Source organism: Artemia franciscana, chromosome 18, assembly GCF_032884065.1.
Source record: "Artemia franciscana chromosome 18, ASM3288406v1, whole genome shotgun sequence".
NCBI lineage: Eukaryota > Metazoa > Arthropoda > Branchiopoda > Anostraca > Artemiidae > Artemia > Artemia franciscana.
In genome coordinates, this window is record NC_088880.1 from 14060325 (window position 1) to 14184196 (window position 123872).

At 35.6% G+C, this 123872-nt stretch overlaps 2 protein-coding genes across 5 annotated transcripts; one reads left to right on the plus strand and one right to left on the minus strand.

The window, feature by feature from the left end:
- Positions 1 to 20592: 20592 nt before the first annotated feature.
- Positions 20593 to 46986, minus strand: LOC136038649 (AN1-type zinc finger protein 2A-like). The gene is made up of 5 exons (XM_065721899.1): positions 46823 to 46986; positions 34703 to 34745; positions 32644 to 32815; positions 29205 to 29456; positions 20593 to 20908 (listed from the first exon to the last, which is right to left on the minus strand). The coding sequence occupies exons 1-5, from the start codon at positions 46875 to 46877 to the stop codon at positions 20732 to 20734; spliced, it is 699 nt and encodes a 232-aa protein (XP_065577971.1). The 5' UTR covers positions 46878 to 46986; the 3' UTR covers positions 20593 to 20731.
- Positions 46987 to 51416: 4430 nt separating this feature from the next.
- On the plus strand, positions 51417 to 120507 carry LOC136038652 (elongation factor Ts, mitochondrial-like). Of its 4 annotated transcripts, XM_065721905.1 has the most exons (5): positions 51417 to 51493; positions 53741 to 53869; positions 70130 to 70420; positions 113853 to 114032; positions 118115 to 120507. In XM_065721905.1, exons 3-5 carry the CDS (start codon positions 70220 to 70222, stop codon positions 118193 to 118195), a joined length of 462 nt encoding a protein of 153 aa, XP_065577977.1. In that variant the 5' UTR covers positions 51417 to 51493; positions 53741 to 53869; positions 70130 to 70219; the 3' UTR covers positions 118196 to 120507. The 4 variants fall into 4 exon arrangements, with proteins under 4 accessions (XP_065577977.1, XP_065577976.1, XP_065577975.1 ...); XM_065721904.1 differs by lacking the exons at positions 113853 to 114032; positions 118115 to 120507 and having other exon boundaries at positions 53741 to 53872; positions 70130 to 71251; XM_065721903.1 differs by lacking the exons at positions 113853 to 114032; positions 118115 to 120507 and having other exon boundaries at positions 70130 to 71251.
- The last annotated feature ends 3365 nt before the right edge of the window (positions 120508 to 123872 follow it).

The window sequence follows — 123872 nt, forward strand, 5'->3', positions numbered from 1 at the left end:
ACATGTAACATTTAATTTTCCATGGGAAAAGCAATCTGTATTCAGATCTATACCTCATTATTCTAATGATTGCCCTTGAGCTTTGTTGATGGTGATTGCTAATCGAACATTCCCTGTGTCCCCGTCGTCATGTATATATCCCCCTGTGCCCCCGGCGTCCCCGTTGTTGTTATTTCCCTGTGTCGCGGTCGTCATTTATATTCCCTGTGTCCCGGTGTCCCGGTCGTCATTTCGTCCCGGTCGTCATTTGTGTTCCGGTGTCCCGGTCGTCATTTCGTCCCGGTCGTCATTTGTGTTCCGGTGTCCCGGTCTGTAATTTCTCTTTGAGTGCCCTGATCGTCATTTATATTCCCTGTATCCCGGTCGTCATTTGTGTCCCGGTGCTTTGTTGATGGTGATTGCTAATCGAACATTCCTTGTGTCCCGGTCGCTTTCTCTTTGAGTGTCCCGGTTGTCATTTATATTCCCTATGTCCCGGTGTCCCGGTCGTCATTTGTGTCCCGATGTCCCGGTTTGTAATTTCGTCAGTCGACAAACATGACGTCAGTCGACACACAAACATGACGTCACTCGACACACAGACACACAGACAACTTATTTTTATATATATACTAGCTGTTGGGGTGGCGCTTCGCGCCACCCCAACACCTAGTTGGTGGGGCGCTTCGCGCCCCCCCCAAGCCCCCCCGCGCGCGTAAGTCGTTACGCGCCATATTAGTTACGCGCCATTGTAGTTGTGTCCCTGTGTCCCACCTTGTAGTTGTGTCTCTGTGTCCCGGTCGTCATTTATATTCCCTGTGTCCCGGTCGTGATTTGTGTCCGGGTGTCCCAGTCTGTAATTTCTCTTTGAGGTTCCCGGTCGTCACTTATATTCCCTCTGTCTCGGTCGTCATTTGTGTCCCGGTCTGTAATTTCTCTTTGAGTGTTTTTTCTTTTTAGTTTTTTTTTAGTTTTTTACCTTTTTTTTCAGTTTTCTTTTTCTTCTTTATTTTTCAGCGTCACTATGAAGTACATATCGACGAACCTTTGTTTTTTTAACTTAAATCTGGTAGGCATTGATGACCTTATCCAAGTCAAAATCCCAAACCCAATCATCATCGCTATCATTTTCAGTTTTGATATGTTTTGACTCTCGCTTTCCAGGTGGATTTTCATCTAACTGCGCGGTTTTGCGTTCTTTAGCCGCAAGCCTGTTTTCTTGCTGTTCTTGTGATTCCTCGGAACGCTTTCTTTTCTTACTTTCTCTATCAGCAGCAAGTTTTTTGGCATAAACTCTTTGAGCAGCTTGCTCGGCTGTTGCCATTGTAGGTTCTTCAGTCATTTTACAATTAAACATTTTTCCGTGAACAAATGTCTTAAATACCGTTAATGACGTCACCGTCAAAGCAAAAATGACGACAACTAATTTCATGACGTCAGTCAACACAGAAACATGACGTCACCTGATCCACAGACAGACAGACAACTTATGTTTATATATATAGATTATTTTTATATATATAGATAGATTAGTAGAGTCGCAGGCTATTGAGAATCAAGCACCGCGACAAGGAAATTGGTGGCGGTCAGCAATCATATTCGAAGCGCTGATAACAGTGGCAGTTTTTTTAGCTCTCGGCTAAGAACTCTCGGTTTTTCTTAACTCTCGGTTTTTATTGTGTTGCAAGAGCAACACTTTGGTTTTGTCGTGGGTTTTTTTTTTTTTTTTGTTCCTAGCACCCCGATTTCAGCTTATTCCTAGAAAGTGGTAAGGGTCTAACCTCTGCGGCTTTTACGGAAAGTGTGGACCTTAGGCCGGATTGATGAATATGACTTTACATTTTGGAAAGCTTCGTAGAACTCTTGCCTGGGGCCAAAAAGGATGGTTTTTGCTTGTCCTTGAGCCAGAGCCTATAGTGTGTGAAGTGAAGAGGAGTTGTATAGCCTATGTCAGAGAGGACTATCTGAAGTTATGCAGCCAAGCTTTTGTTTCATCAAACCATGTTTCTGCTTTTGAGTGGAAAGCTCCGTTCTAGCAGGCAAGCAGGCAGGCACCAGTTTCAAATTGAAGATGGACTAAAATCTATAAGTGTTAAATATATGCGACAGTTACCCTGCCCCACAGCCAATATATCTTCTTTGAGTGATAAATAGAAAAATTTAGAGAAGCAAAAAAGCGGCATTTTCCCACGGGTCAGAAAGTGCTGCCATCTATTGTTTCTACCCATTTCTGCTCGTGATTTCAGCTGAGTTTATCATTCGGTTTTTCGCACTTGGGATTGCGGTAGAGAAATGGTATCAGATGTGCCTCTTAAACTTTAAAAGTTCTCTCATTGCTAAAGAAATTAGAGTTTATCCTTTGCTCCTTTCTAAGTGATGACGTTAGAAAGTTGGCCTACGGCAAAAAAGTCAACTTTTGAACTAAGACAGACAGATTTTTTTTTTTTTGACGGCAGTCGATAGCTTTTGATGAGCTGATCAAAATATATGTCATCCATTTTTTTGTACAAAAATTCCTTCATGAGATATACCAGTTTGAAAGTTTAAAGGGGTTGACAACTTCAGTAGTAAGGTATACACTGAAACCAAAAATAGGCCGATACCAATTGTGAGACATATAGGGGAGTTGTAAGCAACAGTCGGCTGTTAGCTCATAATCATCCTCGGCAATGAGGGGTTCGCAACTCTTACTAGTTGGTGTACCTATTTTTTGTTTCCGTTGTATTTGATGGTAAGACCAATTTGGTTCCAGTGGTAAGACATGTAGGGGACTTGTAAGTAATAATCGGCTGTAAGGCTACAATCATCTTTAGCAATGAGGAGTTTGCAACTTTTGCGAGTTGGTGTACCTAGTCTGTATTTTAGCATCCTTACAGATTAACAACTTCAGCGTTTAGTCGCAGCGAGGAAACAAAACCAAAGTGTTGCTCTCGCAACACTTTACTCGGCGAAGTCGAGCAAAGGTTGCCGCAACACCTCACGTTGCCCATGCAACGTAAATCTAGTTATAGTTTCAAAAACAAAAGTAGATTCTGACCGTCTTGATTCTCTCGAATATATCCAAGTAGTTGCGTGGTATATATTAAATTAAAGATTACGTTAAAAATTTAATGAGATGGATGTGCCTGTTTTTTATTGAATAACAAATCAAATCTTGGTGTAATATTTGAAACTGCTGGACGTAAGATCTCTTGAACATTCTTTATCGCCGAACGATATTGGGATTTAATGTGTGTTAAAGCTAAGAAAGTAACTTCATATAAATATGTGGTGTTGAATGGCAGAAGTACATTTAACGCCATATCGTCGATTGTGGGAAATTCAGTTCAAGTTCCGATCCAGAATTCAGTCAAGGGCTTCATTTGGAATTGTACTTTTAAGTTTGAGTCACAAAAAAGCACAGCAAATTGTTCTTGAGCTTTAAGTGGCAGATGATCAATCTCACTTAAGCCAATCCAAAATGGCTTTTGAATCTAAACTATTTTTTGTAAATCAATATTTGATATAAAATATGTCCGGAACTGTATTTCTAGCGCTTTTAAGTGATCTACAATAGTTTTTGCAATAAAAGTTTTGCAAGGAATTTTCTCATTTACAAAATTGTCGACACTGGAAAACATTTCAAACGAATTTTTTTCGACCCTACTTTTCCAAATGCTGATCTTTTTAATAAAACTTTCAATTTTATCGTTTGAAGTAAATATATCGCAATTTTTTCCTTGAAGAGACAAGTTAAGATCGTTTAATTTCGCAAAAATATCTGACAAATAACAGAGCTTGGATAGTCACAAGACATTTAAAAAAAAGCAAATTCACATTTTCGTTCAGTTAAATATATTTCGATCTCATCTTTTAATAACAATAATCTTTTTGAACTCTGACCTCTTGACAACCATCTTACTTTTGCATGTAATAACAAAGTTGTGTAGTTGGAATCCGTATCCTTACAGATTTGAAAATAAGCGACTGCTAAGGGCATGGCTTTTAATAAAAGTTATGACCTTAACAGCATCCTGAAGCACATCGTTCAATTCTGGTGCTATCAATCAATTAAGAAGCGCCCAAAGGGTTTTTACATGCCAGGACTGTATGGTCCCGTCGGTCACGAAAGGGTTAAATTGACTAATTCGGAATAACATGCACTTCGTTCGCAATCATACAATGGCTAAATGAAAATAACACGAAATGTTTATATAGTTTCTTCGAAATAACACTTATAAATTTTGTTGATAATATTTATCAGGATTATTTCGGTTTTAAGAGATTGAAAAAGATAAATCTACATTTTTTATAAATTTCTATAACATCTTCTGACTCATAGTAAATTTATACAAGATATTATAATGATCGGAATAGAAATGCTGGTATAAACGGTCTTTCCGAACCAGAAGATTTTATTATCTATTTATCTACGATGGTTGTTTTTTTATAACAATAATTTTACAAGTTAAAAACATTTTTTGTTGAATTGTACTTTTATCAATTGCGACCCCATAATCTTGCTACGCGACCCCAAATGGGGTCACGACCCATAGTTTAAGAAGCCCTGGTTTAACATAATGATATGGAAGTGTCTGTTCATAATCTCCAAGGTTGCCAATTGATAATTTGGAAATATTCCAAATTCATTAAGTGACCAAAATATATAAAAGGTGCGGTAGAATAGGAATGAAACTATTTTTTTTTAACTGAGATTAATTCAATTCAAGCATAAATGTTATCTACTTCAAAGTAGTTCCCTTGGGCAGCTACATGCCGATGGAGACGTCGTTCTCACTCAACGTGGCCGCGCTAGAAATCTCCAACTGTTAAGGTCTTCAAAATGTCTGTTAAAGCCTTTGGGATGGTTTCCTATATTGGTAAGCAAAACCAATGTGGACTTGAAAGAAATCAATAAATCAAGAATTAACAAAGAAAAATTAAGACCAAAGTTAAAACAAAAGCAAATGTACAATAAATTCCAAATATAATGGTCGTTTACGTTGCGTCACGAACATTTACGATTGCGCCACGTTCCTTCATAATGGTGCCATATCTGGCACCCTAAATAATGTATATGTTACCTTGAATGTTACCTGCAAATTGGCGAATGTCGACTTTCACCGGCGAGTGTCCGAAATATCTCTTTTTCACCTTGGATTTAGTCAGAGGTGCCAGTCAACTTTTTCAATTTAATGTTATGTTTGATGATGACAGGATAGGCTAGAATAGATTAGGTTTGGTTAGGTGAGGCCAGGTTGGATAATGTCAGCTCAGACTAGGTTTTTAACCCATTTCTGATATTTAGTACCAAATGTAACATGAACTAATCTAATCTGACATATATATATATATATATATATATATATATATATATATATATATATATATATATATATATATATATATATATATATATATATATATATATATATATATAGATCAGTTTATTTCAAAACCTCAAGGTCCATATACACAAAATGTATACAAAGCAGGAAAATCACTGACAAAGCAAAAAAATACTTAATCCAGAAACAAAACAACTTAATAGCTTATACTATTCCTTCTTTCTAAGTCAATGTACACATATCCAAGTAATTGTACACTCTAACCCGAGTTATTGCTGTTGAGTTTCTATTTGAAATTCAGCCAATGGACAAATAAACACTTTTTTGAACCATACCAGCTATATATCATGCTTCTGAGCCATATGCTGTAAAAGTAAGAAGAGACATTACTAATTTGTAGATTATAGATTCCAGATGTAGATTGTAGGCCTAATTGGTTTTTCTTTGGAGCGTAGCGTAATGATTGGGCTGGTAGTTATAAATATCATTATTTGTTGGCCTAATTTGTAGATTGTAGAGGCATACTATAGGTCCAGTTTGGTTTTCTTTGCGGCAATGCTTAACAACTGTGTTGGCTACTTGAACCATCATCATATCCAAAGTTGAAGGTTTTGCAGCATCAAATAACGGTACTCATTATGTATCGGTAATTCGTCTTTTGTTTACAGGCGTAAGGCTACTTATTTATCAACTAAGAATTGCAGGAGTCTTTGTTGATTTGTCTTGCTTTTTTTGCATATTAATCCCTTATGGTAGTTAGTAGCACGGTTGCCAAAGGGAAACTTATTGTTTTTACTGACAGTGTTTTATCTTTGGTAACACTAGGACAGATTATGGTCTAAAAAGATTACTTTTTGTAAAGAGGGATATTTTCAAAGCATGGCACCCTTAATTCTTAATTCACAAGACAGATCACGGATGCGTGTTTATTTGTTTTTTTTCCAGGGGTGATCGTATCGGCTCAGTGGTCCTAGAACATCGCAAGAGGACTGAGTGTAGTGGAAATTAAAAGCTCTAGTGCCCTTTTTAAGAGACCAATAAAAATGGAGGGCACCTAGGCCCCCTTCCACGCTCATTTTTTCCCCAAAGTCACCAGATGAAAACTCTGAGATAGCCATTTTATTCACCATAGCCAAAAAACCTAATAACTATGTCTTTGGGGACGACTTACTCCCCCACAGTCCCCGTGGGAGGGGTTGCAAGTTACAAACTTTGACCTGTATTTACAAATAGTAATGGCTATTGGGAAGTGTACAGACGTTTTCAGGGGGATTTTTTTGGCTAGGGGGGAGCAGTTGATGGGGAGGGTTACTAGGGAGGATTTTTCCATGGAGGAATTTGTTATGGGGGAAGAGAATTTCAGTGAAGGGGGTGCAGGATTTTCTAGCATTATTAAAAAAAAGACAATGAAAAAATAAATATGAAAAGTTTTTTCAACTGAAAGTAAGGAGCATCATTGAAACTTAAAACGAACAGACATTAATATGCATATTAGGAGTTTACCTCCTCTTAACACCACGCTCATTACGCTAAAGTATTTTTAGTAATTCCAACTATTTATTCTGCGGCTTTTGTGATTCAGGGCTCATTCTTAAGGAATTGGGTGAAAATTTAAGCTTTAGTGTAAAGAGCGAGGTATTGACGAGGGGGTGAGCCCCCTCATATACGCAATAAAAACATACGAATATGGAAGTTTGCTACGTAAGTTAATTCGTAAGTTATGTATATTTTTTACTAATGGAAACGTTCGTAAGAAATTAAAAGTTTTAGTTGCCTTTTTAAGCAATCAAAAATCTGGAGGGCAAATAGGCCTACTCCCTCGATTCTTTTTTTTTATAAAAATCTTCTGATCAAAACTATGAGAAAACCATTTAGCCCAAAATAATTAATATGCCAATTTCGTTTTAATTATTTATGTGCGGAGAGCCAAGATAAAAACACGCATTAACGTCCAGAAATTAAATAAAAAGAGCAGCTTTTTTCAACTTAAATTAAGGAGCGACATTAAAACTTAAAACGAGCAGAAATTACTCCATATATGAAAAGGGCTTATCCCCCACAACGGCCCGCTCTTTACGCTGAAGTTTTTTACTATTGTAAAAAGATAGATTGATAGAGTCAAACCTTAGCGTAAAGGGCATGGGTTGAGGAGGAAAAACCCTTTCTTTTTAAGTTTTAATTTTTCTCCTTACTTTTAGTTAAAAAAAAACCTGTTTTTTTATTTAATTGTATTTAGAAGAGCTGGGGGTGCTAAACCTTAGTTATTACACTCTATATATTGGATAATCTCCCCCCCCCTTCGGTCTTATATTGTAATTTCAGTTTATAATTTTTCTTATGTAATTTTCACTATTAAACTTCTGAAACCTAAACCGGATAAGGTTTTAACCTTAAACTTAAACTTAAACCGGATAACGCATAAGGTTTTTATGGAAAAGATTTTCATATGAACTTGGGGAGGGGGAGGATCATTTGATCGGAAATCAAAGTCCCAGTGCACTTTTTTAAGAGTTAAAAGTGGTCGAAGGGCTTCCACCCCTACCCTCGTTTTTCCTAAATGCATCCGACCGGTAATTTTGAGATGACCATCCTATTTAAAGAAGTTTAAAGGTTAAATAACTATTCCCCCAGGGTTCACAACCCCTATCCATTGGTGCAAGGGCTGACAGTTATAGAAGTTGCCTATTGTTAACATACAAGGTGATTTTTATAAAGAAAAGAGGGCATGTTTGATCCTATAAATAGAGAAAAATGCTTGGAGCAAAGGTCAAACCTTAAGGAAATGTCAAGAAACATGCCAAACACAATCAAAAACATTTTTTCCTTTATTGATTGTGAAAAGCAAATACCAGCCATCTAAAGCCATCTATAGTGGCTGATGGAGTCAGGCGTTGCGTCGTTCGGAAAATGTTTAGGAGCCTCTTCAACTAAATCAAGAAGTACTTTGTGCATCCAGTTTTACAAGACCACGTATCTGCAATGTGTTTAGAACGGCTGAGGGCATAAACCTGAGGGTATAAAGTTAAAACTTTCAAGGTATGTTGAAGGAATTTTGAGAAAAAGGCTGGAATGGAACAAATCCCCCTCCCATATCCTTTTTAGTCGCAATCTCCTTTAAGACATCATATCAAGATTCGTTATCTAGATTCACAAAGTTCAAATATTTTCTACACATATGTTTATTACTTAACGTGAAAAAAGAGAAATGGATCAGCTTTAATGGTTTGTGACATAAAAAGAAAGAAGTTTTTTACTGTTTTAAAAAGTAGAGTTGAAAGAGTCAAACTTTAGCGTAAAGAGCGGGGCGTTGATGAGGAAGCAGCCTTTTTCATATATGAAGTAATTTCTGTTCGTTTTGAGTTTTAATATCGCTCCTTACTTTTAGTTAAAAAAAAACTTTTTTTTTATTTAATTTTCAAAGGACTAAACATCCAATGAGTCGCACATTCCCGTCTGATGCTTGTTTTTCTGTTAGGCATTCACCAAAGGCATTTCTCGTTACTTCAGTGCTCTTGTTTGGACTATGCATTTAATACGTGTATGTGGGGGTTTGTGCCCTCCTCGGTGCCTCACTCTTCACATTAAAGCCTTTTAGTACTTAAGAAAAACTTCTTGTTGTTCTAACTAAACGGCCCTTGTGTTTCAGGAGCCGTTAGTAAAGAATTTGGACAAAAAGTCAAAGTTTGGCGTAAAAAGCGAGGCATAGAGGAGGGTGCAATCCCTCTAATATACGTAATAATATCTGTTCGTTTAAGTTTTAATGTTGCTCCTTACTTTCAGTTGAAAGAACGAACTTCTTTTTTCGTTTAATTTCTGATCGTTTTAAAATAATACCGAGAGATCTGGCCCCCTCAATGGAAAATTCCCTCTCCTTACGAGAAATCCCTCCATAGAAAGTTACTCCCGAGTAAATCACCCCCTCCCCACCCTACCAGAAAAATTCCTCCCAGATAATTCCATTTCTTCCCGGGATAGTTCTTCCCGGAAAATTTCTTGTGTATGATTCCGCCTGAACAATTATTCTTAGCGGACTTTCATTTGAAAAGGACTTTAATTTCTCAATGTCTTAAAAAAAAAACGAACCTCAATGGAAAATTTTTCCGGAACCAACCCCCACCCCCGCGGAAATTTTCTCCCACACAAAACTCCCAATGGAGGATTTTCCAGCGTAAAATCACTCCCCCCCCCCGGGAAGAAAGATCCGATAGACAATTTAAACTCAGTGAGAATTTCCCGCAGGTAATTATCCTTAACATCTTCACATGTAAGATTGATTCGGTAAAGAGAAAGTAAGACAAATGAAAAGAGTTTAGTGCAGGAATTCTGGCAAATTCCACCAGTGCAAAACTTCCTTTGGAAAGTTCAACCCCAGGAACTTTCTCTCTCCATAGAAAATTTCCCCATGAAAAATCCCCCAGCATAAAATTCATCCCCCCCCCCCGAAAAAAATGTCTGTATTCTTCCCAAAAACAAATATTATACATGAGCAATGTGGAAATTTCATAGCTTATGAACCGTTCCCAAAAGGCTGTTGGGGGGGGGTCATGTTTTCCCCAAAGGCTTAGCTATTGAACCTTTTAACTATGCTGAACAAAACAGCTAATCCCAAAATTTCAATCGGACTACTTTGGAAAAAAGGGGACGTGAAAAGGGTACTAGTTGCCCTCCAATTATTTTGGTCACTTAAAAAGGGCACACAAACTTTCTTTAGCATTTCCGCCTCGGTAAAAAATCAGTCAAATATTCTCAGGTTTGTAGCTTTTGATGGATACCACTAAATTAAGTGATGGTAATCATATGTTTGAAATCAGCATTATAAGCCAATTCTTTAGATGTATCTATTGATATAATAGTTCCGTTTTTTAGGGTTTTGGTTAATATTGAAACGAGTCGCTTCTACTTACTTACAGTTCGTTAGCACGAACAATTTGATTGGTAAAAAATAAGGGGAGCCGGCGTTTTCCCCCTTGAAAACACCCCTCACTGAAAATATCCCCAGAAAATCCCGCCCGCTTAAAATTGCCTCCCGGAAAATCCCCTCAGCAGAAAATTTACCCAAACGCAAAAATTGAGCAGCCATAAATAAAGTAAAGGTTAGGCACCTCAAATTGTCGATCAGATGTCCTAAGAGGTAACAAAGGACCAAATACATAAAAAAGTTTTAGTACAGGGACTGGTTGGTCTCCAATCACTTTCGACTTATAAATAAAACTAGAGCTCTACCTCTAGAGCTACTCTAGAGCTACTACCTTAGAGCTACCTCCAGCCCTGCCTCTTCCTTTGAACTAATTCTGTGTTTACCTGAAGGCTCAATGAGGGTTAGGATGTTTTGGCACTAAAATGCATCCTTTGAGGCATCCAACCCCTCTCCAACAACTATGAAAAAGGGCGCGAAAGGAGGCTGGTTGCCCTCCAATCGCTTTTGAATCTTTATAACGGCACTTTTGATTTCCTATTGAATGAGCCCCCTATAAAGTTTATACGACCCAACCCCCCTTCCATAAGAAGTACCTCTGGAAAAAAATATATATTGAACTCTTACGGCTTTATACTATAGATTGCGCTGTAGTATTGCCTCTGACTTAAACAGGTTAGCAAAACTTGCAATTTCCCTTCTAATGAACATCCAACAGTATCCCGGGGGAATATGTGGGAGAGTTATCCTTGAGAGAACTTCGACAGGTGCTTAAAAAAAAAAATTGTACGCGTGGCTTAAGAACTGATGAATATATTCTGGTGTTTAAACACCGGCTAAGTGGTGCTGGTGTCCTCCAGTGTATTTACAAATGATGATAGCAAACTATGATCTCCTGATCAAATCAGAGTCAACGTCATGGCGTTGCCTGCAGTAGAGTCATAAGGCTTCAATATTTCATTATTATATATTGATTATTTATATTCCCAGGCTCACTTCATATGGCAGGGGTAGCCGCATAAACTTAGGGGGATTATTCGATTAGAAATCAGAGGTTCTAGTGCTCTTTTTAAGAATTAAAAATGGGATGGTAACAAGCCCCCGCTCTACGCCCTCTTTACTCCAAATACATCCGATCAAAATTTTGAGATAATAATTTTATCGAAAATAGTCTAAAGATCAAATAACTATACCTCCAGGGTTGACCAATCCCTCAACAGCCCCCAGGGTAAGGACTATAAGTTATGCAATTTGCCCATATTCATGTTAACATTGTAAACATATTTTTTTGGAAAAGAGGGCATGTTTAATTCTGGGTCTCAAAAAAGGCTTAGGGTACTAAAGTGAGACTTTAAGGGAATGTTGAGAGAGACGCCGAACACAATTAAAACACTCTTTGTCCTTTCTGGTTGTGAAAAGGGAGCATCAGCAATATCTAAAGAACGACTGAGAGTATTAAGTTGAAAATATCAAGCTGTGTTGGATAGATATTTTAGGGAGTCCCCTCCATTTGTCCTTGCTCTTTTTAGTTGTCTCCTCTGCTCAACACTGGTCGAGATTTTGAAAATGTTATTTTGTTCATACTAGTCAAAAGTCTAATAGCTATACTTTCAGATATAACATGCCCGTATAGCCCCGGGTTAAGGTTTGTAAATTATGCAGTTTGCCCATTGTTTACATGCAGGATTTTCATTAGGAAAAGCGGAAAGTAGAGATTATGGGTGTTTCCAAAAAAGCTAGGGTATTGCGGTGAAACTTTGTAGAATGTTGGGAATTTTGTTATACTTAATCAAAAGGCACTTTGTGCATCCAGTTCATCAAAAAGAAGAATCTACAATATTTGAAGAACGACTGAGGATATTGAGTTTAAAAATTCAGGTTATATTCAGGAGGATGTTGAAAAGTTGTCAGAGGGCCGCTAGACCCCTACCATATCTTTTTAGTTTCCCTCCCTCCAAAAATATTCGATCAAAATTTTGAAATAGACATCTTGTTTAAAATAGTCAAAAGCTCAAATAACTATTCCTATGGGAATGATATAGCCCCCCCCCCCCCAGCTTTGGAAATGGACGCCAAGCACAATAAAATACACTAAGTGCTGATTGTCAGAGGGACTTATTATCAATATCTAAGAAACGACTGAAAGTAGGCTATTGAGTTGAAAATTTCAGAGGATGTTGAAGAGCTACCAAAGGATAACCGGCCCCCTTGTTCTTTTTAGATGCTCCCTCCTCTAATCCCTGATTAGAATTTTGAAAATACGATGTAGCTAAAAAAGTCTAGTAACTATGCCTCCAGCGATACAATTTCCCTCACAGCACCCAGGGTAAGGACAACAGTAGAAATAAATCCTTGATAATTCAAACTAAACAAGAGCTAAGAGCTCATATGGCACTTGTGACGAGGCATGAAGAGCTAAGAGCCAAGAGATCATATGGTATGAGCTCTAACAAGATTCTATGAATCAATAGATTGATTTAAAAGGAAAATAAGAAGCTTAATGCCGGTCAAGATTTAAAATAAGAGCTCTGAGTCACGATGTTCTTCTAAAAATCAAAATTCATTAAGATCCGATCACCCACTCGTATGTTATAAATACCTAATTTCTTATAATTTTTCCTCTCCCTTTAGCCCCCCAGATGGTCGAATCTGGGAAAACAACTTTATCAAATCAATTTGTGCAGCTCCCTGACACGTCTACCAATTTTCATCGTCCTAGCACGTCCAGAAGCACTAAACTCGCCAAATCACTGAAACCCTCCCCCCAATTCCCCCAAAATGAATCAATCCAGTACGGTTCCGTTAATCACGTATCAAGGACATTTGAATATTCTATCCACCAAGCTTCATCCCGATTCCTCCACTCAGTGTTTTCCAAGATTTCCCCCTCCAACTCCCCCAAATGTCAAAAGATCTGGTCGGGATTTGAAATAAGACCTCTGAGACATGAATTTCTTCTAAATATCAAATTCCATTAAGATCCGATCACCTATTCGTAAGATAAAAATACCCCAATTATCACGTTTTCCAAGTATTCTATATATAGCCCAAATTATACTACTGTATAAACCAAAGTATTAAATTTACATCATGTTTTGGTGTATTTCATTATGATTAACGTAACTACACTTCTTGAGTGTGTTAGGTATAATACATAAGTACCAGTAATTTTCTTTCAAAAGGCCACAGACTAATAGAACCAATTTTCGTTGTTTTTTAAGTTAATCACCCCCCCCCCCCCTAAAAAACGAACCAAGAGCCTGTGTATGTACCTGCAGTCCTTTGAGTCTGCAAGGCTATCGAAATATTCAACACCCGACTTTAGAATAATATCAAAAATGATTACCTTGCCCTTTTGAATTATCGGTACCGTTCTTTATAGGTAGGAATTTTTTCATACATTTCAGTTACAATTTTATCCTTATCTTTTGACATAGATTCTTTGAATGACCTGCTCATCAAATTCATGAAAAACGTTTTACATACGTATTTAAATTGCGCATTTGAAAAGGCGGCTTTTGAAACAGGTGAGCAATAACTGGGGTCCGCGTTGTCTGTGCCCAAAGGACATGGGAACTAATTAAAAGTCAATAGCTAAGTTCATGAATGTAAAATCATCATTGATGACTGTCACAGTGTAAAAATATTTTCCCTTTACTGTGCTGACTGCATAGATGACTGGAACAGTTACATCCGCAGGACTTTGCTTCTTAGGGAATTCCAATTTCGTCAGCAATAGTTACAGCTTAGGGGTATAAGCCTAGACAAGGAAACATGTTAAGAAAACATTTCATAATACGCACAATAGCTGTAGCTAACACCTTTTGCATGGATCCTCCCTATACTTTACCGCCAGCCCACCTTCCCCTAAAAAGCAAATATATAGTCCAAATTATATAAAACCAATGCATTCTGTCACCCATCACTTGTTTTCCGGTTCTTCTTTTAAACAGTTAATTCAATTAATAAGTATAAGGTCTGAAACAAGAGAGACGCCTTGGGAGAATAGAGGGGAAATATACAATTTCGACTGTATATTTACACATTAAGGGGGGGGGGGGGGTAATATATAGGGAGTTCCATGCAAAATCTGTTTGCTACAATTGTTATGCATATTGTATTCTTATCATGCTTCCTTCTCAAACATGTTTCCTTCTTAACTCGTGATTTAAAAATACCTCATTTTTCTAATCTTTCAGAATTAAACCTCGCCCCCACTCCCCCAAAGAGAGCGGATCCGTCCCGGTTATGTCAATCACGTATCTAGGACTTGTGCTTATTTTTCCCACCAAGTTTCATCCCGATCCCTCCACTCTAAGCGTTTTCAAAATTTTAGGTCCCCCCCTCAATTCCCCCCAATGTCACCGGGTCCAGTCGGGATTTAAAATAAGAGCTCTGAGACATGATATCCTTCCAAATTTCATTGAGATCCGATCACTCCTTCGTAAGTTACAAATACCTCAATTTTTTTATTTTTTCCCAAACTTCCCTCAACGTCATCAGATCCAGTCAGGATTTGAAATAAGAGCTTTGAGACACGATATCCTTCTAAATATCAAATTTCATTGAGATCCGATAACCAGTTCGTAAGTTAAAAATACCTAATTTTTTCTAATTTTTCAGAATTAACCGCCCCCCCCCCCCCAACTCCCCAAAACAGAGAAGATCCGTTCCGGTTATGTCAATTATGTATCCACGACTTGTGCTTATTTTTCCCACCAAGTTTCATCCCGATCCCTCCACTCTAAGTGTTTTCCAAGTTTTAGGTTTCCCCCTCCCAACTCCCCACCCCCGTCACCAGATCCGGTCGGGATTTAAAATAAGAGCTCTAAGACACGATATCCTTCTAAACATCAAATTTCATTGAGATCCGATCACCCGTTCGTAAGTTGAAAATACCTCATTTTTTCTAATTTTTAAGAATTACCTCCCCCCCCCAACTACCCCAAAGAGAGCGAATCAGTTCCAATTATGTTTATCATGTGTCTGGGACTTGCGCTTATTTTTCCCATCAAGTTTCATCCCGATCCCTCCACTCTAAGTGTTTCCAAGATTTTAGGTTTCCTCCCCTCCAACTCCCCCAATGTCATCAGATCCGGTCGGGATTTAAAATAAGAGCTCTGAGACACAATATCATTCCAAACATCAAATTTCATTAAGATCCAATTACCCGCTCATAAGTTAAAAATACTTCATTTTTTCTATTTTTTGCGAATTAACCGGCCCTCCACTCCCCCCAGATGGTCAAATCGGGCAAACGACTATTTCTAATTTAATCTGGTCCGGTCCCTGATACGCTTGCCAAATTTCATCGTCCTAGCTTACCTGGAAGTGCCTAAGTAGCAAAACCGGGACTTTAGGTTTCCCCCCTCCAACTCCCCCCAATGTCATTAGATCCGGTCGGGATTTTAAATAAGAGCTCTGAGACACAATATCATTCCAAACATCTAATTTCATTAAGATCCAATTACCCGCTCAGAAGTTAAAAATACTTCATTTTTTCTATTTTTTGCGAATTAACCGGCCCCCCACTCCCCCCCAGATGGTCAAATCGGGAAAACGACTATTTCTAATTTAATCTGGTCCGGTCCCTGATACGCTTGCCAAATTTCATCGTCCTAGCTTACCTGGAAGTGCCTAAAGTAGCAAAACCGGGACCGACAGACAGACAGACCGACAGAATTGGCGATTACTATATGTCACTTGGTTAATACCAAATGCCATAAAAACGACCAGAAATTACTAATAAACAATAATGAAGCCTAAAACATAACGGAATTAAATAAATAATCATTACAAACAAACAAAAACAGGTACTAATATAAATTAATACATAAATCTTAAAACGAGTAAAACTTAATTGAACATGCAAATCATGCTTAAAACGAACAAAATCGCTACAAACAAGAGTTTGGGTACTGCCCCCTCACTTAACTGTAAAAATACAAAGCCTATTGCGTCATTGGCGCTTTAATGAAAAAGAACTATATTTAAAGAACAAATATTTTCTTTTATGCTTACAACATTAAAAAAAAAAAAAAAAAAATTACAGTCAAATAAAATCTTGAAGTGCTGAACCTTCAGAAATTAATATTGTTACATATCAAAATTCAATTCAATTTTGAGTTCTTTCCAAGGACGGTTCAAGACACATATAGATTTTCAACAAAACGCAGAAAACTCCGTAAGCCTTAGACCTTTAATGTTAGGGAAGGGAGCAGTAGTCAAACTCTTGTTTGTAGTGAGTTTTGTTCGTTTTAAGTTTGATTTGGACATTCAATTCAGGTCTTATTTTTTTAAGACTTATTTATTCTTCTATATTAGTACATGTTGCATGACTTTTGCTATGATTCTTTATTTGATTTCTATTCGTTTTGGGTTTCATTTATTATTTAACAGTAAATTCTGGTCATTTTGAGTTTGAATCATTATGAAAATTTATTTCTGCCGCTATTAAGTTTAATATGGCTCAGCTGCCCAGGGGCACAGCTAAGGGGAGATTCCTATCCCAAAGTTACGAGGTATCGGCACGTAAGTGCCGATGTCTAGGAACTTTGGGCGTCTTAATTTAGCTTATGTGTTCGCATTTGTTGGCAAACTGGAAGATTTCCTCAGCAAGTTCATTGTCTTCCCTCTCCCTCCAAACTCAAAACTCTGGCTTCGCCCCTGCAGCTGTCCTCCATGTTTTCTGTTATTAAATTCATGTATTTTATATTTTTACACTCCTATGATATACTACCCCCCCCCCCAAAAAAAAAATTGTGAGGCCTAAAACTGCATCTGTCATTAGCCTTTCTGCATCATGGATTTATTACTTGGATATATTATACCAGGAAATATAGAAAGATCATTAAAATATGTAAGTAGGTAAATTGTCACCAGACATTTTTCAAGGATGGTGACAACAAGGGTAACAACCAATCAGTTTAGACACCTAGACACAAACGACTGGTTTTGCCTGTTTGAAATGCCTTGAGATACATCAGCTGGAAGTATGAAAGAAAAAACTCAAGGGACTCTACGTTCCACACCTGTCAATTTTTGTAAAAAAAAAAAATATATATATATTACTTTTCCTTTCTTTCTTCACGATAGACGTAATATCCTTCATAATTTCCTGATAGAAACCCTGTGATCTGATTAACTTTATTTGCCATAATCAACTTAAGCCAGTTCTGTAGGAGAAATTTTTTGTTTTGATACGAGATGTCATCTTTCAACATGTGTTAGCACACACGCACTATTGCGGCGGCAGATCTGAACCTTGAATAAAAAAAGTGGCAAATGTAGTGAGTTTGAACTATCCTCGTTGTGTTTAACATTAAGCTTTCATCTATAGTATTTTTTTTTACATCTATTGTTTATGTCTCAATTCTGTAAAAAAATTACTCCCGAATTCGGGTTTGGGAAAATTATCCTTTCGTGAAAAAAATGTATTTGAAAAAATCAAGGAGTTGGGGGGCATCTTTTTTGTTTTCTCAATACCAATAACAAAAAACATATTTTTCAAAATCAAGGGGGAAAATTGATCTTCACCCTCCGATAAGTGGCTTGTTATGCATCGATAGTACGACAGGTCACTTATATAAAAAAAATTACACCTGCGCTATAATAATGCTTTATTAGATTGTATATTATGGACAGGAGTTTTCCAACCTAGTCCAAGTGCTCAGTTAATCAGGGATAAATTATCGAGCCTATGACGGCATATCCAGGAATAAAAAAATTCAATACTTAATTTTACAACAGAAAAGTTTAGCAAAATATAAGGTCTAGACGGCAAGGTCCAACATGTATGCGTTGAAGAAGATTGTCACACGGTTAAGAATGTGCTTGGTCCCCCCCTTTACCAGTAAGTTTTTACATTTTATAACTTCTACCCTCCCACCAGAACGATGAACTTCCGCAAAAAGAAAAGAATATGCGTAGATGCCTGCTTACCCACATCGTGGTTCACAAATATACAAGTATCATGGCATATACAAATATCAGGCGAGGTTGCACCAGGCCATAAAACTCACCTACTTATGTTCCTGTATTAAGTAAGGTCTTTTTATGGGAGTCCTTGAATTTGGGAATCAATGTTAATCTTTGATTTTGCAAGCACAGGAACGGCTCACAAAAACACAGAAGGCGAAGCTTTCTACAATTTTTTTTTTTTTTAACCATGGCTATCGATGGCTCTCTTCTTTTGTTTTCTTTTCCTTTTTTGTTATTGTATTTCTTCTTGGTTACTTATTTTATCAGTAGTGGTGATGTAGCAAATCCATACCCTACCCAGAAGTCAAATGCCCCTCACAAGGTGGGAGAAATCACATGCCCTTTCCTTTAACTGTAACGCCCAAGAACACACAGATAATAAAAGTTTACATTGTCTTATTGATCAAACGGTTAAGAGTATTGGCGGCGATAGGGCGTCTGTTATAATTCCTGTTTATAAATCATCATACAGGAATAATTTCCATATATGGATATTTACCCTTGCTGGACCATGGAAATCAAACAAGTAAGGATGCAAAGAAAACCCGCATAAAGAGCCAATGCCTCTACTGTTAGTTTCTTTATATTAAAGCAAAATGGTTGCAAAAGACATCGAGGGATGACTCGTTATCCTGTCTCTAGAATCAAATTTACATGCGTATCTAGCTAGATACATTAATACCAATCACTAGCTAATCATTAATACCAGTAAAAATTAGATTCCTCTTTCACAAGCAGTCCCCAGTGGACCGACGTAACGATGGTCAAAATTTGATGTCTAGCTAAATACATTATAGTTTCCCGGATATTGGGTCGAAGCTCACGGAGCTCTCTGGCCAAATACCCCAGTCTACTTATAAGTATCTGCCCGCCCACAGAGGCCTTACTCGTTTGCTTTAGTTTCTTGTTCTTTCTATTTTGTGTAGTGTTTGTTTTGTTTCTTTTATTGATACTCTGCTTTGATTTTTGTAGCCGGTCAAAAATAAATTATTACATTAGGAACACATTATGGTAGTCAAATCTTTGGTTTTAGCTCGTCAATATAGCGAAATAATGAGGAAGTTTCTGAAAGGACGAGGGATTCACGCATTCAGGCTCATTGAAAAGGAGTCATATATTGGGCTTTTGTCAAGTGCAGGGTATCTAAGATAGCTCGGCTATCGACAGAGATGTCGCTAGCCAATTCATTTAAAGGGACGACGGATATTACCGAATGGCGTGTCATGCCGTACAAATTTTTTTTGTTTACGAATGATGCTCATTATATCTTATTTACTAATTTCGGTCGGCAGAACAGCTGGGTTTACCCACTGAGGTCGAGATTATGTTAAAGATAATGATAATTCGATCATCTTCGTTTTCTTGACGATACCGTGTTTCTGGGGAGCTTACAGTTAAACAAATCCCAAGAAAAATCCAAATTCGGATGCCAGGTGAGGCGGAAAACTCCTGTCCCTGCTGCAAGTTCAAGTCTTATTTGCTAATCTTTTTATTGAGCTGCTAGCTAGAATCACAAAACTTTGTGATGCAACGTGATGAAGTTAATGATATCACTTCAATTACTTTACAGTATCTTACTGTACCTGCTACTAGTGTGTCGAGTGAATCGTCATTTTCAATCACCAATATTTCAAGCGAAAGCAGGGTGCCCAAACAATTTCCAAGATACTGGTAAGTGCATGTTTTTAAGTGATAAGTTTTTAAGACCCGAACAAACTATGCTATTATATTAATAAAACAAAACTTAATCCCCTACTGCTTTAATCTTTAAGCTGTAAGTGTTGAAAAACAGCTGTTTTCCGTTTTTACCAAAAAACTGAACAGAAACAGGACTGTTTTTTTTGTTGGCATGTTTCGTTTTATTCAAATCCAAAAAAAAAATTGTGACGATGCTTGTTTGAAATCTATTATATGTCTATACTTGTCAATATTTATGATGGTTGGTATGACCATCTACTTGCAAATATTATAAACACACCAGATAAAACTGCCTTAATGCAAAAAAGTAACACTAAAACCTTTAAAGAGCATAAAGCATAGTAACTTTGAAGTAGGTGATTGACAATTTCTAAGCGAAACATGAATCAAAACTGGTGAAAAATAGGAACAAAGGACATGCAAAATATTATTCTACATACGTAAAGAATAGTTACGCCGACAATTATGGCTCTCAAGGCAATTCCTTGCAGCTTAATTTTCAGTTATTTCAAAAAAAGGGAAGGAATATAAGTTTATGCTGCCAGGGGCTCATTGACACACATAACTTACTCATTGAGTAACAGAATGCTTGAAACAAAAACCTTCTCTTTCCCTTTTCAAAAGCAAAAAAACAACAATTTTTAATAACATTCAAAGCTTGTCTACTCTAAACTGAATCAAGATAACAAAAACTGAATTAACAAAGCTTAAATTTAATCTACTAAAAATTTCAACAAGCTACATACTCCGTGCAAAGTAACTTATATGCGAACAGAACAAATCACATCATTAATCAATTTCAGAACGAAGGAAATGCACTTCATCTCACCAATTACATAACGGAGCAATTTTTGCTTCCACCTTCACGTTCACTCAAAGCAATAGCTCTAGCTAGCATTTCATCTTCTTCTTCTTCTTGTGCACTTCGGCTACTCCCAGATTGCGCTTGTCTTTCATGGTCAGAGGCTTTGGAAAGTTCCAAGGCACGTCGTAATGCTTCTTCTTCACTCTAAAATTAAGATATGAAACGGTTCATAAGAAAATTCATGGGGATTTCTAAACCAATGCAATCTCGCCTTCTCTTTATGTTGATAATGGAGTATGCAAGGCAATTGAGATGGAACGGACCTTGTGTAACATCTTTTTGTGTGTGGAAATTTACGTTACCTGTTTAAATGTTAAAATGAAGACAAGTACATGGTCTCAGAGACAAGCCTTGGTTCTAAGCGATCCTTCTAGTATCCACAATTAACACAAGAGGCACTGATTATAATTTACAATAAAACCCATTATCTAACATATAGTATATTTGAATATTAACTAAGAGGATGGGGTTTATTAGACCGTAAACTTTTCTAGATCTCGTTTTCTTTTTTCTTCTAGGGTAGAGGCCAGACCTTCCGAGTAATCACAAAACATTACCAGACACCGAAAAGAGAAAATGTGTTTGAAGGTTGTGCATGCAAGTACTGGAATATAAGTGGTTCTAGATCCTTTTGACCACACCCCTATAAATCCAAAAGCAGTCTTCCATCTTAAAATACTGCTACATCGTCGAAAAGACACTTGTGTCGTAAGGCCACAACACAGACATAAAATCATAACACAATACCCTTTTCTACAGAAGCTCAAAGAGCGTGTACACGCTTCGGAAGATATTCCATTTAACAAGCTATATTTGAGACCTAATAAACAAAGAATTGAACAAAAAAATAAACAAAACAAAAAATTTCCCCATTTCTCTTTTTTTTCTTTTTTTTACCAACTAATACTGAAAATGCAGTTGAAGTTTCATTTTGGTTTTAAGAAATAACAAGACCATATGGTGTATAAGATGACTTTACATTTATGTGTCATATGCGAAAAAAATCTTTTATATCGCTTCATTTGTATGTATGTATGTATGTATTTATTTATCACCTATCATACAAAATAATGAAGTGATGGAGTACATTGAAAAATAAAAAAAGAAAGAAACAACATATCGTAATTACATTCTAAAATACAAACAAAAATAACCACGTCAAAAGACAACATTTTGCCATTCATGGCAAATGTTGTCTTTTTCAATGTACTTAGTGTAAATAGTGTAAAGGATTTACACTATTGTAAATCCTCGCAAGATGGGCTCTATTTAAATGAAACTGAGAACTAACAATTGTACCATATGCACGACGGATTTTCGTTTCCATACTTTCAAGCATCAATAGGCTAGTTTTCTTCAGGTTTTTTCCAATAGGAAGGCCAAGATAATTCAACTTAAGATCTATAGATATATCATCTGATCTAGTCACATCTAATTCATTAAAAATCAAAACATCACATTTTCCAGCATTTAGGAGAAGCCCAATATCACTGTAGTTTTTACATATCTCTAAAAAACATTTTTCTAGCCCACTGGTAGTCCTACTAATATTAAAAATGTCGTCTGCATAACAAAATATCGACAGATCAGTGCCTTTATATATACAGCACGAACAAAGTTGGCACTGAGCTGGAAGTGTTGCATTATTATAAACCGTGGGAGAAGTAACTGCACCCTGCTTAACCCCGATATGAATTGGTATATACCCATCAGTCAGCAAATTGCTTCCACGTATACGTATTTTTGCTTTCATATGGCGGTACAGGTACAGAAAAGGTCAAGTCTTGCGATACACCATTGTTCAAAATCTCATTCATTGTTTAGGGATGCAACAACGAATCAAATGCTTTACTAACATCGTATGTTCCAAGCGCTAGAGTAACACCGGATTTATCTGCATCAATCGACAAATTGCAAAGATATTTTAGAGCATTGAAGCGACCAAGCTTAGGCAGGAACCCAAACTGGTGAGGAGGCATAGAACAGAGAGAATGTAGGTTATTAATTATAAATAATTCAAACACCTTAGCAAAAACGCTTGAAACAATTATAGGTCGATACGATGAGCATTCAGACGGATCCGTCCCTTTTTTGAGAATCGGTGAAATAAGACCAACACAAAAAGAATCTGGAATTATAACACAGCAAAAAATCATTTGGTACAACAAAGAAAGATGACGCATAAGATAATCAGACCCATTTTGTAAATGAAGGGGCATATGCCATCATAATCCATGGACTGTCTTTTGTTAAGCTTTCGTATAACATCACGTAATTCACTAGAACTTACTACAAAGGTACCCGGTCCAGGAGTATTTAAGCGATTATTTAATTCCGTTTCAATTTCTTGAGAGTGTTAACGTCGGGTTCGGTGAACTGAATTTTGAAATATGAATGCCACTAGTTCTAACTAATGGTAATCTTGCTTTCCCGAGTTTTATTATTTGCCGAACAAGTTTTCCATAACTTATTAGGGTCATTCGCGATCGATTCCGCAATTGCAACACTTTGGCCAACCCGGTGAGCTTTGAGCTCCTTCTGAAAGTGCCGCTTAGTAAGTAACCGTAAAGAATTTTTATAACTCGTTTCTAGGTTTATTACAATCATTCCACAAACGTAACCAAAATTTCGAAGACTGACAAGCGGATTTGAGGCTCTCGTTAGTAGACCATCCAGATCTACACGTTCTCACCGAGACAGCGAATTTCTCGGCATTTTTAGAGCGTGGGTAATCTGCGCACAATAAACTTCAGTTCAATACGAATGTTAGATTCGTCAATCCCAGGTTGCCGTTGGAGCAGTTGAAACGGAACTCGGATTTTATCTAGCATGAAGTCACACTCCCCTTGGAAGATACCCTTATCAATCTTGTCCCAAGATTTAACACGTAAAAATTTTGATTTCCTTTAAATCAAATTTATCCAGGTTAATTTATTTATCCATGTGAATTTTCCGCTATTCCCTTTTCAATACACTGTGGTTAATTAACCCTATTCCAAATTAATTTTAGCACCAATTTGGTACCACACACCTTTATTTTATTTTATTTTTTTCAACAAAAAACAGTGGCAAAAGGATATTATTTCATTTAAAGATACAGCTTTTGTAAGCATTTTAAAATTAACCGTGAAATATTAATTAGAATTTGTTGTTTTTTTTTTGAAAAAAAAACTAAGGAGCAAAACTAAGGAGGATCTAAAACCTAAGCGAACAAAAGTAAGGAGGATCTAAAACCTCTAAAAAAGGAGGACCTAACTGGAATATCAGCAATTGAAATAAACAACCATTAAAACTCAAAATTGAAATTCAAAGCTCGTCTTTTACAACTGCTACCAACGAGGTTCCACTGTATTCACACCCTCACACTAATTACAATTAGCAGCTTTTTTTCCTTTAGCAACATCATAAAGTAGTGCTATTATGTCACACCCTGCTGGTAAAATTATTTGAAGGTCCGACAAGGAGGTCGTATTCTTCTATAACTTAAGGTTTCTAAAATATTATCTAAATTAGAATAATAGGACTCACATTTATGTTTCCTCAATAATTATCAACATAAAAGGGTCATTCATACAGTTTTCTATATTAGCTGAGAGATTCTTTAAAAGCAAGAACTGGTGCATACAAACACTAAAAAAGAATTCAATCTGAAACATGGAATCACAATTCAGTCTTAAAGGAGTGAATTTGGTGTTTCATTGGATTATCACTGTGGTGATCATGATAGATAGTATGAAATGAAAACTATCCCCTTCCGAAATTGGTCTAAGGAACTAATCTACCAGAACTCAGCTTCCTCTCAATCTGAATAGGCTCGAATGGTTAGATATATTCAATTGGTACGATCTAGGCATACGCAACGTCATTCTAAATAATTAGTGAGACGTGATATAACCAAAAACACTATTGTTCAAATGTCTTTCGCTGATCTTTTATGCTGGATGTTGTAGACATGTACATAAAGTTTTTAAAATTGCCAGAAAATATATATTATAACATCTGAACATGTACAGAGAATATATACAAAATACCTGTCTGCCATCTACGACTTTATTAGCGAGGAATATTCACAGATGGTTCTCGAAGAATACAACTAGAGGCATAGAGCCGAATGATTAAAGATTTACAGAAACAATTTCACATTTCCTGACATTAAACGAATCTTTCAACTGGTTTTAACTTTACTGGAGCGTCGAAAATCATTGAAGCCTAACTTCACTAGGCTTTTTGAGAAAAACGGCAATGAAAAAATTATCGGTGTTGCGCTTTCATTAGTGTCTTTGTAAATGATTAAATAAAATAAAATTTTCTCAACTCAAAGCAAAAAGCAGCATTAAAACTTAATACGGACAAAAATTACTCCGTAAATGAGAATTGTTGCCTCCTCCTGAATACCTTGCTCCACACACAAAAGCTTTTTAATACTTTCAAAAAGTATCTTAATCTAAGATACTTAATTTAAACTAAGATACCCCTTGTTTTTCAGGAGTCGTTCTTGAAAAATTGGGACGAAAATTCAGATTTTAGGGTAAAGACCACCGAATTGAAAATTCGCACCGTAGAAAATCCCCCCTCCCCACGAAAAAGTCCATATTTCCCAAAACAAATACTATACGTCAACAATGGGCAAGTTTCACAACTTAGAGCCCTTCTCTCAGGGGCTGTGGGGGGTCAAGGTATCCCCAAAGGCGTAATTATTGGACTTTTCAACTATGCTGAACAAAATGGCTTTCTAAAAATTTTGATTGGACGACCTTGGAGGAAAAAGGGCGAGGGAGGGCGCTAGTTGTCCTCCAGACTTTTAGTTTTGGTTAAAATCGGGCCTTTTCCGATATTCTAGAACCGTCCCTACGATACGATCACCCCTAGAAGAAAAAACAATAAATAGGCATCCATGATCTTTGTTTTAGTACAAAATTCAACACTTTTGGAGATGGGAGCTTTGAACCTAGCTTTGATCTGTGAAGATGTTTCGAGACCAAATGAAAGATCACTTTAAACCTTTTGATACATTCTAAACAATTTTAAAAATTCATTTTAGACAAATGGACTATAAATACACCTGCCAGAACAAGTCCATCCTACCTACTATAAAGTACATATACCGCTATAAATTCAATCACAAGATAAGAACGTAGCCTACTAGAAGAATTGTTTTTGCTTTCTAACCTGTTTCCGAAAATAATGCGAGAGAAACATCTTCGTCAAGGGTGTGAAGATGTTTCGAGACCAAATGAAAGATTACTTTCATAAAGGTGTTAAAAGAACAAATCTTTTAATATAACGAGACAGAAAAGAATACACAACTAGGTAGACATCAGGAGGCTAGGGGTTTCTGTGAATTGCTAGTGCTAGAAGTAGCAAATTCGTAATCTTCAACAATTCAACATTTTTTAACTTCAAAACCATTATATCTGAAAAAACTAATTTACCACGCTATCAGCACCAAAGGCTTTATTGGTTCCAAATCCTTCTAGCACCTGCCTGTGGGTACCCCTTACAAACCCAATTTTCCTTCACTCCCAAATTGTCATCTGCCTTCTCTCTTTCTCTTTCTATACCAGTAAGTGGAAGACCCCTTCGTATTTTCAGCTCAGACTAGTCCTGACGGGTTACTTCTTCTAATTTTCTTAGTATACCAATCCTTTCTGTCTGTCTGCCTCTTCCATATTCTAGATAATTTCATTCTGACCATGGCCTCGATTTCCAATCTCCTTACTTAACGCTTAAATGTATTCTCTACTTCACTCCTTTCTTTTCTTTTATTCTCGGAAAATCTATCTCACAGAAACTTTTTACAAAAACGCCTTTTCTCTTATATCAAGCTTTAAGCGTTTTCGATCATATTCAAAGTTGTGTTTCTAATTTTTTTTTTCCTAAAACACATTCTACTACCTTGCAAGCTATTTCCGTAAAATCTGTTCATCCATTTTCTACAATATGAAATTCTTAACTCTCCAGTTTCATACCCAGCTGTTCTTGGAAACTTCATAGGACATTCTCATCTTTTAGTCTATCAAACGTCATGATTGCTGTCTTATCATCATGTGTGCACTATTTAAACTTATGGGCCATTTTGACCAAATACCGTATTACTTGTAGGTAAGCGATTGTGCTTACAAAACTATAGCAATCTTTTGCCATTGATATTACCTTCCTTAAACAAAATCTACCAAGCCTAGAATACCTTCTACCCCTGTTTGCACAAATCTGGAAAGGAAAATACAATGGCAAAAATTCCGTATTCCTACCTGGAAACATACGAGCCACTACCGTGTCCGTGAGTCAGTTCTATAGAAACATATACCGGTGTGACTCATAAGCCGCACTTTTGACCATAAAGTAAGCAAATAGAAGTCTAAAAATACCAACTTCCGAGCCTATGCTACACTTACAACCTTCCTTGTCCATCACGAGCCCTACTTTCTACGGCAGACAGGGACCGTCCCTAGGCAATCCCTAGAACCTGAATAAACAAATTCTACATAACCTTATTTCGTGTTTCCTAAAACCTGGGACATGAATTTCTGAAACTCCTACCAAGTCTAGATCAAAGCGTCTGAATTCATCAGTCAAAATGTCAATACGATAGTTGTATTTAAGCATAGTAATACTAAGTCACAATTTTGACGATATTTAAATCATTTAAATTATTGCAGCATCAGGAAAAGCAATGTGACCCACAAGTGCAGGTTAAAGAATAGAAGAGGCTTTTGAAGCCTAGATAAAGCACTTAAGCCGACTTAAAACTGGACAGGAAGAATTTCCCGACACTTTGAGTTGCATGAAGGCTTGCACAAGCCCAGGTCTATCTTGGTCAATGCATGATTTTCCTTGCTTGGCGAGCAATTCAATTAACAAGTGCCGAAATCCCACACCTGAGTCAATCTGCAGCCTCGTGTATTCACACCTACACGCATTATAAAGCGATGGGGAGGCATTTTTTAATAAATAATATGACTAGAAAGAGGTTATTCAGCCAAAAAGGCCATCAGAGCAAACAAGACCCAGAAGAATTATCCATTAAGCAAAACACAGTGAAATGATGTTTCTTTTACTACGCTATAAGTTTTCTGAGGGGTACTAATCTTCATGGTCACCCTGCAGCACTGTTTGTAATATATATATATATATATATATATATATATATATATATATATATATATATATATATATATATATATATATATATACTCTTTAAAAGCCCATCCCAACAACCCGCAAGCAGCCCCCCTCTGTATAACGATGGGGGAAGGAGCTAACGCTAGACTGGAGACCAAAAACTATCTCATAACGCCATAGCAGCTCCATAGAATCCTAAATTCAAACAAATAAAATCCTAAGATATATTTTTTTCACCACATTTGAATTTTTAAGCACAATTTTTTTTAGATAATCTTTGGATATTTAAAACATACTTAAGATAATAAAAGAGAATTTAAAAGTAGCCCAATTAAATTTTTTAAATAAAGAAATTTACAATGTTACATCATAACTTCTTTAATGTCTCACCTCAAAATTCACCAACAATTGCTGACAACAATCTTTTACAGGCTTACAGAAACATTCTAGTCGGTAAAAATTGCGGCTAACGACATATTTCACAGCATTATCAGATTCTACTAGTCAAATCCATTTCCTGTGCATAGATATATAAATATCTTAATATTTTAAAAGCAAACTGGTTGATACGATATCATTGAAGCTAACAATTTATATTCCGAATTCACATTAGCGGGGCCGGGTCTTGTTATTAAACCTACCCCCCCCCCCTCGAGAAAATCAAATTTTTAAGATGTTCACTATAATTCCTAAGATTTTCATATAAGTTGCATATGTTTGTACTACTATTTTTTTTTCCTTTTTCAGACAGGTATTAGAGAAGTAAGTTTTTTTTGTCGAAAATTTTTTCTAGGAAAACCTCAGCAAATTCCATTTTCAATCAGACTTCCCAATCGGCATTTACATAGCAACGTAGCTTGGTCATTTTCAGCTGGAACGATTTATGTCTGTTAAACCTTACCTTTATAGCCTCACTCCATAAATTTTAAAACTCTCTTTCACCAAAGTTTCTATAGTTGTCCTATACATCTTAAGCTATTGCTAAAAAATGAATTTACCCCTCCGTCACCTCAAATAAATTCGAGCCCGCGTCCTTTGCTTTGCTTTCGTATTGCTTCGCATCTGTTGGTAGTTTCTAAGCTTATAAATTTCTCAAGCAATTATCATGTTATCTTTATTAGGCATTGAAAGCTCGGGGCCTATGTACTTGACATGTTTTCGACCCTCCACAACAATAAAAAATAATCCCAAATCCCACCACTCAAAGACGAAATTGGATGTGCTCAAGTAGTTTTCTAGTATAAAACACCTGGTAGCAACCATGATTATGAAAATTTACACCAAAAATAGAAATTAAAAACAAACAATTATAACTTACAACCCCTCCTTGCAGAGACCTTGCATCCATTCTCAGGGAAGGCTGAACCTTTGAATTTCTGACCCCTCTTGACGTCATTCTTCTTAAAGCTGCATCTCTGATTGCAGCTTGCCGGCCTTGGCATTCATGATCAGTAGTATGTCGATGCTTCAAACAATAATTCCGTTTGCATTCACTACATACAACTGGTATCATTTCTTTCTGCTTGCATTTCTTGTAAGAACAGAGATTGGAGAACAGTTTCCTTTTCGCCTGCAAGAGAAAAACAAATTATCATCATACCCAAACGAAGGGCGTATCTAATATATTCATAATTTTAAAGGATAGTCAAAATAAGGTTTGAAGTTTTTCACGGGAACAGTTGTTATTCATGGTTTAAACACCGACTATTGTATTAATGTGGCTTCATTTCAATCTCCAAACAGGAAGGTAACAACTTGTTCTCTACGTCAGTAATAAGCAGTCTCTCTTACCTACTATAAAGTAAATTTACTTCTATAAATGCAATCACCAGATAAGAACATTCCTAGAAGAATTGTTTTGGCTTTCTAACCTGTTTTCGAAAATAATGCAAGAGAAACATCTTCGTCTAGGATGTGAAGATGTTTCGAGACCAAATGAAAGATTACTTTAAACCTTCTGGTTCATTTTAAACAATTTTAAAAATTCATTTTAGACAAATGGACTATAAATACGCCTGCCAGAACAAGTCTATCCTACCTACTATAAAGCAAAAATATACCGCTATAAATTCAATCACCAGATAAGAACGTACTAGAAGAATTGTTTTTGCTTTCTAACCTGTTTTCGAAAATAATGTGAGAGAAACATCTTCGTCTAGGGTGTGATGATGCTTCGAGACCAAATGAAAGATTATATAAACCTTTTGCTTCATTCTAAACAATTTTACAAATTCATTTTAGACAAATGGACTATAGATACACCTGCCAGAAGAAGTTTTGAGAGAGAAGAAAAGACGACTATTTCCTAAATGAGCTACAAGGAAAGCGGTAGCTTTCGAGGAGAAGAACTAGACATAGCTGAATTGGAAATGGGCAGTATGGGTTACGCCAGAAACGCTCTACGTTTGACTGTTAGACTGAATACCGAGCATCTGTTGTGGGTTAAACTTTTGACCCAGGGGGCAATATTAGAGCGCTCTCTTTCAATATCACAAAAGCCTCTGAAAAGTCTGTAATAAGGACCCATTGAAAAATTCCAAGCGTACGGAATTTGTAGCAGCATACTTCAGGTTATTGCAAGTTTTCTAAGAAATCGTTCTGTTCATCATTCTGTTCCTGGTGTAAATCAACGATATAAAGGAACATCCGATTAACCTTCCGCTGACGACACTACAGTCCAAGCAGCTGCCCATAAAGAGCGTAATCCTATACAAGCCTCTCTATCCCTACAATTAAATGTTCAAGATATAAAGTGGTCCGATGCCGGAACGGTGAATTTCAGAACATTGAAGACTAAAGAGCTACTAATCACCCGATCGTGGGTCTTGCGTCGACATCCCAGCTTTGCCTTACCTTCAAGGGTGAACCTATCAAGAGAGCTGATAAGCTTTGCCTCCAGAGTTATTTCTCCTCAGATGGCTCTTGGGACACACAACTCAATCGATGTTGATCCTCCTGCACAAAACAAACTAGGTGTAATTCTTCATTCTAATTGCCAGTTCCGATCCAACTAGATTATCCCTCTTATAGATCATGCACCTGGCCTATTGTCATGCATATCAATCGCGCATATATTCCGAATCTCGATATTCGCTTTTTGCAATGACTACTGGAACCAATCCTTAGGATACAAAATAGGGTCCCAAGGACGAACATTGCACCGATCGAATTAGCTTTGCAACCTCTCAGACAAGAAGACCTGACGTGGCTTCAAATGATGTTTTCTACAACTGCATGCATTACCCTGCCTACAACGAATTTTCTCTTCTTTTACCGCCATTTGTCAAGCCAATACGGCTAGCACGCGGAAACATTAAACGAATGGATTACCCATAAGAAGAGACATCCTGTACAAAATACTAGAAAAACAGCTTTGTGAAACACTGAACTAGCATTCAGAATGGTTTCCAAACGATTTATCACTGAAAACCAATGAAGGAAATTCAACAGACTTTTTGCTAGAAAGCCAGAGGATACCTAGTGAGAAAACCTTTTTTGTTACAAAGGACTCTGAAATCATAGCAGGCTATATTTTCATAAAATAACTTTTTGAAAGGTTTACGCAAAGCAAAAGCCACTTCCGCAAAAAAACATATCCAGGAAAAAGATTTTGTACTTATTTTTTAATTGACAGGCCAGTTGGGTTCATCGCTATATGTTTTTATATTGTACTTTTGTGTGTTTTATCATTTTTTTTCATAATGTAGGTCATTTGAAAGATAGCAATAAATTAGGCAGTTTTTTTTTCGGTGTGAGTTGGCTTGTTACTGAAGTACCATTTATTCATCCAGTCTTTGCGCTTCGCGTCAAATCTACTCTTCAGGAGCGTCAGATCCTGGCCTTTGGAAATTAATGTCTCCGAAGTATCCGTGTCTCCGAAGAGAACTTTGAGCAATAATAGTCAAAACTTACTAGGCTTCATTAAAAATGACGACAGGTACTGCGCTTCTAAGATGAATAAATATCTTTTGGAGGATAAATAAAAATAAAGACGTCAAGAGCTTTTAGACAAAGTCCTCAAACTATGTCCTATTAGGAGCCTGAATTCCAGTAACTCAATTACAGTATCTTCAAGCGCAAAAATTATGTTTAAAATAAGCTAAATCTTCCAGTTCATACAATAGTTAAAATATAGCCTTATACTACGTTTTAGATATTATTTAGAACACAAAATAAAAATTAAACATTTTTTTCTATAAATTTTTTGGAAGAAATCAGATACTTTAGCTTATCTTTAGACATACCCTGGTTGCCACTGATGCAATTCCACGCAAAAACGGCTGTTTTTTCGCGATCCGTCAACTTTCCTCAGTTTCTTGCTGCAAGTTTCTGCGTCAAAACGGTACAGTGGCTCCGTTGAAATATTTCTATTGAGCCGTCGAAAATCGCATCCGTTATTTTAAATCGAAAGCATAGTAGAACCATAAATTGCAAGTAACTGAGGAACTAAACATGTTTGTCGAAAGTATTCGTTAATATTTGACAAACAACATGAGGATTCTTTCCTCTAGATACAAAATTTTAACAGGCGAGTCTTGGGAAGATTTTTACAAGCAGATGTAAGATAGATAGATAGATAGATAGATAGATAGATAGATAGATAGATAGAGAGAGAGAGAGAGAGAGAGAGAGAGAGAGAGAGAGAGAGAGAGAGAGAGAGAGAGAGAGAGAGAAACTCTTTGAAACAGAAGAGTTGGAACTTATCATCTGGAAAATCAATATATAACTATATTAAAAGTGCTCATAATTAGATTTACCTTAGCTGGGTCGGATTTACAATCATTATCAATATGACCGCTAACAGCTATATCAGGAGGATCATCTCGATTCCCAGGAACTGGTCCATTACACAAAGGGCACACTGGAACTTGTACGTTCTTTTTCTCAGCTGATGTGCAGGAATGTGAATTGTATTTATAATGTTCCAAACTGTAAAGGAAATTCAAATGCTCTCATATGTATAAATACAGGCAAAATTTTTGCATGCAAATTGTCCTTTGACAAGGACATACAAAATATTTTACTACATATGCTATGAAGATTTTCTTATTGTTAAAGGAAATAACACATAAAGAGAAAAAAAAATGCAGAAAATTTTCAACCACAGATCATGAAATAATAAAACAGGCCAATTTAGGCTAAAGATCAATTCCTAAAGTTCTATTAAGTTTGCTTCCAAATCACATCACAATTTTCCGAGGTCCCTCCTCTACTTTTGCCACAAAAAATATATTCTTGCATTTTGAGCATGTTTTGCTGTATGAAGGACCCGACCCCTATGATAAATCCAAGATGTCTGCACAAAGTTAGCACCAGACACAAAACAGATCACCCAAGTGAAATAAAAACACAGAATAGAAATTTCATTCTGTTGGACAGAGTAGAGGTAGTTCAAAGAGGTACATAAGAATTATCTTAGATGAGAGCAGAGTCCCTTATATCTGCCTTCTTTGGAGAGCCAATCTGGTCACCCTGAAGGAAAGGCAGCACAAATTTCCTTGAGTTTCACCAATACTCCTCTCCATAATCCCAGACAAATTTGCTTTACCAAGTCAATCCCCCCCCCCCGTTGACCTTGCTTCTTTCATTCTGCTTCAAAAAAAGTCCCTGTTTTTCCCTATTAATTCATCGTTATTGTTTTTCCACCAATGTTTTCACCTTTTGTTATATTTGTTTATATTTATGCCTATTATTGTACAAATGTTGAATATCTTTATTATGGTCTCTTTTTTATTAGCCTATATACTATTTTGTATATTTTAGTCACAAGACTATTATGTTTTTTTTTTATTTTTCATTTGGTTTAATTCCTTTATAAATGTCATACGTTTTATTTGTTTTCAACCATTTGACTTTTTAACTTTTTTTCTGAGCAACCTTGTTATATTTGGTTTCTTCCTGCTACTATCTTTTAATTCTGGATTGCGAGTTTGGCCCATGAGGGCTTTTAAAAACCAAGTTTTAAAAATCAATCTTATCTAAGATTCATTTTGAGATGAACAGAATGGTTTAGAGGATAATTATCCTACCGTTTGGGCTTTCTGGATTTCATAAAAAAAAAAAAAACTTACCTTCAGCTAAACTTACAATACAAACATTAAAAGAAAAAAAACTATTAACACGCCATGAGCAGAATAAGGAAGATCCTTGGGCCATATTTGTATTTAAGTATGAAATATATGAAAATGACAAACTCAACTTCGCTACTTTTTCATGGCAGAAGTAGAAATTGTGTGCAACATTAACCTATTTTTAGTTCAAGTGTATATTTCTGAGAAATATTCAGGTGGACCTTACTGCTTGAAAACAAAGTCAGTGCAAAGGTAGTTCAACTGAAGCAGGAGTGGCTAAAAATATACCTAAAACATTTGCTATGGGTGTGGTGGTAACTAATATTTTTTTAAGAGTTTTCCAGGTAATATTTGCAACCAAGTATCAAGTTTCAAATTTGGAATTCTACAAAATGAAGAGCTTTAATTATTGAATGGTTGTCTTGATTCATGTTCAATTTTTTGTCTATTTTGAATATTTAATTCACCAGTTTGCAATAAAATGAACACTTTTATTTCTTTTCTTCTGCTTTATTGCAACTTGCATTGAATAAGGCAGGTCTGCACATTTCAGATATTGAACCTATAATCTTTGAAGATATGCCACTTGTGTGTGCTAGCCACCTAATTAAGCAGGAACTGTTCTAGTATGTTATGAGTGAAATTGTTTATGTCGTGGGCAAGAAAGAGTGCACTAAGTTCTAATTGCTTTATTTTTCTGAGTGAAACTTAAGGTAAATAAAACTAAACTTAAAAATTTACGTACCAAAAAATTTTCCCGCATGCATCACATTTGAAAGGCAGAAAATCTGAAAAAAAGAAACTGTTATGCATGTGCTACATATTTTCTTTGCCTCAAAAATTACCACTTGTTACTTAAGATATTGCTTGCCATTGGCGGTTTTATAGATATTGTGATTTTCTTCTTTTTTTTTTCACTGGTCCTGGACAATCATGGAAGGATGCACCCTCAACCAAGTACATTTTTGTAAGTGTCAATAAAGGAACTCAAGTGAATTATGAATTGGCCTAGGATTAATTCCTAAGATCAGTAACATCAATGATAGCTTGGTGGGGATGCAACGAAAAATTCAAAATGTTGACATCTGCTTGAAACATGGTTTCTAGGTATTTAAAGGCACGTAAGCTTTATCCAAGAAATAAAAATAAAAATAATAAGCAGTCTTTGACCCCTGACCTCTATAGTCCAGCGGCAAACGGGCTTTAAAGTTTCCTAGTTTAGAGAACTTCCAGCTTCTGGAATTTTGAAAGCTGCTAGCACCTTGATACAAATAAACCAATAATATAGAATTTCTTGGGGAAAGTATGTCTCCATATAAGTAAATAGGAATCAAATGGGAAGGTAAAACTCTCCTACACTTAGATTATGCAGATATCATGAGTGTCCTAGACAAAAGTATCAGCAAAAGAATGACTTTTTGAACGTTTATAGAGTTCCACGTGCAAGAATAGGTTTGAAAATTAAAATTAAGAAGACAAAGTTACTTACACTAGGAATAAACGTAAACGAAGAGGTGACGTTGGGTAACGAGAATATTTATCAAGTGGGTGGCTTCACTTACCTAGGGAGCATTATTAGTAAAGATTATGCAATGAGAAGTAACCAGAAGAAGAAACCAAGATTTGAATATTGAAAGATACAGTGATGACAGGGGTCAAGAACGCAATATTGTAACTAGCATGCGAGTCCCCAAGGGAGGAAACCAAATAGTGCTGTCTCCTTTCTGAGTCTAATGAATAACCACCCACATTCCCTACCTTCGAATAGACTATTGAGTCCAATAGCCTACAGGTCCTTAAGATTGGATGGTCCTTTACTTACTTCAACTTCCAACTCTGACGTTGTATTGGCATAGTAGACGGTATTTATTTATTTTCTTAAACTTTTTTAGGTTAATTTTTTTAATAAGGCAGTGCAAAATAGAAAAAACTTTTTTGAAGCAAAAAAAAAATATAAAATCCAAACATTTTGGCTTCACATCAGAGAGCCTTCAGAAAAAAAGAAAATAGCCTGCACAAAACATTTGTAAGTTTTGTTTGGGCTAATTTAAATCTATCAGTTAAATTGAAATATACTGACATTTCTTCCATAAGATTCTGGTAATTTTTTATTTATGAAAGTAAGAAAGGTGAAAAAATTTCGAACATATTTTGTTTTCAGTAAAGCGCAAAATGTGTTCTGGTCTTCAGAAGGTATAAGGGTTATCAGCCCTACTCATGTTAATTTTTGCTCGGTTTCAGTTTGTATGGGACATTTATCGTAATTTCTGGTCGTTTTGAGTTTCATTTATTTATTGATTGTAATTTGTGGTAGTTCCACGCTTGGAAGATTATTTGACTTTATTTTTGCTCATTCCTGACTTAATGTAGCTCTTTACTTTTCTTTGAAAAACATCTCTAGTGGAAAAAGCTTTTTAAATTAATTTCTGTTCATTTTTTATTGACATGGTCTTTTTCATGAAAAAAAAAATGTACATCTTTTCAGTTTTCTTCTATAAAATAGTATGGGCTGCTATTTGTATGTTGGAGAAAATTTTTGACAATTTTTAATTCTGACACAAACAGTATTTTTTTTCATTTAATTTCATAGCTTCTGAAGTTGATTTGAAAAATATAACTTAATATCATTCTCAAAAGATTTAATCTATGCTCTTTGACAACCTCGATATACTTACACTCCTTAATTTAATTAAATTGCAAGAGCAGAAGTAGTAATAGTAGTATCCCCAAATGTTTCAACTTAATACCCCCAGTCGTTCTCGATATATTGATGAGCTGTCTTATTAGCAACCATTTAACACATTGGCTTTTGATATATTTTATAGCAAAATTCAGTTTTAAAGCATAATAAATCAATTGCATAATTTTGAGGGGTTGATATACCTAATATCCCTAAAGACATAGTTCATGGACCTTTCTACTATGCAGAACAAAATGGCTGTCTTGCTCTCAAATCTCTTGTTACTTTTGAAAAGGGCACCAGACACGGGCGCTGTACTTGGAACGCAAGGGGGAGGACTTCCCCATTCATATAACTAATAAACACATTTTAAACACGAAAAAAAAAATCAAAACATTTTAAATGTATTTTATTTTCAGTAAAGTGCAAATCATATTCTGGTCTTGAGAAGGCATGGGGTTTGTTAGCCCTAGTCATGTTAATTTTTACTTGCTTTGAGTTTGACTTGGTTATTTATTGCATGATTTAAATAAACAAAATACGTTTAAAATGTTTTAACTTAAACAAATTAAAAATTAATAAAACTTTAAGAAATATACATCAGTATATGTATACGACACTGACAATCGACAGCCATTTTTTTTTTCAGTAGCGTGGAAATTACGTCTCGAGCTTAAGAGGGTATGGCGGTCGTCAAAGACATAATTTCCAAACCTTAGAACTACACTGAACAAAACGGCAAAATGGCTTCTGGTCTTGAGAAGGCTTGGGGGTTATTAGCCCTAGCAATGTTAGTTTTTGCTCGTTTTGAGTTTGACTTGGTTATTTATTGTATGATTTAAATAAACAAAATATGCATAAAATGTTTTAACTTAAATAAATTAAAAATTAACAAAACTCTAGGGAATATACATCAGTTTATGTATACTACACTGACAATCGATAGCCATTTTTTTTAATAACGTGCAAATTATGTTCTGGTCTTGAGAGGGTATAGCGGTTGTCAAAGACATGATTTTTAAACCTTTCAACTACACTTAACAAAATGGCTATCTAAAAATTTTCATTAGATGTGTTTTGGGAACTGATGGGCGTGGGGGGCTTGTAGCCCTCCAATAACTTTTGACTAATAATAAGGACACGAAAAACCTTTCCATTTCCAATCAAATGAGCCTTTTTCGAAGTTTTTACGACAACAAATGACCATCTCAAAATTTTATCAGATTTATTACGGAAAAATACGAGGTTTGGGGGATGAGGGTTATCCACCCTCCAATCAACCTGAATCTTAAAAAGTCACTAGTACTTCTGATTAGCAATTCAATGAGCCCCCTCCTAAGACTATACGATCACCCTTTCTATATATATACCTTATATGCCACCAGGGCATAACTTACAACTCTTGCTCTGTGGACTTTGGGGGGGGGGGGTAACATCCTCAAAGGGCTGATTAACAAATCTTTCAATTACGTTGAACAAAATGGCTATCTCAAAATTGTTAGTGGATGTTTTTTGGGGAAATCGTGGGCCTGGGAAGGGGGTTAGTTGCCCTCTTATCACTTTCGACTATTAAGATGGACACAGACCCTTTCAATTTTCAACGAAATGAGCTGTCTTCAAAGTTTCTACGACAACAAATGGCAATCTCAAAGTTAAAATTAGGTGCAATTCAGGAAAATATGAGGTGTGGGGGTATCCCCCTTCCAATCACTCCAAATCTTAAAAAGAGGACTAGAGTTTCTGATTACCAATCCAATTCACCCCCCTCCAGGTTATACGATCAAACTTTCAGCGTATACCTTATATTCCCCCACGATATAACTTACAACCCTTGTCCTGGGGCTTGTCATCCTCAAAGACAGAATTTCCAGACCTTTCAATTACGTTGAACAAAATAGCTATCCCAACATTTTTATTGGATGTATTCAGAGAAATGATGGGTGTGGGACGGGGTTAGTTGCCCTCCAATAACTTTCGACTATTCAAACGGACACTGTCTCTTTCAATGTCCAATCGAATGAGCTATTTTCGGAGTTTCTTTAGCAACAAATGGCCATCTCAAAATTTCTGTATGATGCACTTCGTGAAAATACGAGGTGTGGGTGGGTAATCCACCTCCGATCACTTTGAATCTTTAAAGGCGCACTAGAAATTCCGATTACTAATTCAACGAGCCCCCCTCCCCCCGTAGTTAATGCGATCACCATTTCTATATATACCTTATATACCCCCAGGACATAACTTACAGCCCTTGCCCTAAGGGCTCTGGAGAGGTTGCCATCAACAAATACATAATTTTCAGACTTTTCAATTACGTTGAGTCAAAATGGCTATTACAAATTTTTGATTGGATGTGTTCGAGGAAATGGTGGGCTTGGGAGGGGGGTTAGTTATCCTCCAATCACTTTTGACTATTAAAAACAGCACTAGCCCTTTCAATTTCCAACTGAATGAGCTCTTTTCGAAGTTTCTATGACACCAAATGGCCATCTCAAAATTTCTATCCGATTCATTTTGGTAATTCCACCTAGATTCCAGCCATTTCTCCACCTATATTCACAGGTGGGACACAGGGACACAACTACAATGGCGCGTAACGACTTACGTGCGCGAGGGAGATTTCCTTATTATCTCGTCTTCTATTCATCCTAAAATATTCGAATAAAAACCAAAATCGTCAGAGAAATAGGAACTCTAACAAAGATGCAGGTAGGTATGTGCTTCAAATTCAAACTAAGTATTTGAGTCGAAATACTCCTTAAAAACCAAATAATTATGTTTATTTGATTTGACAAATAAATATGTATTTTTTTACTTGATAGGTACATATTGGTGATTCAAATTCTCAGGGTTTCAAGCTGTGGAGATCTCTTTTTAATCTTGAGATTTTCAGATACTCAATTCAAACGTTTAAATCTCGATATGTCTGTTGAGCACAAATGAAAAAGTTTGAAATTTGACACAGATTCAGCATTAAATAAGAGATTCATCCTGTAATTTTTTTTATTTAAAAACAACTAATCGTGAAAATATGATTGGATGACATGAATCAAAATAAGTATAAAAATCCTCATCGGTATATATAGCAGTTTAGACAGTTTTATGGACATATATATTCAACCCCTATACAAAAACCCCTATACATAACTACATTTTGTGACTGGTTGGTATTGAGAATGTGAGATATTCAGAACTAATATTGCAGTTGGATTCTGTTTCTGTGGTTAACTCAAGTTGTGTGAATTCCCCCTTTTCATAATCTTTTTTATTTTTAAATGTTTGGATAAAATCAATGCCATTCCACTGATTCAAACTGAGGATTCAGATACCCATCTATACCAGATAGGTAAAAGAAACACACAATTAATTGTCATATTATATAAAAAGATTTCCGTAAATCTATTCTTCTTAAATGATTACTCCAACCTTTGAAATATATTTTGCCTCAAATACTTAGTTTAGTTTACTTATATGAACCTTTATTAAAGTTTAAAGAGTATAAACTTTATTTTAATGTTTTAGGATGAACTGGGGTGATATGTCATATAATGTAGAACTTTAATTAAATGAAAATAAGCAGTAGAGTGGCCACCATTTACTCATCAAAATCCAAAACTTAAATTAATGATTTTCGCACTTCTCATATATATTTTTCTTTCTATTACACATTCCCCTAAAATACAATATTGTTGTAAATCCACCCTGCTTTACAAAAAAAAATAACCGAAAAACCAAAACAGACAGCCAAAGAAAGTAATGATATCCATTGTTTTGCCTCTGTGCCATAGCAAGACTCGAAAACAAATTTTTGACAATAAACAGAATTAAATATTTTACTTTTCAGCCCCATTGTGACAGCACAATCCTGAAATATCATTTAGACAACCTAAAGAAGTAGGATTTTAAATTTCCTTTCCTTGTTATTACGAAACAAAGATTTTTGCATCTCAGCTGGCTTTTGTGGTAAAATGGACAGATTCCCTGGATAAACCTAAATCTAATTAAATACTTTTTTGGCAGTATGAATCATTAGTAAAACCTAACAGAGACCACACAAAGTAATTAAAACCTTGTTTCAAAGTTGTTTGCAAAAAGAAACAGTCTGAATAATTAAAATCATATTAAAAACTAAACTATTGAAACCAATTACAAAAAAACAACTTTCATCCCAAACCAAACCAGAGTAAGCAGACTCAACCACAAAGCCACCACTACGTCAGGGGGACAAGCCCCCCCCCCCCAGAACCGCCACTGAGTTTAACAGTTCCTTAACCTATATTTGATTTTAGCCTAGGACATACGTAAAATTTTTAAACAAAAACCATTTCATTTTGTTAGAATTCCATATCTGAAGATAATTTTGATGTATAATAGCATAGAAACAAGTTTGGTAGAATAGAAAGATAAGTATAGAAACCAAAATTAGAATATTGGAAACTATAGTGATGACAATGGTCAAATATGGTTCTGGAAAGCGGGCACTCCAAAAGATGGAGGTAGACTTATTATATATTTTCCAAAGGAATTTCCTACAGATTCCTCTCTGTACCCATCTGACTTATCATATTTCCAACAGTGAGTTGCACAAAAAGTATGGTTCTATCCTGCTTTCTGAGGCTATAATGAGAAAAAGGTTGAGATGGGTAGGATACATTGTGTAGATGAAGGATGACAGATTGTCAGAGACTGTCCTTGTTGGCAAACCATCTAGGACCAAACAAAAAGCAGGTTGTCCCTAAATTGACTGGGAGGAGGTTGCAAGGAAGAATGTTAAGGAAATAGGGACTTCTTGGTGGGGTTCAAAGAGGGAAATTTTGAATAGATTGGGAGAGAGGAGGAGCATACACAGCTGTTTTTGTCTCAAGCAGCTTGGTGCTGCAGTGAGTTGTTAGCAACAATAGTAACAGTATGCAGACATCTCGTCTTGTTATTTTATTGTTAGTGCTTTCGACCTTACCCTATTAGATTCTGTAATAATGTGAGTTTTCCTTTCTTGTTTTTGTATAATATCTGTTGCATTTCCTGTATAAGTTCTGTTTAGGCCATTTTATTAGTATTTCATAGATAAAGGCTTTTGGATGTGAAGGCGAAATATTTGGATTTTTTCTTTTGCTTAAAATGTTTTTTAGTTATTTTTAAACTGTGTTTTAATGTATTTTAAACTGTAATATATTTTTGTTTCAATTGTAAATGAAAAACAGTGTGATCTAAGAAATTAGTGATGGTATAACAGTTTGGCTTGAGATCTTTTCAACCTACTTGTCTCATTTCTAAAAGTATACTGTATTATTTAACTTGACCTCCACCTGCTAATGGAGCAATATATAGCCAATAAGACATAAGAATAAAAATCTTCTAGAGCCATTGATGGCACATAGGGCATTGAGAGGCTATAGTTGATGTTCTAGTTGCTGGGTCTTTTTTACAGGGATAGGCAGCAAGCCTGGCACCCACCCTTGTGGTGGTATGAAACATACCATAGACCCTGTATTGCTATGAAGGCCATCAATCGACTGTACTACCAAAGGTTAGCCAACAATGTATATACCCACTATACTTTACAATTAGCACAACTTTTATTTTTCCACACAGATTGATTAGCACTTATTGTAACATAATAAAGTAGAAAAGAGTTATGCTTTTGTAAAATATACTTGGAATATAAATAGCTGACTATATATTACTTGATCAGGGGTAAGTAGTAAGGTATTGTATCAGCACTAACTTCCTCTGAAGATTAGCAGAACCAATGTTGAATGAGGAATAAAACAGCACACCTCTTTAGTTATTAGTTGGTTGTGGTTAGATCATAAAAGTGCTACCCTTCTTTCAAAACTGGTTTTATTTGGAATGATGAACCGCAAGCTGATGAGAAATGAGCCCCTCTCCCCCCCCCAAAAAATAGAGCAAAGTTGGGCATATTGATCAGTCTAGGGTTATATCTAGGCTTATTAGGGTCAGGGGGGGGGGGGGGGTTCATGTAGCATTGTTGACTGAAGAGGGATTTTAACCCAAACAATATTTTTCACCCCTCTCCAGATTTAAAAAAAACCTTTTTAGGTATTATCACTGAAAAGGTACTTTTTTTAATGGCATTTTCATTGAAGAAAAAGGTAAATTTGCAGTTTTCAACATAATTTAGCTAGGACAAAACTGACAGCATTACTTGATGCTTTTTTATGCTCTTTGATCAGTTACTAGTTATGGGGGAAATTAGAATTTCAGCCCTTAAAGGGCTCAAAACAACCCATAGTAATCAAAAAGTCTAAAAATGTGTCTTAAAAAGCTGACGAGTGAGAAAAAATTGCAATTTGTAACTGATTCAGGAATGATAATTATTAACTTCATTAGTCTTTAATATGATTGTTTGATTGTTTTCATTTCACTAGTTATTGATTTCATTTTCATGTTACTAGAAGATATTCTCAAAGAAATGAATGTTGAAATAAAAGCCAATATCTACATTTGAATTTGGCTGAAGGAACATTTTTAGTTAGTCTGGTATTCCACTACATCAGAGAAGAATTTTTGGTACTTGGAACATAGTTTTGTCAACATAATATTAGCTACCATTTTAAATTAATTTTAACAAGAAAAAGCCAATGTGGCTACATTTTAGAGAAACTCAGGTGTATCTTGATGCATTGGTGCTGATCCCAACTTTTTTTTGCAAAAAATAACCAAGCAATGAGAGTTTGAACATCATATAGCTAAAAAATTGTTGGGAGCTCATTTTATGTTGAAAACAGGAAACTGATTGAATTGAACTTTCTTTACTTATCTGGGTGTATTGGATATAGTGTCCATGTTTTGCATTGTCAAAATATAATGATGGCTTCAAGAGATGGTGTTCCAAACCACAACTAAGCAGAGCTATCCAGTTTTGAAGAAAAATTTCAACAGTGGTTCCAACATTGCACTGTCAAACCATCAGTGCCTTTACCTTAGTTGAATACTGCACATCTGTGTAGTATCCAACAAGAAAATCTGATCCAAAGCTTATTGAAGAAGTACAAAAGGCATCAAAATTCATTCTGTATTTGTAAGTGCTTGCCTTATGAGCATAAACTACCATGTTTGAGCCTGCTTTCTTTGCAATGCAGGAGGGATAGATTAGACTTATTTAATGGACTTCAAACTGTTAAGGGTGTAGATAGCTTGTCTTTTAGCGATTTCTATCAGTTTAGCCATTATTCACTCACACAGCTAAATTCATTAAAATTGTATCAGAAAGAGTTTTAAGAAAGGTTGCACAGGGTTCTTTGGGAAATTGGTCCATTAGATCATAGAACATATTACCTGATCATGTGGTCTCAAGAAATAATGTTACATCTTTTAAAACCACTTTGGCTGGAACCTCTTTTTATTAAGTGCAGTGCATAGAACCCTAATATTTATAGCATTTGTCTGATTTGTTTTACTCAGTGCCCCTAGAAGAAGTTTGATGAATTTGTCTCTTTTTCCATTCTTGTATATTTGCTTATTTTTTTGTAATGTATTCAGCTTAAAGAGTTTATTAGTTAAATATGATGCCAATCAATAAATTTACATTTGAAAGGTCCCTGCATTACCCTAAAAATAAATAACAAAATTTTAATTTAATGCAAATTGCTTTTGATGTTAACAGATAAGTTATTAATTATTCAAATAATTAAAAATATGTTAATTTCAAAGTTCCTGTACAGGATTGCCAACCCTAGTGGTTTATCATTAGTGACTATTCACTCCTAGTGACTCTTTCATTAATTGACATCATTGTTGCACTACTTTCCAAAATTTTTGTCTCAATAATTTACAATTCCTCAAAACCATACAGAGATTGTTGAAATATAGACCTTTCTTCCTAGGTTTGTAAAGGCATCATGTTCAAAGGCATCAGACAGCATAGCCTAACACAATTGACCATAAAGAATAATCCATAGACAGGCAGTCATGTCATAAGTAGATATAAGTTGTCATTTACCAAATAATAAAAACAATAAAAAGACAAGTAATTCAAACAAAAGGGCTCATCAGGAGAATATACACTTGCCTATAGGGTTTCAGCACTTAAATGTAATTTCATGTTATTATACTTTGTTGTTTAATTCATATTCAATAAAAGTTTTGTATTTTCAACATTTTTATTTGTGTAGAATTTTACCTATTTGCCAGTACATGGCATCTGATGGGTATATGTATATATATATAGTGAATTTTATTTAAATGCTTAACATATAGAAATGCCCCCCCCCCAAAAAAAAAGTTCTAATCAGATCCTGTGCCAACTCAATCTGGCCTTGAAAAGACAAGCCAATGGCTTATACTGTTTTATTTGAAACAAATAAAAATTAATGAATAAAAAGCCAACATAGGAAATATGGTGAATGAAAAAATAGAGAAATTGCATTGAATTTCTTTTTTCTAACTTAATTGAGACAAATCAATGATTACTGACTAACTAACTTTCACAAAATGAATTTTTTAATCCTAGTAAGTTTGAAACCCATTTAATTCTTTTTATAGCCTACCAATAAATAGAAGGAAATTATCATTTTGAAGGGTGCAAAAACAGCTTAAAACTGAATTCACAAGAAAAGGCATTAGGCCTACTATATTCAGAAAGAGCTTTAAAAAGGTATCTAGCCTAGTGATAGGCCTATAAATGATCACTTATATTTGTAGGCTAGATCAATTATATGAACTGTTCAAAAGGCCTATTTACCCAGTCTCTACCTCATTCCTAAATTATCTATTGCCAGTTTAAAATCTAGCATATTTGAGATGTGAGAAAACTATGGCATGAATTATAGCTTCATGCCAGTATGCAATCCAGAGTTAGACAACAGGCCTAGATGGATAAAAGGGGGAAAAGCCAAGTCATGGTCAATTGTACAAAAAGCCAAGACAGATAGTCCAATACCTAGAGGGATAAAAGGGGAAAAAGTCAAGTCATGGTCAATTGTACAAAAACCCAAGATAGATAGTCCAATTAAGTGGGCATCAAGTCAAGTTTAATCTTACCCCTTTCATTGCTGTTGTTACCCATCTTCTAATTATGCTACACCTCTCATACATGTCACTTGACAATGCTGAACTGGAGTCAACCTTATTAGAGGGTCTCTCTAGGGAACACACACTGGTTGACAGTAGTATACTTGAAAATTTTCTTCTTATGCATGTCACTCCACATTGTTGAATTAGAGTCAACCTTTTGGGGTTCTAACCTGATGTTCTTCACTTATAAGAGAAAATTTTCAGAAATAAGTGAAAATTTTCACTTAATGTATGTTTGCTGACAACTTTGGTAAGAATTTTAGTTAATTGACTTCTTGCTATCTCAGAAAGGGTTTAGGTTAGGAAAATGAAACTTTCAGGGATGAATCTACAGACTAAAGTATGTCCAGGTAGGGTATTTTGAAGCAACTACCTCCACTCCTTCTCCCTCTAGAGGGCCCTGACCTTTGATGACCTTTAAAAATGTGTGTGTTATAAAAGTGAAACCTTGCAAAATAGATCTTCTGCTTAATTGAAGTACAAAAAAAAAAATTTCAGCTTCAGAACTTTGCTCAATTTCATTGTATAAGGTTTTAAAGATATGAAGGTACATTTCCTAATATTGAAAAAAAAAAAACATTGATAAGGCTCAACATTCTTTTCAAATAGGCTAACAGGAATTGCATTTTCAGGACTAAAGGCAGAGAAAAATAAACTAATAACTGAAAATTAAGGTAAAATGTTGTTTTGTCAAAATTTCAATTGGTATAGACCTGTCATGTAGGCAAATTTCAGGGCCTTCTAGAGGGAGAAGGAGTGGAGGTGGGTACTTTAAAATACCTTCCTGGGACATACTTTAGCCTGTATACCCATCCCTGAAAGTTTAATTTTCCTAACCTAAACCCTTTCTGAGATAGCAAGAAGTAAATTAACTAGAATTTTACCATAACTTTTGATTCTTAAAGGTTGAACTAGAACTTTCACTTTCTGATCATTTGAGTCCCCTCCAAAGTTTACACAGCCCCCTCTTCCATTAAAACCTTACATACCCCCTGCATTATGAGTTACAATCCTTCTCCTGGTTCTGGCGGGGGGGGGGGACTATGGCATGGATTATAGCTTCATGCCAGAGTACAATCCAGGGTTAGACAACAGGCCTAGATGGAAAAAAGGGGCACTAATTTACTTGAGATGTAACCTTGACCTTACCTAATTGATGACAGGATTCTACAGAACAATGTTTTCCTAAATCAGGCAGCTCCATTTTACAATATATGAGGATATTAAGAGCTACTAAAATATCATCCAAGCTTTACATCAGTAGAAAATTCTTGAATCATTCACCTGGATGTTGCCAGATTGGGCAAAACAGATCTTTCTCATAGGCGACCATATGCTGAATGAATCTGCCAAATAACTTCTTCTAAAATCTTCCATTGAAATTTTCTTCCCACTGATGAATCTCTAGTATATTGCTTAGCCGGTCAGTACTATAGATAATCATTGTGCTGGTGAAGCTGCAACAAAAGCCCCAAATATTCATAAACCAAGTGGAAGATTCTTCCCCTTAAGTATTATTTCTCAAATGAGAATATAAGAGGCTTATGTCAAAAACATTAAGTCAAATTTGTCGTCAATCCCTACCAAAGACTCTGAAATCTAGCATCTGAAATCTCATCCTTGGGCCAACGTTGTTCAGCATATACATTAACGACTGTACAACTTATCTATGCAACCTTTTAACATTATATGCTGACGACTGTAAGCTCATTGGGCCTGCTGAAACTGAAGAAGAAAGAGCCTGCATTCAGCTGGACCTTGACAGGCTATCCTCTTGGTCATCAATTTGGGCCCTACAATTCAATGCAACAAAATGCAAGGTACTGCACTTAGGGCACAATAACCCCACCATTCCTACCATATAGGGTGTGATCAGTTGGAAGTACTTGCCGAGGAAAGAGACTTAGGCGTCATTGTGGACAAAGATTTAAAATTCCACAGCCACACTCAGGCTCAGGTTGCAAAAGCTAATCGAGCTCTCGGACTCAGTAAGCGCTCTTTTGTAACCAGAAAGTCATGTGTGGTTATAAAACTTTGTAAATCCCTTGTCCGTCCCCACCTTGAGTTTGGCTTGACTTTGGACTTTCCCCAAAATAAAATGGACACAAGAGCCCTTGAAAGTGTCCGAAGGAGAGCAACCAAACTGGTCCGTGGCTTAAATAATGTCCCTTACCAGGATCGCCTAGGATCTCTGAGACTTCCAACCCTCACCTATCGAAGATATAGAGGAGATGTGATCATGGCACGCAAAATTTTCAAATCCGGTCACCTGAACCAGATCTTCACCCCCTCTTTGGCTAACAATTCAAGAGGTCACAGTCTTAAGCTTCACCTGCCTGGATGTCGGAGAAGGGAACGACGTGGTTTCTTTTCCATTCGGGTGGTCCCCCTCTGGAATAGCCTATCCGAGTCTACCATCCAAGCTGAGACACCCCACTCCTTCAAGGCTGGAGTCGACAGGGACTGGAAGAGGGCCGAGTGGAGGCTGGACTGGGAAGCTAAGCCAACATAATTACATCACTCACCACCAGCGAGAACTACAGGAGGATCTACCACCTTATCTCGCTGGCAAATGCGATTTAAGGTAAATCTAGCATAGAGTCTGTGCAATCTTAAATAGCCTCAACCAGTAAGGTCTTACCTTACTGAATCCTCAATGAAACTGGCCACACACCCTCATCCCCAAATTTGAAGTGCTTTATTCTTATATGAAGCCACAAGGAGAATTAAGATTGAAATATTTCAGAAGTGTAGCTACCTCCCAGGAAGTTACCTCCCAGGATTGAGGTAGACTTCGGGATGAGAATTTAAAAGAAACTTTCCAGAAGCGAATACTAAATTGAAGAGGATGAATTTTGACAATTAGAAATTACAAATGACATGACAAATTAGAAACAATTTGTGTAGTTCCTGATGGTGTCATAGGAAAAAAAGTTAGAAACGCTCATAGAAATAATAGTGAAAAACTTTTATGTTTATTACAGAGGAGAAGGGGATCAGAAAAAAAATATCGGAGTGATTGATAGTATGAAAACAAAATAATTTAAAGAAACTGGAGAAAGCATTAAATTATGAAATAAGGGGTTTTGAAGTGGAAGGGATGGATAAAATTACCGAGGATTCGGAACATGTAGCTAGACGCCATAATGGTAAAATATTGTACTGACATATTAATAGATTGAAAGAAAGTAGTCAGTCCGGACTTGTCCAGTTAAAAATAGGAGCGGGGCCACTTTAAGTGATCAGTTAATAGCTAAAGAGAGATAGCAAAAGAGGGCAGCGAATTTTGAGAATGTGCTGAGGCGAGATAGAGTTGCAGGATAATAAAGTTGCAACAACCCTTTCCCCTGAAAGATATCTCAAGCCCCATGATTTCCCAAATGTAGACCCCCTTTAGCCCTTTCGCCAATAAAAATGATGAAGGTACAATCCTGGTAGTTTTAGTAGTAGTAGTAGTAGTAGTAGTAATGGGCTACTAGTAGAAGTCACAGTAGTGGCGATAGTGATAGCAGCAGTAGTAGTATGCACATATGTCCCTTTGGTCAGTTGGACATCCCCTCACAATGCCCTGAAAGTTCAAACGTAATAACCTAAGCCGTTCCTGAGATTTTGTCGATACGGCCTTTTGAGAACCTTTATGCTCAAAATACAGTTTGATTTGCTTCAACATCCCCTCAGCACTGTTTGTAATTTTCACCTTACTATCCTTGGTCGCAGCAGTAGTAATAGCGGTAGAATCAATAATAGCAGTAAAAGAAGGTAGATAGTCATAAAACTAAGGGATGCAAAAATCAGATTGATTTTGGGTTGGCGCGTGATCCAAATGAGCTTGACTCTAGTAGCAGCAATGCACACATGGTAACTTTTGGTTAGTTCAACATCTTCCTGGACATATCCCGTGAGTTTCAATTTAATACTCAAGGCTCTTTCTATGATACACCCTTTTGACAGCTTGAATGCCCATAGAGATTGTTAATTTAGTTTTCGAACTTTTCATCTTAAAACCTTTAGCCTTCGCAATAGTCACAGTGGAAACAATAGTTATAATAGCAGCAGTAGTGGTAGTAGTAACAGTAATAGCAGTGGTAGAAAGAGCTTGTTTATGTTACCTTTTTGTCAATTGAACATCCCCCTCATTCATTCCCTGAAGCTTTCAAACTTTATATCCTAAGCCATTGCTAAGACGCGCCCTTTTGACAACTTGAATGCACATGGTGTGTTTTTATTTAGTTCAATACTGCTTTTATCTTTCCCTGGAAGCTTTGCCTTAAGCCTTAGGCTTTCCGGGCATCAAGGATCAAATATATCCCATTTTCCAAAAAATGTATGTAAACAATAAATAAGTTGTTTAACTTACCTGCACCAAGGATTCTGTAAATCTTGTTGTTTGTAAAAGTACAGTTATAAAACCTTTCTAATACTCTGAACAAAATTGCTTTTAAATTTTTTTTTATCGGATATCTTCAGGAGAACAAATGGTGTGGGGAGCCATTTTTGCTCCAATTACATTTGACTTTTAAAAATGAACTGGAGCATTTAATTTCTAATCGAATGAGCTTTCTTGGAGTTTTTGCAGCAACTTGGAGTTTCTATTCGTGTGAAGCACTTTGGTGAAAAAATATGTAATGATACATTGACCCCATTTTGGTCCTTTTCTTATACAGCGGCATTGCGCTTCGTATATGCTAAATGTCAGAGCCAACTTATTAATATAATTCACAAGAGTTCTAGACCAAATGATTTATCCATTGACTTTGTTTTGCTATCCAATAATAAAAATCCAGCAGTATTTCTAAGTCACAATTGGGTTGTCATGAGCTTGTAGAAATTGCGCTGTTGAGTGTTTGTAAAATTGTGAAGTAACTTCTAACACTGACAAAAACAACTTACTGGAAAAAAAAAATCAAAGAATAGAAAAATTTCTTCATTTAAGTAATGACCGGGACTGCTTTTTCACACTTATGCCCGTTTGAAGCTCGAGTTGCCGTTGTAATTATGTTTTTCTTTTTAAGTTCAATCCCCTATGGTGTTCTTTGGATTCCCTATCCGCGTCATTTTACTATTTCAATCTTAATTGCCTAACTAGGTCTTTTTGGTCCCTTTCGATGACTCACTTTATTAGCTTATCGTTTTATTAAACAAAGGTGGCTTTTGTGCCCTCCCCAGCCATCACTATCATAATACAAGTAGATCCTCTTAGAGGCCAGCCCCAGGGATAGCTATATCTCCTTGTCTCCTAGTTTTTATCAAGTTCATTAGCTGGATTACTGCGACATATTCATGATCTGCAAAAAAATATCTTTTACTATTGATAAGAATTTTGATGATTTGCCTTGCAAACATGCAAGAGATGCTGTTGCAAGAGATGCTGTAGAGTGTCTTCTGCACTTTAGCATAGTCAACTCTAGTGGATTTAGCCCTGTGTTCAATAGAGCTTGTAAGATTTGTAATAACTGAGCTTATTGGATGCGGGACGTGTTATATAATGGACAACTTTCAATTATGATTACCACTAGCAATTATAACGGATGATTTTCCATTTTATTTGCAAATCCGAGGGTGATTCACAGCAAAGCCTCTAAAAGAACCTCAACAGGCTCAACAGGAATTAATGCCAGTTTTTTTCTTCTCACTCAATTGGACTATCTGTCTTGGCTTTTCCTACAATTAGCCATGGCTTGATGCCCACGACTATTCCATTTTAATTCAAACGTTAAGATACATTCGGCAAATTTTACTTGCAAAAAATTCAAACTAATTCTGCATGGTTATGACGTAGCACTCAGCAGGCTTGAAGAGTGACTGTGCTCATGGACTTAGGTTGATATGCAAGTTTAAAGGATATGAATCGGATAAATCTTAACCATTCTGCATTTGTTGCAGTTGGCTAGGCTATATTCAGCCTATAGCCTAGCTAGAATGAAAGTGAACATGATAAGTGTTTAGTTTAATTCCAAATGCATAATACTGCATATAGCAAGATTCTGAAGATTCCATATTGTTTCTTTGTCATTATTAGAGAAGCACTTCCTTTTCATAGGTTTCTTAAATCCCCCTCCAACATGACTGAAAATGCATGAAGTGGGCTTGCTTACAGATAAAATTATATATAGAGGGAAGAGTATTAGTGGTAAAATTCTAGTTAATTGACTTCTTGCTATCTCAGAAAGGGTTTAGGTTAAGAAAATGAAACTATCAGGGATGGGTCTACAGGCTAAAGTATGTCCTGGGACGGTATTTTAAAGTACCCACCTCCACTCCTTCTCCCTATAGAGGGCCCTGAAATTTGCCTACATGACAGGACTGTACCTATTGAAATTTTGACAAAACAACATTTACCTTAAATTTCAGTTACTAGTTGCTTTTTCTCTGCCTTTAGTTCTGAAAATGTAGTTCCTGTTATTTGAGTAGAATTCTGAGCCATATCAAAGTTTTTTTTTCAAAATTTAGGAAATGTATTTGCATATGTTTAAAACTTTATAAAATGGATTGAGCAAAGTTATGAAGCTGAAAACAATTTTGTTGTACTTCAATTAAGCAGAAGATCTATTTTGCAAGGTTTCACTTTTATAACACACATATCTTTAAAGGTCAGGGCCCTCTAGAGGGAGAAGGAGTGGAGGTAGTTGCTTTAAAATACCTTCCCAGGACATACTTTAGTCTGTAGATTCATCCCTGAAAGTTTCATTTTCCTAACCTAAACCCTTCTGAGATAGTAAGAAGTCAATTAACTAGAATTTTACTGTATTAGTTTATGAGCCCCTCAGGAAGCAGGGCAAGGTCTGTATTCTATATTTATTTAACAAAGGGTAATAAAACTAAAAAAAAAAAAAAAAAACTCAAATGAGGCTCATTAAGTAAACACAGAATACAGACCTCACCCTGTTGCCCACAGGACTCATGGACTAATATGCTTTGCTCTAGGGATAATGCTACCTATGAGCAAGCCCACTTCATGCATTTTTAGTTTGCCCCATGGAGGAGGAGGGTCAACCAGAAATGGATATGCTTGTAGAATCAATATTTCTAATTGCTCTGAACAGGAAACTATGCTATTTTGCTGCATAGTTTCTTTGTTAGAGCACTTGGAACAAAACTTAACATTTGCCATGAAAACATCATTTGATACCTTTCTGTAAGCTTTTTCATAATTCAGCAATTACTTCTGGGGTTAGTTGCTTTTTGAGCTCTTAAAGGGGCCTCAAAGGCATTTTTTATGGATTAGAAAAGAGCTTGAAGAATTACCAAATGATGTCTTTATTGTCATCCTTGCTGAATTATATAGCCCTCTACAAATTTGTCATAAAATTTACCCCCACCCCTAATGTGCAAATATATACCCTGAAGTAAAACCCTAAATTGTCAAGAAAAGTTTTAAATCACAAAATTCAGTGCTATTTTTAGTTGGCAGCATTTGAAAAACTTGGACTTTAAATATTGAAAATTAGAAAAATGGTTTGTATTTGAGTGGCCTAATGAATGAGGTTTGATTTAGGCTAGTACAAATAAGTATTTTTGGGATATATTACTCTTGAACAACTTATTTATAGACTAATGATATGTTTTTAACCACTTTTCAATAGCTTAACTAGTGTTGATAACTTCTGTGTGGTTAAAAAATAGAATACCTTTGGGACTTCTTTAAGGGCTCAAGATACAACCAGCCCCAGAAGGAATTATTAAGCTATAGAAGAGTGTAAAAAAAGACATCAAATAATGTTTGCACTTTCATCCTATCTAAATAATATAGCCAACTGCAAATTTACCCAAAGTTCTGGCTAAGGAGCTTCTGACTCTCACAGGAAAGAACAAAAGATCTGAGTTTGGTGACAGAGACATTGGTAGGCTTTTCAGTACCCAGGGACACTGTTGGTTTTTGTTGTAACCTTCACTACCATAATACAAGTAGATCTCCTCATAGTCTATACCCAGGGATAACCATTGGTCCTTGCCCCCTTGGCTAGACTACTGTTTGGTAAATATATTTTTCAGGAGTGAATCCAGGGCTTTAAATATATCTTTGGAAGGTGTTATCAAGCTACTTTACTACCCTTTCCTTATTTCTAGGTTTAGAAGATATTATAGATGACATGGATTTGTTCAAAGAAAAGCAGAACTTTTAGCCACAAAGAGGACAAATCTGAATTTCTTTGAGAAGAAAGAGGACAGGAGACCAAGTTAAAAAGAAGCCTACAGGTGGTTCTATCTATACCTATCTTAATTTTTGAAAAACAAATACCTTAATTTTAGATTTCCACTCTATCTTATTGGCAGTAATGTTTTAAAATTGTTTACCTATTTTTCATCACGACTTTAAGCTGTATCAAGACTTATCACTAAATCTGTGAAAATTCTAGGGCCATTTTTAACTAACAAAAAAGATTATGCCTTATCAAAGGTTTTTTAGGGCACTTGGTATTAACCAAGTGACATATAGCAATTGTCAATTCTGTCGGTCTGTCTGTCAGTCCTGGTTTTGCTACTTTAGGCACTTCCAGGTAAGCTAGGACAATGAAATTTGGCAGGCGTATCAGGGACATGACCAGCTTAAATTAGAAATAGTCGTTTTCCCAATTTGACCATCTGGGGGGGAGGGAGTGGGGGGCCAGTTAATTCATAAAAAATAGAAAAAATGAAGTATTTTTAACTTATGAGTGGGTGATGGGATCTTAATGAAATTTGCTGTTTGGAATTATATTGTGTCTCAGAGCTCTTATTTTAAATCCCGACCGGATCTGATGACATTGGGGGGAGTTGGAGGGGGGAACCTAAAATCTTGGAAAACACTTAGAGTGGAGGGATTGGGATGAAACTTGATGGGAAAAATAAGCAAAAGTCCCAGATACATGATTGACATAATCGAAACGGATCTGCTCTCTTTGGGGTGGGTAATTCTGAAAAATAAGGAAAAATGAGGTATTTTTAACTTATGAACGGGTGATTGGATCTCAATGAAATTTGATGTTTAGAAGGGTATCGTGTCTTAGAGCTCTTATTTTAAAGCTTGACCGGATTTGGTGACATTGGGGGGGGGGAGTTGGGAGGGGAAACCTAAAACTTGGAAAACACTTCGAGTGGAGGGATTGGGATGAAACTTGGTGGGAAAAATAAACACAAGTCCTAGATACATGATTGACATAAACGGAACGGATCCGCTCTCTTTGGGGAAGTTTGGGGGGGGGGGGTTATTTCTGAAAAATAAAAAAAAAGGTATTTTTAACTTATGAACAAGTCATTGGATCTCAATGAAATTTGATATTTAGAAGGATATTGTGGCTCAGAGCTCTTATTTTAAGCCCAACCGGATCTGGTGACATTGGGGGGGGGGAGTTGGGAGGGGGAAACCTAAAACTTGGAAAACACTTAGAGTGGAGGGATTGGGATGAAACTTGGTGGGAAAAATAAGCATAAATCCTGGATACATGATTGACATAAACGAAATGGATCCGCTCTCTTTGGGGTAGTTGGGGGAGGGGTTAATTCTGAAAAATTAGAAAAAATTAGGTATTTTTAACTTATGAACGGGTGATTGGATCTCAATGAAATTTGATATTTAAAAGGATATCGTATCTCAAAGCTCTCATTTTAAATCCTGACCTGATCTGGTGACATTGGGGGAAGTTTGGGGTGGGGGAACCTAAAATCATGGAAAACGCTTAGATTGGAGGGATCGGGATGAAACTTGGTGGGGAAAATAATCAGAAGTCTTACATACGTGATTTATATAATTGGAATGGATCCGCTCTATTGGGGGGTTAATTCTGAAAAATAAGAAAAAATAATGTATTTTTAACTTACGAAGGAGTGATCAGATCTTCATGAAACTTCATATTTAGAAAGACCTCGTAACTCAGATCTCTTATTTTAAATCTCAACCGGATGAAGCGTAATTGGGGGGGGGGTAGTTGGGGGGACCGGAAATATTAGAAAATACTTAAAGCGGTGAGATCAGGATTAAACTGGATGGGAAGAATAGAAACCTGTCTTAGATACGTGACTGACGTAACCGGACCGGATCTGCTCTCTTTGGTGGAATTGGGGGGGGGTAATTTTGAAAATTGAGGTATTTGTAACTTATGAAAGGGGCGACCAGATCTTAATGAAATTTGATATTTAGAAGGATCTTGTGCTTTAAAGTTCTAATTTTAAATTCCGACCAGATCCTGTGACATTGGGGGGAGTTGGAGGGGGAAACCGGAATTTTGGGAAAACGTGAAAATTGGGGTATTTTTATCTTACAAATAGATGATCGGATCTTAATGAAATTTGATTTTTAGAAAGAATTCATGTCTCAGAGCTCTTATTTCAAATCCCGACCAGATCTTTTGACATTGGGGGGAGTTGGAGGGGAAATCTTGGAAAAAACTTGGAGTGGAGGAATCGTGATGAAGCTTCATCACGGAGGGGTGGGGTTCAGTGATTTGGTGGTGGGGTTCACATCAGGGAGGGGTTCAGTGATTTGGCGAGTTTGGTGCTTCTGGACGTGCTAGGACGATGAAAATTGATAGACGTGTCAGGGAGCTGCACAATTTGACTTGATAAAGTTGTTTTCCCAGATTCGACCATCTGGGGGGCTAAAGGAAGAGGAAAAATTCGAAAAAATCGGGTATTTATATCTTACAAGTGGGTGATCGGATCTTAATGAATTTTGATATTTAGAAGGACATCATGACTCAGAGCTCTTATTTTAAATCCTGACCGGCATTAAGCCTCTTATTTTCCTTTTTAAATCAATCTATTGATTCATAGAATTTTGTTAGAGCTCATACCATATGATCTCTTGGCTCTTAGCTCTTCTTGCCTCGTCACAAGTGCCATATGAGCTCTTAGCTCTTGTTTTTCCCATTTTGTGGTTCAAGACAACAGTAATGGCCCCAAGGGTGGCAAAAGCCATAACATATGACTTTTGAGATAGCCAATTGTTTTAGAGACATATAAAAATTGTATTTTGAGGTTTTAATTCTGTGTGCTGGCACATTTGTTCTTGATAACAAATATAGTTCTACAAAATAATGATTAATGATGATATTTATTTGAAAGTTTTATTTAACTTACTTGATTCATTTGTTGCTTGGCAAATTATATACAGAAGAGTATAATTACCCTTTAGCCATTATGGAGGAGGGCTAGTGAATCTTTGAGCAGGTGAGTTAAGTGTACCAAAAGCTTCAAAAAGCACATTTTAATGCCCTAATTTTTTGACTCTCCATGGGCCTCAAGATAAAATAGTGGTTTGGAATAAAAATTCGCTCTAGTCTGTCCTTGATCCCAGGGAGTCACAAGGAAACTTCTCCAGGGTGGGGAGATTGGGCCAATCCAGGAATTTTTTTTATGCTGAAACTTAAAATCAATTGAAATGATGACTCAATAATTAGTTTTTGATGCTTCAATACCCATCCTGATATGTGTATGGAGGTGTATGAATGTAAAAAATAGGGGGTTGAGGGTGGGAGTAGTGGCATTCTTGACGTTAAGAAGATCCTTGGATCAAAAAAGTCATAGTAGTAAATTGTAAGTAAGAAGGTGACACACACCCCTAGTGCTATGATATTGTTTGACTATTTTGAGCAAAATCACTCTCACAATTTCAATCAGGTGTGTTTGGAGAATAAAGGGGTTTTCAGGGGGTAGGGTAGTTACCCTCCATCACTTTTGACTATTAAACGGAAGTTCAATGACTTGAACTTCCAATTTTCAACCAAATGACTCTCCTTTAAAGTTGAAGAATCATCCCTTTTATAAAACCTTAAATGCTCCCAAGACATAACTTACAATCCTCACCCTCAGGTTCTGGTTGTTTCTATCAACCCTAAAAGTCTGGTTATATGATCCTTGGTCTATTTTTAATAAAACAGATATGTCAAAGTTCTATTGAACACATTTTGGGAAAACACACTTTCTATAAAAACATTATGTGTTGCCAGGGAATATCTTCCAACCCTTTTCTTGAGAACTATGCAGGGGGCTGGGGGGTCGCGTTGTCTGCCTTGAAGACATAGTTTTTGGACCCTTTTGCTACAATGAACAAAATTGCTATCTCCATGTTTCTGGGGTGTTTGGGGTTTTGGAAAATGATAGGTGTGTCTCACATTCTCACTTTTTTTTGGCTGGTTTCCCTCAAATTACTTTTGACCCTTAAAAAAGGCACTATAACTTCCAATTTTCAACCAAATGAGCTTCGTCTAAAATTAAACAACAATCCCTTCCATAATAACCTTCAATGCCCTGGAGTATAACTTACAACCCTTACCCCCAGGCTCTGGTAGCTTGTATCAACTCCTAAAGCCTTATTTTGTGATCTTTGGACTATTTAGAATAGAATAATTGTCTCTAGATTTTTATTGGATGCATTTTTGAAACATGATATGTGAGGGGGAGGGGCTGCTGCCCTCTAATCATTTTACTCTTAAAAGGGCACTATAATTTCTTATTACCAATCCAGTAGGTCAATTCCAAAGTATATACAAACATCCTTTCTATAAAACCGTATATGCTCCAAGGGCATAACTCACAACCCTTGCCCTGAGAGTTTTTGTGGTTGGTGTTTTCCTCAAAGACATAATTTCCAGACCATACAACTACAATGCACACAATTGCAATCTATAAATTTTTATTGGATGTCTTGGAAAATGATAGGCATAGGGGGGGGGAGGATGGTTTCTCTCAAATCACTTTTGACTCTTGAAAAGGGCAATATAACTTCCAATTTCAAACCAAAAGAGCTACATCTGTTTCAACTTTTTGTTTATTCAACTTAAAAAAAATACAAAACAATATTATGTCCCAACAGAGAGCAGAGCTTGTAGGGCTGGGACTGTGGAAAAACATGAAAGCATATCAACATCTCATCATACTAATAGTTCCAAAATTTAATACAGCAAAAAAAAACAAACAAAATAGACAAAAACACTAAAGAGGAGTAACAAGGATGGGTAAATAACTAAAATCGGGCATGAGGGGCGTGTGAGGTCATCCCAAATGCAGGGACACAAAAACAAAACACACAAAGAAGAAGATCAAATAATTTAATATTCCGTCATCAACGTCGGATAATCAAACATTAGCAAACAATCTTTAATAAATTGTTTTTTTAAGTTTAGCTGAAATTTTTGGGATGGATCAAACAGAATTTTGTCATTAAGATTGTAATTGTTTGTAATGAAGGGCATTTGGTACTAATCAAAAACCTTGACCTTTCACAATTTACAAAAGAATTTGGTACATCCTAGACCACCAACAACTCAAACGACGAAATAAAATTAACAGAGATTTATCATAGAAATAATTAATTAGAATTTTGTAATTGAAAATGCCATATGGAAATATTTAATGCTTGTATATCTTTTAAATCTAATAAATTTAAGAAAAAGAATAGCGTTTTAGTTTCTGATACATTTTCAAGTTTTGAAGGTTGATTAAAAAAATTTTCAAGTATTTTATTGCCCTATTTTGTAGTACCTGTAAGGGTTTTATGTGCTTCCAAAAGGTATTAAGATAAACAATCGAGCAGTTATTCAAATAAGAAGCAATTAGATAGTGGTAAATTATTTTTAATACGGTAGGCTAAGTGAAAAATATTCTTTACATGATACACTGACCAAATATTTTCAGCAAGTTTTAATCTTAAATACTCAATACGATTATGAAATTACAAAAGGGGATCAAGAAAAACTCCTAAATAACAATATGATTGAACCAAAAATTATTTTGATCACCAACCTGAAGCTCCTGACAAGAAATCTCTCGAGTGGCACGTTTTGAACAACTAAAAACCACAAATTTAGTTTTTGGAAAATTTGGTACTAGATTATTGGAAACAAACTATCAATTAACTGAGGTAACACTTATAATAAAATTTTTGGTCAATATTGATGAATCCCTAGCTTTAACTGTTATAGCTGTATCATCTGCAAATAGAATTGCATGGCTAATATTCTCTTGCGAAATTCGTGGAAGGTCATTAATATAAATCAAAAATAAAAGTGGACCTAATACTGAGCCTTGGGGGACACCAATATCAATAAAACTTTTTAAAGTATTTATTTTTCACCAACATCTAAAGTCATTTTTCCACCATAAAAACCTTATATATCCCTAGGGCATGCCTTACAACCCTATCTCCAGGGCACTCAGGGTTCTGTAAACCCTAGAGGTATTGTTATATGTACTTTGGACTATTTTAAACAAAATCGCTGTATCACAATTTTAATCAGATTTGTTTCGAGAAATGAGGGGTAGCCAACGTGGGGGGGGGACTAGTTGCCAGCCATCACTTTTGATTTTTAAAAGGGAACTAGAACTTCCAATTTTAAACTACATTAGTCTCTCTAAAGTTCATACAATGGCCCTAGGGCATAACTTACAACCCTTGCCCCCCTCCCCGCTCTGCGGGGTTTCTTTCAACCCAAAAGTCTTGTTATATTATATTTGGACTATTTTGAATAAAATGGCTATTTCAAGATTTCTGTCAGATGTGTTTCGGGAAAATATGGGATGTGGTGTATTATCTTTCTGATCAAATTGACTCTTAAAAAAAGGTGCTAGATCTTTAGATTAGCAATCCAATGAGCCCCCTCTGAAGCTTACATGATCACTCTTTTTATAAAAACCTTACATACTCCCAGAGCATAACTTACGATGCTTGCCCTGAGGTCTATGGAGGGTGAGGGTTGTCATCCTCAAATACATAATTACCAGGCTTTTCAACTACGTTGAACATAATGGCTTTATCAAAATTTGCACTGGATGTGTTTGGGAAATGATGGGCGTGGGAGGGGGTTTCGTTGTCTTCCCAATCACCTTCAACTGTTAAAAAGGACACTAGCCCCTTCAATTTCCGATTGAATGAGCCCTTTTCAATGTTCCTACAACAACTCCTTTGGTACAAAGTGTCATTAGAACCAAAATATATATATATATATATATATATATATATATATATATATATATATATATATATATCCAAAAAAAGATCACCTTGGATTTAGTCAGTATTATCAGTCAACTTTTTCAATTTAGTGCAAGGTTTGATGATGACTGGTTACGTCTGAATAGATTAGGTTTGGTAAGGTTAGCTAAGGTTATGTTTTTAGCCCATTTCTGATATTTAGAATTAAATTTAACCTAACCTAAATTAACATAGTCTCACCAAACCAAAGTTTAACTTTTACCATCAAAGCTTACATAAAACTGAAAAAGCTGACTCACAAAGCTAATCGAATCCAAGCAGAGAAAAATGAATTTTGGACATTCACCAGTGGTTGTTGGCATTAACCAGAATATGCAACATATATATATATATATATATATATATATATATATATATATATATATATATATATATATATATATATATATATATATATATATATATATATATATATATATATATATATATATATATATATATATATTATATATATATATATTATATAGATATATTTAAAAATTTTTGTTACTAGCCAAAAATTGCTGCATGAGTGAGTAAAACCACTGCATTTACCCACCAAGATTTAGATTTTGGTCCCCCCCCCCCAAGCCCCCCCGCGCGCGTAAGTCGTTACGCGCCATATTAGTTATGCGCCATTGTAGTTGTGTCCCTGTGTCCCACCTGTGAATATAGATAGATTTATATATGTGTTTCAAACTACGCAAAAATTGCGAATGAACAACATTCTTGGCTTTCCCATTGTCTGTGCATATGCAAAGCCGTATATACTAATAATGACGTCATATACAAACGCTCTTTTTACAAACAAACAAACATGCATCCACATAACTCGTTTTTATATAGATAGATACAATACAAATTAACTGCGTAAAACTTGCGAATATACAACATTCTTCGCTGTCCAATTGTCGCTGCATATAAATAGATTGTCAGGTTTACCGACCCTCGAACATGCAACGTACAATTGTCAATGGGAAAAACAATCAGTATTAAGATCTATACCACATTTTTCTAATGATTGACCTTGAGCTTTGTTAATGGTGATTGCAAATACTAATCGAATTGGGAATTGCAATCTTTTAAATTGAAAAAGCAGATCCGTTGGAATCATGGGAATGCGAGGAATAAGAACAGCCTCACCCTCATAAGGCCCTGTCAAGATTGTAGCCTCTATTAGGTTTTCCATTGTTTTTTTTTTTACGGCAAGTCGCGTGCCATTGCAAAGCTTTGGTGGGTTGATATTTCTTAAAAGTATTATTGGTACGCCTATTTTTAGTTGTAGCACGTGTGGTGGAAACCCTGAAGGATCTATGGAATTTAAAAATTCAGATGGATAATTAACCGCTTCATTTGGTTCCAAAACTGTGTCGACTGACTTGTAAAGGACTGCCTGGTCTCGAATCTTGTTCAAAACAATATTGTTGATTTCGTGGACGTCTATATTTTTGGGTGCGAGAATCGCTCTTTCACTTAGCTATTTATTATTTTTATAATTTTTTAGAATATTCGGAAATACTTTTTCAATCAATTCATTTTTGGACGTCACTAAATTACAGAAATCAGCAGGTAGTTGTATACGTCCTGAAATTGAGTTTGACCAGAGTCATCGTTTTGCAATCGGACACGCATATTTGTAGTTAATTTTAATATTTTTACGTGTGCCTATAAATTAGAATTTTTTAGGCAAGCATTCATTTCGTCTGCAGGAGTTAAACTACGTAAAAATTGCGAATATACAACATTCTTGGCTTTCCCATTGTCTCTGCATATACAAAGCCGTATGTACTAATAATGACATCATATGCAAACGCTCTTTTTACAAACAAACAAACATGCATGCATACAACTCGTTTTTATATAGATAGATAGATAGATAAAATACAAATTAACTGCGTAAAACTTGCGAATATACAACATTCTTCGCTGTCCAATTGTCGCTGCATATAAATAGATTGTCGGGTTTACCGACCCTCGAACATGCAACGTACAATTGTCAATGGGAAAAACAATCAGTATTAAGTGTGGCCTCTATTAGGTTTTCCATTGTTTTTTTTTACGGCAGGTCGAGTGCCATAGCAAAGCTTTGGTGGGTTTATATTTCTTAAAAGTATTATTGGTAGGCCTATTTTTAGTTGTAGCACGTGTGGTGGAAACCCTGAGAATAATATCTCGAGGTAAAAACTGATCACCGACCATAACGATGGCCACTTCGTCGATAGTTGGAGCATTGTATCTACGCACATGTTGGCCAGGAGGCGTTTTGTCAGCGGAAATAACAATTTTATGCGTATAAGTAGGCATCAAATCGATGGCTGTTTTGAACAGACGCACTAAATTATTATTTTCGTGGAAAAGATGTTGTAATTGGGAAACGATTGTCCTTTCAATGTTGGGAGAAATTTCGCAACGTGCATTCAATTCAGAATTTCTATCACTGATGAAGTACAATTGTAAAAATTTATGATTCTCGCCTGAGAATGGTAGAAGAGACCCTGCTCTATGATAAATTTGCCCTTTTACTTTGAAAGTAGACATAAATTGATTTGGATTTTCAATTTGGGCTCCAAACGACGTCATTTGGAAACATGAGTTGTATTTTCTGATTCATTTATATTCCTTATGTCCCGGTGTCCCGGTCGTCATTTATATCCCCCTGTTTTATATCCCGCTTATTTTTCAGTTTTTTCCTTTTTTTAGTTTTTTTTTACTTTTTTAGTTCTTTTAGTTTTTACGTTTTTTAGTTTTTTTTAGTTTTTTAGATGAATTTTTTTTTAGTTTTTTACCTTCTTTTCTTTTTAGTTTTTTATTGGTTTTTACCTTTTTTTTAGCTTTTTATCTTTTTTATTTTTTTTATTTTTATTTTTAATTTTATTAGTATTCTTTTTCTCTTCTATTTTTCATTTTTCCTTTTTTTTAGTTTTTTTTTTTAGTTTTTAGTTTTTTAAGTTTTTTCCTTTTTTTAGTTTCTTTAGTTTTTTTAGTTTTTCGGCTTTTTTATTTTTTTATTAGTTTTTAGTTTTTTTTTGTAGTTTTTGCCTTTTTTTAGTTTTTTCAGTTTTTTTTTTAGTTTTTAGTTTTTTACCTTCTTTAGCCTAACCAGGATTTGAACCTGGGACCTTCATTCTCCTTTCTGACACCCTCTCTCACCGAGTGACTACTCCAGCATGTTCATTTTGGTGTTTTAAATGGTATATTATTAACCAAATTAATGTGTTTTACAATATACTAAGCATCGTCATAACAAAAATGACGGCAACTGATTTCATGACGTCAGCCGAAACATGACGTCACCTGATCCACGATCCACAGATCCACAGACAACTTATTTATATATATATATATATATATATATATATATATATATATATATATATATATATATATATATATATATATATATATATATATATGTATATATATATATATATATATATATATATATATATATATATATATATATATATATATATATATATATATATATATATATATATATTAATTGGCGGTATCATTTTTTTGACTAGAATAAAGCATGTAGCATTAGGGTGAGAGGGTAAAAGCTCCCCTCTTAGTTTGTAGACAATAGATTTTCTCTAATCAATGTTGATTCAATTCAAATAGCAAATACTGCTAAATGAACTTTTTTTCTTGAAGGCTTATTGTGTGAAAGCTAAGTTTTGATCGAAGGAATTGGATGACGGGGGGCAGTAACCATCCTTTTATTTAGGGTCCCCTGCTACTGCTTTTTTTTGAAATGAAAGTAAAGTGCAATATTAAAATTAAGCAGAAAACGGAAGTCATTCTGATTCTCAGTGGAGCTGCCTTTTCCTTACCCTCTACTCTTTATACTAAATTTTAGTGTTGCGCACTTTATCTTTTCATTTTACTGTACAAGTCTCACTACTTTTAGTAAATTTTCAAAACCATTACATTTGGGATACTAAGCCTATTTTGCTCCATGGACTTCCTTCCTATTAATTTAAAAATAAAGTACCCCTTCTCAAGATGACTGGTATAAATGTGTAGAAAACGTTTAATGTTATGGACCCCTGTCTTTTCTAGGCTAGGAGTATCCTGCTAAAAAGGCAAAAACAAATGTTATGTTGATAATTCATTGTATCAAAACAACAAGGTACAAGAATAAGTTTCCCAAGAATAAGTTACACATATTAGTTTCCATTAACTCCACTTGCAGAAGTAAACTTACTGAAAATTTCCATGGTTGAAAAAAAAATGCGAAAAAGTCTATGGCTTAAATGCTATATAACAAATTCTATTTACTACTAAATTCAAGCCAAATTATTTTGCTACACGTCCGGATTTATACAAATTTTCGCTCATTTAGTGTACCGTATCTATATGTTATGCTCGTGAGTTTTCAAACAGTTCGTGGTAACGAACTATTGTAAGGAGCAACCAGGCTCAATAGTAACCGAAACTCTAAAAAATGGAATTTTGATACCAATAGTTACATCAAAAGAGTCGCATTTTAATGCTGATTTTAAATATATAAGTTTCATCAAGATTAGTTATACCCATCAAAAGTTACGAGCCTGAGAAAATTTGCCTCATTTTAGAAAATCGGGGGAAACACCCCTAAAGTAATAAAATCATAACGAAAATCACACCATCAGATTCAGCGTATTAGGGAACCTTATTGTAGAAGTTTCAAGCTCCTATCTACAAAAATGTGGAATTTCGCATTTTTTGCCAGACAGATGACAGATGCGTGTTTATTTGTTTGTTTTTTTGTTTTTTTTTTCCAGGGGCGATCGTATCGGCTGAGTGATCCTAGAATGTCACAAGAGGGACCCTTCTAACGGAAATTAAAAGTTCTAGTGCCCTTTTTAAGTCACCAAAAAAATGGAGGGTACCTAGGCCCCCTCCCACGCTCATTTCTTCCCCAAAGTCACCGGATCAAAATTCTGAGATAGCCATTTTATTCCCCATAGTCGAAAAACCTAATAACTATGTCTTTAAGGATGACTTACTCCCCCGCAGTCCCCTTGGGAGGGGCTGCAAGTTACAAACTTTGACCTGTGTTTACATATAGTAATGGTTACTGGGAAGTGTACAGACATTTTCAGGGGGATTTTTTTGGGTTTAGGGGGGAGAGTTGAGGGGGTTACGTGGGAGGATATTTCCATGGAGAAACTGCCCATGGAGGAAGAGAATTTCACAGAAGGGGGTGCAGTGTTTTCCAGCATTATTTGAAAAAACAAAGAAAAAATAAATATGAAAAGTTTCCTCTACTGAAAGCAAGGAGCAGCATTAAAACTTAAAACGAAAAAAAATTATTACGCATATGAGGGGTTTACCTCCTCGTTATATCTCATTATTTACGTTAAAGTATTCTTAGTAATTTCAACTATTTATCGTACGGCCTTTGTGATTCTTTAGATGTAATTCTTAAGGAATTGGGAAAAAATTTAAGCTTTAATGTAAAGAGCGTGGTATCGACGAGGGTTGAAACCCCTCATATACGCAATAAAAACATACGAATATAGAAGTTCGTTACGTAAGTTAATTCCTAAGTTTTAATTATTTATATGCGGAGAGCCAAGATCAAAACATGTATTAATTAAAAAACGTCGAGAAATTAAATAAAAAAACAAGTTTTTTTAAATGAAAGTAAGGAGCAACATTAAAACTTAAAACGAACAGAAATTACTCCGTATATGAAAGTGGCTTTTCTCCTCAACGCCCCGCTCTTTACGCTAAAGGTTCTTACTGTTCTAAAAATAGAGTTAAGACAAAGAGTCAAACTTTAGCGTAAAGAGCGGGGCGTTGAGGAAAAGTCCCTTTCATATATGGAGTAATTTCTGTTCGTTTTAAGTTTTAATGTTGCTCCTTACTTTCATTTAAAATACCTGTTTTTATTTATTTATTGTAGTACAGAACTGAGACCAGTCTAGAGCAACTTGCTCATACTGTGTCTATGTGTTTTACCTCCGCTATTTTCAACAGTTGTAGATCCAACTTGTATCAAGTGCTTATAGGTCCAAATTCGTTTTTAGAACTCGGCCGTGAACTTACTCAGAACTTTGATCATTTTTACTTTTGACCATGAACCATCAGTGTCTCACGAAACTCTGCTTTACGACCGCCATAGCTGTTTTTCTTCTTATAAGTCCTCTTGAAAACCATTCTTCTCGAGCAAAATAAGAGGTTGGCTTTAAGTGAAATTGTTTCATCAGGTTACTTGAACTTTCCTTTGGGAATAATTTTTTTGGAGGCTAAAAATCGCAAGTGCTAGTCAGCCCACCTTGTATTTCTGTAAAAATTTTGGCATGACTTGTGAAAACAACTTCCCCCTCCCCCTGAAAAGCAGTCACATGTGTCAGTTTTCGCTTTTTACGTGATTCGCTTACGCTTATCGCTCCTAATTCACTCATATCAAATTTCATGACAGCTCTGAGCATTACTTTGTTTCAGATTAAATAGATCATGGTTTTAAACTAGAATTCCTCATTTGAAAATAGAAAAGCTTGAATTGAAAGTGGTTGGAAGAATCAATGAAGAAAAAAAAATGCAAAATAGTAAATATTAGGTATTTGACACGCGAAATCCTATTCTGCCCTGGGATAATCTCAGTTTTAGGTAAATCGAATTGTTGTACCCCAAATCTACTTATGTGCTTTCTGCAACCACCCCCACCTTTATTTAGAAAGCAGAGTTTTCATAAAAAGAGTCGGGAAAGCGAAAATCCTTTGGAACTCATGGACGATGACAGTTTAAAAAAGCTTACTGTTTTTACCTCAAATTTGTCTCAGAGACTGTCTCACCCTCTTCAACGTCAGTTTAGGCTCCTTTAATGTTCTGATGTATGTACGAACGTTAAATAAAACCCCTCAACTACTTACTGAACTCTGAACTGCCGGGATTCTTTCTATTAAGAAATTTGCCATCGCCCTAAAAGAAGAATAAAATCCAAGTTGTGGGAGATAGAGGGTGTTAGATTCTTCATTTTCAGTGCATTTTTTTTTTTTTTTAGACGGTCAGTAAAAGAATCATTTGTAGAGTTTGTTTGAGGTCGAACCAGATTTTTATTAGACTATAAAGGAACATTGAATGCTGCTTTCCAGCCTTATAGTTTGTATATTTAGATAATTTATAATAATTATTTTAATTCTGCCCTTGAGGGAGGGGTATCCCTAATCATGACCCCTAAGGACGCTTCTGAAATAAATGTTGAAAATTGTGACTTAATAATGCACTTTAAACCCTTGGTATATAATGTGTGATTATCAGGAATTTGCTGAGAAATTTTAAATGAAACAGGTTTTACGATCTCCAGAGATGCTGAGCTGAGCAATTGGAGGTTAAAATGAAACATAAATTGCCAACAGTTACGGTTAATACATAAGAAGATATGTTAAAACAACAAAATAAACAAAACTAACTTCACAAGATATTTTTTTGCTACTTATTATTCAAAAAACTAACAAATTTTACAAATATAGTGTTTTTGTAAACATAAAAGTACTTCTTTTTCATGTGAGCTAACACGGGTTTATTCCACCTGAAATTTTCAAAAAAAACCGAAAACTTCCGAAAAATTTGCTTAAAAAACTCAACTGGGCCTCAGAGTCTTCAGCCAGAATCAAACAGTTCGTGGTAACGAACAGTAGTAAGGAGCGTCCCGGCTCAATAGTAACCAAAACTCTAAAAAATGGAATTTTGATACCAATAGCTACATAGAAAGAATCGCATTTTAATGCTGGTTTTAAATATATAAGTTTCATCAAGTTTAGTCTTACCCATCAAAAGTTACGAGCCTGAGAAAATTTGCGTTATTTTAGAAAATAGGGGGAAACGCCCCCTAAAAGTCATAGAATCTTAACGAAAATCACACCATCAGATTCAGCGTATCAGAGAACCCTATTGTAGAAGTTTCGAGCTCCTATCTACAAAAATGTGGAATTTTGCATTTTTTGCCAGAAGGCAGATCACGGATGAGTGTTTATTTATTTTTTTTTTTTTTTATTTTTTTTATTTTTTTTTCCCAGGGGTGATCGTATCGACCCAGTTGTCCTAGAATGTTGCAAGAGGGCTCATTCTAACGGAAATGAAAAGTTCTAGTGCCCTTTTTAAGTGACCAAAAAAATTGGAGGGCACCTAGGCCCCCTCCCACGCTAATTATTTTCCCAAAGTCAACGGATCAAAATTCTGAGATAGCCATTTTATTCAGCGTAGTCGAAAAACCTTATAACTATGTCTTTGGGGACGACTTACTCCCCCACAGTCCCCGTGGGAGGGGCAACAAGTTACAAACTTTGACCTGTGCTTACATATAGTAATGGTTATTGGGAAGTATACAGGCGTTTTCAGGAGGATTTTTTTGGTTTGGGGGAGGGGTTGAGAAGAGGGGGATATGCTGGGGGAACTTTCCTTCGAGAATTTGTAATGGGAGAAGAAAATTTCCATGAAGGGAGAGCAGGATTTACTAGCATTATTAAAAAAAAAACAATTAAAAAATAAAAGTGAAAAAGCTTTTTCAGCTGGAAGTAAGGAACAGCAATAAAACTTAAAACAAACAGAAATTATTACCCATATGAGGGGCTCACCTCCTTCTAATACCTCGCTCTTTACGCTAAAGTATTTTCGGTAATTTCAACTACTTATTCTACGGCTTTTGTGATTCAGGGGGCCATTCTTAATGAATTGGGATAAAATGTAAGCTTTAGTGTAAAGAGCGAGGTACTGACGATGGGGCGAATCCCCTCATATATGTAATAAAAACATGAGAATACAAAAGTTCTTTACGTAAGCTAATTTATAAGTTACGTAAATCTTTTACCAATAAAAAGATTCGTAAAAAATTAAAAGTTCTAGTTGCCTTTTTAATTAACCAAAAAATTGGGGGGCAACTAGGCTTCGTCCCCCGCTCTTTTTTTCTCAAAATCATTCGATCAAAGTTATGAGAAAGCCATTGAGCCAAAAAAAAAAATATGCAAATTTCGTTTTGATTATTCCTCTGCGGAGAGCCAAAATCAAAACATGCATTGATTCAAAAACGTTCAGAAATTAAATAAAAAAAACAAGTTTTTTCAACTGAAAGTAAGGAGTGACATCAAAACTTAAAAAGCACAGAAATTACTTCGTATATGAAAGAGGCTGCTTCCTCATCAACGCCCCGCTCTTTACGCTAAAGTTTTTTAATGTTTTAGAAAGAAGAATTGAGAGAAAGAGTCAAACTTTAGCGTAAAGAGCGGGGCGTTGATGAGGAAGCAGCCTCTTTCATATACGAAGTAATTTCTGTGCGTTTTAAGTTTTGATGTCACTCCTTACTTTCAGTTGAAAAAACTTGTTTTTTTTATTTAATCTTGCACAAGTGACAATGGAACACATTTTTAGTTTTTGCTGAGATTCTTCCTTAGAAAAGTTGTAAATAAAAAAAAAAAATTTGATTACTTGGTATGTGTGTCTTTCCTTTAAATATCTTTGGTGTTTTGTCTTTTGTACCTGTTGCCTATCTTCTTTTATTTATTAATTTTTGTTTTCAGGTTTGGCCAATACTCTCACAAAGAAAATGCATATTGCAGGAATAGTTGTATGTGGATAAGGTGCCGCCCACTTAACGATAAGCATAAAAAATGACTGGTGAAGTGACAGAAAAGAGCACCGGTGTGTCCAAAACTGTTTGGAGGAAAGTCCTCTACGAAGATTTTGGTGTTGCAGATAATTATACTGACAATACATTTCTACAGGAGCTTAGGACAAACATCAATCTTAGTCCAATTTCATTCAAACAAAGCATTACTGGATCGCTTAGAATCACCACATACCTATCAATGGTATTTATATTTTTATCCGTATATTTCTTGCTGGAAAACGGTGCAATTTCGTTAATTAACATATCAATGGTGTCTGCTGCCATATATTTTACATTGCCAATTTTATCATTTGTTGAAAATAGCTCATCAATATCAGTAAGAGATAGTATTATATATTTAGGCATATCTTTTGCATTATCTCCGGTTTTAAAAACTTTGACTGAGTCAACTAGTACCGACAGTATTTACGCCATCTGTAGTCTCCTGTTTCTATTACATTTATTTTCTATTGATTATGGTAAATCTTATGTTGTTGCATCAAAGCAGATATCTTTAAGTACCTCCCTTTGTGCTGCGATTTGCTTAGCTTCTAGGCTTCCCAGTCACTATCATGTGTTTTTACTTTTGACAGTTGCCATTACTTGTTTTGCCATTTTTCCTCATATATATGCTTTGTCGAATTATTCAGAATTTGTTGGTGGTATGTTAATTTTTGTATCTCTGATTTGTCTATATTATGCTGACTCCGAATTGTTTATTCTAGGAGTTGTTGCCTTTGTTTTACTTAATCTTGTTCTGCCTTATTTGTATGTGAAATGTCAGAAATTTAAGACTAATATATATGGTCCATGGGATGAACCTGTCATATAAGAAATCAAGACCTCTACAATTCTGGGTAACCTAAAATATTTTTATCCCATTATGGATAAGGGAGTGGGGGCTTAGTGCTACCCCTTGGTATTGGGATGACTGAGTCTCCTTTGTAAATTGAATAGTTATTCTGTTAGTTTTGGAGCTAGCTGTTATATTCAAGTTAAGTAATTGATAATCAATAAAGCAAAAGAAACAAAATATGCATTTTTCTTTCAAATGGAAATTTTCTTGAAAGCATATGGGTGACATTGAGCTTGTTGGTATTTTTCACTTCAAGAGTTCAGAGATACCAACTCATGTAGGGGAGGCGAAGTTTCATCTAAAATTCTGGATTGTTATTCTACAAAATGTAAGTCTAACTATATAAAATGATCTTTTTCTGCGATTTTTCGTTTTCTGAATCTTTGAGCAGATTTTTAAACAGTTCCAATCATGTAATCTCTACGAATTTCTTCTCATTAATCCTCGAAAGCAGATTGCAAAACACTCAAATTTTGCTTTCGCCTCTTGTAAAGTTATAAAGTATAAAGTTTTGCTTCCTGCTAAGTGTGAAGTTGGTTTTTCGTTAAGTTTTTTATAATGTCATATCTGACGCAGTGTTTGGAATGGAAATTTTAATTGCCATCTTTACATTCACTATTCCAATTTTTTGAAGGGAATGAAAATTGTATACTCCTTAAGCTGATTACGGTTAAAGTTAAAATGCAACTTCTGTCGCATAAAAATATGCTCCTCCTGTATCCATATTAATAGATATTTTATAAAATAGCCGATAATACTGATAAGTTTGATTTTTATTAAAACAAATAAGATGTAATACCAAATGACTAGCGTAGCTAGCTCAGACAGATTAGGCCTTAATCCCATGGTAACAGGTTTCAGTCCTGCATGAGACGTTTTTGCTTCCGTCACGCTGAATTAATATGTCTCATCACAGAGACGAAACACAACTGCTCAAATGTGAGACAATGCCATTCTTCAGAATGAAATTTTGGATTTGGCCTCGTATAGGTCAATCTCTGGCCATACCCCTGAACGGGAGAGGGGTCTTGAACAATATATGTCAAAATTTATTGACGAATATAGACGAATTGTTAGTTGTTCAGAAGTAATATTCCAACCCTCTTTCAGTGGTTTACCCCTTTCATATTTTATATTTTGTCAAAAGGGAAAGTTCTTAATTCAAAAACTTTTTTTTTGCTTCAAAGAATCAAGGCAAATTCTTCTTTTCATGTCAATTGTAAGTGTTAACTTTAGTTTGGTTAATAACTTGCCAGTAACATTCGATAAGAAATTGACAGAAGAAAATAAAACTGCAAAAATTGCTAATATTGCAATAATTAATTTAGTAACAATATAATTAGTTTAAAAAATTCAAAATTTTTTGAAAAATTCTGCTGAAATGTCATTTTCATTAATAGCAGATTAATAAGAAGGATTATTGATTTTTATTGATTCTAAAATGATAATCCAGACAGTAAAATTTCTTTATCCTCAAACTGCAATGACAGAAATTCTAAAGCTTTCGTCTATACTCTAATGATAAAAATAAATAAATTTTAGTAAAATCTGCGAATAACGATGCAGCAATTTATTTGTAATTTATTTATTTGTATAATTTATTATACAAAACGCTATTTTATTTCTTTCAAAACAAATAATTTTAATTAAGGGATAAGAAACCTCCAGCAAAAAATTGTTTATTATTTGCGAGGTGTTCATAGTTTACTGATATATAGTTTAAATAGCTTTAAATAAATATACTATTCTGTAATAGTAAATAGACTTATCTATCAAAAAGTGAAATGACATCATTTGTATACAATCCTAAAAAGGGCTTATGCCATATTTGCCTCTCCTCCACTCGGACTGTCTGTTTTGGCTTGTTCTACAATCAGCCATGGCTTGATGCCCTGTACTACTTGATTTTAATTCATTTATCATTATTTATTATTTATTGATTATTTTTACAGTAGCAACAAAAGTGTGTCTAGTTAATAATTTGGGGGCTTTGGACGAATTATTTGACATCAATGTTCTGCCAGCCTTTCTCCGATGGCTTTGCTTTTTTTGGATTTGAGGTCTTTTGGATTTTTTTTATGCATTATGTAATTTTTTTTCCGACATTAAACTTAAAAATACATTAGACTAACCCAGTGTAAACTAAATTTGAAAGCTAAAAAAACTAAAATAACCTACAATAAACATATGTTGTAAGTGAGGGCTATGAATTTATTCATCCGGACTTTGCCTTATCTCCACTTCTGCACCTTGATATAAAAAACTTTTTTTAAAGGAAAAATTGCTTATTTTAACCTGTACTGTTTGGAAGACTAGTTAAGAATTTAAAGAATATTGATATAAGCGGTTTTTCAAAGTAGCATTCTATCTTTCCAGAGAATATGTATCAAATGTATGTGTATGTATATGAATATGTATCAAATTATGTATTTTTATATGAATATGTATCAAATGTATGTATATGTATCAAATTTTTAAGTTAAGTTTAGCCGATCGATTTCTTCGCTTCAGAAATCTTTTAATAAAACTAAATTGATTGATATAGATATAGTATCGAAAAAATGAATTTTTTTAAGTTTGAGCAATATTTAAGTTAAGAGTATTGTAATAAACTTAATATAAATTCTATGATACTATATTGTTAGTTCAGTAAATATGAATTGAAACTATAGACTTTTGAAGGTCAGAAAGATAACGATACCACACCAATTTATGGTAATTTATATTCATTTTTGAAATTGGCTTAAATTTGCACACTGGCACATAAAATTTTTAATAATATAAGTATTTATAACACACAAGCTTTTTTGACAAGAAAAAAAACTAGTGCAGTGGGATTTGTCACACACAAGATGAAATTCGATTGTTACCATGTCATTTTAATACAGTGTTATTAACATGTAACTGACGTACACAATTTTGGAAGCCTCTCTAGTATAGATTTCTCAAAAAAATTCCTATCAATATTTTTTTGGAATAACATGTTATTGTTAAAACTAATCGAGATATTAATTACCATTCCTGAATCTGCTACAAATTACAATTTTTCTTTAGCAGCCAGCTCTTTACTTTGGGCCGTGTTTTCTTTGTTGGAATAGTAAAGAGCGAACCGCATAAAATAAAAGATTCCACATTTTTATGGATTGGAGCTTGAGCCCTCAACAGAAAAGGTTCTCTGATATGCTGAATCTGGTGGTGTGAATTTCATTAGAATCGCTTGACATTTTGAGGGTGTTTCCTCCCTGGTTCGAAAATCAGGCGGATTTTATTTGACTCGTAACTTTTGATAGATAACAATAAATTCATTGAATTTCATATATTTGGCATCAGCATATATAGCCAATTCTTGTGATATAACAATTGCTGTCAAAATTGCGTTTTTTTAGAGTTTTGGTTACTATTGAGTTGCTCCTTATAGTAAAAACAAATTTATGGGAATAACGGAAAGCAACCGGAATGGACTTCAAGAATTGCTATGGGTATTTTGTTGAAGCTTTCATGGAATTTTTATTGTAAAGAACGAATTCTATTATAGTAAAGAACGAGCTCTAGCCCATAGTAACTGAAATATCAAAATAAATAATTATATGCACGAGATAATGTAACAGAAGCGTCTTTTGAAAAGTTGCTTCTCTGGGATATAGTACCATATTTGACTGAGTTCGCTACCCGATTCTCTGTGGTTTGTCTTTTTTCTGCTCCCACTAAGAAAAAGCAATTTGCTTTTCCCTGCGTGTAATTATCTTTGAAAAAACTTCTAAAATGAGATACGCCTGATTCCATCAATCAAAGGTAAAGTCAACAATGTTTTCCCAAGGCCTACGAAACCATTCTGCAAGGTAGTCCATCTTTATTGAAATATCAATGATACCTAATCTTATATAGAAAAAAAGTAAGGAAAAAAGAGAAGGACGAGAACAGGAAAAAGAAAAGGAAAAGTGAGAAAAAAAGGAAGAAAGAAAACGTAAGGAAAAAGGAAAAGAAAAGTAAGGAAAAAGAAATGGAAAGGCAAGGAAAAAAGAAAAGAATTAAGAGTCAAAAGTGATTGGAGGGCATTTTCACACATAAAACCAACCATTTTAATGTTTTTTTTTTATCTTGTATACGATACAAAGATGAACCTTTGCTAAAGCTCTTCTACCACCTGAATCAAACAGTTGCTCATAATCTAAAGCTAATGACTAAAGGGGTCCAATTTAAAAAAAAGCGATCTTTCAAAAGTTTTAATAAGATGTGACATAACCCCCCTGTTTCAAAGATTATACCTATGAGGAAAGTGCCCTTGTTTTTGTGCATTGGATTGCATGATTCTTGTCCATCCTAGATCTACATCTAAAAGCCTTAGATCGTTCGAAATGAAGTAACTGAATAATTGCCTACAATATCACTCACCCTATATGGGCCGTAGCGACTGCTTAAGATAATAGCTGTGTGAGCACTGCACCTTCACTCGGAACGATCTTCCGAGGCAGGTTATCCTAACGAAACCTGTCTGTTGATTTTTTTAGTGGGAATGGTGTAAAATAACACCTATCTATCTCTTCCATGTTAAATATTTTTAGTTAGTATAACGACAATCGACCTGTTTTTTCTTTTTACTGGGCTTTCTCAATTAAGCCTTTTCATGGAAACTCTATTTCAATTTTTATAAGAAAACGGTACATACAAGCTTAATGATTTTAACATGAACGTGTAGATGGTTTTGAGAAGGACAATTTGACTTGTATCTTTTTTTCTAATTAGCTAAAAAAAAGCTTTCGTCGATCTATTTTATCCTACTGGAATATGTTACTATGACTTAGTACTGGAAACTCTTGAACGGTTGAAAATTTATTTTCAATAGGTTTTCCCTAAATCCAGGTATAATGACTCGAGGTAATAAAAACCAGTGTTTCAATTTGACTTAAAAGACACTGCAGGTGAGCAATACATTATATTGTGCAAATGGGAATGTTCTGTCAAAATAAGTTACGGTCAAAGATTTTAAAAGACGGTAAAAGACATGGACTGGTTAGTATACGGAAGCACTTTGTGAAACATGGTAAAAACAAAATCTCACTCAAAGGGGACGTGGATTGGTTATCATGCATAAGCAAAGGTAAAAATTAAATTCGAAGCAAACAGTTTACGGTTACGGACTGTGAGTAAGGAATGACTCGGCTCAGTAGTAACCAGAACTCTAAAACATGGAATTTTGATTACAGTAGATCCATAAAAAGAATTTGCTTCTTATGCTGATTCCAAATATATAAAGTTCATCAAATTTAATGTTACCCTTCAGAGACTAGTAACCTAAGACAATTTATCTGATTTTCAAATACGGTAGAAAATGCCCCTAAAAAGTCAAGGAATCTTTATGAAAATTGCACCATTAGATCTGGCACACCAGAGAACCATACTTTGGTGTTTTCACGCTCCCATCTGAAATTTTTCGGAATTTTTTTTTGCCAGAAGTAAGAATAATAATAAAAAATGTTTCCTTATTATTATTATTTTTTCTCGCAAGATTGATCGTATTAAACCATTAGTCCTCTCAGATCAAGAAAAGGTTTGTTTTAACAAAAACTAAACAGTTTCCAAAGAGATTTGAGGGCCACTAGCCCCTTCCCGATCCCTTTCTTCCCCAAAACCATGCAATAAAAATTTTGAAACAGCCTTTTTATTCAGAAAAGTTTTAATTTTCAATAACCATGCTACTGGGGATGACATGACCCCTAACAGCCCCTGAGGAAAGGACTGTAAGTCTTCAAATTTGCCCGTTATTTGTACATAGTACTTATTATTGGGGAGTATTCATACATTTTTCGAAAGAAGGAGGAATTTCTGTGTGTGTGTGTGCTCGGAGGGGTATTTTCAACGGAAAACATTTTCACAGATAGTGGAGCTTCTGGAATTGAACTCCACGAGGAAATTTCGCACGAGTTTTTTTTCTTGCCTTCTCATTTGCGACTCAATTCTCACATATGCAGATGTTCCAGTGCAAAGTTTAAGTGGGGTCGGAATCGTTTTCGGAATTTATCTGGGGGTAGGACTAGGAGGATGAAGGGGTTATCATGGGTTAAATTCTCCGTGGAGAAATTTTCTATTGAGGGAGGGAGATAATTCCAGGAAGAATTTTAACAAAGAGTAGTTTCCGTTGTGATTGGAAAACAAAGCGAAATTAAATAAAAACAAGTCTATTTCAAATGAAAATAGGCTACGGAGAATTTTTCAAGTGGAATTGTTCAGGAAACAATTTTCATGGAGGAATTTTTTGTGGGAGGGAGTTTCCATTGGAGAGGCGGTGGATTTCCTGGTATTATTTGAAAAAAATACCAGGAAATAAACAAAAAATTCTATTCATTCAATCAGAAACAAGGAGCAACATTGAACCTTAAAAATAACAGAAATTATTCGGTATCTGAGCCGAGCTACCCCTTCCTAAACACCGTGTTCTTTACTAGGACTCTTTGTTCGAATTCTTTCTCAACGACTCATGAAACACAAGGTCCATTTAAATAGAATAAGAACCTTTTCTAAAGTACAAAAAATATCGTGCAGAGCAAGTTGTTAAAGAAGGCCATAATGTAAGCATTATGGATATAGGAATTTTTATATGATTATGGATATTTTATTTTTGTCAGAAACGCCTAGAAACCTTAAATATAAGAGCTATAAACAACAAGAAGCCACAAGTAGTCCACTAAAATCGAGGCCAATAGGAACAATTTCTAAATTTGAAAGATAAATCATCCCACAATAAAGTTTAAGGAAAGCAAAATAACGACACTAAATGCATTTGAAGAGGAACAACAACAAAAAGATACATGTTACAGCCGTAATTATCGTCATATTAGAAATCACATCATAGCATTTCAATGACTTCATACCTTGTATAAAACTCGTTGCTGTCTTGAACAATTTATCAACCTTTTTATGAACTGTATTTTAAACAGGAATATGCAATCCAAAAAACAAAATTTACATTTGTTAAAAATGATACATCGTTTGAACAAACTTTGGAAGAAGTTGTTACTTGAGTTATTAAGACTAAGATAACACATTCCTTATTCAATTGTAATTTTCTGCGAAGTAGATCGTTATCTTGTGTAATTTTGCACGTGTCATAGGTACAAAAATGGTACCACCACTTTTGGGGTGGAAATGATATTGCTTATTTTTCTAAAATGGGCTCAATAGGGTGTCACTCATTTGAATTTTTTACAAAATTAAGGATAATACTCGAGACCTATCTAGATCGCTTTTTCAGGCCATAAAATGCCAGGATACCATTTTTTTTTAAATATGGAGCCATTTTCGAGGAAAAATAAATAGATGCATAGTCAATTATTGCTTGTTTACAGGGATATAATATATACACAACTTTAGCTTAATGGCGCAAAAACAAGCTACCAAGCTACAGATAGACAGATTCGGTGAGAAATGAGCCAAGCCGTAGCTTAGTGAAAGAAGAAGCCAAGTCCTGAGTTGTCAGTGGCAGCATTGCCAATAGTCAAGTTTAAGTTCAATTGGACTTATTATCAATTCAAAAAATAAATTACACATAACAAGAGTACTCAGTCCACTCCTGGACGCCGAGATCCTCAATCGGTACCTTTTAAACATAATACGCAGCGTGGTAACTGCTCCTACTCTCCGAAACAACCTTATATCTCATTTATCCAACACAGCTACCAGTTATCCTCCTGCCCTTTGCCCCAGGGGAAACCGCCTCATCATTATACAAAAAAAATTAACTTTATTTTTGTCTACTTATATTTCAAACTTTATGTAAATTTTTTTTTATTGATCATTATTTAGCTAGTCTTTCCCAATAAATGATTTTTACTCTTCTTTTAAATGACGCGAGGGAGCTCCTACCTCTCAGCGGTTTTGTTCTAAAAGCAATATCCTTCATAGAGATCACTTATGAAAAAGAGCGAGACATTTTCTTAGGTTTCTAAGCAATTAGAGGAAATAGAGCAAAATCATGGCAAACATTTTGTAGCATCTTCAAGAAGCTATGGCCTGATATTAAAAGCGGTATCTTCCGTCAATAAATACTTCAGTACTTTTTAAATATAAATTTTCAATTTTAACATGGGATTTTTGAGTTCCATCAGTTCACTTAATCACCGCCTTAATGCGCTTAAATTGCTCTCTCAAAACCGACGCACCTTAAGAAATCTGAATATGGAAGGCGTTGTAGAATTATAAATAAATAATGAAAAGATGTTACAGCACCTTAGTTAAATGCACAAGAGTATCCAATAATATTATAATCTGTTATTTCATTTCCTGTGAAAATTCAATAATCACTCAAGATTACTGAATTAACTAATAAACATATGAAAGGATTGTACGTCGCTAATCCCAAGCCAATTGTCTTTACTAAATGATAAATTAGTTCACTTGATAAATTAGTTTATATGATATCCTATTTTAGATGTGTTCACTTTGAACTCTGAAGTAATACTTCAGAGTTATTTATCTATGTTTTTCCCCAAGACACTTCAAATTGAAGGGTTGTTCGTACAAGCTTTGGAGGGAGCTCATTTGATTTGAAATCGGAATTTCCAGTGCCCTCTTTGAGAGTCAAAGGTGATCGCAGGGCAACTATATCCCGGCCCTCCTCTTTTCCCCAGATTCAACCGATTATCGTTCTGAGATTCTGAGTCATCGTTTTAAGTCACTTTGTTCAAAATAGTTCAAAGGTCAAATAACTATGCCTCAAGGGCTTACAAACGCACGGGACAAGAGCTGTTTAATTATTCAAGTTCTTTATTGTTAAAATTTAAGATTTTTATGGAATGAGTGGTTGTATAAACTGTGGAGGAGGCTTATTCGATTGGAAATTTAAAATAAAAAGTTACCGGAAGGTAACCCCCCCCCCCCCAATATTTTTCCCTCGAGTGCATTCTATAAATTTTTTTAGAAAGCCATTCTATTCAAAATAGTCTAAAGACCAAATAACTCTGTCTTTGGGTTGACAACCCCCCCCTCTCAGCTTCCGAGGTAAGGGCTGTATGCTAGTTGTCCGTTATTAACATATGAAGTTTTTATAGAAGGGTGGTTCCATAAACTTTGGACCGGGTTCATTCGATTCAAAATGGAAATTTTCATCGTCATCTTTAAGAGTAAAAAGTCGTTGGAGGGCAATCAGTGCCCCCTTCCCCCAAGCCCTTTTTTCTCTAAATGAAGCCGATCGAAATTTTGAGATAATCATTTTGTTCAAAATAGTCCCATTGTCTGTGCATATAAATTGATTGTCCGGTTTACCGACTCTTGAGCATGCAACATATAATTGTCCATGGGAAAACAATCCGTATTAAGATCTATACCGCATTTTTCTAATGATTGCCCTTGAGCTTTGTTGATGGTGATGGCAAATGCTAACCGAATTGGGAATTGCAATCTTTTAAATTGAAAAGTCAGATCCGTTGGAATCATGGGAATGCGAGGAATAAAAACAGCCTTACCCTTGGAAGGCCCTGTCAAGATTGTTGCCTCTATTACGTTTTCCATTGTTCTTTTTAACGGCAAGTCGCGTGCTGTTGCAAAACTTTGGTCGGCTAATATTTCGCAACATGATTATTGTTACGCCTATTTTTAGTTGTAGCACCTGTGGTGGAAACCCTGGGAGATCCAGCGAATTTTTACTTTCTCTTTCAGCCGCAAGCCTGGTTTCACGTTCTCTTGTAATACATCGACACACTTTCTTTCGCTAATTCCTCTCTGAGCCGCAAGCCTACCCCCCCCCCTAAAGCAACATGTATGGAATGTGCTAATTTTTAACTGCGTAAAACTTATCGATATGCAACATTCATCGCGGTCTCATTGTCTGTGCACATGAACAGATTATCCGGTTTACCGACTCTTGGACATGCAACATATAATTGTCCATTGGAAAAATAATCCGTAATAAGATCTATACCGCATTTTTCTAATGATTGCCCTTGAGCAATGATTAAGCAAGGAATAAGAACAGCCTCACCCTCGGAAGGCCCTGTGACGTAAAGCTGTAAGCCTGGTTTCGCGTTGCTCTGGTGGTTTCTCGACACGCCTTCGTTAATGTAAGTTGGACATTCCTAATTTGGCCCTTTCTTTTGGGCCGCAAGGAAAAGAAAAAAAGTTACATCAATAGGAAAAAACAATCTTAAAAAGTCAATAAATATATTGTTTGAAGTATCCAAATTCTGTTCAAGCCGCAATCTACGCTCCGTGACAACAACAAACCTATCAACAACCCCATATATAGAAACCATACGCCAGTTTTTGGCCCACAGAGGTAAGCCCAGTAGGAAAACTGAATTACCGAAAGAAAACTGATCGACAAGCTCTTTTATCTGACGTACTAAAAACACTCCATAAAGACGACAAAGCTAACAAGCTTTGTTATATTTGTGAAAAGCTAACAAATATCTATATATATAAAAATAAGTTGTATGTTTGTTTGTTTGTACGCATATGCCGTCATTATAAGTACATAATGCTTTGTATATAACGTCATTGTAAGTATATAAGGGGGCGATTCAAAGAGAAATTTTAGGATAAATCCTACAATGGCAGAAGAAACAGCAAAGGAAGCTGCTCAGAGAGTTAATTCAAAGCGAAATTTTAGAATAAATCCTACAATGGCAGAAGAAACAGCCGAGGAAGCGGCTCAAAGAGTTAATGCCAGAAGGCGTGTGGCTAAAAGAGAAAGTAAGAAAAGAAAGCGTGCCGAGGAATCACAAGAACAACGTGAAAACAGGCTTGCGTCTCAAAGAGAAATTACCAAAAAAATCATGCCGAGGAATCACAAGAACAACGTGAAAACAGGCTTGCGGCTCAAAGAGATAATGCCAAAAGAAAGCGTGCCGAGGAATCACAAGAACAACGTGAAAACAGGCTTGCGGCTCAAAAAGATAATGCCAGAAGAAAGCGTGCCGAATAATCACAAGAGCAACGTCAGAATTATTGCCTGGCATTCAGGTACAGCCCAGGCGATGATTATAGCTTGAGTAGATGTGTTTAAATCGGGACTATGTCTAAAATTTGTCCCTATGGCAAGGCCTTGAAATTTAATGGTGAAACAATGGGAATGTGTTGCGCCTCAGGAAAAGTTATACTTCCTCAACTGACTGCATCACCAGAGCCATTGAAGAATTTATGACGTTACAGACCGGGACACAAAGAATATAAATGACGACCGGGACACTCAAAGAGAAATTACAGACAGGGACACAAATGACGACCAGGACACATGGAATATAAGTGACGACCGGGACACTCAAAGAGAAATTACAGATCGAGACACCAGGACACAAATGATGACCAAGACACAGGGAATATAAATGACGACCAGGACACAGGGACACAACTACAACGGGGACGCCGGAAGGGCACAGGGGGGATGTATAAATGAGGACGGGGACACAGTGAACATCGATTAGCAATCACTATCAACAAAGCTCAAGGGCAATCATTAGAAAAATGCGGTATAGATCTGAATACGTATTGTTTTCCCATGGACAATTATATGTTGCATGTTCAAGAGTCGGTAGTTCAAGAGGTGGGACACAGGGACATAACTACAATGGCGCGTAACTAACATGGTGCGTAACGACTTACGCGCGCGGGGGGGCTGGGGGCGCGCGAAGTACCCAACCAACTAACTGTTTGTGTGGCGCGAAGTGCCACACCAACAGCTAGTATTTTTATATATTTTGTTTATATTTTTATTTTATTTATAATATTTTTATATATTTATTTTTTCAAGCCTTTGCTTTCAATAAGACGAAGATTAATATAACAGGGTCCGATTAATTTTTACACTTAAAAATCCACCTATTTACATAATTTACATACAATTAAATAGTGGTACACACTGAGGACGTATAATTCGTCACCAACACTTTCTTATTTATGGAAGATAACATTGTGTTGTTGTAATTACATGGGAACATGGCAAGTATCAAAAAGGGGCTGACTGTCATTTATCCTCTCCCTGGGGTGACCGAAAATATATAAAAGGGTTAAAGCTTGATTGCATAAAAGGGATGAATGCAAGAAGGGCAAAAGACGACATATTTCTAAAAAAAAGTACGTTTTTGGTGTTGACCATCTTGAATGAACTGTTTAAGATTCTCCCATCGTAGAAAAGAAAAATTGTGACGTTATTGAATAGTCCAGAGATTTCTTTTAAACTATATTTTTTTTAGCACTACATCGAAGCTTGGAAATAATAATAAAAAGAGCAAAATAATTTTGCATTAAAGTCAATGCAACACAGTGCATTGCTTGGATGATTGTCTTTCGTTAAATTTTTGGCGATCTGGTTACTCTAAAAATTTCCAAAGCTTTGGACTACTTGTTCCCATGATTTAAACAACAAACGGCAGTAAAGATGCTCGCAAAAAACCTACAAATTTCATGAGAAAACGCCAATCGACAATACGTTCCGGTAGTCTATTAAAAAATAAAATAGAATCCCAAACAGACTTGGAAAAAAATACATATGCCTTTTACAGAAAGGCAATGGACAAGGCTGTTGAGAAAGTCAAACCAGTGGCACAAAGAGTGGGGCTAGAAATGAGCGATCTTCAAGAATTGCTCGTTCTCTGGGATTTTACACTAGATGAGAAAATGAAGAATAAGAAGAATGAAGACGAGAAAGAAAAGGATGATAACAAAAGGAGGAAAAAATGTATTACAAAGAAGAAGACTCGTAAAGATAAGACTCTACCTGTAAACACCGAAGGGAGAATAAAAGTGGAAATGTCAGTACTTCCAAAATGCAGTGGAGAGACTGCAAAAGTACTTACATTTATGTTTCCCTTGAGTTTTTTTGAATATGACTTCTCCCCATATGGTGTTGAAGAAATTTTGTCAGCAATGCTAGATTCCGAAGAGATATTTGAAATACTATCAATGCCAGATGTAAAAGAAGCACAAGCTTATCTTGAAAAATATATCGATTTGAAGATAAAAGAATTTCTGCAAAATAAAGCAGAGTATATAAGGAAAATAAAGGAATATGAAAAAATAAAGGGCATCAAGAATGGATAATGCACGAGAAATGACCTAAAAGAGACTAATATATGTGTTGGTACGAATGATGGTTTCAACGATATCAAGAATGAAGACCAACTAAGCTTCTCAAAACTACATGACAGTAATACTTTTGATATGTATATATGTATGTATATATATATATATATACTAGCTGTTGGGGTGGCGCTTCGCGCCACCCCAACACCTAGATGGTGGGGCGCTTCGCGCCCCCCCAAGCCCCCCCGCGCGCGTAAGTCGTTACGCGCCATATTAGTTACGCGCCATTGTAGTTGTGTCCCTGTGTCCCACCTGTGAATATAGATAGATTTATATATGTGTTTCAAACTACGTAAAAATTGCGAATATACAACATTCTTGGCTTTCCCATTGTCTGTCCATATACAAAGCCGTATGTACTAATAATGACGTCATATGCAAACGCTCTTTTTACAAACAAACAAACATGCATACACACAACTCGTTTTTATATAGATAGATAGATAGATAGATACAATACAAATTAACTACGTAAAACTTGTGAATATACAACAGTCTTCGCTGTCCCATTGTCTGTGCGTATAAATAGATTGTCAGGTTTACCGACCCTCAAAGATGCAACATACAATTGTACATTGGTAAAGCAATCTGTATTAAGATCTATACCGAATTTTTCTAGTGATTGCCCTTGAGCTTTGTTGATGGTGGTTGCAAATGCTAATCGAATTGGGAATTGCAATCTTTTAAATTGAAAAAGCAGATCCGTTGGAATCATGGGAATGCGAGGAATAAGAACAGCCTCACCCTCATAAGGCCCTGTCAAGATTGTGGCCTCTATTAGGTTTTCCATTGTTTTTTTTACGGCAAGTCGCGTGCCATTGCAAAGCTTTGGTGGGTCTGATATTTCTTAAAAGTATTATTGGTACGCCTATTTTTAGTTGTAGCACGTGTGGTGGAAACCCTGAAGGATCTATGGAATTTAAAAATTCAGATGGATAATTATTATTTTCGTGGAAAAGATGTTGCAATTGGGAAACGATTGTCCTTTCAACGTTGGGAGAAATTTCGCAACGTGCATTCTATTCAGAATTTCTTTCACTGATGAAGTACAATTGTAAAAATTTATGATTCTCGCCTGAGAATGGTAGAAGGGACCCTGCTTTATGATAAATTTGCCCTTTTACTTTGAAAGTAGACATAAATTGATCTGGATTTTCGATTTGGGCTCCAAACGACGTCATTTGGAAACATGAGTTGTATTGTCTGATTTTTGACAAAAAACGCTTAGATTCTGACGTAGTTCCAGTAAGGAAAGTCTTCAATGGCTCTGGTGGTGCAGCCAATAGAGGAAGTTTAACTTTTCCTGAGGCGCAACACATTCCCATTGTTTCACCATTGAATTTCAAGGCCTTGCAATAGGGACAAATTTTAGACATTGTCCCGATTTGAACACATCTACTCAAGCTATAATCATCGACTGGGTTGTACCTGAATGCCAGGCGATAACTTTCAGGTTGCTCTGATTCCTCGGCACGCTTTCTTTTCTTACTTTCTCTATCAGCAGCAAGCCTGATTTCTTGCTGTTCTTGTGATTCCTCGGCACGCTTTCTTTTCTTACTTTCTCTATCAGCAGCAAGCCTGATTTCTTGCTGTTCTTGTAATTCCTCGGCACGCCTTCTTTTTTCACATTCTCTTTTAGCAGCAAGTCTGCTTCCGCGTTGCTCTGGTAGTTCCTCGGCATGCTTTCTGTTCTTTCTTTCTCTATCAGCCTCAAGCCTGTTTCCCTGCTGTTCTTTTGATTCCTCGGCACGCCTTCTTTTTTCACTTTCTCTTTTAGCAGCAAGTCTGCTTTCGCGTTGCTCTGGTAGTTCCTCGGCACGCTTTCTTTTCTGACTTTCTCTATCAGCAGCAAGTTTTTTGGCATAGACTCTTTGAGCATCTTCATCAGTCATTGTAAACTTAAACATTAATAGATTTCTACGTGAACATATGTTTTATATAACTTGAATGACGTCACCGTCAAAGCAAAAATGACGGCAACTAATTTCATGACGTCAGCCGACACAGAAACATGACGTCACCTGACAACTAATTTCATGACGTCAGCCGACACAGAAACATGACGTCACCTGATCCACAGATCCACAGACAGACAACTTATTTTTATATATATAATATATATATATATATATATATATATATATATATATATATATATTAGTTTTTTTAGTTTTTTAGCTTTTTTATTTTTTTTATTAGTTTTTAGTTTTTTTGTAGTTTTTGCCTTTTTTTAGTTTTTTCAGTTTTGACGTCACCTGATCCAGTTTTTTCAGGTGACGTCACCTGATCCACGATCCACAGATCCACAGACAACTTATTTTTATATATATAGATAGTTTTTTTTTTTTACTTATGTCCTGGTCGTCATTTATACTCCCTGTGTCCCGGTGCTTTGTTGATTGCTAATCGAACATTCCTTTTGTCCTGGTCGCTTTCTCTTTGAGTTTCGTCATTTATTTTTTTCTTTTTTAGTTCTTTTAGTTTTTACCTTTTTTAGTTTTTTTTAGTTTTTTAGATGAAAATTTTTTTTAGTTTTTTCCTTTTTTTCTTTTTAGTTTTTTATTGGTTTTTACCTTTATTTTAGCTTATTTTTCAGTTTTTTCCTTTTTTTTATTTTTTTTTATTTTTTATTTTTTTTAGTTTTTTACCTTTTTTTAGTTTTTTTAGTTTTTTTAGTTTTTTAGCTTTTTTACTTTTTTTATTAGTTTTTAGTTTTTTTTTGTAGTTTTTGCCTTTTTTTAGTTTTTTCAGTTTTTTTTTTAGTTTTTTATTGGTTTTTACCTTTATTTTAGCTTATTTTTCAGTTTTTTCCTTTTGTTTTAGTTTTTTTTAGTTTTTAGTTTTTTTCGTTTTTTACCTTTTTTTAGTTTTTTAGTTTTTTTAGTTTTTTAGCTTTTTTATTTTTTTTATTAGTTTTTAGTTTTTTTTGTAGTTTTTGCCTTTTTTTAGTTTTTTTAGTTTTTTAGCTTTTTTATTAGTTTTTAGTTTTTTTTGTAGTTTTTGCCTTTTTTTAGTTTTTTTTTTTTAGTTTTTTAGCTTTTTTATTTTTTTTATTAGTTTTTAGTTTTTTTGTAGTTTTTGCCTTTTTTTAGTTTTTTCAGTTTTGACGTCACCTGATCCAGTTTTTTCAGGTGACGTCACCTGATCCACGATCCACAGATCCACAGACAACTTATTTTTATATATATAGATAGTTTTTTTTTTTTACTTATGTCCTGGTCGTCATTTATACTCCCTGTGTCCCGGTGCTTTGTTGATTGCTAATCGAACATTCCTTTTGTCCTGGTCGCTTTCTCTTTGAGTTTCGTCATTTATTTTTTTCTTTTTTAGTTCTTTTAGTTTTTACCTTTTTTAGTTTTTTTTAGTTTTTTAGATGAAAATTTTTTTTAGTTTTTTCCTTTTTTCTTTTTAGTTTTTTATTGGTTTTTACCTTTATTTTAGCTTATTTTCCAGTTTTTTCCTTTTTTTTAGTTTTTTTTTATTTTTTATTTTTTTTAGTTTTTTACCTTTTTTTAGTTTTTTTAGTTTTTTTAGTTTTTTAGCTTTTTTACTTTTTTTATTAGTTTTTAGTTTTTCTTTGTAGTTTTTGCCTTTTTTTAGTTTTTTCAGTTTTTTTTTTAGTTTTTTATTGGTTTTTACCTTTATTTTAGCTTATTTTTCAGTTTCTTCCTTTTTTTTAGTTTTTTTTAGTTTTTAGTTTTTTTCGTTTTTTACCTTTTTTTAGTTTTTTTAGTTTTTTTAGTTTTTTAGCTTTTTTATTTTTTTTATTAGTTTTTAGTTTTTTTTTGTAGTTTTTGTCTTTTTTTAGTTTTTTTAGTTTTTTAGCTTTTTTATTTTTTTTATTAGTTTTTAGTTTTTTTGTAGTTTTTGCCTTTTTTAGTTTTTTCAGTTTTGACGTCACCTGATCCAGTTTTTTCAGGTGACGTCACCTGATCTATCCACAGACAGACAGACAACTTATTTTTATATATATAGAAGATAGATATATATATATATATATATATATATATATATATATATATATATATATATATATATATATATATATATACCCGAAAAATACCCCTCTGTGGAAAATAGTGTTTTCCAAATTTGAAGATTTTATTTGAGTTTCTTTTCGTTTGGAATTTCTAAGCAAAGTGAAAAATAGAAACTTATACACCACAATATCTTAAATGTTATCCCAAAAACAAGTGTCCTTAATTCTATTTCTGTTGAGCAGCCTCCATATGAACTTTTGCAATTTTTGGTAGTAGCGGGTGCCAAATTAAAAAAAAAAGAAAACAATGTAGGTGAAAAATCGTCAAAATTAATGTAAAAACAAATGGCACCCAAAAGTTTAAGAAGGTTAAGTTTTCTTACAAAATCATATTTGGTTTTGCAAACTATGTTCCGGTCTTTGTGACTCCGGTATTTATTTTAATTCTGTTTGTTTTGGGTTTAATTTATTTATTGAGGGTGATTTGTGGTAATTTTACGCTTAAAAAATTATTCGAATTTATTTCTACTCATTTTTGGCTTAATGGAGCTTTTTACTCTTCTTTAAGAAACTTGTTTTATGGAAAAAGTTTTTCAATTAATTTATGTTTGTTTTTTTATTAACATAAGTCTGTGATTTTGTTCTATTAGACTCCATAGCCTTTTTTTAATTTGAAGATTATTTTACTTAGACGATTCAGTCCCGTCGAGAATATACCCCGGACACTTACCCTTAACTTCTCCAAATGTAAAGCTGAGTGGCAAAGAGAAAGTAAAACAAATAAAAAGAATTTCGTGTTAAAAACGCGGAACAAAACAACAAGTATTTACAAAGCCTGTTACAAAACTGTATTTACTAAAATTTTTAAACTAACAATTAAATGAATGCTTCGGACACTTGTAGCAAAGAGTTCAGCCCTAACCAGCATTTCCCGGTACTGCAAGGTAGCAAAGATGTCCTTCCCTTGAAAGTATCTCTTCCCAAGCCTCCACCCCTCTCCCCCCCCCCCTGTGGTACCCAATAGGAGGATAACATGCTAGGTTTAATTATTTCTGATGGATATGATTAAAGAAAGGATGTTTATTAAGCTTGATTTTTCGCTAATAAAAGCGTAAGATATTGCTTTTTTGACAGAATTGATTTTTTATGAAATTCAAAAGAGCTTGAACTTACTTCTGGGATCATTTTCGTCAGAAAATTGAAGTTTAATCTGCTCTGGTTTGGGGGTGAAGCTAAAGACTAAAATCTGGGCAGAATAATGTGAAATCCGAAATGCAAGAACGGAAAATTAGAAAGAAGTCACTCCTTTGAGAGCCTTGATACCATAAACTATAATAGTTGACTATAACTGACTTGACTACAGAAATGTTTGATGTACTTATGACAAAATCGGAAAATCGAAAGTTTGCTTCTTTTTAGCAAAACAATGGCTGGATTGCAAGGCAAAATTGTTAGATGAACTTAAGTGGAGTCTTTATAGATACCGGAAGACAAAATTTGTCAAAAATTTTAAAACCCATGAACAAAATTACAAACTTGATTCAGTTGACTGCTCTACTCAGAGAGAAAAAGTTCTCAAGATGTATTTCATATCGAGTGATTGTAGTTGATAATGATATTAGGCAGGATTTCGTGATGTTTTTTGTGTTCAATCGTCACTGATTGCTATCTTGATGTGAAAAGTCCCATCTTCATAATAAGCGACCCAGAGTTCGAGCCTGGCTTTAGCAACACACCGTAGGGATGATGCCTTAGCACTCAAGGAGCGTCGTTAATCCAGATTAATACAATACAACATGCTAATCTGACAACAGTCCAATGCAAGAACTTTTGGAGTAAAAGTGTCGTGCAATGCATCCGAAAAGACAAACAGATTTGCAAGGCAAAAAGAACAGAGTCGATATGAACGCGCAGGGTTAAACGCTTAAACTGGCTATAGCCAAACTAAAGCCCGAGGTTCGAACCACAGACAACAAGTGTGGAAAATTGCATACATCGCATATATCTATATATATAAAAATAAGTTGTCTGTGTGTCGATCTGTGGATCAGGTGACGTCATGTTTGTGTGTCGACTGACGTCATGTTTGTTGATTGACGAAATTACACACCGGGACATCGGGACACAAATGACGACCGGGACAACGGGACATCTATCTATCTTCTATATATATATATATATATATATATATATATATATATATATATATATATATATATATATATATATATATATATATATATATATATATATATATATATATATATATTCTATATATATATATATATATATATATATATATATATATATATAAATAAGTTGTCTGTGTGTGTGTGTGTGTCTGTCGAGTGACGTCATGTTTGTGTGTTGACTGACGTCATGTTTTCGACTGACGAAATTATAGACCGGGACATCGGGACACAAATGACGACCGGGACACCGGCACATAGGGAATATAAATGATGACCGGGACACTCAAAGAGAAAGCGACCGGGACACAAGGAATGTTCGATTAGCAATCACCATCAACAAAGCACCGGGACACAAATGACGACCGGAACACAGGGAGTATAAATGACGACCAGGACATAAGTAAAAAAAAAACTAAAAAAAGGTAAAAACTACAAAAAAACTAAAAAGAAAAAAAAACTAAAAACTAATAAAAAAAATAAAAAAAGCTAAAAAACTAAAAAAGAAAAAAAAGAAAAAAAGGAAAAAAATGAAAAATAAAGGAGAAAAACAAAACTAAAAAAAATAAAAATAAAAAAAAACTAAGAAGAAAAAAGAAAAAAACTATATACAGACCGGGACACCGCGATACAAATGACGACCGGGACACAGGGACACAACTACAACGGGGACGCTGGGGGGCACAGGGGGATATATAAATGACAACGGGGCCACAGGGAATGTTCGTTTAGCAATCACCATCAACAAAGCTCAAGGGCAATCATTAGAATCATGAGGTATAACTAAAAAAAAACTAAAAAAAGGTAAAAAACTAAAAAAAAGACCAGTTCAAATCAAATGTATATACAGACCGGGACACCGGGACACAAATGACGCCCGGGACACTCAAAGAGAAATCAGAGACTGGGACACCGGGACACAAATGACGACCGGAACACAGGGAATATAAATGACGACCGGGACACAGGGACACAACTACAACGGGGACGCCGGGGGACACAGGGGGATATATAAATGACGACGGCAACACAGGGAATGGTCGATTAGCAATCACCATCAACAAAGCTCAAGGGCAATCATTAGAATCATGACGTATAGATCTGAATACGGATTGTTTTCCCATGGACCATTATATGTTGCATGTTCAAGAGTCGGTAAAATTGACAATCTATTTATATGCACAGACAATGGGACAGCAAAGAATGTTGTATATTCGCAAGTTTTACGTAGTTAAAAACACATATATATATATATATATATATATATATATATATCTATATTCACAGGTGGGACATAGGGACACAACTACAATGGCGCGTAACTAATATGGCGCGTAACGACTTACGCGTGCGGGGGGGCTTAGGGGGGGGGCCACCAAATAGGTGTTGGGGTGGCGCGAAGCGCCACCCCAACAGCTAGTAGGGAATATAAATGACGACCGAGACACTCAAGGAGAAAGCGACCGGGACACAAGGAATGTTCGATTAGCAATCACCATCAACAAAGCACCGGGACACAAATGACGACCGGGACACAGGGAATATAAATGACGACCAGGACACTCAAAGAGAAATTACAGACCGGGACACCGGAACACAAATGACGACCGGGACAAAAATGACGACCGGGAAACCGCGACACGGAATATAAATGACGACCGAGACACTCAAAGAGAAATTACAGACTGGGACACCGTGACACAAATGACGACCGGGACACAGGGAAACAACAACAACGGGGACGCCGGGGGGCACAGGGGGATATATAAATGGCGACAGGGACACAGGGAATGTTTGCTTAGCAATCACCATCAACAAAGCTCAAGGGCAATCATTAGAATAATGAGGCATAGATCTGAATACAGATTGTTTTTCCCATGGACAATTATATGTTGCATGTTCAAGAGTCGGTAAACCTGACAATCTATTTATATGCACAGACAATGGGACAGTCAAGAATGTTGTACATTCGCAAGTTTTACGTAGTTAAAAAAAATATATATATATCTATCTATATTCACAGGTGGGACACAGGGACACAACTACAATGGCGCGTAACTAATATGGCGCGTAAAGACTTGCGTATGCGGGGGGGCGCGAACCGCCCCCACCAACTAGGTGTTGGGGTGGCGCGAAGCGCCACCCCAACAGCTAGTACTTACGTATAAGTATAATATACTACTTGTTTGTGGTTCAAATTTCAATGCACCTTTTCCCAGAAGCAAAAAAGCAGATCTATTATTTTCATTTTATTTCTTGAGCCCTGGTGATTTTCCGTTTTTCGGTTTGTGGCTATGCTGAAAGAGATCTAAACCGAAATCCAGCCGCAAAATTTTCAAATAACAAAATTGCTTTTTAAGAAATGAGGAATTACTTTTTTGTAAGATCTTTGGGTACAACAGCCAAAGCTGGGTCCAACAAATCTCCCCTTGCAATCTTAAGGAAAAAGACTGGCTACTCCTTCTCAAATTGTAAGAAAGCACTAGAAGTGAATGAAAACAACATAGAAAAGGTTTGTCGTTAGACTAGATTGTTCATAGCTTAGTTGAAGTTCCACTTAAAGTAAAATATTTCCTCGATGTATATTTAGGATGCCTTGCAAATATGTATTGGATGACCACCTTTGAAGAAAGCATGCTAAAGAAATAAAAGTAGGAGCATACCATTAGATTACTTGGGCCTTTTTTATGTTATTTCCAAATTTCATAGTCACTTTTTCTATTTTCCATCCCATGATTATCACAAGTATGACCCTGGAAATATACAAAAACTAAAAGAAAACAACAGCTTGAAACTTTTTATTTGGGCTAGCCTATGTAATGCAGCATGGTTTTAGCCTAGCCTACTAATCAGATTAGGTGTATCATATTTCTTTCAGTAAAATTCTAGTTAATTGACTTCTTGATATCTCAGAAAGGGTTTAGGTTAGGAAAATGAAACTTTCAGGGATGAATCTACAGACTAAAGTATGTCCTGGGAAGGTATTTTGAAGCAACTACCTCCACTCCTCCCTTAGAGGGCCCTGACCTTTGATGACCTTTAGAAATTGTGTGTTATAAAAGTGAAACCTTGTGAAATAGATCTCCTGCTTAATTGAAGTACAACAAAATTGTTTTCAGCTTCATAACTTAGCTCAACTCCATTTTATAAGGTTTTAAAGATATGCAAATACATTTCTTAAATTTTGAAAGAAAACATTGATATGGCTCAAAATTCTACTCAAATAACAGGAATTGCATTTTCAGAACTAAAGGCAGAGAAAAAGCAACTAGTAACTAAAAATTAAGGTAAAATGTTGTTTTGTCAGAATTTCAATAGGTATAGATCTGTCATGTAGGCAAATTTCAGGGCTGTCTAGAGAGAGAAGGATTAGAGGTGGGTACTCTAAAATACCTTCCCAGGACATACTTTAGCTTATAGACCCCTTCCTGAAAGTTTCATTTTCCTAACCTAAACCCTTTCCAAGATAACAAGAAGTCAATTAACTAGAATTTTTACCTTTCTTTCTATTGTTGGTAAATGTTTACTTTTTTTCCAAGTGCTCAAAAGGGTTGATGTTCCTATTACCTGAACAATTGTTTAGGGTCATGAAACTATTGTTAATAGATGCATTTTGACTTTTTGAACATCTTTTCTCTCTTGCAAAATTACCGCAAACTCACCATTATGGAGTTATTGTATATTTGCACATTAGAGGGGGGGTGTGTAAGCTTAGCGTATATTAAATACAGCAGTGGTTAGTTTACATAATTAATATATGCTATGCTTTATCCCCACCCCCCTGATATGCAAATATATAGCCCAAATTTATTTCTAAACTATTACAGATTTGCAATTTCAAATATCCAATCAACAAAAACAGAAATGATTATAATTCTATATGTGTAAAGACAGGATATTTAGGCTGGAATAACTCCATAATGGTGAGTTTGTGGTAGTTTTGCAAGAGAGAAAAGATGTTCAAAAAGTCAAAATGCATCTATTAACAATAGTTTCACAACCCCAAACAATTGTTCAGGTAATAGGAACATTGACCCTCAAAAGTGCATATTACTGCATATAGCAAAATTCTGACAATCACATATTGTTTTCTTGTCATTATTAGAGAAGCATATCCATTTTTGGTTGACCCTCTTCCTTCATGAGGCAAACTAAAAATGCATAAAGTGGGCTTGCTTACAGGTAACATTACCTATAAAAAAAAGCATATTAGTTCATGAGCCCTGCAGGCAGCAGGGCAAGGTCTGTATTCTACATTTATTCAACAAAGAGTGATAAAACTAAAAAAAAGGTTATTAAATAAATATAGAATTCAGACCTTGCCCTGCTGCCCACAGGGCTCATGGACTAATATGGTTTGCTCTATAGGTAATGTTACCTATAAGCGAGCCCACTTTATGCATTTTTATTTTACTCCTTGGAGGAGGAGGGTCAACCAGAAATGAATGTGCCTCTAGAATTAGCATTTGTAAGTGCTCTACACATGAAACCATGCTGATTTGCAGGATAGTTTCCAGTTTAGAGCATAGGAACAGAAGTAAACATTTACCCTATTGTTATCTACTTTTTAGACTAACTTTGGTAAAATTCTAGTTTTAGGTACTTTTTATTATCTTGGAAAGGGGTTGTTCTAGGAAAATGAAACTTTCATGGACAGTCTAGGTCTTCAGACTAAAGTAGACTATGTCCTGGGAAGGTAGTTTGAACTACCAGTAAAGCTCTGCTTTTATCACAAGGTTTCAAAAATGCATATTACTGCATACAGCTAGATTCTCATTATTGCATATTGTTTCTTTGTCATTATTACAGAAGGACATCCATTTCTTAGCTTTCTAAAATCCCCCTCCAACAAAACTAAAAATGTGTAAAGTGGGCAGGGTTTTGAAGCTGAGGGAAATGTTGGGGTTGGGCAATATGAATGACTAATGACATAAAAGCAATATGCAATCATCATAATCTAGCTTTTTCTTCTTCTTTTTCTGTGGTTGGGGCTTTTCAGTTGAGACTATTCAGCCCTTTTCCAATTGACTCACTCTGTGAGATAGACAGACCTACTGTGTTGGTTTGTCCTTGCTTTTCTTGAATCTGCTCAGATTTCTTGCAGTAAATATTTTAATACTAGGAGTTGAATTATAAAAGAATATACATTGAGCTCTTTGCTCTGTGTGCAGATATGGTCAGTGAGACTCTTGGCTGATACTGAGATTCTGTGGTGTTTGAAGCATTCTAACATTTTACATTGCAGGGTATACTGTGTAGATGTCAGCATATTACATTCAAATATGCAGTGGTCAATTGTTTCATTTTTAGGATTACATGACCTGCAAAGGGGGGAAGAGGGAACTTTGCCACTTGAATTAGGGAACTGATGTGGAAACACCAGAAAATTTAGCCTATTTGATCCAGACAAAATTCTATGATAAATATTAGAAAGGTGCTTATTGGGGGAAGGTGATAGGGTTGGATTATTCTTATTTAATTGCACCTCTGACAGTTTCCAGTGGTAAATATCTCTATTGTGGATTGGTCTCCCACTTGGCTGGTCAATTGTTAAAGCATTTTTTGCAATTCCATCTGCCTTATGGTTACCAATTATACCTGAGTTGCTTGGAATATACTGGAATATACTCTTGAAGCAAGATTATCAATAATCCTAAGACAATGAATTGTGTCTATATCCATCTTATACTGAGAAGCTGAAGAGAGCAACTCTAGGCTTGATAAAGAGTCAGAATAAATTATAATATTTTTTTAAATTAACAATCATAAATTCATTAACCATGAGGAACTCTAATGCCATGATTATGGCATTTAACTCAGCAGACATTACAGACGTGTTATCATGTATTCTCTTGTCAAAGCCATATTATGGGTTGGAATAAACACTCCACTTGCCACTTTCTTGTTCATTTTGGACCCATCAACAAAAACTTGGAAATTGTTTTTATATGTAATTTTATTAAGCTTGGCAAATTTTTTCTGTATAAAAGCAATGGGGGTTAGTTCTTTAGTCCACTTTGAGAAATCAGTCTTTATTATGGAGATTGCCCAACTCCATGGGGGGGGGGGTTGGGGGAATGTGGGCGCAATTGATTTTCCTGGCACTGAGAATTTCTTCTGTGTATCAGCATATCAGCATATTCATTTGCAATGCCTCTAAACATAGATGGATTTCTTAACCAGTTATGCAGGGTATAAGAGTTATTAGCTTCAATTTTTGTAAGATAATTAATTAGAAGAAATCTTCTTCTTTCATTTATCGGTGATAGTCCACTATCTGTAAGCAGAGATTTAGTATTTGTTCGATTCCTAAGACCAAATATGAGATGGATTATATCATTTTGTGTTGTTTCAATTTTTTTTGCATATGGGTCTTTGCACAAGCACCATAAACTATGAGGCCATAATCAATATTGGGGTCTTATATGTGATTTATAAAATTGGACCAATGTTTTCTCATTACAGCCCCAAGGTGTGGCTAGTAGTCTTTTTATTATTCTTATTTTTCTATAGCATTTTTTTTATTTTGTTTTTGATGTGAAGGTGGAACTTAAGTTTTTGGTTAAGTATGATGCCTAGATAATTGATTTGATTGACCTCTGGAATAATTATTCCATTTAGAGTTAGCCTTGAATTAAGATTATTTTGCTTATGGTAGAATTGGGTGATATTTGACTTGGTGGGTGCAATAAGTAAACAAGAATTTTGAGAAAGCTTTTCAAATTGGAAAAGTGCTTTTTGCAACTTTGAATGTGCAATCTCAAAGGTGTTGCCAGTTGCCCATAATACCAGATCATCAGCATACTGTAAATTGGTGTGTGGGAGGTTCATGTTCCAGAGAATTAGGGAAAAGAGGAGGCAGCTCAGGACTGCACCCTGTGGAAGACCTTTGATTACTGAAGTTTTGGGTGATGGGACTGAACCTACACAAACAATGAAACTTCAGTTTTCTATGATAGATTTTATGAATGAAACAAGTTCAGGGGATAATCCAAGATTTGCAAGTTTAACTAAAAGAATCTTGTGGTTAACATTGTCATATGCCCTTCTAAGTCTAGGAAAGCAGCATTTAGGATAGTATTTTTTGATAGGGATTCATTTATTGCATTTGTAAACAATATGAAAGCATCTGTTGATGAGTGGTGTTTCCTGAAGCCAGTTTGAGCATGAGGTATCATGTTATTCTTCTCAACAAACCATAGCAGCCAATGGTAAATCATTTTCTCCATTACTTTTCCCAGCAGAGGAGTAATCATTATAGATCTATATGACTCAGGGTCATGTTTTGGTTTATTTTAAAATCGATAGAAGAAATGAACATTTCCAGACATTGGGGAATGTGGATGTGGCCCATGCATGGTTGTAGCAATTTAGGAGTTCCTGTTGACACAAAGGGGTGAGATTCTTTATCCATGTAGGGTGTATATTATCATAGCTACTTGTAGCATTGGCCCTGATATGTTGTATTGCATTATTCAGTTCATGTATTGAGAATGGACGTTTTATAAGCTCTGATTCTGGTTAGGGCTGGTAAATTGGATACATCAAGATCTGAGTGGTGATATTTTTACTTTTTGATGTTATCTTTTTTGAGAAAAGGGTAGCAAATAATTTTGTCTCTTCAGTGTCATTGTCATAGTGGGTATTATCTTATATTAGTTCATGCTGAAGTGGTTGGGGGATGTTTTTTTTTTCCCACAGATTTTGCTTATAAGCTTATGTATAATTGGCTCACATGTTTCTCTGGAAAGACTATTTGCAAAATTATTCTAGTAATTGTATTTAGCTTTAAATATTGTTCTCCTGAGATTAGCCTCTGCTTTTAAATTATTTAGACATGTAGCAGGGGATGGTTTTTTTTCAGGTATGTTCTCCTAGCTGCATTTTTTGTTCTCCAAATAATTTGGTATTCTTTAGTAAACCATGCTTTAGGAGTGAATTTAGGGATTGTTTTCCTAAGTGTTGTTTTGGGGATAACATGATTAGTTGTATGTGTTAGTATAGATGTCATAACTTCAGCATGTGTGTCAGCTGTTACAACGGAGGTATTTGATTCCTGGGTGAGATTTAGAATTTTATCATTAAGCTTATTTCTAAACATAGTCCAATTTGCTTTAGTGATGATAAATTTAGGGATATGTGGCAGAATTTTAGCTTGTTTATTTAAAGAGGAAACTAATGTGAAATGGTCAGAGCAGAGATTATCAATTTTCTTTATATAAATTTAATTCAAAATATTTATTGACACAATTTGTAGTTCAATAGTTGAAAATTTGCCACTTTTGGGGTTCAAATATGTATTTAGATTCGGAGGGATAGCAACTGCTAATTCAGTATTATTTGAAATCAAGCTTTCAATAAGCGTACCAGGTTTATTTTCTGACTTATCCCCCCCCCACAAAAGACTGTGGGCATTGAAATCCCCGCAAATAATTATGTTTTTTAACATACTACAATTAGCTATGTAAGTGAAGAAATCCAAGGCATCTGTAGTCTGGCCATTAGGGTTGTTAAGACGTAATATGTATGTTTTCACTTATTATTACATCAACATCTTTTGAAAAATCTGGGAAATTAATACCACAGAATTTAATATTGTTATTTAATATTATAACTACACCACCTTCTTTTCTCTCTGAAGAATTATCCTTTCTCAGGATAGTGTATCCTGGAGACTTTGTTTATTGTTTATTAGTCAAATGGTTTTCCTGAAGGCAAGCAACATCAATGGAATTATTATTCATAAAAGATAAAAGTTTATTTAACTTATTTTCTGAAAGTCATCTTACATTCCACTGAAGTATTGAGATATGCTGCTTTGTTGTTTTAATTTTCATATTTCTGTATCAACATTTAACTTTGCTAGGGGTAGAGCAAGATCTTTCTTTGCTTGGATATGCATGTGATTGGGTAGGTATAATTTTCCCAATTCGTTTATGATTTTAGTGGCTGTTGTAGGTTCATTGACTGGACTGAATTAGAGTTTTGTATAAAGAGGCACATATTGGGTGTTAATTTATTTGGATTTTCATCTGACTTTTTGTTGCTAATTTGAGTAATTCCTGATGATGCTTCTGATTTGTTTCTACTTGGGAGGGGTGGCCAGTCTGATCTTCTATCATTAGTTGCAGAGGCTGAATTGTTTATCCTTGTGATTCTCTCTGATAAGAATGTGAGCTGGGGTGTTTTGAGGAAGGAGTCTTATGGGAGGTGCTTGATGCTTTGGGTAGAATGGGTGTTCTGTGGGTGAAAGTGTTGGGTGGTTTCATAGATTGTTTGGTCTGGTGTGATTGAGCTGCATTTGCTTCCATTGCTGCAAATGGGTAAGGTATGACTTTTTCTGTTGCTATTTGGAGTGTTAGTGCTTGTTTTTTATATACAGGGCATACATTTTTATTGGTAGAATCATGGGGACCTTGCAGTTGATACATATTGGCTGATCATTTTTACTATTTGTCATTCCAATGGGGTGGGAGCTTTTGCAATTATTGCATACTTGTATTACTTCATTACATGTGTTTTTTGTGTGTCCTAGTTCTTAACATTTTGGGCACTGGATAGGTTTTGGCTTTAAGGGTTTGTGGGGTTTCCTTTGTCCAAAAAGGAATATCTGACCCAGGTTATTATTTTCTTCTCTTAGGGTGAATATGAAAGACTTGTTCAACTTTTGGCCATTGACATCTGGTTTACTCAGTTGGGTTACATTAGCAACTGGGATTGGGTTACCAGTTCTGTCAGAGAGCCCTTCCTTTAGCTCCTGAATAGGTATTTCTGGAGGGATGTTGTACAGTACTATTTTAGTTGGTTTTTGGTTTGGGGTCCAGAGAGCAGATTTTATTGGGATTTTAAGAAGATATTTTGAATTCCGTAATATATATGCTGATTTAGAATCTTGGAGGGCTATTATCAGAGACCCATCACGGTTATTGTTTAACAAGAACATTGATTTTAACAGTTTGAAGATTGCCACCCTTAATAGAGCTATCTTTTTTTTCTCAAATGGGATATCTGGAGATATTTTTAAGTATATTCCTAGGTTTTGTGAAGGAAGAGTTGGATCATGGGAGGGGAATTATTTTTGATTAGGGAGATTTTTTTTCCTTTTTCGGAGCTCCTTGATAGGACCTCTTGAAATTCAGCGTCTTTATCATCATGGAAAATGACATATTCCACCATTGTGGAATCCACCAATGGTGGAATCCCCACTTCCACCATTGTGTTATTCAGTGAATCATCATGTGAGCTTTGAGAAAGTTGCCATGACCAGGCAAGAGGTTGAACGCTTTTGGTAGTACTTGGGGTAGGGTCCAGGGAATTTTTTTGGGTTGGTGTTCTATATATTGTCTATTGGAATATGTTTTGATACTAGCAAAAAGAGAACAAAGTTGATATTTTAATACCAGACTGTCTGCACTCTTTCAAAAGGGAGGACTTCACCATCCACGAAAAACCACCACAGTGTGGTCCAGAAGATGGTTTGGTGCACAACTGATTCAGTTGACTGCTGATAAATCAAGGCAAATATCACAAGAAATTTTATTATAAATTTCTTAAAGTGTTGCTATTGTTGTTGCTCCCTTTAAACTTTTAATACCACAGAAGCTTGCTCTTGACTAGCCATAATTTCTGCAGAAAATAGGGTTGCAATGATGACAGATTATGACCATAACAAACAAGGCTTTGTTAGTGGGGCTCATGGACTAATAGACTTTGTTCTATAGGTAATTTTACCTGTAAGTGAAATTCGATGTTGCACTGCCTATAATTTATAAAATCTAATTAATCTCTCTGATTTGCCAGTCCATATTTCATCTCAGGCCAATGTCACAACAGCTACTATTGCAATTTTTCAGAAACAGCTGGCTTATTTAAACTCAAAAGTGAAAGTGAACCATCTTGGATATTGGCATTAATAGAAGCGTGAGTTTTTTAATTATCTTTCAACTTCCTACTATATAGAAATTACCAGTGATGACTGGAATTATTACTTAAAATATAGTTCAATTCATACTTTACAGCCCCAACTTTTCCCTCGGCTTCAAAACCCTGCCCACTTTATGCATGATTAGTTTGGCTCATGGAGGAGGAGGGTCAACCAGAAATGGATGTGCTTCTAGAATTAGCATTTCTAAGTGCTATAGTATGGAAACTATGCTGCTTTGCAGCATAGATTCCAGTTTAGACAGCTTGTGACAAAACTAAACAATTACCAAGTACATCCACTCCTTCTCCCTTTAGAGGGCAGTGACCTTCGATAACATTTAAAAATCTTTATGTTATGAAAGTGAAACTTATGAAGCAAATCAATATGGGACCGCCATCTACGCTATTTCCAGGGTTATTGTGGCTCAGTTTGATTCTTCGATGTTAATGGGATAAAGCTTCTGCATTACTTTAAGGTTATTTCATATTGATTTCTACAATTAATAGATACATTTTTAGCTAAGGAGAGTTTGAGAGACCTTCTCCAATTCCTAGTATAGGTCTTTTTCTCTGGATATTTTATCAATTTCATCTTTTTTCTCATATTGACTAGCTCGCCATCTACATTGCCAATTTCATAAGCACATTTTTGTTGCTCTTCATATACCACTGGTCTATAGTTGCCAAGTATTTGTTTTCTGAAAAAGTACACTGAGTCATTTATCTTCTACGTTTGTAGCAGCCTGCGCAGAAGAGAGTGATAGCGAACACGAAGGCCCGTATTGGTACCAGCTGGATATCCATCCTTAAACTGCTGGGGGTAGGCAATTTGGGCATCTGCACTTCCCACAAATCGAAAATCCCCTCCCCAAGTTCTGAAAACCCCATGACAAATTGACATCTGTCGGCTTCTCAATAAGACGGTGAACCATGGCAAGTAACTATCCTAAATGGATAAAGAACATTACAAGAGCTCAAAGTGGAATAGAGTGCAGAGAGTGCTGCAGCTGGTTTCACTTTAATTTTTCTTCAGTAACGTACAACAAAGATACAATGGAACAACTGAAGGCAAAGTGGCTCTGTCAGAAATGCAAATAAAATAGAATAGAATATATTTATTCACTACAATAGCCGGAGCTAGCATTAGCATGTCATGACAAAAATAATTTATACCTTCAAAAACACTCACAGGAAAATTTAAACAAACATTATATTAATCAAACATTGAATATTAGTCGCGTCAGTATTATTAAAATGACGGGTAAAATATGGAACAAATGATTTGCGATATCTCTCAGTACTGTAGGCTGAGCAAGTCAGTAACTGTGGACAATTCTTTTTTATTTGTTGGAGCCTAGTAACTGGTCCTTCAGTTGGGGGGCTCACAAAGTTGGGTAGTAGACGACAATGAGTTGGGGAATTCAAACAATTTAGTCCAAATCTATATGTTAAGCCATGTCTACGACTATTTAGTGAGTCCAAATTGAGTTGTTTCAGTGCATCCTCGTAAGTTGAGTAGTTTTGTCCAAGTATAATTTTTACAGCTCTTTTTTTGTATCGTCTCAAGTCTATCTGTTTGATCTTTTGTCAATCCCGGATGTCAAGCAGGACATGCATACTCAAGAGAAGGTCTAACATAGCTGCAGTATACAGACTTTAAAACCTCAGTTGGTGTACCAAATCTTTTTAGGTTGGAAAATGAATGTAAAAGCAAGGCGCCTTTTTTAGTCAGATAGTCAACGTGCGAATTCCATCTTAAATCATCGTCCAAAAGAATCCCAAGTATTTTAACAGTTTTCTTTGTTGGCAGTATGGAATTATGAGAAGAGTGGTTGTTACCCTTTAGGAAGGAAAATGTCATATAAGAGGTCTTAGTTTCACTGACCGTCAGTTTTACCTTTCCTAATTCAGCTTTTAGATCATGATAATTACTAACTAAGACTAAACTAAGAGCTCTTATATGACATTTTCCTTCCTAAAGGGTAACAACCACTCTTCTCATAATCGAAATCGAAATCTGGCACCCCCAAAGCACTCCAGTACAAAACAAATCCTCTTTAACACCAGCCAATGGACATTTGGTCACACATCCACCAGGAACTCCAATCCCAGTATTCACAGGCTTGAATTCTTCTCATTCAACTTCCACTTCCCAGCAAAGTAACACTGGCGACTTTTCGTACTGTCACAAAGTGGCAGAACATTGCTCCTTGTTGCAGTGCTTTTTCTGCTCAGAATGGGAGCACGCTGGATGCAGATCATTGCAAGCAGATTTATTCCTAGTGGTTAAGCAACTTGACAGCAACTCACGATTGTTTAAGTACGAGTGTACAAGCTGCTCGAAAAGGAACGGATCAAAACTACTCCTGAGATTGCGAGATTCCATGGCTGACCAAGGTCCCACAGTGGCACCAAGGACAAATAGACAACTAAATCAAAGCAGGGCTCTGATCCAGGAGCCGGCCATTGATATGCTACTTCTTGCGAAAGAGAAAGGAAGCAACACGATGAGAAATATTTCAACTTTGTTGTTGCAGGGCTGTTAAGCTTTGTGAAGACCACGACCTTGGAGCTCACCTGACCAATACTGAAATCTTGAAAACAGTTTGTATTGGTAAAGCTCCCCTTGGAAGAAAATCGAAACTACTGCTGGTCAAACTAAACAAGCACATTTTTGTTGCTCTTCATATACCACTGGTCTATAGTTGCCAAGTATTTGTTTTCTGAAAAAGTACACTGAGTCGTTTATCTTCTACGTTTGTAGCAGCCTGCGCAGAAGAGAGTGATAGCGAACACGAAGGCCCGTATTGGTACCAGCTGGATATCCATCCTTAAACTGCTGGGGTTAGGCAATTTGGGCATCTGCACTTCCCACAAATCGAAAATCCCCTCCCCAAGTTCTGAAAACCCCATGACAAATTGACATCTGTCGGCTTCTCAGTAAGACGGTGAACCATGGCAAGTAACTATCCTAAATGGATAAAGAACATTACAAGAGCTCAAAGTGGAATAGAGTGCAGAGAGTGCTGCAGCTGGTTTCACTTTAATTTTTCTTCAGTAACGTACAACAAAGATACAATGGAACAACTGAAGGCAAAGTGGCTCTGTCAGAAATGCAAATAAAATAGAATAGAATATATTTATTCACTACAATAGCCGGAGCTAGCATTAGCATGTCATGACAAAAATAATTTATACCTTCAAAAACACTCACAGGAAAATTTAAACAAACATTATATTAATCAAACATTGAATATTAGTCGCGTCAGTATTATTAAAATGACGGGTAAAATATGGAACAAATGATTTGCGATATCTCTCAGTACTGTAGGCTGAGCAAGTCAGTAACTGTGGACAATTCTTTTTTATTTGTTGGAGCCTAGTAACTGGTCCTTCAGTTGGGGGGCTCACAAAGTTGGGTAGTAGACGACAATGAGTTGGGGAATTCAAGCAATTTAGTCCAAATCTATATGTTAAGCCATGTCTACGACTATTTAGTGAGTCCAAATTGAGTTGTTTCAGTGCATCCTCGTAAGTTGAGTAGTTTTGTCCAAGTATAATTTTTACAGCTCTTTTTTGTACCGTCTCAAGTCTATCTGTTTGATCTTTTGTCAATCCCGGATGTCAAGCAGGACATGCATACTCAAGAGAAGGTCTAACATAGCTGCAGTATACAGACTTTAAAACCTCAGTTGGTGTACCAAATCTTTTTAGGTTGGAAAATGAATGTAAAAGCAAGGCGCCTTTTTTAGTCAGATAGTCAATGTGCGAATTCCATCTTAAATCATCGTCCAAAAGAATCCCAAGTATTTTAACAGTTTTCTTTGTTGGCAGTATGGAATTATGAGAAGAGTGGTTGTTACCCTTTAGGAAGGAAAATGTCATATAAGAGGTCTTAGTTTCACTGACCGTCAGTTTTACCTTTCCTAATTCAGCTTTTAGATCATGATAATTACTAACTAAGACTAAACTAAGAGCTCTTATATGACATTTTCCTTCCTAAAGGGTAACAACCACTCTTCTCATAATCGAAATCGAAATCTGGCACCCCCAAAGCACTCCAGTACAAAACAAATCCTCTTTAACACTAGCCAATGGACATTTGGTCACACATCCACCAGGAACTCCAATCCCAGTATTCACAGGCTTGAATTCTTCTCATTCAACTTCCACTTCCCAGCAAAGTAGCACTGGCGACTTTTCGTACTGTCACAAAGTGGCAGAACATTGCTCCTTGTTGCAGTGCTTTTTCTGCTCAGAATGGGAGCACGCTGGATGCAGATCATTGCATGCAGATTTATTCCTAGTGGTTAAGCAACTTGACAGCAACTCACGATTGTTTAAGTACGAGTGTACAAGCTGCTCGAAAAGGAACGGATCAAAACTACTCCTGAGATTGCGAGATTCCATGGCTGACCAAGGTCCCACAGTGGCACCAAGGACAAATAGACAACTAAATCAAAGCAGGGCTCTGATCCAGGAGCCGGCCATTGATATGCTACTTCTTGCGAAAGAGAAAGGAAGCAACACGATGAGAAATATTTCAACTTTGTTGTTGCAGGGCTGTTAAGCTTTGTGAAGACCACGACCTTGGAGCTCACCTGACCAATACTGAAATCTTGAAAACAGTTTGTATTGGTAAAGCTCCCCTTGGAAGAAAATCGAAACTACTGCTGGTCAAACTAAAATGCAACAGCCCAGATAGCCGTACAAGGTGCCAACAAATAGTGAACGGAGCTCCAGCACTCAGGACATCCAGCAATGATGAAACACGAAAAAACATATACATTAACCCTGATTTGACACGCATGCAGATTCAGAAACCAGCAGAATTCAGAAGAAACAAAGACGAAAGAGCAGCACAGCACAATAGCACTGTCAAAGTAAAGAGCAACAGGGGCCCAATGTACTATTTGCAATTTTTTATGATAACAGTTTGTATGGAAGGAGTTGCCATAGAAACCTTAGAAGGGGTTTATTTGGTTGGAAATTGGAAGTTTTAGCTCCCTTTTTGGGCATAAAAAGAATTGGAGGCATGATTTTTTTTCAAAAACATTCAATGAAAATTTTCAAATAGCCATCTTGTTAAGTTTGGTTGTAAGATACAATAACTATGCCACTAGGGCGACAACCTCTGAAGCAGTATTTGGGGCAAAGGCTGTAAGCTATATAATTTCGCCATTATTTTGTGTATGGTATTTGTTTTTGCGAAAAGGGGGCTTGTTTTACATTTTGTGCCCAAAAAGGCTAAGGACATTCAGGGGAAGCTTTCAGGGAATGTTGAGGGAGTGTTGAACTAAACCAAAACACACTATGTGCATGTAGGTTGTCTCAGGAATGACTTAGAGTGTTAAGTTGTAGCTTTCAGGAGATGATGAAGATGATGATCAATTGACCAAAATACAATAGGTGCATTTTACTATTATTACCACCACCACTACTACTGCTACTACAACTATGGTACCCTTCCTACTGTGACTACTACTAAGGCTAAGGATATTAAGGTGAAATTTTCTGGAAATGCTTAGGTAAACTTGAAATAAATTCAAATATACTATGGGCATACCAGTTGTCAAAGGTGTATCAGCAGTATCTTAGGGACAGCCTAGCATATTATGTCGAAACTTCCTGGACTTGATGAGGAGGATATTCAGCTGACCAAACAGCAATATGTGGATACTACTACTGATAGAACAGCTACTACTAAGGCTCAGGATATGAAAGTGACAATTTCATGGAATGTTGGAGGGAAAGTTGAACTAAATCAAAACACACTCTGTGTGTACAGGTTGCCAAAGGTGCATATCTGAGAAATGGCTTAGGGTATTAAGTTGAAACTTTCGGGGAATGATAAGAGAATAATCAATTAACCTATAGGGAATATGTGCATGCTATTATTACTACTACTGCTACAACTGCTGTTATTATTGCTGCTACTGCTACTACTCTTTCTATTGTGCCTACTACTAAGGCTGTTAAGATGAAAATTTTGACGGGGTGTGGAACTAAATTAAAAAAAAGTTTGTACAGGTTTACAAAAGGGTATATTTTCAGGAATGGACTACGGTATTCAGCTGACACACAAGGAAATGATGAGGGTGATGATTAATTGACCAAAAAGCAATATGTACATGCAATTACTACAACTACTACTTTTTCCAATGTAGACTACTTTTAAGGCTAAGGGTATGGAATTGACAATTTCAGGAAATGAGGGGGAGGATTGAACTAAATTAATGCACACTATGCACATACCAGTTGTCAAACGGTACGTCAGTAATATCTTAGGAACAGCTTAGCATATTAAGCTAAAACTTCCAGGGCGTGATGAGGGAGGTATTCAACTGACCAAAAGGCAAAGTGCAAATGCTACTACTGTTGCTATTACTACTGATACAACCACTACTATTCAAATTGTTCCTTCTGTATCCCCTCCTCGAAAGTGTGTGTTCGCTTAAGTATGCTGTTCCAAAGATTGAAAGGTACCACGTTGCAAAAGCTTTGACATTAGAAAAGTTTTTCTTAGGCGAAACTTGTATAAACTTATAAGTCCTTCTTTGAACTTGTCCCTAGGGAGGTCATTTGCTTGCAACTTAATGGCTTCCATCTGCAGTTCATCTATGCAGCTGGCCACATCTGTTTCAAATGAATACGAAAAGCTCTTCTGCCTTTTAATCCAGTTCAGGAAGCCATTCTTGAATCTGCATCCGGATGTCTGATGATCTCGCGTGCAAATGATGTAGGGAGCTCAGCTGTTGCTCTAACCGTGAAGACTTTGCGCTGCTGAAAGTGCCTCAAGTTGTTTGCTTGTACTTGTTCCAGAAACAAGACAAGTTTAGATCTGAAAGCCTTTAGGTGAGTGTATAGATCAGAAATTTGATTTTTTCTCTCCTTGTAGTTTTAGGCTAAGGTGTTTTAAATGACCAGTAATGTCTTCAGCAAAGGCCGATTTCCATACCCACCCTTCATAAGACAGTAATGGTTGTGACTTGCTTTTACTTTCTAAGAGGCCATGTATTTCCTTTATTAATTCAGATACTCGACTCGTGAGCGATTGTTCACACATGTTTGCCACTCTTATGCCACTCACTCGTTGTGTGAGCGATGTTCACACAACTTAGCCAACTTACTATTGCGTAATGTGGTAAATCTTTTGATTCTGTGTCTGTATCTTTCAACATGTCTCTGAACCGTCTGCTGTTGAGCCCCTGTGACCTCATTCCATTTACCATCTTCGTTACCAGATTCAGTACACTCATAATGTCCATACATTTGGGAAACACAGCTTGCTGGTGAATAATACAGTGCAGGATTGGTTGTAGAATGTGTATCTCATTACACATATGCTACACTTGTCCAACTAAGCCTTTTTATATACCTCCCATGTTCTTACTTATAATAATAGTCAAGCAACTGAAATCAGTCCAGTCCAAGTTATAATCAGCAAATGTTTTTTCAACTCATTGAATATATCCTCTCCAGTAGTTGTGGCATACATGCTATGAGGTGACGTCAACTTTTCTTTGGATAGCACTGTATCAGTTCATTAACTGTGAAAAGTCGATGAAATAATATAAAGCCGTTCTTGTGTGGTGATTTAAAGGTCTTAAGGGGCCGGACAAAAGGGCCCCGCTGGCCGTGTCTGGCCTGTGAGCTGTAGTTTGGAGGCTCCTGTTTTAAATGACAATTTAAGTAAGCAACTGTTTCTGTAACTATGGCTAGGTATTAGGGAGAGTTGACCTCCCCCTGGATATCCCCCTTTCTAGTCCTACTCCTGAGTAAGGTTCTGTTCTCTTTGTGTACTACTACTTCTATCATTTTCATGAAAAAGCCAATTGCCACGTTTTTCAGCTTTAACCAAATAGCTATTTTCTAGAATTTAATGACCTTTTTTATGGCCTGTCATGAACTTCGTCATTGATTAGAGTTAAATACGTGAAATAGGTGTTTCAAATACATGCAAAGACCATTATTAGCTTCAAATAATCGAAAGTTGCCCCCTTAATCTAACCCCTTAATCTAACAGAGTTTAAGCGGTTGCTTTAACTCTGCTGGAAACAACGTATTTCTAATATTTCCATTGAAATTATGGAATTATCTTTATATTGTATATTGTATCCAATAAAAGCTTATAATTAACACTTAAATTCTTGTTGTATTGTAGGAAGTATTCTAAAAAGCACCAGAAACCATTTGATTGTTAGTTGATTGTTAGTAGAGGATTAAAGCATGTATATTGCCAGGAATTTTTCAAAGTATGTAGGGGAAAGCACTCCCAGAACCTTTTTGAGGTATTCTTATATAATTATAAACTTTGGTTGAATACGCAACCGTTTCTGTAAGCACGGCTGGATAATAGTGGGGATTGCCCACCCCCAACCCTCCAGTACTATTCCAGGGTATGGTTTTGTTATGTTTGTGTTGCTCTTACTGCTACTTCTATCATGCTCATGCAAAAACCAATTAACAATTTTTTCCAACATTATCCAAATGGCTATGCCCTAATTTTAATTACCTTATTTTTATAGCTTGTTGTGAGCTTAGAATTAAGCACATGAAGAAAGCCGTTTCGAATACAAGTAAAGACCAATATTAACTGAAAATTTGATTTTAGGAATTCCTTACTCTTAACTTTCAAGTGGTTGCTTGTACTCTGCCGGAAACAACACTTTTTCAATATTTTCATTGGTATTATGAAAACACTATTACATTGTTTCATGGATCAATTAAACGTTTGTAATCACCAGTTGGTCGCTCGCAATATTGTGGTAACTATTCGATAAAACACCAGCAACCACTTTATTGTTAGTTGGGATCTAAAATATTGGTTTTGATTCTAAAATATGGGTTTCGATTTTTCGATTTTCGATATGTCCGTTGAAAGTTAAGTATATTTATAGCATCATATTCCAATGTAATCGTCTTAATTAACTATGCCGCTTTTTTTGCAAAACGTTTCTGAGGAGAAGGTAAAATTTTTTATCTCTGTTTCACTTTTTCAGGGGGCAACTCCTCCTTCCCTTTATCCGGGGTAATTTCAGTTTACTTCTCAAATTTTATTTTGCTCTTAATTTCCATTTTTAATAAGTATTGAAATTCTGTTTATTTCTAATTTGGTTTTTAAATACATCATTTGTATCTCTTGTAAACAAGAGGTGCTAACCTCATTATGAGCATTGATGTTTCACTTTCATTTTGGAATTGCCATTTTGGTTTGATGGAAACAGCAACAGGTTGGCTCTCAGCATTCCTTTTTTAGAGTTATTTTGTTAGGAAGTTCAGTAGTGATTATTTTTGTAACTAAAATACATATAAAAAGAGTCTTCCACCACAAACTTGTGGTTTGCATGTCAGATGCTTTGTCAACAAGATGCCATGTCAGATGCCATGCCAATGGAACACTTCAAGCCAACTTCCTTATAAAATTAAGCGGTTGGGAGGGTAGAGTGTCATCACTTTACTCTTGAGTAAGGAAAAATTTAAGAAAGGGAGGTTTTATATTCACTGAGGCTAAGAAGCTGACAACCAGCTTCTCCTGAGCCTCATTTGCATGTAAAGACTCCTTTAGTAAGATAATCCCTACAATAGCCCAACTAGCTTCCTTACCATACCCATTCTATAGGTGACATCCTGAAGTGGCTTTTACCCATGCCATATCTGGCGCTAAGATGTGTGAGCTGATTAGAGCAGTCCCTTATGCCTGAACTAATCACAGAGTTGTTTTTTTTATCCTTTAGGTTCGTGGGCTAGTAAAAAATAAGGCTAATGGGTGGTAACTCTTTTCTTTCTTTCTTTTGGCAACATGGCTCATTATTCTGGTGCTGCTATAATAGGTTTTCAAAGCTGATCATCAGAAATTTTTTTCTGTTGATCGAGTCCATCATCACCACCCTACAGCTATCCAGTAGACTGTCAATGGTAGAAACGAGAGATACAAGTAGTACTAAAACTTTTCATCTTTTCTGCCACCCAGCACTTTAATTGGCACCAACATTATGGGTTCATAAATTTTGGATAGGAACAAAAATTTGTGTGTTATTACCACCTTAAAACCATAAAGCAGGCTGTGATCACCGGTAAATGAATGAATAAAGAAGAAGAAGAGAGACTCACCAGCGATGAAATGTTGAAATTCAATTTCCTTTGATTTTGATGGGAATTCTAAATCCCCAATGATCTTTATTATGATGGTCCCACAGCAATTTTGATGGTGAGTTTTTTTTTTAATATGACACCATTATTGGGAGGCTTTTAGCAATTTATAGAATTAACGAAAAATTCTAAATATAAAATGTAAACAAAATTGGATTCGGATGGAAGTTGCTATTTCTAAACTAGCATCAGTTTATAAATTATCTCACTAGAAAATCACTGTATGAATACGCTTATTATTTTTTGCTTCTTAGGACTTTTGGCTCGCTCCATACATTGCTAGGTCACAGCTAACACAAAACCATGATTTAAATGAGTTTAATTTCTTGTCATCGGTGTGGAAAATTGTAATTGTTAAAAAAAGGAAGGAGTAAGGGATCACAGATTTATTTGCTAGAGTGAGGGCCCCCCTAAGCTTAGATATAACCAATTAGCTGCTTTCAGGACCGTGATGTAATCAGGGATGGGGACCCCTCCCCCATTGTTTTTTGGCACTATGTAAGAAAAAATGAGTAGGTGTAATCGTGGTGCCGATTTTTTTGACGCCACCAATGCTTTTCGTTCGGTTAAATAAAGACAAAGAAAATACTGACATGTCATCTACAGAAATTTCGAACTTGGTCAGTAAACGCAGCAGTTTTATCGGCTCCTGCCGTGATCTTACAGACGGTGCTGCAATTTTCTTTTTGGTTAAATAAAGAGCATGTAAATAATTACATGACATATTCCTCTTTCTTTTATTTCATATAAAATATACAGATTTCTAGATGCAACAAACTTCAATAGCAGCTTTCGATGTAGAAAATCTGACTATATTTTTAAATAAAGCTTGAATTCAGCATAAAAAGTTATTTTAGAAGCACAAAATATCTTTCTTTAAAAACTGAATTATAGAGCGGAATTATACAGAGAATGCAACATAGTTATTCAGGCCTTATGACTCGAAATTTTAGTAACTTTGATCAACTCATCATAAAAATAAAAAAAATGTGTGCATTCTAAAGACTCATATATATGTCACAGAAGATCTCCTGTGTAGTAATTGAGATGATATTGACAAAATTCAATCAGGAATATCATGAATTTTGCACCTTTATAGTGCCTAGATTTTTAAACGACCTTTTGTTCCAAAAAAAAACAAAAAACGAACAGGTAATTACTAATAACTTCAAACCCAATTAATTCAAAAGGTTTGATGATGAACATTTATCCATAATAAGGATTTATTTTGAAAGGACAGTGGGAGGGATTTGACGAAGAAGCAGAATATATGGAATTATTACCTGGAGCCTAGAAATCATGAAATTCTGTGAGGAGATGCGTGTGCAGAATCACAACATATGCAGTTAATATTATTACGTGAGTAACAGAACAATTATATGACTGTGCAATCACTGTGGGGTTGTGGGTGCTTTCGCTGCTTGGGTTTAAAGCCCCTGTCAGTACTCCTGTAAAAAGAGGCTTAATCAAGGGTTAACCCAGATGTTTTGGGAGTAGGAACCCTCGTATGGAAAGGCTAAACATAACAGCCATAAATAGAAGGAGATTGTGAGGTAGTCTCCCTTCAGACTTCTAGTTATTTCTTATTGTTTCTAAGCTCAATTTTCAGGTTAACTTTTTTACTTTTTAAAAACGAGTCTGTTTTTGTACATAATTAGGCTATACGTAAGCTTAATTTGGTCAATTGTATTAATTTTCTTCAAATTCAGCTGTTACGTTTGTTTGTCTGTGTGGATGTCCACATTTCCCTCGATACTTGCTCCTATTCACAATCTTTATGAGAAAGCGGCAAGAATTCTCCAGTCGGCTACAGACACTCCTCTTGACCTCCTCAAGATTAAAGATATTTATGTTTTATCTCTATCTTCGTTGGCATATCAATGCTTCCAGGGAGATCTCCCATGTTGTTTTTCGCGACAGCTTAAACTAGTAGGGGAAGTAAATTTGTATATGGTTCGTAACCGGGAGGATGTGATGATTCCAGCTAGTCCCTCGGTTCGTTCAGACTTCGGCCTGGCTGTGACTGTGGGGCGTGCTTGGAACTTGGTTCCCGCTGAGATCCGGCAGTCACGAACAATTGGCTCCTTTAAGAGACAGATGAAAAGTTTCTTATTAAAGGCTTCTTATTAAATGTTTCTTATGGTTTATTTATTATTTTTTTTCTTTTTTGGGTTGTTGTTTTGTTGGTGTTGTATCCTCGATGACGCGAGAATTTTAATTTGTATTTTATTGTCGGGTGATGTGAGGGTCGCTGTTTCGTGGGGACTGCCGATGAGTTGATTTCTTTTCCTTATATATTTATATTTAGACGTTGGTTAGTATGTTTATGACAAGTTTTATGATTCTTTATTTATTGTATGCCGTTTCCCAAATAACGGGCCATTGAGCCCTTTGGGATATTGTTTTTGTTATTGTTATTTTATGAAAATAAATAGAGCTTGAACATGTACTTTTCTTTTTTAAGGCTGAGCAGTGGCTGCACGCCCAAGCCCAAGAGCAAGGATGGGCAAAAGCAACTAAGCTTCAAGATAGGTCTACAGCTCAAGGTCTCATTGGAATAGCTGTCAACAAAGAGAGAAATGTTGCCGCCATGATTGAGTTAAATTGTGAAACTGACTTTGTTGCAAGAAATGCTAGATTTCAGGTACTATATATGGATATATATTTCTACCCGAAAAATAATGCGCCCTTTTTTATTTAGGAAATTTATTGAACTCAGTGTCCAATTTGTTGAATCTTCAATATTTAATTACTTAGTCCCCCCTGAATCGTTGCGCTTGTTATAACGCTATTTTAATGCCTTATATGCGTTCTGGAAGTTGTTATTAATAATGTTCTTCAGAAAGCTCGTTATCGTTCAGAAAGCGCCTTTTGGGGAGTTTTTAATGTTTGGGAACAAAAAGAAGTCGGATGGGACAAATTTGCTCCCTAAGCTGGCTAGGAGAGCGTTGAGATCCCGGTCCTGGTCAGGTAGCTAGTTATTATAAAGACAGTGTAATTGGAAGCATTGTCATGGTTCAACCTCCAGGAGTTTTTGTTCTTGTGCCTAACACAGTAGACCAGTTTTGGTAGTATTTTTAGTACTCTAAATAAAAACTTTGTGTTGCCTGGTTGGTCAAGTGGAACAAATTCTAAATCGGATGTTTCATTAAACAAAAACACAATGAGCATTGCTTCGATATATGATTTGCTCATTTTTGCTTTTTTGGGGGGGTGGCACCCCCAAAAAAGAGGATGCCATCATCCTCTTTTGTTTCTGTGTCGTATTAAAAAGCTGAGGTTTGTGACCACCTTGTCCCAAAAAATCAGGTTATCCCCACAGCAGTGCAACAGTTCTTGACAAATTACAGCTCCATTGTTCTTTTAGTAATCGGCAACCACTCTCATTACAAGGTTGGCGCATACCTTCGACATTTGTATGCTTTCTGTCACAATTTGGTGTACAATTGTCTTCAGGATATCAAGCTTTCTAGACGTTAAACAGTTCCGTGAAGTCACTTATTTACTTTTTGTCATATTTTCGTGCCTTCTTGTCATCATGTCATCATTTCTTTTCAATTTAAGAGAAAAGTTACTTTGTGTTTCTCTTGTAGGAAAAAGGTAAATTTTTTCACCGATAAAAAGCTTTTGAAGTAAGAACTGGATACAGCGTTTCTACTTTATATTGATTAATGACCAGTAAAATTAAGCTTTTAAGGAGCCAATGGAATTGATGCTATTTATGTTAGGAATCTTTCTTTGTGTTTACTATTTCATTTTGGCTTATTTTACAGCATTTATGAGCAAGTATCAGCATATATTAGCAGATTGACTATTTGAAAAAAGTATCTGTCTTTATTTGGATTTTCTCGTGCATAACAAATATTAAAAGGTTAATTCTGGAACTGTTCGCAGGCAACGCTGTAAGGGAAGGGTGAAGTTCATAAAACTAGAGTCTTATTGAGAAAGCAGTCCATGCAACAGGGATAGGATGGAGAAAGCTACCAAGAAGGGAATGCACGGAACAGTTTAAAATTTATAATAGTTTTTACAAAGTGGTTTATAGAATAGTTTAAATGTCCAAATAAAATTTATAAATTGTGAAATACTATCCTAAAAAACTTCTCGTTAGTATGCATAAAGTAAAAGCCTCTTCCAAATAAAAAGTTGACAATCAGAAAGAAAAACAATGGCTGTATAGCCAAGACTGGTCCGAAGCTTACTAAAGGATTTCATAATAATGGGTGATGTTAGTAGTATCCCCTCACTGGTTTTTGTGTGGAGTGTCCCTTTCGGAACCCAAATTGGGTTTCACTTAATGATTCGTTAACCTGGAGAAATTCATATTTTCGTTTATGACAACTTTTTCTAATATTATTGAGAAAAGAGGTAAAATCGGAATCGGTCGCCAGTTTTCAATAATGAATGCTGTTAGTGAATATTAATGCTGCTAATGCTGCTGTTATGTTTTATTGCTGCTGTTATGTTTTATTGCTGCTGTTATGTTTTATTGCTGCTGTTAATAGTTTACTTGCTGCTGTTAATGACGTAAAGATCTTTGTAAGACTGAAATATGCATTAAAGCTGTCTCACTCTCTCCTTGGCTACATAAGTTTACATACGGGTGAATTTTTCTAGGGGGGTATTATCTGGGGCTTGGGGAATGTTCATCAGGTTTTGGGAATTTTCTATGGAGATTACATTTTGGGATTCATCAGGGAAATTTACGCGGGGGAATTTTCTGGAATTGATGTACGGAATTTTTTTATTTTTCTTATTTCCTCTTTGGGTGCTTAATTTTACTTGTTGAGAGGATCTTTCTGGGGGAATAGGCCAAAGGATATTTTCAACGGGGAAGAAAGTGTCCGGGGGGATTTCTTGGGGCCTCTGGAGGAATCTCCTGTGGAGGAATTTTCTGCGGAAGGATCTTTCCATGGGTGATTTTCGGTTGGAAATTTTCCATGGAGAGGTTTCCGAAATGATTTGAAAAACGATCAGAAATTAAGATAAGAAAACAAGTCTTTTTTCAAATAAATGTAAGAGGATTTTCCAAGGGTGAATTTTAGTATAGAAAGAACTGTTGGAAGAGTTTTCCGCAGGATGAATGCAAATCTTCAACGGGGAGGGGGAGGGGAAGGTTTTCTCGGCATGATTTGAAAAATTATCAGAAATTATACGAAAAGAATTTCAGCTGAAAGTAAGGTAACACTAAATCTCAAGAAGGACAGACATTATTCCATATGTGAGGGTGGCTGTCCCCTCCTCAATCCCTCACTTATTACCCTAAAGTTTAAGAACGACTCCTGAAACACTAGGGCTGTCGAATTCGAATAAGAGGCTTTTATGAATCACTACTAACCTTCAACGTAACAAGCGAGGGGTTGAGGTGGGTACAGCCACCCTTATGTACGGAATTATTTCCGTTTGTTTTAAGTTTTAATATTTAGATAATTTCTTAGACCACACTGCCTTTCCATGACGAAAGTAAAACAGTTCAAAATAGGGATGAAACCTTATAATTGACAGTGAACAGATATAAAATTATTTAACTGGATATTTCGAACACATATACAGTGTTCGTCATCAGCAGTAAAACTCAAAAACTGTTTTTTGCTGATAATGAACACTGTATATGTGTTCGAAATATCCAGTTAAATAATTTTATATCTGTTCACTGTCAATTATAAGGTTTTATCCCTATTTTGAACTGTTTTACTTTAGTTTTAATATTGCCCTTTAATTTCATTTGAAAAAGCTTTTTTCTTTTGTTTAATCAAACAGGAGAAATGAAAAATTGAGAACTAGGGTAAATAGCCAAAAGAACAGAAAGATGGAACAAATCTGTCCGATTAGATATTGGAAGCTGTATTTGAGAATCGGAAATAGGAGCGAGACGTCATGGACTTCTCCGACTTGAAATTGGCTAAAACTGTGGCAAAATTATGTATATTAATGAGAAAAGAAGGAAAAGGGTGTCGGGGTCCTTACCGAGGAACAAAAGTGGGCTCTAATTCAATTTTGGCCAACAAGACCAAAAATTTGTCGTTTTTCTTTTCATTGTAACTGTTGTACTCAAGACGTGATTATTTTCTATACCAGTCAACGAAGCATATTTTCTAAAAAAGAAAAAGAATGGGAAACCAATACATACAGCTTTTACTACTACTTTCTGACCTTAAGGACCTTTGAATTTGATATTTTTTCTTGTCAATTTTTCTTAATCTAATCCGGGGTAATAAGTATACCCCTCGCGATCCCTAATATTAAGCAAATGCTAATTCTTTGATAAGGATCCAACATTTTGTGTACTTTTCAACTTGATCGTTGTTTTTCGGCGATAATTTTTAGCTATTTTTTCTGTACAAAATAAAGTTTGAATGAATACGAAGATAATTCTTTGAACTATGATTAAGATACTAGACAATACAAATATTGTCTAAAAATAACACAAAAATTAAGTAATGACAATACAAATATAGCTCCGATATATAGGTGCTTTGATTGGTTGTGGAATATATGCTAGATCTTTTCCAGGGGAATAGTCAAAGGATAGCTTTAGGCGTTCATTTATCTACAATCTCCCTATGCCGTTCTTATAAAATGCACAGGAGACCTTTGAACAGGATTCACCTTTTCACCTTCTCCTTTCCTGATCACAGGTCTAAATTTTATAATAAAAAGGATTAATTTGTCTCTTTGATTCTATTGAATGGAGAGTAAATGTAATCTCTTCAAATTTTATTTTAGGATCTAGTTACAACTATTACAAATCATTGCTTGACAGAAGTGATGAAAAGGCAAACAGACCGGCATATGTTTGTAAGTTGAATAATTTATGTTTCTTATCCTTTATTTTGTTGTTGTATAATTTCGTTGTTGCATACTTGTGTTGCTTACTATAATTATACATATCTATATATATAAAAATAAGTTGTCTGTGTGTGTGTGTGTGTGTGTCTGTCGAGTGACGTCATGTTTGTGTGTCGACTGACGCCATGTTTGTCAACTGACGTCATTATAAGGATTGAGCTGTATGCGTCATGAAGTTGTTTTGAAACATGACTGACGTCATGTTTTTCAACTGATGAAATTACATACCGGGACACCGGGACACAAATGACGACCGGGACACAGGGATTATAAATGACGACCGGGAACCTCAAAGAGAAATTACAGACTGGGACACCCGGACACAAATCACGACCGGGACACAGAGAATATAAATGACGACCGGGACATAGGGACACAACCACAACGGGGACGCCGGGGCATAGGCGGGATATATAAATGACGACCGGGACACAGGGATTGTTCGAATAGAAATTACAGACCGGGACACAAATGACGACCGGGACACCGGGACACAGGGAATATAAATGACGACCGGGACACTCAAAGAGAAATTACAAACTGGGATACCGGGACACAAATGATGCATGTTCAAGAGTCAGTAAACCTGACAATCTATTTATATGCACAGACAATGGGACAGCGAAGAATGTTGTATATTCGCATGTTTTACGTAGTTAAAAACATATATATATAGGATTGAGCTGTATGCGTCATAAAGTGGTTTGTCGACGGACGTCATGTTTGTCAACTGATGAAATTACATACCGGGACACCGGGACACAAATGACGACCGGGACACAGGGAATATAAATGACGACCGGGAACCTCAAAGAGAAATTACATATTGGGACACCCGGACACAAATCACGACAGGGACACAGGGAATATAAATGACGACCGGGACATAGGGACACAACTACAACGGGGACGCCGGGGGCACAGGCGGGATATATAAATAACGACCGGGACACAGGGATTGTTCGAATAGAAATTACAGACCGGGACACAAATGACGACCGGGACACAGGGAATATAAATGACGACCGGGACACCCAAAGAGAAATTACAAACTGGGATACCGGGACACAAATGATGCATGTTCAAGAGTCAGTAAACCTGACAATCTATTTATGTGCACAGACAATGGGACAGCGAAGAATGTTGTATATTCGCATGTTTTACGTAGTTAAAAACATATATACATATATATATATATATATATATATATATATATATATATATATCTATATATATAAAAATAAGTTGTCTGTCTGTGGATGTGTGGATGGATGTGTGGATGGATGTGTCAGGTGACGTCACCTGAAAAAACTGGATTAGGTGACGTCAAAACTGAAAAAACTAAAAAAAGGCAAAAACTACAAAAAAAACTAAAAACTAATAAAAAAAATAAAAAAGCTAAAAAACTAAAAAAACTATAAAGGTAAAAACCAATAAAAAACTAAAAAAAAAAACTGAAAAAACTAAAAAAAGGCAAAAACTACAAAAAAAAACTAAAAACTAATAAAAAAAGTAAAAAAGCTAAAAAACTAAAAAAACTAAAAAAACTAAAAAAAGGTAAAAAACTAAAAAAAATAAAAAATAAAAAAAAACTAAAAAAAAGGAAAAAACTGAAAAATAAGCTAAAATAAAGGTAAAAACCAATAAAAAACTAAAAAAAAAAAGGAAAAAACTAATAAATGACGACACTCAAAGAGAAAGCGACCAGGACAAAAAACTAAAAAAAAAGGCAAAAACTACAAAAAAACTAAAAACTAATAAAAAAAATAAAAAAGCTAAAAAACTAAAAAAACTAAAAAAAGGTAAAAAACTAAAAAAACTAAAAACTAAAAAAAAACTAAAAAAGGTAAAAACTAAAAGAACTAAAAAAGAAAAAAATAAATGACGACACTCAAAGAGAAAGCGACCAGGACAAAAGGAATGTTCGATTAGCAATCAACAAAGCACCGGGACACAGGGAGTATAAATGACGACCAGGACAGGAGAAAAACAAAACTAAAAAACGAATGTATATACAGACCGGTACACCGGGATACAAATGACGACCGGGACACAGGGAATATAAATAACGACCGGGACACAGGGACACAACTACAACGGGGACACCGGGGGAAACAGGGGGATATAAATGACGACCGGGACAAAAAAACTAAAAAGAAATAAAAACTAAAAACTAATAAAAAAAACTAAAAAATCTAAAAATCTAAATAAGCTAAAAAAGAAAAAAAAAGGAAAAAAATAAAGGAGAAAAACAAAACTAAAAAACGAATGTATATACAGACCGGGACACCGGGATACAAATGATGACCGGGACCCGGGACACAGGGAATATAAATGACGACCGGGACACAGGGACACAACTACAACGGGGACACCGGGGGAAACAGGGGGATAACCTGACAATCTATTTATATGCAAAGACAATGGGACAGCAAAGAATGTTGTATATTCGCAAGTTTTACGTAGTTAAAACCATATATATATATATATATCTATATTCACAGGTGGGACATAGGGACACAACTACAATGGCGCGTAACTATTATGGCGCGTAACGACTTACGCGCGCGGGGGGCTTGGGGGGGGGGCGCGAAGCGCCCCCACCAACTAGGTGTTGGGGTGGCGCGAAGCGCCACCCCAACAGCTAGTATATATATATATATATATATATATATATATATATATATATATATATATATATATATATCTATCTCTATTCACAGGTGGGATACAAGGACACAACTACAATGGCGCGTAACTAATATGGCGCGTAACGACTAACGCGCGCGGGGGGGCTTGGGGGGGCGCGAAGCGCCCCACCAACTAGTATATATATATATCTATATATATAAAAATAAGTTGTTTGTGGGTTATGTCTGTCTGTCTGTCTGTCTGTCTGTCTGTCTGTCTGTCTGTCTGTCTGTCTGTCTGTCCGCATATGACGTCTGAATTATTTCATCATATACCAATTCAAAAACGAAAGTATACAAGCTGATGTAGCTGAGTTGGTAACGCGGTATGTTCCAGGTTCTAGGTTCGAGAGATTCCAAGTTCGAACCTTGAATACAAAAGAAGAAAAACACTAAAAAAGGTAAAAACTATAAAAAAACTAAAAAAGCTAGAATACTAAAAAAAAACTAATAAAAGTTAAAAAACTAAAAACTAAAAAAGAAAAAAAAAACGTAAAAACTACAAAACTAAAACCTAAAAAAAACTAAAACGAAAGAAAAAATTAAAAACTAATAAAAAAACTAAAAAAACTAAAAACTGAAGAAGAAAAAAGACTAAAAAGAAAAAAGAAAAAAACTAAAAAAGCTAAAAAAAAAGGGTAAAAACCAATAATAAAACTAAAAGACACAGGGACACAACTACAATGGCGCGTAACTAATATTGGTAGAGCGTAATGTTTCAGGTTGTAGATCTGAGAGGTCAACCCTGAATACAAAAGAAGAAAAAAAACTAAAAAAGGTAAAAACTACAAAAAAAACTAAAAAAAAGAAAGAAAAACTAAAAACAAAAAATTTATTTTATCAACCAATTCAAAAACGAATGTATTCAAACCCGAGTAGCTGAGTTGGTAACGCGTTATGTTCCAGGTTCTAGGTCTGAGAAACTACAAAAAAAAATAAAAAGAAAAAACTAAAAAAACTAAAAAAACTAAAACAAGGTAAAAACTACAAAAAGAACTAAAAAGAAAAAAACTAAAAACTAATAAAAAAAATTAAAAAAAACTAATACAAAAATTAAAAAAACTAAAAAAGAAAAAAAAGAAAAAAAAGAAAAAAAGGAAAAAAACTGGAAAATAAAGGAGAAAAACAAAACTAAAAAAAAACTAAAAAGGTAAAAACTACAAAAAAAAACTAAAAAGAAAACAGAAAAAAACTAAAAAAAAGGTAAAAACCAAAAAAACTAAAAAGAAAAAAGGAAAAAAAAACACAAAATTTATTTCATCATATACCAATTCAAAAACGAATGTATATACAGACGGGGACACAGGGACACAAATGACGACCGGGACGCCGGGGGGCACAGGGGGATATATAAATGACGACAGGGGCACAGGGAATGTTCGATTAGCAATCACCATCAACTCACCATCAAAGCTCAAGGGCAATCATTAGAATCATGAGGTATAACTAAAAAAAACTAAAAAAAAGGTAAAAAACTAAAAACTAAAAAAAAGACCAATTCAAAAACGAATGTATATACAGACCGGGACACAGGGAAGAAAAAAGAAAAAAAAAACTAAAAAAAAAGTAAAAACCAAAAAAAAAAACTAAAAAGAATATAAATGACGACCGGGACACAGGGACACAACTACAACGGGGACGCCGGGGGGCACAGAGGGATATATAAATGACGACGGGGACATAGGGAATGTTCGATTAGCAATCACCATCAACAAAGCTCAAGGGCAATCATTAGAATCTTGAGGTATAAATCTGAATACGGATTGTTTTGCCCATTGAGAATTATATGTTGCATGTTCAAGAGTCGGTAAACCTGACAATCTATTTATATGCACAGACAATGGGACAGCGAAGAATGTTGTATATTCGCAAGTTATTCGCAAGTTATCTATATATATAAAAATAAGTTGTCTGTCTGTGTGTCTGTCAGGTGACGTCATGTTTCTGTGTCGACTGACGTCATGTTTCTGTGTCGACTGACGTCATGTTTGTGTGTCGACTGACGTCATGTTTGTCGACTGACGTCATTATAAGGATTGAGCTGTATGCGTCATGAAGTTGTTTGTCGACTGACGTCATGTTTTTCAATTAATGAAATTACATACCGGGACACAGGGAATATAAATGACGACCGAGAACCTCAAAGAGAAATTACAGACTGGGACACCCGGACACAAATCACGACCGGGACACAGGGAATATAAATCACGACCGGGACACAGGGACACAACTACAACGGGGACGCCGGGGGCACAGGCAGGATATATAAATGACGACCGGGACACAGGGATTGTTCGAATAGAAATTACAGACTGGGACACCGGGACACAAATGACGACCGGGACACCGGGACACAGGGAATATAAATGACGACCGGGACACTCAAAGAGAAATTACAAACGACCGGGACACAGGGACACACTATGAGAATAATGAGGTATAGATCTGAATACGGATAATGATCAGTAAACCTGACAATCTATTTATATGCAACATATATATATATATATATATATATATATATATATATATATATATATACTAGCTGTTGGGGTGGCGCTTCGCGCCACCCCAACACCTAGTTGGTGGGGGCGCTTCGCGCCCCCCCCAAGCCCCCCCGCGCGCGTAAGTCGTTACGCGCCATAATAGTTACGCGCCATTGTAGTTGTGTCCCTATGTCCCACCTGTGAATATAGATATATATATATATATATATGGTTTTAACTACGTAAAACTTGCGAATATACAACATTCTTTGCTGTCCCATTGTCTTTGCATATAAATAGATTGTCAGGTTATCCCCCTGTTTCCCCCGGTGTCCCCGTTGTAGTTGTGTCCCTGTGTCCCGGTCGTCATTTATATTCCCTGTGTCCCGCGTCCCGGTCATCATTTGTATCCCGGTGTCCCGGTCTGTATATACATTCGTTTTTTAGTTTTGTTTTTCT

Coding starts and splice junctions, on each gene's coding strand:
- LOC136038649 (XM_065721899.1), bottom strand. CDS start 46,877: ATGGAGCTGCCTGATTTAGGAAAACATTGTTCTGTAGAATCCTGTCAT. Junction 29,457..32,643: donor GTAAATCCGACCCAGCTAAG/GTAAATCTAATT, acceptor TTTCTCTTGCAG/GCGAAAAGGAAACTGTTCTC. Junction 20,909..29,204: donor GGTCTCTGCAAGGAGGGGTT/GTAAGTTATAAT, acceptor TCTTAATTTTAG/AGTGAAGAAGAAGCATTACG.
- LOC136038652 (XM_065721904.1), top strand. CDS start 70,220: ATGACTGGTGAAGTGACAGAAAAGAGCACCGGTGTGTCCAAAACTGTT.